The sequence below is a fragment of the Ammospiza caudacuta genome, chromosome 2, assembly GCF_027887145.1.
Source record: "Ammospiza caudacuta isolate bAmmCau1 chromosome 2, bAmmCau1.pri, whole genome shotgun sequence".
NCBI classification, from domain to species: domain Eukaryota; kingdom Metazoa; phylum Chordata; class Aves; order Passeriformes; family Passerellidae; genus Ammospiza; species Ammospiza caudacuta.
This window is the reverse complement of record NC_080594.1, coordinates 37556098-37676763: the sequence shown is the minus strand read 5'-3', so window position 1 is coordinate 37676763 and position 120666 is coordinate 37556098. Positions and strand designations below refer to the sequence as shown.

The following is a 120666-nucleotide window of genomic DNA, read 5'->3' as shown; positions in this document are numbered from 1 at the left end:
AAGGGACGAAAGCATGCTTTTCATGCACTATGCAGTAAAATTCTGGCTTAATAAGCCTTTAATAAGGCTTACATTCAGCTCACAAGGATCAGAGTGAATTGGAGACCTTGTGAAAGACGAAAAGTCGCTTTCTCTCCTCAATAACTTCATTCTCATCTACAGAGCCAGTTTATTCACCCCAATGCAGCATACTAAGCTGCATCTATTAAAACCCACATTGAAGTGCTGTTCAGTGCAGATCGAGAAACATCACTTAATTAGAAGTGATGCGAAGCCCTTTTGACACTCATCCTTTTCTCGTGTGTAAAATGCCTCTTTACCCCCTCTCGCAGCAGTCCGAAGGAAAAGGAATGTGTGAGTCGAACAGCAGTTCAGGACCAGGCAGGCTGTATCAGCTGGCGCTGTGAGTGCTCTTGACCCCTGCTGGATGGACTTGGAACTGACAGGTCTGGTGCACCCACTGCCCAAAGCAATTCCCCCTCTAACCAGGGACTTTGGACCCAAGCTTAGGAAAAAGCAGCTCCTTGGTGCTAAAATCGTAGAGGTCTCCACCACTCTGAGAAGTGACTGCTGAGAAACTGTGTATGTGGTGTGTGCTGTGTCTGTTAAAATACATAGGTGAGCTCTCCTGCTCAAATTTAATTTAGTGATGTGCTCTTAGAATGGATTCAGATGAAATCTGTGGGATTATATGTCTAAGGACTGTCTCAGCTCAGACCAGTTGCCAGCTCATATCTTCATAAAGAAGAAACTGAAGATATGAACAGAACATGGAATACCTGAAGGACCCTCAGACCCATTCCTCAGTAACTGCAGATGGAAAAATCTGCACCCAGTATCCAGCCTGTCCCCACAGCTACTCTGCAGCTGTTCAGCAGATTTGAAGAATCCACTCGTTTTATTTAAGCGCAGACCAGCTGTTTTTCAAGTGAATTGCGCCTGAACACTCTCAAGGTGGCAGCAAGAGAACAAAAATTAGTCACAGAAGGGTATACTCTACCCACCCTCATCTTTGTGTTCCCCAGACACAGTCACAGAGTTGTTAAGTTCTCAGCAGAATCAAAAGATTTAAGCATGGTTTTGATTGCAGAGCAACAAAGAGTGTTATGGCCTCTTCAGGATAAAGACCCAAACCAAAGAAGTCTGCAGGTCTCTTTGTACAGTAGTATTGCTATCAGATTCAGAAAGTGGATCACCTTTCTTCCTTCACCCCCTCATTCAGCATGTCTAACTCTCTAGTGATTTCCCAAAGTAAAAAGGAAGTCATGCCATCTTTTTCCACGAATGAAAAAATTAGTGAGTGCCTTGGTGTGGTTACAAAATGACAGGTATTAGTTGAAGAGACAGGAGCTTCCACTGAAGCAAATTGAGCTGATAATGCTTTCCTTCCTCCAGTTTCCTCCTGTCACTCAGCTGCCTTTGACACTGAGCTCCTCTCTGATGAACTAACCCAAATCACAGCTAACTCTGATGTTGTTCATTTAATGGCTGTAGTGACATTTCCCAGGTGGCTTTGACCAGGTGGCTTTTCATCCTTCAGTTGGTTCCTGGGCATCAAGGTAACTTCTTTTCTTCTTTTAAAATCTTCCACGCTCTTAGGTTATGCTGTTAAAAGTTCTCTACATGCACAAAGGAAGGCAGAGCAAAAATGGTGAGAGCAATAGCTTGAGAAATACCCTGCCTGGCTGCCCCCAAGTCCACCACAGGGGCTCTCAGCCCATCAAAGGTCCCTCTCTTCACACATGAAGGAGTGCAGAGTCTTTAAAAAGTATGTCTTCAAAAATATTTTAGAATTATTAGAATTTATTTTAAAGTATTACAAGAAAATGTATACCAGAAGTGCAAACTGTAAAAGGAAAAAGCATGAATAATTTCTATTACTCTATACAGTGCTCTCTGTGGTAAGAAAAAGACTGGCTTGATAATAATGATCATGAAAGGAATGGCTTCAAAGATCAAATGTGCATGACTAGGGCCTGATCATTTTCCTTCTCTTTCTCATAAATGAAACAAATTTAATCCTGCTGCCAGTGACCAGGGCATCTTTAAATTTACTGTCTTATGCAGCATGGCTACAGATCTCTGCCTGTAGGACTACAAGCATTTTGTCCTCACTTTAACAAACATGTCTTAATTACAGAGACTGCTCTACTATGTCAAACAGGACTTGTCAAAGGAAAACACAAATTCCCACAGGGATGGCCAAGAATTATGAACAAAGTAAATGTGAATGTTTATCATGGAGAAAAAGCAGCTATGGAGAGACCTCACTGCAGTCTTCCAGTCCATAGAGGGGGCTTATAAAAAAGAGGGAGAGTGACTTTTTTTATAAAGGCAGATAGTTATGGGACAAGGGTGAATGAATGGTTTTTAACTAAGAGAGGAGAGCCCAGAGAGGTTGTGGATGCCCCATCCCTAAAAGTGTCCAAGGCCAGGATAGATGGGGCCCTGAGCAAACTGAACTAGTGATGATGTCTCTGCCCATGGCAGGGGGTGAAATTATTTTTAAGGTCCCTTCCAACAAGCCTTTCTATGATTCTATGTCACCCAAGAATGCAGGCAGCAGCACTTTTGTGACTGATAATTTATTTCTGTGGTTGAGTACAGCTCCCAGGATTATGTGGCTCAGGCACTGATATCCTATGAAGGAAGGAAATGACCAGAGCTATCCAAAATCTATAGCAGACCACAGGCCAGGAGGAGAGAAGCAGAAGTAGTTCAGGATCAGATCCCAACCTTTGTTTGGAGTCTTGAGCCCTTCTTGAGCCCTGCCCCACGCTGGCCATGGCCTTTTGCTCTCATGTGGAGCAAAGGGGACACAGGCCGCAAAGTTCGGCTGTTGTTACCGCAGTACAGGAGCCACCCGAGGCTCCATCGCAGTGTCTTGGACAGAGGGAGCTGGTTCCTGAGAGAGCAGCTCTGCGGTGATGGGTGGCCCTGCTCACATTCCGTGTCAGCAGGACTGTCCCACTACGGAGCTGGGACACAGTCTCTTTCTTGACGAGAGCTACAACTTCAGCATTTCAGCCTGGCACCGCATTTCGGCGAAACCCAGCCCGTCCCACAGCCTTTTCCCCGTACTTGTCGTTTCCCGGGGCAGAGGGCGCCGGCGGCCCCCACGGCGCTCGGCCCGGTCGCCATGGCGACGGGCGGGCGGGGCGCGCGGCAGGGCCGGGCCGTGCGCCGGGGCCGCGGCAGGGCCGGGGCAGAGACAGCGCGCGGTGCGGGCCGGGTGCCGGGGCGCGGCCCCCGTGAGGGGGGACGCGGGAAGGGGCGCGGGCAGGGCCGGGGAGCTGCCTCAGGGAGCTGCCTCAGGGAGCTCTCCGGCCGTGGCGGGAAGGGGGGGCGAGGGGCTGAGGCACAGGGTGACAGTGCCGGCGGGATTTGGTGCCTGCGGGCAGCGAGGCGCTGAGGGGTGGCCCAGCTTTGTCCACTGAGGTGTCTGGTGGTGAAGGGGGCTGGGGGAATAGTGTAAGGGACATGGGGGAAGTGTTAGCCAGGGACGGATTGAGGGCAGGGGGAATTGTTAGGCTGCTTTGGAGATTGGGAAAGGTTTGCAGTGTGACTGCACCGTGTTGTAGCGTTGTACCTCCATTACTGAGGTAACAGATTTTCCGTATTCTGCACCTGGGACCGTGCAACCCCGGCTGTACAGACAGAATGGGGAGGGAGAGGATGGACAGCAGGCAGTGCAAAGGGACCCGGGGGTCTTGGTCGATGGCAAGCTGAACATGTGTCAGCAGTGCCCTGGCAGTCAGGAGGACCAAGTGGGTTCAGGGGTGCATCAGCCACAGCATCACCAGCTAGGCAAGGGAAGGGATTGTCCCCTCTGCTCTGCACTAGAGTGCCTCACCTTGGATATTCTGTGCAGTTTTGTGCATCACAGGAAAGGCATTAAGCTACTGGGGAGCCTCCTAAGGAGGGCACAATGATGGTGAAGGGTCCTAAGGGGAAGCTATATGATGAGTGGCTGAGGTCATTGGTCTGTTCAGCCTGGAGAAAAGGAGACTTGAGGGGAGACCCCATCAAAGTCTGGAACTTCCTCATGGTGGGGGCTGGTACCAATCTCCTCCCTTGTAAACAGTGAGAGGATCCAAGGGGATTGATGGCCTAAAGCTGAGTTCAAGGCATGCTTGGACAATGCTGTCTGGCATGTGGTGTGATTCTTGGAGTGTCCTGCACAGGGCCAGAAGTTGGACTCAATGATTCTGACAGGTCCCTTCCAACTCAGTGTATTCTGTGAGTCTATAAATGTTGGGAACTGAGGGAGTGGAGGCTTCTGGTAGGGCAGCTGCTCGATATACAGGGATTATTATGTGAGTGCAAGTGCTAGTTTGGATGGTGTTAATGATAATGATTGGGCTCATGAGAGTGGTGAGCTGCTGTACAGGTGGTCTCTGTAAAGTGTCTGGAAAGTCACTGTAGTTGGGGTGCAGTGTCAGGAAACTGCCTGCTCCTTCTAAGGATGCAATGGTAGTGAAGTTATTGCTTGAGACAGTGCTGGTGCATATAAAGGGGGTCAGTCAAGAGCTTCACAATTTTATTTGTTTGGGAGAAGAAATAGACCTTTACTTTTGTAAATGTTCTCCTGTGCATTTCAAATGTGCAGTCGATCCTCAGTCCCCTTAAATATGTTCCTCTCTGTCTCATGTGAGAGTATTTTCTATGGTTTGCAAAATCCTTTATTGTAGCATGTGTTTTTTCACCTCTTGCAACTTGGAGGCTTTCTTGTTCCTCTCTACTTGGGAACAATTTTATAATTATGTCACTGGAGCTCATCTGGGTCTGTAGTTAAAAAAACCAAAAACACTCTAAGCCTTTGCAAAATACTTCTACTCAAAATTTTCTGGTTTGTATCCAGTTTTAAGCAGGGAATTTGATTTTCCATTTAGTGAAAGAGACAGAAACAATTTAAAGAAACCCTTAGGGAGTGCTCTAGTGATCTTCAGTTTCTGAGGAAAATCAGTAAAATAAATGCTCAAGTGGAAATGGAATCAATAGCAGTCCAGTTAATTCTGCACTGAAGAAGTGTGATGGATTCTTTTTTACACTTAACAAGTGTATCCTGCACTTGTGCACTTGGTTTGGAAACATCAAAGGGGTCTAGGAGGAGCAAAGTACCCAACTTCCTGCCTCAGTGAGATTTTTTTCTTAATTCACTTGTTTATTGGGTTTCTTTTAAATCTCAGGTCTTGCAACAGCCATGTCTTTAGGATTTTTGGAAGCTTCATGAAAAAAAATATTGTACTGAATTGGAAACTGCAAAGGTTGTATATGAAATAGGATAGAAAGTTGTTTTGTATACAGAAAGCTGACATGGCCTTGCTGCAGGGTATGGGGAGTGTGGTGAGAAGGCATAGGACAGTGTTTGGATTGCAGTGCATCTGTCAATAGTTTCACTTCATTCCATTGATTTTACAGGCTTGCCTCTGTGGCTTTTTACTGATATTTTGTCCTGTTTACTCGTGCTCATTTTAACAGGAAAAAGTATCCAGCCTGCTGTATTTAGTCGCAGAACAAGTTTTAATCAATTTGACTTATTATTGTAAAATTCAAAATTTAAATTCAGAGAAGCAGTTTAATGCAAAACCAGGTTATATACAATGTTTCTACTCATTCAGTAATAAAACATTCTATATTACATAAATTATTTTGGTTTATAAACTTTGATTATGTGACTGCTAAAAGTGAGGAATCATTTTAAGTGCCCTTTCTTGTGACATTTTTTATTTTGTATAATATGTGCTACCAGTTCCATTGCAGAACTGTTCATTGTCAGTTGAATTCTGAGGTTGGTGGTTGTGACAGCATGCCTGGGGAATACTGCTGACATGCATATCCCTTCAGAAAGTGCTTTTGTTCCAGCTCTGACAATGAAAACTGGTATCAGAATTGTGGTGAAAGGGAGATATTCATAGTGCTAGGAGAACAGAAGGAGAGGGAAAGAGAGGCATGTGAACAAGTGGACTTGATAAAACAAACATGATCAAGAAACAAAGGACTGGAAAAGGAGCAGCTTCTGGTTTGATTTGCAAGAATGTAAAAGACAACCTGTAGCAAGGGATGCAATAAGTAATGGTGGTAGAGCCCACTGTATCTACCCAGGTATGCATTACATATATATATGTATATATATACACACACATATATATGTATATATATATAGAGATATGGGCTTGAGTGCTACCCCTGGGAAGGATTGTTGCTGCCAAAAACCCAGTTTGGTTTTTTTTTTATTTCAGAACTGTTACAAGCTTGTCAAATGTGACAAATGCCAGTGAACACACAATGTTTTGTAAATTATTCATCTCTATACTTTTTTTCCCTTCACTTCTAGCACATTAAGAAAAAAACCCCAAAAAAAAAAAAAATGGAAGAGAGTAAGAAAAAGAAGAAACCAGAAGAGCAAGTTCAAGAGCCTGAATCTGATTTACCAGAATCCTTACTAGATTATCAGTAGGTTTAATATATTTTAACTTTTCACTCATACAGAATATGTGAATAAAGAAAGCAGATAACAAAGACAACTTACACAATTTGGAGCCTGAGCTGATTATTTGAGGTTTTGCGGCTATTTCAGAAAGGTTCGCTTTTTAAAATGTAGCTGTAAGAAAGCAATTAAACGGGTCAGAAATTTTATGCCATTAGGCTATAACTTGGGAAAAAATATTAAAACCAAAAACCCTGACATTTTTTCTGTTAGTAGCAAGCTTTTGATCAGCATATGCTGAAGTTGCAAGATCACATTTGGCTGTATTTTTTAGGATTCCTTGGGGTTCGTGGAGGTTTGTTGTCACTAGCCAGAACCTCAAGACTTACAGTTTGCTCTCTTCCTTGGTGCAGCTGAGAGCAGAGAGTGAAGTGTTTTATTTTGAAAGTAAGAGATGGATAAATGAAAGGTCTCTTAAAATCAAGCAGAGGAAAATAAGAGCCAAGGGGGAGATATCTGAAGCAGTTACAAACCTGTTCAACTTACTTGATTTCTGGTCTCTTGAGTAAATGATTAAAAGGAGAAAAAATAAGCTTCATGACTTTTATCTGAGACAGAAATTGAAATGGAAATACCTCAGGAACACCCAGTATCCAACAATTATCAGCATTTAGGGAGCAGGGAGTAGTGCCTCAGTGTGGAAATGACAAGTGGAGTAAGCAAACTAAAAAGGATGCTCCTGTAGTTGTAGTGACAGCTGTATGAGTTCACAGGGTTTATGTGGGATTTTCTGTTTCATTTTACAGAGCACAGAGTACAATTTTCCATAGTGAAATAGCCTAGATTTACCTGAATCATATCACAAACAAATACCTTCTGAAAAGTCCAAAACTAACTCACCTATTTTGTGAAGGAATAAGGAAACTGTATTAGTGGGCTGAGAAAAAACCAGTACCACTTTCTGATAAAATTATTGTTATGCATATGCTAATATCCAAGCAAATGACTCATTTGTCTGGAGTCTTCCACTGAAATAGGTGCTTCATTGAAATGGAATATGTAGTTTCTACAGCAACAGAAGGGGGAAAAGGGAAGAAAAGTATTCTTCTTGCTGTTTTTATCTTTCTGCCACTCTCTTATCTGTCCCTCTTATTCTTCCTTTCTTTCTCTTCACCTCTGTAAATTCTCTGTACTACTTGACTGATCAAAGGTGGATAATCATACAAGTGAACAGCTGTCACATTCCCCTTTAGGATTTATCGAGTATGTAGGATTTATTTAACTTTGATTCCTGTTTTTTATTTCCTTGCACTGAAGAATGGTCACTGTTCCTAGGGAGTTTGTTATTTTGCATTTTCATTAAAGTTCTTCATTTCAGCATTTCTTAGGAACAACAATCTTATGATGTGCTTTTGCTGTGGCCATGACCACTGTACCCTGGTCTAGTCTCTCTCTAACTAATATCCTTCTACTTAATAGAAAACCTGAAGAATACCTTGGAGCTGACACCAATACACAATGCACTGACACCAGAGGATGCAAATTTAGTAAACTGCAATTTGCATGATTCAGTGATCCAAACTTAGCAAATTAACTAGGAAATTAATTATCTTCTTTTGAAACAGCTGAAATCAACAGAGAAGGGAAAAACTCCCAAAACCACAAAAAAGCACTCCAAACCCTCAAACTAAAAACTGAGAGAAGAAGAACTGTTAAAAGAATAAAAGGTTTTATGATAATTGCAATACTATTGCACCACATGATGAGTGAATGCTGGGAACAGAGGTACAGAGTGCTAGAGTAATACTTTTTGGAGCATGAATTACCTTGTCCTGAAGGTGACCTGTGTAAGAGGTCAGCTAAACCTCATGCAGAATGAGCAAACCAGCTCCAGCCTCTCAGGAGGCTACACAGGAACAATAGACCCACGGAGTCTGCTGATCTGTAGGGCTATGAAATCCAAACTAACATGCAGGCCCAGATGTATGTGGGAAATAATTTCTTTATGTGTAGTAAGCAGACAGTGGTATTTACCCAAATAAGTCTAGCAATATGATGTGAAAATAAACATTTTGGTAGTATTTACATTTAATCTAGCTTAAATAGCGTTCCTTTCTCTAATTTTTTGTAAGAATGTCTCTTTCTTTACTCTCTCTTCATAGCATTGCGGCCAAACAAACAGCAATTGCATGGGTTTTGTTTCATCTGAAAGGATTGGAAGAAAAGCTCAAAGAAGATATTAAAAAGGTAAGTTACTATACAACAAATTTTATTTGTGGTATTCTTACTCATAGATTCAGTTTTATTCTTTCCATTTGAATACTACATACTTTAAAATTAGTTATTGCAGTGCATTTGTTACAGTCAATGAAACTGGAGTTAGTGAGTCACTTTATCTGCTGAAAGTTAAAGTGTTACCTGAATTAAATGTGACATATAGCATGCATGTCCTAAATGTAATATGCTAAAAAGAAGCTGCAGGAGTAGAACATTACAGAATAGGACAGAGGATTAAGGTAAAGTGAGTTCAGTGCAGGTGCTTTCCAATGCACAAGAGATCCTTATAACCACCTACATATTTTAATGGAATCACAGAATTGTTAAGGATGGGAAAGACTTCTCAGATTATCAAGTCCACTGTGTAACCCAGCACCATTGTGTTCATCACTAAAGTAGTCAACAAGTGCCACATCCATGTGTCTTTTGAACACTTCCAGGGATAGTGATTCCACTACTTTCCTGGGCAACCTGTTCCAATACCTCACCACCCTTTCAGTGAAGAAATTTTCCCTAGTAACCAATCTAAACTTGGCACAATTTTATTTTTCTTTTGCCCTCTTACTTGTTGCATGGGGGGAGAGACCAACCTCCACCTGGCTACAAAGTCATTCCAGGTGGTTTTAAGGAGAGATAAGGTGCCACCTGAGCCTCTTTTTCTCCAGACCAAACATCCTCAGCTGCTCCACATCACACATGTGCTTTAGTCCTTTTATCAACTTTATTTCCCTTCTTTGGCATTTTTCTCTGCAGCAAGCACAGGACAGCAAGTCACCTTTCAGTAGGTACCTTTCCTGCAGTACATCAGATATGCCTTTTAACCAGTCCTACAAATATTCTTCAATATTTCAATGCATGAAGAATAAATGGTATAAATTTAATTTTTGTTGGTAGTATTAGCAGATCTAACCAAGCACTGGGAATTGCTAAGCTTCTTTGAATCCTTCTGAGGATTGCACAGGTTTCTGTGAGAATCTAGTTATTGCTGCAAATGTAGTTACAATAAAAATTGAATAAAGGAGAAAGACCATCATGCTATTTGCTAGCTGTGATTTCTAGCACTGATGGATGAAGACACACTTTCTCATGGATTAATAATTGTTTGGGTAACTTTTAGAACAAGGTTGTGTAACTACTGATCTCACCTGAGTGACACTTTAAAGAACCATGCATATGAGCTGTATATAAACAGCCATAATATGGCATCTGGTAACTGTGAGCAGTGAACTTTGAAAATAGATATTAGAGAGTCATCTATTGAAATTAATTGAAAATGCTCAAAAAATCCTTATTCTGCATCATGTTGCAGCCTGCACTTCATAGCAGTGAAACATTGAAACAACGCCTCTCTGTCTTTCCCGTGCTGATGCTTGCCGTGCTTTTATAAGCATCCATCTGTTCAGCTCTCTGTGGTACTTCTTGCAGTCTTGTAAGCCTGGATGGTGTTTCATTTGTGGTTTAACTATCACTGGAAGTGGCAATTGCTCTTCTTTCTGCAGGCATCTGAAGGCTTTTATGATTATTGTTGGGTGTTTTGTCTCTTGGGATTATATTGCTGGATTGGAGGGTGGTTCAACTGCCTTGTTCAGAGACACAGAGCAACAGCATAAGGGAGACCCCTCAGTTGGTATCCCCACTTTGTGACCCCTCAGTGGGTCTCCCCAGTTTGTTTGTGTTACTGACAGCCAGTTCCTGTGAAGGGCTCACACTGACAGTTTATGGAGTAATGCTCTTTATTAACATAAAGTTAGATTAAGTTTTGAGGATTTTCAATGATAGTATCTCTCTGCAAAAGCATATCAAAGCAACACACAGACAAGCTCTAATCCAAAGTATTCAGTGCTCACAGAGCATGGTTCTAACCCAATAGGTGTCCCTCTGTGGGGGAGAAGACAGATTCAGCCTCATGACTGATCCCAGCAGTTACGATGGACTTCCCAAACTTCTCCCCATTCCTAACTTACTTTTATACTATTTCTTTATGTTTAGGCAGAGCTTGAGTGACTCTAGTTATTCATCTTCTTCTCTCTCCCCTGGCTGACAGGTGTTGTGCTGTTTGTCAGCTACAGCGTGCCATTGAGTTCCCTTCCCTGCAAAGATTTCTGTGCAGCCTGGCCACGGTGTCTCCACCCTGTTCCACCCTCTGTTCCATGCCCTTAGCAGGGGCTGTGGTTGCAGATTGTAGGGCATCATCATGGAGTGGGTTTCGAGCATGCCAGCTGCATTCCATTCAGATAGTAGCAGCTGCATTTTAGTCTATAATTTCCCTACCATCCAACTTCTGTTAGGATGTGAATACAACTTCCTAGTTTCCTATAATTTTACTCCCAGCTATCTTTCTACAGTTATTCCCCCAATTTGCTGCTAGTTCATGGTCTTTCAAGGACTCCATGTTTTGGATTGAGCAGGGTACTTTAAGGCATGGGTGAAGTGCTATTGTTTTAATTTAATCATGTTTTGACAGTGCTTTGAGCTCCATTCTTTATTTCCTGCTTAATGTTTGTGAGTGGTTTAGAGTTAATCCTAGAAGTGAGGAATGCTTGAGACTCTTTCCACTGCCTACTCACTGTTATTTACTTCCCACTTGTTTGCTCCTGTGTGGTATCCTTTGGGAGCAAACATACACAATCTGGATTTCAAACAATCTGAGCGAGAGGGTCATGGCCAGGGGTTATGATCCCAGTTGTGGTTTCAGGACGTATTACTCATTTCAGCTCTGACAAGACTCTTTGCTGTGGTTATATGCAAGTGACCTGATTGTCTCATGATTTTTCTATATGAAGATGGTACATTCTCATGAGGAATGTCCACAGGAAGCAAACAGCTCCTGCATAGAAACATTGTTATTAAATTGTCTGCAAGGACCTTTCTTTCCAGGCAATGGAGGATTATTGGTGGGCTGTACCCAGTACAGCTGTCATTGGTCTCTCATTTCCTTCCAGTGGTCTGAAGTTACTGAGGAAATATCTGAGCCTTGCAAATTCTCCCTCCTGCTCTAACCTTTCAGAATATGAAGCACAGGTTGTTCTTGCATTTCATCTGGCACTAGGGCATATTTTCCTTTTTTTCTAAAGTTTTTCACTCTGAAAACATTTTAATATCAGCTATGTCTTCTTCCTTAGAATGTTGTTCTGAAGGAAGAGCAGAAGTTGCTTATCAGCCGCTTAGTAAGGCAAATAGAAGAAAAGGAAAACAAACGAGATGAGAAGGGGATTGCAACCAGGGATGATGTGGAAGAGTCACTGAAAGCAGTTTTCCAGTTTGTGAAGGACAAAGAACAACTTCTTGAAGGTAAATTGTGTGCTGGGGAAGTGTGGTTTGCAGTTTACACACTTGGGATTAAGTACATGTTGATGTTGTTTTGCAATTTAAGTAGAGATTCAACTTCTTTGTTGTATAAAAAGTATCAATACTATTCCTCTCCCAAAATTGGGCTCTCTGAGTTTAGTAGGAGATTGTGGAGGGCTTATAAATCAATCTGTCCCTTCCAAATGATGTATAGTATTGTGCAAGTACAGAGGCTTCCTCTTTTTTGAAACTCACGAAAGTCCTAAGCACTGGATCTACTGAGGATTAAAAATAAAAAATTATTGATGGAAGGAAAAAAGACCAGTTTTGAGTGTTGAAAATTCCAGCTGCCATCCCTGCGATTCTCTGTGGGAGACACGTGACCTTGGTTACAACATTTTGGTGAGAACACTTGTCTCTCTTTGGAAGAATAAGATCAAGCTGTTTTCAGCAATGCTAGTGGCCCTAGAAACTGTGTAAGGCCATCAGGTTGTGATGTACTATAGTGTGGAAGAATCCCCCTTCCTTTTCCATTCCCTATGAAAAGACCTTTCTTAAAGAAGTTGACATAGTAAGAATTATCAGTTCAATAAATCAGTTTTGACATTGTTATTTTAATAGATCTGCGCTCCCAAATTGAAGAAACAAAGAAAAAAATTGTAGAAAAGCAGCGTGAGAGAGATTATTGGTTGGAGTACAAAAATGTCGGAAGCAAAATACATGCTGAGAGGATTAGCCGTCTGGAAAAAGACATTGCAGATGTCAAATATGAACTTGAAAGAACTGAAGGTCAGTTTACAACTGGTGTAATGCAAGTCTTACAGGGGCTTTGCATATTGCCTGCAGGAATGAAATGATAAAATTAATTTTAGATCAAGTTCTAGTAGCTTCTATCAACTTTTCTAGTAATTTGCATGAACTTTTCTAAGTGCACCTAAGATGGGCTGCATAATCCTGAAAAATAGAATGACTCCCTTTCTTTATTTCTCTCTCTGTAAAAGTTCCTTTATTAAAGAAATTGGTAAAGTTTACAGAAATGATGACACTTCAAGAAACTGATAAGCTGGTCCTTTGATGGTTTTCTTGTAAAATACAGGCAACCCATTAAAAAAAAAACAAGTTACTGAGAAGGATAGCAGTTTTTTGTAAAAATAAGTCTACACATATTTAGGTCACCTACACAGAGGGCTCCCTTAGCAGTCATACTTGAAAATGTTGACTCTGCTGCTGTTAGTTCTCATCATCTACAAGCACTTCACATATTGAAAGCCCCTTTGACAGGAAAGCAGTATGAGCTCATTCTTGGAACGGTCTTTTCTGTGGAGCGCACTGGTTTCCATGCAGGACTAGAGGGAGCTCTTTAGCCAGTGGTCTGGGCCTTTCCTCCTATTGCACTGTGTGAGGCTCTGCAAAATCACCCACAGGCACCCAGACACACACTGAGAACTGTTTCAGCCCTGTCACAGCAGTGCAATTCATTTGAGAGCTTATACATTGTGCTGTGAGTGCTTTACAAAGATTTCTTTATTACTGCATTATTTAAAAATAATTTAAATATTTTGCTGTTACATAAGCCATGCTTCCAACAGGAGAAGGATGTCCTGGTTTTCTTTCTTTATGTCCCTCTCAGTATGCGTGGCTGCAGCCAAGCAGCTGGTAGTAACAGGCAGTGACACTGCTCTAAGGGTCTCTGTATATTCTGTGCCAGCCATTACCAGGCATCAGCTACTGTGAATAAGCTATCTTTTTGTCTCTCAAAACATATTTTACCACCATTAAGATCTGCTCTGTGATTTCTACATTTCCAGATACCTTGCTAGATATCCACGTCTGTATTCAGGAGAGGTTGGGGTTTATTCATTTTCCGTGTTCTTAATTGATTTAAAATTTCTCTATATTGCTGCTGAAATATGAAATGGAAAAGAGAATGGGCTGTTATATAGAATGCCAATAGGGATAGGCAGTCTGATCTCCTGCATGCCACAGGGTACAGAATGTTGTGGTTTAACAAAAAGTCATGGTCCAACAGAAATGTATTTATTGAAAATCAGTTATAGTGGTACATATGTAAATGCCCTACATAACATACTGGAAAATGATGCTGACAGTACTGGATGTTTACCATACTATTCTGCTTAACTCCCTAAAACTGAACCTAGAAAGTGTCTGGTGAGTACAGCCTTCCAGCAGAAATCTATCTTTCAATCTATCAAGCTTTCTGAGCAAGGCAGCAACAAATTTGGCTTGCTCACGCCTTGAATGTGTAACAAGCTTAGAGAATAAGCATAGGTAAGCAGGTATCTGTCTCTGTGTGTACCACTGAAGGGCTTGGAACTGGCACAGTTCATGGTTTCTGGTGGTGACATTTTAAGCAAAACAGCTGGAGAGGAGAGCAAGCAAAAGAGAGCCGCAATTTAGGTGATGTGTGGGGAAAACAGTGTTGCAGTGAGGGGATTAGGGAAGATAGCCTCTTTAGCAACTGTTCAGACACACACTTCCTCCTTTTTCATTCTCCAAGTACAACTCAGGTTATTTAGCTATTTGAAATAATGGAAGAGTGAATTCATTATAGTATGGAAGTCCTTCCTTTTCATTCTGCCAAATCTAGATGGTGGAGTCCAGCTTCCACTGTGTTAAATTAATAATTAATGCACTCCTAATACACCTTTCATATTTGACTGCCTTTGACTCCACAGTGCATGCATAAGTAGATATTTGTTTGCAGCTAGATCAGAAATAGGCTGTCTGCAACACAAGTGTAGTAAAAGACTGAATTTCAACCATTTGAAATAAATGCGCTATGCCTTCCTTCACAGAAAATTACTATAATCTCATTCATTCCTTCAGAAGGAGGAAATATCAAGCAGGAGTGAGCTATTTAGAAGAGCAAAAACAAAAGAACTAAATGGAAGGATGAAATAATTAAATAGCAAGTGACTAGAACATGAATCCAAACCTATTCAGTTCAGTGTAAGACACACTTTTTAAATAATGACCACAAGTAATGATAGAAGCAAATCATTGTGGCAATTGCCACATTCTCCATTTTGTCCCGCTGTCAAATTAGAACCTCAGAGTCTTAAATAAGTCAGAAAATTTATTAGGCACGTTATAATAACTATCTGAAAAAATGTCATGTGGAGAAGGAGATCCAGTATGCTTCTATGTCAAAAAAATAAATTTTCTAAGCAAATCTCTCATATGGCTCCAGGAGCTCTGCTATTGATAGAGACAAAATTTAATGTTAAGATGCCAGTATTTTAGCAGAGAATTGCTTAGATCACTGCTCAGTTAGCAGTGAATTGCTCCGCTCTTGCAGTTGTGAACAGAAATGTGTAATTTCTGTTCCACTTCCAATTTCCAGTTTTGTAGTTAACACTACTGTTCTTTGGGTTTGGAAGGAGAAATTCTTTAGAAAAGGATATTTGAATCCTTCTCTGTGGAGTATCTGCCCAGGTGACACTCACTGATAAGTTGCAGTTTAGTAATGGCATGTCAGTTTTCTATATGTTATCAGGAAAAATTGATGGCAAATAATGATTTCTGATTTCCCTGTTTTTTTGTTTTGAAGAATATTATAGCAAAGCTTTGGAAGTTGTGAGAGAGGAAAATCAGAAAATGTTTGACAGGCACATGAAATTACTCAGTGAAGAAGCTCTTAAGGTATTCTTTTTGCTTTTTTTAAAAACTCCTGTGTTACAGTTGGGGTACATGTACTCTGCATTATTAATTATTTTAACTCATATTAAGACTTCAAACTTTTTTAATAAATTGAGAGTAAAATAACCTGCAAATCCTGGTACATATGGATTTGGTTACTGCTATACATATATGTACCTTTTTTTTTCTTTCTACCAGAATAACAATGGGTAGATATGAGGGCATTTTACAAACAGTGCACAGGAAACTGGGGCACCATGCACTGACAAGGCTTGTTTGAGAACATGTTGCTTTTGCCATGGCCTTGATTTTGACATTTACACAGATTTCCAAAAGCAGTAATACACCAATAGATTGCATGAAAATATACTTCAATTTGAAAAAAAAGGGTTTCACTGTACTTGTAAAGTACAACATTTTTTAAATGTCACAATAGTGCAGTCTCAGGAAAATATAGGTTTATTGATTCACTATGATTTTGTAATCTCTGCCAGCTCTGATTTGAAAACATGGTTTACAAATAGTTCTAGTGACAACTTCTTACTTTCACAAAATGCAAAGCATACTTCAGTACAAACCACTAGGCCCATTAGATTTTTAAATTCCCTGACTTCAGTGCTGGAATTTCCAGTCATGTGAGAACATAATCCAGAGGACTGTGTTTATGGTGATCTGTTGGGGCATCTTCCCCCTCACTTCTTCCTTTCCACTTTACTGACATCAATAATTAAATTGTAGCCTGGGGTCAGACCTCTACATGCTTAGGTCACTTGTTGTAGAGCAGTACTGCCTCATTTGGGATTTTACTTGGGATTCTTAATAGCTGAAGGTTTGATTTTCTGAAAGCAGTAAGACTTGAGCAGTAGTGGTACACAGAAGAATTTATTAGACAAAAAGGGAAATGTCCTATTTTAATATGGGAAATCAAAAATATTGCTAAATTGCTTGACATATAATCTGCTCTAGGCAGAATGATAGAGGAGAAACATCTGGCCTTGTGAAGTAAATCCCCTTGTAATCCCTCAGAGGATGCTACAGTCTGTTGTGTAGATGTGTCTTAATTATTTCCTGCTAAAGAGCAGACAGCTTTTCTTTATAGTGTGCAGGACTGTCGAAGTGTTGCTCTCCGATGGGATTATTTTAACTTGTGTTTTCTCAGAATGCTGTGGGGTACTTAGACAAGAACTGTCGCAGAGAGATTGAAGAGAACGAGTGGCTAAAAGAAGAGGTAAGAGGATTGCTTGCCTGCAGTTTATCATGGCGCTTCATGTTTAAAATAATGTGGCCTATGGTCAGAACTGTTTCCAGTCATGGGCCTGGGAGACTTCTTTTGGCAAAGGAGAGCAGTTTTCCAGTAATTAATCTGTGATCCTCAGCAGAAAGCAGTGCAATGTGGTGAATAAAGGTAAGAGGTGAACATCTGCTTTCACAAATGGAGGACCCCCTTTCCTGCCCAAGCTGTTACATGAAGGACTACAATGTTCCATACAATTACGGGTCTTTATCTGTGGAGACTGGGATGCTATAAAGGATCAACCAGGTAAGTAGCTGAAGAGGGGAGGTTTGAATTGCATTAAAGTTCCAGTGCTGCTGTATTGAAAGAAAATGGATATGGATGTTGGAAATATGTTCTGAGAAATGGCTTGAGACGACATGAAATGGAATGTCATAAAGAAACCATGGGGACTCTACACTGAAGAAAGGAAAATCAAAATCATATATGGCTCTAATTAATTGCTTGATAGCTCTTACACTGACCTTTAATGACAATTTAGAGCTCTATATTAGATAGCTGTAATTTTCTTGACAAGAAAATATTTTTGTGTGCCAGATTTAGGAAAATAATTTTTTCCATAGTGAAAGTTTGATTTTTTTTATTCCAGTCAATATAGGTTCTTTGTTTCAATCAAATCTAAGCATGAGATTGGTGAGTGAAATGCCTTTCCTCACTTTTACAGCCTCACAGTTGAGAGCTGAGCAAAACTTTTTGGAAAGTTAATAAATGTACTTCTTACTTTTCCATGCCACATCAACAAACCTGGCAGAGGTTCTTCATTTTCGTTACTAATTTAAGGTACTTGCCAGGATGCAGGGACACAGCTTTCCTTCTTCCCCTTAATGAGCTCTGAGCATGCATCTTTAACTTTCCAGGGAGGGTGTCCAAACCACAACTTCTGAAGCAATGAGGGTAAGGAAAAGAAATGGGAAAGAATTAATGTTTTATTCTGTATAAACAAACAGGAGCTCAAATCTACACATCCCATCACTGCATGAGTATGAATTCTCTTCCCTTCTCCCTGTCTCACTGAACACTTACAGGTTTTACACACATTAGCAGTGCCAATAAGAGAGCACTTTGGAGTACTCTTATGTCCTGACAGGCCTTCACCTCAGAGCTGAGGGATTTGGATTTCTTTCTTCTCAAGCAGAAGTTTCCTACGTTATGAGTTACTTTCCTATGTTGCTACTTTCCTGTTATGAATTACTGCTTTGAATTTTGGGCAAAAACAAAACTATTATCACTAACTTCTCCGGTCCTCTGAATTCACCCATTCATTTTCTCTGCTTTTCTTACATGGATGAAATATTTTCTCTCAGACTAATGTTTATATGTAGCTGACAGACTGTTTCAGTGTTTCCTTTGGGGGTGATAAACCAAAAATTTTAGTTTTGTCTCAGTTCTTTTTTTTTATTTAAGTTTGGCCACTGAACTGAAAAATGACTTACCAAAATAGCTCTAGATTAGTTACCTCCAAAATTAAAACAGATTTGGAGACGTCAGTCACATTTTTCCATGGTTAATCTGTGACACCAAGATGGTGCAAAGCTGCATCACCTCACTGTGCCAAGCCACATCCTGTTACTGGTTAATTTCTAGTAATTTTCACCTTTTTAATCCTTGGGAGAAGTTGGAACTAGTTTTAACTGCCAATTTGGATTATTGTAGCTGGGTTAATTTGGTTTTGATGAGAATGGACGCTTTCAGATCGCTTGGTACTTCTCTTGAACACATGCATTATGGCTAAGCTTTCTGGGAAGATCTTTCCCATAGTATATTCCCTTTCCCAGTAAGGGGGTAAACACTTGCTGGTACTTATGCAGAAGTGGGAGGCATTGTGGGAACTGAATAACCAGCATCCTTTGGTCAGTATATCTCCACACTGATAAAGGGCAATTGCCAGTCTGAAAGCAAATAGTACCTGGGGCTCAGCCAATGTCACAGAGCCATAGAACATCCTGAGCTGGAAGAGGCCCACAAGGATCATTGAGTCCAACTCCTGCTCCTGAAAAGCCCCCTGAGAGCATTGTCCAAATGCTCCTTGAGCTCTGTCAGCCTTGGGGCTGTGACCCAGGGGAGCCTGTTCCAGAGCCCCACCACCACCCTCTGAGGGAAGAAATACTGTGGTAACTTGGACTGAAAACTTCACTAATTTTAGGTAAGAAGGTTTCAGGTATAGGAAGAAATTAGAAAAACAACACTTGCTGAGTAAGACCCTGACTTTACCTCTGCAAAGAAGCTTTTCCTCTCTCAAAACTCTGATGTGAAAGCAAAAAAGAAAAATCTAGAGCTCCTGTCTAGCAGACGTCTTTGACTGTACAAGAAAATTTTGCTGTCAGGGTTGCATAGCCCAAATGTGTGGCTGTGATTGACACACATGTGCTGTGACAGTAAAAGGGTTCTAATAAAGGTGTGAAAGAACCAGCGAGTCCTTCCTTTTGTCTGAAGATGTGTCACTGTGTTTCCCCACCTAATATGCAATCTTGCTGATATAGCTGCATTTTTCCTAGGTGTGTGCTGGTAAGGTTGTTGCTATCAAAGCTTTACAAAATTCTAAGACTTTCTTTTATTCTTTTTTTAATTGTCAAAAGGTTCAGATCTACCGAAAGGAAGAAAAGGATTTGAAAGCTTCTGTCCAGCTCCTGGAAGAAGAAAATACCAGTTTGGTGGCAAAACTGATTGATATCAAACTTCAGCATCTAAGAGTATCAGGGTAAAATAATGCTTTCATGGATTCAAAAGTGATTTTTTTTTGTTTTTTAAATAATGCTCCTGTCTGCCTCTAGAGCTGTTTAGGCTCTCCCACATCAAAGCCAAGGTAGTCTCCTAGTTGAGGAAAGACAGGATTTGACTGAGTATACATGGGAGCAGTATCTCTGAAGGATGACAATAAGATTGTGATTCCTCAAGTACTGAATTTCAGGGAAGAAACTGGCTCCTTAATTAATCTACTAAGATTTAACACTACTCACTTTATATCACTTAGGCTTGGAAATAATTTCTTTGTGTTGCAATTAATGGTCTCAGCCCCAGCTTTTCAGACTAAGTGCTGAATAATAGATTTTTTTTTTCTTTACTGTTTGCAAAATGCTTAAGGATGTGAAGATTAATTTGCAAATATATAGGGGGTTTGCAATCTTGAGTGAAACAAATGACCTGACACTGAGAGAGGAAGAGACCTTGGGAAATGTCTGTCTGCAGAGGTGTCTGTAGTATTAGCTTCTTTTGTGTTGAAATGATTTAACTTTTTCCCTGGAGAGAGATTAATTTAGCTACAAAATGTCAACACTAATGGTGTCAAAAGCACAGTGCAACAATGTGAGAGATCCATCTTCAGTTTCCAGTCCCAGCTCAGTGATTTTAGCCATATTGCACAAAAAGTTCAAGTCTTAAGAAGTGACCATTTTTCTCTCCAAACTTTGGATTTCTTTGAAGTGAGAGCTGCCAGCTGTGGTCTGAATCTTGGACTGACTAGAGACTATAACATTTGTTTTCTTTTAGTCTCATAGACATAGTTGAACTAAGGCACTAAAAATAAAAAGGAGCAGCTTATTAGCCACTAAGCTACCTGGCTGCCTCCATTGCATTTTTGAACCATTGCGCTATTCTGCCTCTGTGGTTAAGCAGCAGTGGTTCTCAGAAAGGGTAGCCTCCCCCTCACCCCAAATCACTGCACAGGACAGATTAGAGAAAAAATTAGACTCCTATTATGGATTTCACTATATATTTTTTACTCCATAGGCAGTTGTTTCATACAAAGGAAACTGGCTTGCAAGAACTTCCTAAGGATGAAATGAAAAGGGAAACCAGAAAATATGCAGGTAATGCAAATGACAGCAGCTTATAAGAAATACTAAGTTACTAAACATGCACAGACTTTTTATTTCTGAAACTTTTTATTCAAACTACCTGTTTGGCATGGAGAACACCTTATTCCCCTCTTGATTGCAGCCACCACAGCCATAATAGATTGTAATTTGCATAAGGAGATAAAATCACAATCTATCTGTAATACAGTTTTTAAATTTAAATTGGTTTTAGATTGTGGAATATTATTACTCATCCAGAGCTACCCTGGAATACAGTTTACAGGATTGGCCATCTTTTATGAAGATATGAATCATATCCTAATCAGTTCTTTACTGATCCATATCATAACTTCATTATAGCTTGTCCCTGTGAGGACACTCTTAAACTCCATGTAGGCTTTCACTTTAAGTGTGCATGCACTTTGCAGTCATTAATCTAATACACCAGAGCTCAATTATAACTAAATCCCTAGCAAGAGGAGATGAAGCTACATGGAGCTCAACCTAAACTGAAAATTTTGGTAAGCAGTACTGAATTTTGGGCTGAATCTCCATCCCTTCTGGTAGGTGTGGCCAGGGAAAGGATATACTGTTAAGCAAGAAGGAGCAGGAGCCTGTGCTTATCTGTTTAGGGCAGACTCTGTGGGTTCCTAAGTATCACAAATTTTATTTTACATCTTTGTGTGAGTAGAAGAAAGAGGATGGAAAAAAGTAGAAGATAATTCTAACATATCTCTTTAATTAAAATTAAAGAGATATGTTAGAAAAATGGAAATCATACAGTTATGGATACATGAAGAAGTTTGTTGAAGTTCTGATCAGTCCCAGCCATAGGTGGGCCTTTTGAAACATCAGGCACCAGCGAACATGTTGACCAGAACTTCTGTATTAAACACATGTTAACTTTGAACACATTTGTTAGATTTTTGCAATAGTTACCTGGAGGATAAGGCTTTGTTTCAAGAAGCTGGGTCACAGTCACAGGCAAACCTGTAACTTGGCAGTCCATGTTCAGAAACCTCTGTATCATCTTGAGAATGAGTTAACTACAGATGTGATCTCTTTAGGGGAGTTATAAGTCGACTGTGTTTCAGGAACTTGTAGTTATGTACTACAGATACACAAACATGGATATAGAAGAAATTTATACTTGGTTTTGCTGCCTTTCTTATTCTTTTTAACTATTCAGGGCTCTACAGGATTTAAGCTGAACTGACAAAAGCTCATTTTTTTCCCTGCCCCCTCCTACAGATCCATTAGTTCTAACTTCCAATCAATTTCAGTCCCTGGGTCTTGATCAGAAATTGTGAACAAAAAACACATAAAAAACCCCAGTGTAAATGAGCATTTGGCTTGAATTGCTAATTAATTTGCTAATTAAAAATGCTACCAAGCTGTTCTTTGCATTGCAGGGGCTAAGCCATATTAAAGATTGCAGGCAATGCTCATATCAAGTACTGATTCTGACTTCCATAAGGCTTAACTATTACATATACTTCCTTTTTCTTCTCTTTGAAAAGCAAAGACAGATGGAAAGAGCCTCAGAAGTGCCTTTCCAAAGATTTGTTCTAAAAGAGATTATAAGAAGCCTCCAGACAGTGATGAACAATTGAGGAAAAAATTCTTCACTCCATCCCTGGACAGCTTGTTGGATGAAGAAGAAGAGTTCCAGGTATGAGCCAGAGTTATCAGGTCTTCCACTGACACAAACACACTTTAACACTTTCAGTGTGGAGCATGAGCTACTGTCAGGACCCTTCTATTTCCAGTGGTTATGGCATCCAATGTCCTTTACCTGCTGGGCTGTTCAGATGGATTGTAGTCTTCTGGTGATATTTGGGACAGTTAGGTCCATGCCCTTCAGATGCTGGGCCAAAAGAGCACATGGAAGTTTTGGATGCCTTCAGGCATCTCTGATACCATGAGGCATGTGTTTTGGCCATTGAATGATGTCCTAAGAATCATCCCATGGAGTGTCAGGATGAAATTCCCCTAGAAAGAATTCTGAATGTCACGAGAGATTACGAGGCTTGGATGGCAATGAACAGGTCCTTTAGAGTCTGTGTTGCACAGCAGCATTAAAGGATCAAGATTCCTTCAACAGAAAGCCAGGATGAAGGTGTTCCTGGGTGCAAACTTCAGGGTTGAGGCAACAGTGCACTGGTGAAAACACAGAGAAGAGGGCAGCAGGGCTGTAGCCTCCTAAAATGAGTTGGCTTGCAAAAGAAGCCCTTTATCTCTGACATTATCAAACACAGCCCCAGAGCAGCATCTCTACAGTTGCTTTAAAAATAAAAGTTTCTGGTTTTGTTGTTTTGGTTTTTTTTCTTAAGAATGGTTGCTTTTCTATGAAATTACAAATGAACCATATTCTTTCTTCTTAAGGCATACTCAAAACTGGGACCTCTGAAGAGAAAGCTGCTTTTGGTTGGAAAAGCTGTGCTTACTTGTAAGGAAACAGAAGAAGTGCCAAGCGGGAGCCACAGAGAAGGGCGTACTGTTGGTAAATCAGATGGGCGTATCACAGCTAAGATGATCCAGGCCTTATTTAAGGAAAATGATGAAAACTAGACAAGCTGTGCTCTTTACACAGAAATGTAACATTCTTAGTTCATTAAATATTTGATCTCTTCTGTGTGGCATGGGGCTTTGAGGAAACTATTTTAGAGTGCCTGAATCATGATTATAATTTTCCTGAGAGGTATGTCTGTGTGCAGAGGCTAATTGAAACGTTCCTTTCCGTACCACTGAGAGAGGTCTTGTGCACTCTCTGGGGTATTCAGTCCACATAGCACATATATCTACTAAAAGGTCTGAGCTAATATTTAGTTTGTGTGGTCTCCACTTGCAGATGTGGAATTCCTTCTTGATCAGACAATGAATGGGTAAATGCAGGCTGCCATAAAACACAGAATTGTTACAAAATACATAATGCTCTGCTAAAGCAGAATTAATTTTTGCAAGCATAATTCAACTATTGCTATAAATGGAGTGTCTGAATGCTTTTTTATCTGTCTCCACAAGACCCCTACTTAAATACACTGAAATAAACATAAATTAATTTAAAACCAATTTAAAACCAGCATAAAAATCTCTAAGGTCTGAAATATTTTGGCCAAATATATTGTGTAAGCCCTTATCCTTGGTTTGTGGCTGGTCCCTTTGAACATTTATCTCAGTGCATTGATGCAGTGGAGGGGCTCCCTCTGGACACCCTCTCAGCAGCACACAACAGGTCCTTCCCACATGTAGGCTCTGACCCATGCATTTCCTCATTAAAAACTTGTGACAGAATTGAATAATCAATTTTAACCCTTGAGAGGATAATCAGCTGTTTGGAATAAAGCTTTTAAAAAAACTTACTTTTTAAACAACCTGTATCTCTGTGCAGTATCTCAGTGTATCTGTAGTGCAGTGCAGGCACTTTTGGTTTTCCAAGCACGCTCAGCTGTTCCTGGCCAGCAGGTGTCTCCTTGGGCTGCAGGTGAGTCCCACTGGTCTCTGGGGTCCACCGACCAAGTTCCTCCGAGGCAGGGATCACAAGCAGACAGGTAAAGATGGCAGACTCCAGCTCACACTGACTCTCACCTCTCTGCCACGTGGTGAACAGTAAAGCGAGTTTGGACGTGCCCTTGCTGTAACCCAGTGGAGTGACTGTTAAGGCTGAGGTGATTCCTATCCCTTGTGTGTCCATGGAATGGGGATCTGCACTTGGGCTGTGTCTGCAGCCCCACAGACACCTCCCCTCGGCTCCCCTGCCTTGAGTGCAGTGCAAGCCCCATGAAATGGCTGACTTGAAAGAGAGATTAGTTCTGCTCAGTGATTAGTTTAGCTTCTCCTTTAGATGCAGAATTACAATGTGGCTTATACTGAATGGCTTTTCTGTTAAAGAAAGGCCTCTCCTCCTTCCCACCACTCCCAGAGGGGATTTTTATTTTCTGGTGGTGTAAATGTAGGGCCCATCTCTAGGCTTCTCTTGGCTTATGCCCATAATGCATAGCACCATGTGCAGGACATATGGCAAGACAACATCAACCTGCACCTTGGAAAAAAGACCCCTTGCCTCCTCCAGTCAGTTTAGCCTTTTCCCATAACAGCCTGTGTGGGTGAGAGGGAGTTAAAAAGAAATCCCAAACATGGTAATTAGGGTTCAAGCCACAGGCAGCCTGCACAAGCCAGAAGCAACAGCCTTCAGCAAAACATATTTAGTGAAGTGTCCCAAATCCCCTTGATTTCTACAGGATTAGCATTAAGGCCACTGCAGGGCTTTCATATGGAGAAAGCTGGGTCTTCAGCCCAAGGCATCTGGATTTGATAAATTCGTTACTAGCAAAATCTCTGAGAAATGAGCAGCATGTTGTAAAACAGGGGGCAGATCAGTCACTTTCTGGCAGCACAGCCAGTGCTTCCAAGCCCCACTTGGAGTTCACTACTCCAGTTAGGATCAAACTTATGGGAGTCACCCTTGTATTCCCAGCATTATGAAATAGCTTTTCTTTACTGTGTTACTGTTGCACAAGAGAGCTCTAGGATGCAAGCAGGGGTCCCACAATTATAATCCAATCTAAGCTTCAGATGAGGTGGAGTTGTGTGTTTAAGTAGAACAAAGCTCAAAAAAATTTGCAGTTCCAACAGGAAGAAAAAACCCAACAAGTATTCCTTGGAATTCAAAATTAAAGAAATATAAGCATCACTCAATTTGCATGGAAATAAAAACTACTTTAATAGAACTGAGGTCCATGAGCTGGAAGTGAGAAACATCAATCCATGAAATGTCTAAAAAGCACAATGAGGAGAGGTGTGCTGAGAGCCTGTATCCACTCCAGTGATGAAAGGAGCTGCTTACCTCAGCACTCTGCTGTCTTGAACCCTCTCTGAGCGACTGGCTTGTAGTGCTTTATAGTCTGGCTGTGCTGGTGTGATCTCCCCCAGCCTGAGCTGCAGGGAACATGGGTGATTTCACTTTTGGTCTGGTTTTTACGAGGTTTGCAGCCTCCACTGTGGCGAGGTTATATAACAAGGCACTCTGTCCACAGGTTCAGACCTGCACGTTTTGCGAAAGGAGGGTTTAAGAGACTCGTTCTGCAGCATTTGTTCTTGTTTGGCTGCTTTCTGAGAGAGAAGTTATTAAACACTGCTTCTGTGGGCTAAAAGGAGTTTGCCAGAATAAGGTCAAGGCAGAAGGTAATGGACTGAAAAGCTACACCATAGTGACAAGGAGAGAACAGAGAATCTATTGGTGTTAGCATCTTTAGCCACTGATGTTTTGCAGCTGGATGTTCCTCCAAAAAAAGGCTTTTCCTTGGATTTTGAAAGTAAGGATGTTTTTTGCAATACTACATTTCAGGGCTCATGTTCTGCAGTCTCACAAACACCATATTGTTTTAGGACATGACATGGCAACAAGATGCCAACAACTGTTGCCATATGTTGACAACTGAACATTGAGCCATGCTGAAAACTAGGATTTAACTTGGTGCTGGATCTTTGCTCACTTAGTGATTAAAGTAAAACAAGAAGCTAAAATGGTATCAAATACTGCATTTCTAAAAAACTCCAGTACTTGGGCAATTGCTGTAGCTGGCAGAGGGAAGTTCAGCAGTTACTGCCAAGAACAAAGCAGAGATCCATGCTATGAAAATAAACCCAAGACCCCTGTGCTCCTTGTGTACTGCAGCTGCCGGATATCCAAAGCACTATGCTTGCATCCAACTCATTGTCTTTACTCATTATCACTTCACATAGAAATTTAAGCAAGTTGGCTTTTTGTTCCAAGGCTTTTTGATCTTTGCTTCAGGAAATTTCATCATCAGAGAAGGAAGAAAATAATTAAATGTGTTTTACTCGCTCCTAAACTGATCTGTTATCTTGGGAAGGCCATCTCACCGCATTACTCAACCTTCTGGTACAAAAAGGTGCTGAGGAGGTGGCAGCAATGCTACACCTTCAGGGAACCTGCCCAGGGTTTTCTTCTCCCCACTCATTCTCCTGATCCAGCCAGGATGCAGCTGAACAATCAGCTAAGTCCCTCTGCTCTCCAGATTGAACTTGGCAAACAGCAGCATCTCACAGATTTTTCTTGTTGGGCAAATTCAGTGGAAGATGTCAAGCCTGTTTCTGCTCTCTCCACTGTTGTGTGAGATCTCCAAAGGTCAAGTCAAGAGACTGACAACAGGCCAAGGAGCAAGCTCTTGTTCAGTTTACATATGCTGCCATTAGCACTGCTCTTTTGTCTGCATTCAGCACATTTTTTCACTGCCCCTCACATTATCTTGTCAATCTTCTGCTCCCATCAGCATTTACTATCCTTCCCAGTGTTTTTAGCACTTAATTCTCATTTCTCTGCCACAATCTTTATCTCAATTATGTCATGGCCTTTAAGTTGCAATTCATTTATGTTGCTACAAAATTTGTGTTAGGGTCTGTAAATGGGCACTTTTTGTCTAATGAAAGATGCAGGGTTTCACCCTGTCCCTTGTTCTTGCTGAAGGGCTGTTTGGCAGCTGGGAACGTCTGTGACTTATTCTGGCAGTTGGCTGAACTGCCAACTCTGATGTCAAAAAGTCATGCAAAGACAGACTTTAAACATGTCCTGAGGTACCATCTCAGTTTAGTTTGTGACTTTGAAACAAAAAAGAAAAGCAGCAAAGGAATTCAGATCTGTCTTCATATGAAGACTCAACATTAGTGATGTTGGAAACTCAGGAGCTGTTCAAGTTCTTGTTCTGGCAAAAGTAATTGTCTCAAGAGGTAAATCCAGTTGTTTTCATTATAAAATTCCCTAATCTAAAAACAAACAAACAAAAAAAGTGGTTATTCTGACACAGCAGCTCCCTACACAAAACTTCAAGAGGAACCACATCCCCCCAGCAAAGCACTCCATTGTCCTCTGCTTGCTAAGGGCAGGCAGCTTCTCTACACAGTTTGCTCCTGTAGAATAAACAGCCTTTCCACTCAATTCTGAAGAGAACCAGGTTTTCACTACCCCCTATTATCGAAAAGTGCCAGTAATTAAAAAACAAAATACGTCTGTGTGCTGTGCTTTTTAAATTAAGCTGAGTGTGCTATTTCAGTGACACTGAAAGCAAACACTTACTGGGAACAAAGCAAATGAGAACCTACTACTCAGGAAAATTCTCAAGCCAGTTTGTCTCTGAAGAGTAAACCAAAGAGCAAGGGTTTTTAGCAAAGCCTTCAGCAAGAAGGCCTAATCTGCACAGCAGCTGTTTCAAGGAACACAGAGCAACAACGAGTGAGCACTAAAGGGTAACAGGAGTTCAGCATCCCTGCAGAAGACATGGGTTTGGGTGTTCACAATTCTTTGGTACTTTCATGATTTGCAGCCTCAAGTCCACAGCCACACAAAGAGTCCAAGGGATCAAAGAGATCTAGGAACACATCTATCCTCAGCCAAAAGCCTCAAGTTAGACTCTGCAGAGAGCAATGGAGACCTAAGAAGAAAATTAGCATCTGTTTTATCATAACCCGGCTCATCAGGCTCTGGAGGAAGATGAAGGTCTACCTTCTTCACACAAGGTCTGAACAATCTGTTTCTTGGTACTTACTGAGGTAGGTAACAGGTCACAGACCCAACTCAAACAATTCACAATTCACCTTTTTTATATTCTGATCACAAGCAAACTGACCCACACTGAAAGCCCCAGCGGTAGGAAGGCAAAATTTTAGTAAATGTGTATGAAACTCTCCAGATCTGAGTGTGTGTATTACATACTCTGTAATAGGTTCAGGGTTTTTTAAAGTCATGCTTTGAGAAAGAAATTTTAAATCTACTGACCTGTACCGCTCAGTTTATGATACCTTGGCCTCCAGGACAAGCCTCAGGTCGTTGTAAGGAGGAAAGTTCCACTTCTATCAACTCTTCCTGTGTCTAATTACAGAAGGTGGTCTCAGCAAACTGTTCATAGCTTTTCCAGCACTACCTTCTGCTGTAAGATTAGGGAAGATAATAACAATTTTTGGGGACATAGTTATGCTTCTTGGTCAGTTATGAACAGTACAAGTTTATTGCCATGAATAGTTTGAAAAACTAGAATGTGGTGAAATATCACGTTAGGTCAGGAAGGAGGAGACACCTTGTCACTGAGGTGTCCACCGAGGCTGTCCGTGACACCAGCCCAGGGAAGAGACTGCATGGATCACGTCAGCCACAGGTTCAGAGTGCTGCACTTCCTGCAATACAATATGCACGTATGAAATACATTTGGTATTTTATTAAGTAAACAATGCAATTATCAGTGCACATTTTAAGCAGCAAAAAGAAAAGAAGCACCTCAGACTTTCATACCGTAACAAAAGTTCTGTGGAAGCTGCATTTTATTTGAAAATCCACCCATTTTTGCTAACATACATTTTAATATTTTAAACAAAAATAGAATCTGCAGAGACAATGCAGCAAGTATGCTTAATTCATGTACAGAATTGCTTTCGTATCATTGACTATCCTTCTGAAGGCCCCACTCCACCCAAAAGTTATGGTGTATTTACACAAAGCACCGATCAACAGCGCTACTTGAATTCCTCGTGAACTAAATACCCACTAGACATATGTAAGGAAGCTACTTCCCCTTTTTTACTTTTAAAAGGTACATGATCATGAACGAGCCCAATGAAAAGGCTTTCCCCCCCCAACACACAACACCTCAATTTATTTTTTTTTTACAGAAAAGAAGGAAAGTCTTAAAAATGAAAGCAATTCCTCACATTCATCTTGGAAAGGCCTTATAATGTCAAATGTAAAAATAATGACATGCCAAGCACAAAGCAATAAAGTTCCTTCCCAATGCACTAATGCTGAATTAAAAATGTAGTGCTTCTTCTAGTCAGTTAACTGTTCCCTTGCAAAATCCTAGGCACAGAATTGACTATAAGGATTAATGCGTTTTACAGCTCTTCCCTAATTCCCATATATACTGAGAATTCATTAGATTCAGACCTTTAAAATATTTAGTGCTCTGTGTGTCAGCTGAAAAGCATTCTGAATCAGATTCATTCTTTGTGGATAAAAATCAGACATACTGTATACACCCATACTCATTTTCATAAGGAGGTTTTTTTGATACAATATTAATGTTAAATTGATAATCATAAATAAATACAAACAATAATACATAAGGAATGTCTACTGCAAACTGAATATATAATTTTTAAAAAAAGTTAATTTCCATTACTGCTGTGCCTACATTTGTGAGGATTGAAAAGGTAACTGCAGAATTAAGAGTTAGGATTCGACTCTCCCCTGCCCAGAGTCTTGTTTTGAGTTACGGTAAAGGACACATCTCCAATCCAGACAGCATTTCCAAACACCAATATCAATTTCCAGAATAAAGGCTTCTCTGCGTACGTTACCAATTAAGGATATTATTAGAAGCTGAGAGTATTGACTTGTTAGTCACCAGGACAAAAATAGGTCTTGGTCTTAATTCATGGCAATTCTTGGCTTTGTGTTGTGTACTGATGTCTTCTTATGGAGGTGTCCCAGCTTCCTTCATTGGTCTTCATCATTTCACTGCAACACTTAATGGAAGAGGAGAGTTTGAGGGACTGAAGTTCATTTTTTTCCTGGGAGTTTACTGCTGAGCACATCTTTTTGGAAACGTTCCTTTCTCTTCCATCTAACACAGTTACATAAACTGAATCTGGAAAGATGAAAAACCCTGGGGTTAATATGCAACAGAAGTAGGACTTCACTCTAAATCTTTTTTCTTTCCATTCTTCTGATGCCCAAGCTACCCCATGATCTGAAGTTTTGAACAAAAATAAAATATTTTTAAAAAATCAGGGCCAGGAAACAACCAAAAGACATCAGGATGTTCTTCCATCGACACCAGCCTTTAGAATAGCTCTGCATTAAAAATAAAACCCATCTAGTTATCCATGCAATATTGTCACCAGCGGCAGCATAACACAGACCAACACCATTATGAAGAGAACTCAGGGTCATTTTTCATGTTGAACCAGAGAAGTGCACAAAGAAAAGCAGCTGCTGTGTGCAATAAGCCTACTCTCTCTTTATACTACAAATTCTCAAATTTCTTTTTCATGTTTTCACTCATTTTACTATTTAATTCCCACCTGCCCCTGACTGGTCAAAACCAACACAAGTCCTCCACTGCACCTCTGTACCATAATGGATCCCTGGCACATGTGAAACAAGCACCTCCTCCTGCATGAAGGGAACTCTGGCCAAGCCATGGGGAAGCGCACGAGCACCCTGCCAGCAGCACTCGGGGCTCTGCTGCTAACGGGGAACTCTGAACATCTTCCTGATGAGATGGTAAAGACCAGGTAGCACCAGTTCCTTCTCCCTAACTGCAGCAAGTACCACATGAACTGGTTCTATTTCCAATGGACTGAGGCAAAATCACTCAATCGGCCTGTAAACTGCTGAAGTTAAACACAAAGAGTTTCCAAGTCACTTCCACAATGCTTCCAACTCAACAAGATTTGGTTTTATTTCCTTCAGAAACAGTTCTAGCCATGTTAATAAAACCTGAATTAGAACTTTTTTGTTTCATATCACAAACACCAGCATCTCCCAAGAATAATGGACAATACCTAAGTTGTTCTACAAGAAATCCTGGAGAGAGAGCTCTGCAAAGGGATCCTTTCCTGAGGCTCTGTGAGGACTCTGACTGGAAGGGCTGGATGCTGCAGACAGCTAGTAAGAAAGACGACAGAGAAAGGGAAAGAAAAAGAAAACAAGGTCTCAGAATGACAGAATATGAAAGCTAAACGTGTAATGAAAGGACAAGGGGAGGTTAAGAGGCACACTTGGCAGAAGTCAACTATTAAAATAAGGTGTTTGGTCATATGGAAAACAAAGCCTCTTCAATGGTTGGTGTAATGTAGAAACAAGCCAGACATGACCCTCCAGAAAGGAAACACCAGTGGCATTGGCCAAAAAGCAGATACACACTTTCACAGCAGCTTTCTTCAAAGGAAGATACAAAACATTCAGCCTGACTTCTGTGAAACAAGTTAGTCCTCTCCCTGCTTTACTGGGAAAACTACAGCCTGGCAGGGAGAGATGATGCTGGGGTCTGGCCAGAGCATGGCAACTTTCCAGATGGTTTCTCCACAAGAAATAGCTTTCAGCATCTTGTCAAAATAGGATGCATATAAAAAGAGGTTGGATAGCAGAGAATAGTTAATTCTCAATTTGGGACCTAGAAGGAGATATATTCTGTGAATAGGAGAAAAAAGGGAAAAAAAGGCAAAAAGATGAGAGTTTCAACTGCTACTGTGGCCGTTTCAGGTGAGAAATGAAGACTGTGACTGATAGTCTGTACACTCATAAAAATTGCATCCTACAGTCATGTACCTAAAGCAGCACACCACAAACTCAGTCATATAAAGCACATAACTTAAAGGTGGGTAATATTGGCATTCCAACTACTGCTGCTGGGAAAGACCAATAATCTGCAGACTGTACTTGCAGGATTATCTGCTATTTGTTGATTTATTTTTCCTTCTATGTTAGTATTTTTCCTAACAAAAAAGAAAATGGTGTTTTTTTAAATCCTATTTGCCCTTCCTCTGGGTAGAACACACATGTTTCTGCACTTATAAATCAAAGTCAGCATCCTCCAATTTGGGTTCCTCACTGGAACAGTTTGTTCAGAACTGAGTCACTTGCACTCCATGCCCATGACAAAAAACATTGCATGAAGACCTTTTCCTTTGGAAATGCCAGGCACCTGCCAACCTACACATGACAGGAAATCTGCTTATGGGAATTGCTTGCACAAGTGCTCAGAGTGTAAATATTGCCATTACACATTTAAATTTTTCACATGAACGTCTATTTTGGAAACCATATGAGAAGGAGGACTTCCTTCAGGATCAGTACATACTTAATCTGCACTGGAATCTTCACCTCCTCCTGAAACCCCATTCCCAATGGGGCATTCAGATCCAGTCACCATAAATAAATTATGCAAAAGTCATGAGACAGAATGGGAAATGCTTGAGAAGCAGTTTCAGGATGTCAGAATTTCCCCTCTTAAACTTGGTTCTTTCCTTTGGGAAGCCATAGGCAGACTAGTGATATGGTCCAACAGTCCTAACTTCAGCAAGGAATGCCTGCTGCCACTTGATTTCAGGAAACATTCCTCCTCTTCATGGTCAAATGCCTTGAAGTCACATAGATTTCTATCAAACTGAGCTGGCAGATCTCCAACTCATATCAAGTCCAAAGAAACGTCCCAGTTTGAAAGCAGTGTGGAAGACTGGTAGGTTTGGGCCAGTTGTGCAACATCAGTACATAACCCAAACACAGGGGAAATTTCAGGAAGCCTGTTCAAGTTAAAATCTGAGGAAAAAACCTGATAATGCTATTACCTAGATGCCATAATTAAATTCAGCCAGGACTTGCAGTAAATACGCATTTTAACAAAATTCCTTTAATTATCAAAAAGGAGACCTAAAAAAATGCATGGGAAGTATAGTTAGACAGTTTCCTACATTGCACCTCTCCAGATTACTCCAGTTTATAAATAGATCTGAAAGCAAGGACCACTCCTAACAGTTTCTAAGGAGAAGCATTTAAAACAACACTGCTGGCCATCAGTTTCTCTGGAGCTGACCTAACTGGAGCTGTGGATGTAGTGCCCTGCTGCCCAGAGCTGGTGTGATGTGAAATGCACTGCACCACACTGCTCAGACAGCTTAGGCTCACCTCCAGCATCAGCCGGCACTTCTCACTGCCTCCAACAAAGACAAACCTCCCTGGAGTTCCAGTAAAACCTAAGAACCCGTCCATAAGCGAGCATTGGGCTGACTGCCACCATTGGCTACATTCTGGTTTCCCATGAAACGAGTCTGTCCAGCTGTTTTACCATATATTTCAGGGGTAATGTGCCAAAGCAAGCATCTTTAAGGTCTATTTTCTGGCGTAAGTCTGTCCTGAACTTTCTACCCTGTTCTTACAGCTTCAAACACCCCTCAAACCCCCCTCCCTACACCCAGCCAAAAACCAACCACAAAACAGATCCACCAAACCAACTTACGCATTTGCACATTTACCTATTCTCCATCACCCAGGTGATCACTCCTGCTACTTGCCATGTACAAATGGCTGTGTTACAATTTACATAGATGTTGGGAGTGGGTGGAGTGATTTCTTTATTCTTTTTTAACTCTTAAATTTTGCACTACCCATCTGCTTCCCCCTCCTAAGGTTATGTTCCTCTGGGGACACCACACCAGAACATGTGACATGCAAAGGCACACGGATTTGTCCTAATTGTACCATTTTATATTGGCCAACACAACACTGTTGTTGGCTTAACAGCCACTGGGATACTCAGGCCTTGTGATGGGCAGACACATTCCAGCCCCTGTACATCAGTCAAATCTGGCTTGTCAGGGACTTTTGGCATTTGCTGTCCTGTATCACATCTGCCATTCCTCTGCTTGAAGCACTGATTCAGCCTGCCCCCTCCTCAGACACACACACACACACTTCCCCCTCACCAGCTACAATGTCATCAAACAACTCCAACCATTCTCACTGTTCCGGGTAGCACAAGGTAATAAGTTGCAGTGGGTAATGCCCACTATTTTATCATGATGAAAACTTATTTTCTTTGTCAGGTGGGAAATACTGCAAGATAAATATTTTCAAAGAAAAATTACACATCTTTCAAAACTATAAATGCCTTCTTTGCTCAGATTTCCATAGAAGTGACTGTTCTAGTTTCATTCTCAATTATTTCAAATTATTTTTTCCTTAAAAACCAAACTACCTTTGCTTTTGAATGCAACAATTAGGAAAAAAGTTGCAAGCACGTAAAGAGAACACTTGGAAGAGAAACAAAACAGGTATATCTAGAGATAGAAAAAAATTTATTAAGACTAATCCCTGAGAATATCAAGTTATGAACAACAGTTTAATTTATATGGAAACTGCACAACATTAAGATGCCTGTTTCCCCAGTGTGTTCTCAACTCACTACAACTTGGCAATAAAATTTTTGGCAACAACTTCACATCTGTCATCATGCTTTTAAATACCTTTAGCTTTCTTTACTGTAGACAACACCCAAGATCTATCAGGAGACCAGAGGTGATATAATCTGGCGCTTTAAATATGAAAAACAATTTCGTTTTTGGCAAATGATGACACCATGGGCAAAACCAGTAATAGAATAATGGTGTTTACAGTGATCCATGTGGGCAGTTTCAGCTGTGTGGCTTTCAGATAACCATTATTTATTCTTCAAGATTTGTTTACTGACCCCAAGAACACGTTTCTGTTTCTTTTACTTTCCTTTTTCTATTTCTGGCACAACAAGAGCATTAACTAAACTTAAAGTGCAAAATATGCTCTCAGAAGAGCCTCAAGACTCAGCACACAGTAAATTCAGTGTGATAAGAGTGCAATTCCCCTCCATGGCTGTACATTAATAAACTCTACTGTGTATGGGGAAGGTCTCACATACAGCCCTTGTTTCATTTAATATGCTTTACTGACATGAGGGCTCTGAAAGCTTGACACCTTCCAGCAACAAAGACTGTGTGTCTCAGGGAAAAACCCTTCTTGGTCACAGCAAATGCTGACTCAAAGGGTGTGTTTTCAATGAAATTAATTCTCACAGGAGCCAAACATTGTCAGGTAAGAGAATAAATATAGCTCCATACACCTCACTTGTGACTAATTCCTCTTTCTCCTGTTCTGACAGCCAGCTGGGATTCAACCAAAGCCACACCCTGCAATGTCAAATGAAGCAGAAAGGCTCACTGAGCTATTCAGACCCATCTACCTGTTCATAACTGAATTAGGCAGGTAGGCAGGTTTTTTTTTTTAAGGATCATTTCAATTTTTTTTTAATGTAGAGAAAACTCCTATCCTTAAGGATCCTTTTACTTGGTCAATATTTAACAACTGTCATAAACACTATTTGTCCTCTTGAAATGGTATAAAATCCATGTGAAAAATACCAAATCACTTATGTGACAGTGAAGGTGCAAAGCAGGTCTCAGAAGTCTAAGACAAAGCCAGTTGAGAATTGCTAAAGATTTCTTTCTAGCTAAAGAAATCTAACAGCATCTCTTCCAGATAAAGCATTTAGAAGAGATATTTAGAAAAAAACCCTATTCATAAGGCTGTGTTTTGAAGAAGACAATGGGCATACAGCCCACTGGGAGCACACAGCAGAACCCTTCTCATAAAAGGAGCAGACTGGAAAATGCTTGAGGCTCTTTTTAGTTCCAGCTTGCTGCTGAATTCTCTTCCCTCCACAGTCTAGTCCCAAACACTGCAGTTACACCAACCTATACCTAGGTGAAGTCATACATGAATGCTTCTAAACATTCACCTATAGAAACAGAGCTCTTTATAATAAGATCAAAATACAGGCACAATATATTTCATTTTTCTAAGAGAAGGTCTGATGTGCAGAGTGAACTTTGAAAAAGAGGAATGTGATAGGTGAGTAAAACTACACTTGATCCTGGAGTTTCAGTCTGCCAGTTAAACTTGGCTCTGCCTCTAACTCCAGTTCACAAATACAAAGTCTCAAAGATATAAGAATTTTCCAAAAATAGTATGAAGGTGGTCAGGGTTATCCATCCCCTCTTCCTCCTACTTTTTAAAATGTTTTTCTTACCATTAAAAAAACCCTCTCTTTAGATGCCTATTGGGTTATAAAAGTGAGTTCAGACAGAAATTTCCCAGTGACAGATATTTGTAAAACAAACAGTAAAACAAATCAATAACAGGTATGTATTTAAGTCCAATTAGTTCAGAGTGGCCCTTTGGCACACTCATTCCAGCAGGTTAGGTAACAATCTGGACATAGCACATCCTGAGAAACAGGTAACCAGGGGATTTAAGGAACACTCCACTTAAGGTAGCACTTAACAGGGAAAGGTCAGGTAGATCAGTATTGCGATTGCGCATCCTCACTATGTTGCACATGCAGTCTCCTGCAAAACCATGGAGGAACACAAAGCCCACTGGAGACCAGCGTGGTTAAAACCAGATGGACGTGCCACGTGCCTCCCACTGAGGTGCTCAGGACCAACAATGGAGTAGTGGGTTGAATTTTCACCAAGTTTGATGCCACAATTCTTTCAAATCCACCTAATCCAGTCATGGGCATAAAAGGCTACACACACCCTGTCTGGCCCCTGCAAAATGCTATAATACAAGCACACACCTTGCACCTTGGGTACCTTATAATCTAATACTTTCAAATGTAACAGGGAAAAGAACAGTGACACGTATACTCAGGAAAAAGCTGGAATAGCCAATCTCACATAAACACACTCTGAGAGTAAAGCAGCATGGAATATGACTTTGGGGAAAAAGCTCATCTTCAGCAAAGGGCACAGACATGAGCTTTTGCTATTCTTTGTCATTGTCACATTCCCAGAAAAACAATGCCTGAAAAAGACCTATCCTCTTTGGTTCGGTAAAACAAATTTGCTGCTGTCAACATGGATACAAGCAGATAGGAAGCAAGCCTTCCATGAACTTTCCATGAACTTGTGCAATAATTTGCCCAACACAAATAAGAGATATTAATTATATCTAAGTGTAAAATTAGCATATTTAATATACTTCTAAAGAAACTGCCTTGTGTAATTCATTCCCAGCACCAGCAATTTGAATATACACACCTGTGCTCCCGGTACAGGGCCAAAAGGGTTTGGTGGTCTCATGACTGGCTGACTGTATATCAAAGTTGGCTGGGTCATTACTGGTATGCCTCCCATCTGTGATGGCTGAAAAAAACCAGACAGCATCAAATCACACACAGCATTAATACATTTCAAGTATTTCAGGAGATAAAGGAAAATGGCAAATGGGTGAAAAGTCTTGGTCATATTTGAGATATGTAACCACGTGAGATCCTTCTACAATATTCTGCAAATAAAGGTTACTGGAAAGGAACATTAGAGCCTTTCCAAGGAATTTTTCTCAATAACAACAGAGCCCATTCAATCTCTTGCTGCAATGATCTGAAGCACTAAAACACTTGTTAGACAAGCATTTGTGCTGGTCCTTCTGCTCCCCAACGTGAGGTCTGACAGCACCTCCCTGACTGCCTCTGACAGCACAAGCACAGTTTTGGAGACAGCAGTGCAGTGCTGACATAGCTCTGGACAAAATTGAAAACTGAGAGCTGTACATGCAATTAATGTCAAGTAATTATGCAATCAGAGTCAAAGTGTAACCAACACTCCAGCTGAGCAAAATTAGAAGTTTAATGGGTATTAATGGTCTTTAAAGTCAGGTTATATTTAACACAGATGCCTATCTCTGGCACTGCTTTTGGCATTTCCCTCAGGCTTGGGTTGACAGCCAGCAGCAGTCCTACTGAAGCAATCCCCACACCAAGCAGCTTTTTCCTGACTAATCCTGGTAGTGGTGGTACTCTTCCTATCATGCCTACCAGCTGTTTGGGCAATCACAGGGTGAACCCATTCAACAAACTGACCCTAATGAAAATAACTATAAAAAAATATAAGAAGATCTGAACAAGTGCTGGCCCAAGACACAGGAAACAGCAGCCAGGGAATGCCCAGGCACAGTGCTACAGCACTAAACAACCTGCCTGCCCCAGCAAGCTCACGACATGTGGGAACATAAGGAAAAAGCCTGCACTTAGACAGGACTATCCTCAGAACTCTGGCCCTCACTATTGCTTTTATGAAAAACTAAAATGTTAACAGCAAGGGCTGTATATTGAGTCAACATTTCAGAGATTCCTTATGGTAAATGTCTTGAGTAAAGTCTGAATGAGCCAGGGCAGATTTCAGGACATGCTATGGAGCCCAATGGTCATTCTGTAAAGGCCCACCTCACCCACCTGCTCAGATCCTGGACATGTTTGAACAAGCAGCAGCAATTCAGGGTAACAGAGTTCTGTCTCCTTAACTCCAGTTTCTATTTCACACTGGCATTTAAACCCCACAATTAAACATAACACAACAACGTAACATAACAAGCAAGATTACTTTTCGTACATGTTGCCTTCCCCTGCTGCTGACTCAAAATAACCATGAAAATGCTGCTGGTACCACAGGAGCAAAGTTGTGTAGATCAACTTTATATGTAGATCAATGTAGAATCCATACTGACGTTAGTTTAAGCATAACAGCTTTGACCAAGAACATGGGAGTTCATGGATAGGTAACAGGGAATATGATGATATATGATACTCTCCCAAGAGGCCCTCAAAAATATAGTTGGACACTTCTGCAGTTCACTTACTGAGTGTATGTAAGTTATAAGTCATTAAAGCAATTTGGTTATATGATGAAAGATTTAAACTTTTTGTTTCCTTTAATCTGTGAGCATTTAATAGAATAACTGCTTGAAGGAAGTTTTCTTGCCTTTTATTCACCCAGAAAAGCTGTGCTGCATCAAAATCATACTAAAAAGAGCTACGGCATATAATTTCAGAAATATTTTAAAATTTAAGGTAAGAACAAAAATTTGCCAAGCAAAAAGCAGGAAGGTCAGGTTTATGTCAAAAGCCTTGAGGCGCTGGTGTGTCACCAAGAGATCCAACTCTCAACTGAAACTACACCATGTTGCAGTGTCACAAACTTGCACTTCTGTGTGCAAGAATCATCACAGATTCTTGCTCCCAGACCTCAGCAGAAGGTATTTAAGGAAGGCTTCACTTCACCAAGAAAACATTTCTGTTCTGAAAGCAGATATCTATATTGATGCAATAAACTTATTTCTATGCTAAACTTATTTCCTTGCCAATAAGGATCACCAAGAACAGACACTGTGTAATTTTCATAGAATCACAGAATGGTTTGAGTTGGAAGGGACCTTAAACATGATCTAGTCCCATTTTAAGAAGTTTATGAATAAAACAAGTGAAGTAAGGAAGGGTAGACTTAAAAGTTCAGACAAACAGCATGTAAGTGGTTCAGAAAACCAGAAGTTGTTAATTGGTGAGGAATAAATGAATGGGAGTTGAAATTCAGTCTTCAGTAGAACAGTTGAGGAAAACAAGAGCTACCAAACTATAAGCAATCAAACAACATACAGCATGTGCCTGGCTGGAGCTGCAGGAATTGCACTCACCATCACGTAGCCCATCATTCCTGTTGGCGTTGTGGCAGGATAGGCCATTACAGGGGGTGCCTGGTGTGAGAAACAGTGGTGAACTGAGAGGAGAAGAGATCAGCTGCACACTCTAACACATTGCTTTCTAAGGATCACCTGCAGCACTCAGCTTATTATGAACATAGCAAAGAATAAATAGCATTTGCAGTCTGGTGTTAAGAGTGTATCCTAATTATTTCAGATGGAGTACAATACCTAAACTAAAGTTTATAGGCCATCTTGGCAAATCTTTAATAATGTATTTGCTTTTATCATGTTAGGATTCTGGCTGATGAACTAAACTGCATGTACCACTCTCTCAACATCCCGTTTAGAGAACACAGTACAAGACTCAGAGAAGTTTGAGAGAAAATATTTATGAAAGAGAAGCACATTTTTAATCCTATGTAGTATATACTTATATTTCAGTATCAAAAGTAATTGTACACAACAAGTCTTAATAGAGAATTTGACAGACCAAAAGATGAAATTACCATTGCTTCTGCTGGAGGAATTCTCTTTAGCCAGGATGAACACATTATGAGGATTCTCCTAGCAGGCTTTGATATAAATTAGATTCTCACAGGAATAGCCAGTTGGCACTCCCTCTCCCTCACTCACTCCATACACTGCATTTGAACTTGCTAAAAGTCCTCTTAGTACTTGGCAGATACATTTATTACCCTGATGTGCTTACTGTACTTTTATGAAGGTACAGCACTGCTCTCAAAACTGGGGTGAACTTCTGTTTTGTAAACAGCTTGGCAATATTTAGGTAGAAAAACAGCTGATAACTCTTAGAAATTTAAATGAAGATAGTTCTTAATCTCTTAGCCATATTCTTTATTCTACAGTTTATTATCCACTTTCTAAATTAGTATTAACTATTTTAAGGACAAAAAAGTTGGATTTTTTTTCAGACTAAACTGGTGCTTACAGATATTTAGATAACTTGCTATCCACTCCAGCACCTGTTAGTCTACCCTCTTAGAAAAAAACCAGTAATTTTCATGTTTTTGCTGTGGGGATTTCTATTCAAGACAAATACCATAAGCATTTCTTGGTACACAGACATTACTGCTACAGAAAAAAGGCAAATCATAAACCATTAATCATATTGGATTAATTAAAGCAGATAAATTGTTTCATCAGGAATAGGGCATCAGGAAAGCTGCTTCTGAATTCAGTTCAAAGGTATCAGCTGCTTTATTTAATATAGTAGAGCCAGTGCAACTGGCATTTCAATTGCCATGAGAACAGATAGAAAATCATCTGGACAGCATATTTGCAATATATTTCACACAGCAGGCAAAGCTATCCAGAAAATTACAAGTTTTTTTTTGTTTTGCTTGTGTACACACACCTACACAAACATGCTGAATAAACTTATTGTTGAGTGCTCAAATATGGACCTACCACCCTTTAGTTACAGAGTTACCCTGGAATAAAAACAAAGTACAGGGAAAGACCAATATTACTGTTGACATAAAGAAAAAGGTCCTTGGAAATGAAAGCTTGCATTCCTCAGACAGCAAGCACAGGTTAGTTCTTGCCCTCTGTAAACTATCTGCATTAATTTTCTTTCTTCATATGAGTATTAATGACATATTGGTCTCTCCCCACTTAAAAAAATTTAAAAATCAAAATCTACCATAAATGTGGATCAAGTGCCATGTATAACAGAAGCCTGTGAGGTTTCATGCAGTTATTCAAACACGATATTTTTATCTTCATTCAGAATCCACCAAATGCATTAAAGGCAGCACAGACACACACCCCAGCTCTCTGGCAGCAGATGGTACAGTTTAAAGCAAGGAAAAATAATCTTGGTATTTCCCATGCCATCATTCGATTCAAGAGCCTGCACACCACCTATGAAGTTTGTGTATGCTAGGAAAAGCTCAATTTTTGGCACACCAAAGATTTTCAAATGAGAAATGTGTAAATAGCGAGGAGGTTATGAGATTCTGCAACAGCAGTGGTTAATATCAGCATGCCAGTCGATTGCAAAAAGGCTGTGGGTTGTTTCACTTACGTATTGTGGAAAATGCATGCCATTCTGTATTTCCCAGGGAGAACAATTACATAATGCAATAACACTGGATTAGAAGCAAATACTTACACAACAGAATATACACAGATAGCATTTTAGTTCACAAATACATTAAATGTTTATTCCAACACATTCTTGTAATTCAAGTCATTCACTCAGACAACACACCTGTGATACTGTCTGATACTGATGGTATTAGGTTTGACATTGGTTTGCATAGTCCATTTATTTGGTATATGCCTTTTTCATCAAAGATTTTCAAAAGCATATTTACTTAGCAAGCTGCAGCAACTCCACAATAAATGGACCAGCAGAGGAAAACAAAGCTTTTTTTTCCCCCTCACATTATTTCTCTTTCAAGCTTTTTATGTTTATAGAACAGTTTCACAAGAAGTGTCTCAACAGTATCTCTCAATAATAAAAGCTGTTAATTGTAATGACTTATCATCACAAGATGTAGATAGAAGACATGAGTTATTAAACAGATTCAAGCACACAGGTAAACTCAAAACACCAGTCATTAACACAGGTAAGTAGTTACAATTTCTTCAATATCTACATATCCTCCAGTAAGATCCACAAACATATTTCTCCCTAAATAATTGTAGTGAGTTGATAGGGGACGCCTGGTTGATAGGGAAGAGATGGCAGATCCAGGGAGACAAGTTCTATCTTTCCAAATCCACAATGTTGCATTACTGCACTGCAGATTCAACGTCCCCCAGTCAGAATCAGATGCAATAAATCGTTGGGGGCTGTTTTTTACCTGCTCTGCCCATGTACAGCTCTCCAGGTCATTGGTGAAAGGGTGAGTAGGATTCACATGCAAAAATGTTCTGTGAATGTTGTGAAAACTACTTCTGTAAAGCCTTAACATGTAATTAAAAGCCCTCCCCCTACACTGATACCCCAAAATCCTTGCCAATACTACCTGTTAAAACATACATGAACTTGCTCATCAAAACTGACATGGATTAAAAGCAAGTGCACACACCAGGCCAGGAAAGCAGTAGTTATGTACATTACTAAAGCTGTAGTCACAGACACCTCTGCAAGTATCATGGGGCCAGTTCCCAGCCCCAGAGCAGGCCAAGTTACAATGTAATGATCTAAGTGCACCTGTAAGTGCACCCGAAGGACACTTCCACACTTACACCTTTCTAGACTGCCAAATGCCTCCTCACTCCTTGGGATTCCGAATTTTATGTCATAAACTCATACAATGCCCTGCGTTGGAAAGTACTTTGATGGTGACCCTGTTTGAACCCCCCTGCTGTGGACCCAGACACCTTCCACTAGACCAGGCTGCTCAAAGCCCCAGCCAGCCTGGCCTTGAACACTTCCAGGGACTGGGGCTTTCACAGCTTCTCTGGGAAACCCCTGTCAGTGCCTCAACACCTTCACAGTAAAGAATTTCTTCCTCGTATCTAATCTAAACCTGACCTCTGTCAGTTCACAGCCATTGCCCCTTGTCCTGTCTCAATAGGCACTTGAAAAGTCCATTGAGTGAAACCCAAAAAGCCCTACCTCCCAAGAGAGAGGCTGCTCAAACCCTACTGAAGTTGGTGCTAAACTTGCACATCCTATCACAAACTGTTTACTAGAATCACACAGCCAATAAAAACAAATCGCAGTAGCACACAGCTCCAGCTGACCACTTCTTCAATTTTCTATTACCCTTTTAATGCAACTATAGATGATTTTCAAATTCATCCATTACACAAGACCCTGCAGATCTAAATTGCAGGGAACTCACTATTTTAAAATGAGCATTTGCTTACCAACGTTGGAGCGTTCCACGCAGTTGTAGGTGCAATCTTGGGTTGCCAGTTGGAACCACCTGTTAGTTTCTTTTCACCTGGCTGAGTCCAGTTTACATCACTTGAAATAAATTTTTTTTAAAATTGTTAGAAAACATTGGACTTCCTTAAAAAACAGGTAAACACCATTTCCACTTGGGAATGAGGCTTCTTTATTAATGAAGCTCATTTAGCCAAGGGATTGATAAAAAAATTTCATGACAACATGTTTTGGCTTGGAAAAGTAAGAAAAGATGTTCAGCATGAGCCCCCTCAGCATCTCAATCAACTTGCCCAGAATAGGTAAGTTAGTATCTGACTCAGAGCAAGACATTTGAGTAAGATTTCAAAACAGCGTATTAGTTTTCTGCACGATTTCAGAGTTGACACAGATGGTCCCAACAAATTTGAAATTTGCCAATTCCATTTTGCGGCTTTGCTGCTAGAGCTGATGTTCCCTACCCTCAAACACACACACCCTGCTTCAGAATTCACTGGTCTATAGGTCAGCCTCAAGACAGAGGTTGCAGTTTCATAATCTTGAAAACCGCTCTGCTCACACTCAGGTCATACCAAGTATTTAGGGAGTGCTATGACTACCAGCAACAACTACAAAGAAACATTTTGATGAACTATTTTTTTTAATATACCTGAAATCTGAAAGGAATCAGACCCAAGACACCTTGCCTGCTGCTATCATTGTCACTGCCACTCAGTCTACAGTCACCTTCCAATAGCTCTCAACAATTCATTACACCTTGTACACTCCCACATGTCCTCTGAAGGCTAACATTATGATTTGGTATGTACAGGTTTTAACATGCACATTCATGAAAATTTACTATCATGAAAATCCAAATGCTCAACTTCTGTTAAACATACTCACTTTTTAGTAGTTCCATTTCCAATGCCCAAATCTGTCACAAGGGAGAAAAAGAGACTACTGAAATTCTGTTTGTTTAAAAGAAATCACTAAGTATTTACATGTTAGTGGTTCCATACTTACTGCCTACAAGATTGGCTAAAGATGAATCCAGATCATCTGACACTAATTTATTAGGCGGTACTTTGGCAACTGGAAGACTCTGGTTTTGAGAGGCCACTGTTGGTTTTAGGAGACCACCTAGTTCATCAAAGCCTTGGAATGAGAAACATAAGTGATTTGAATCACAGGCCTCCCACAAATGTCATGATATTCAATTAGACAGCAAATCAGGACAATGGCTAAAATCCAAAGTTACCCTGGTGATGCTACCTTATACAGGAAGGATAAAACTTATTATGCCTCTTGATAAAAAAGATATTTACTATGGAAATAAGATTTCAGTTCAGTGGTTTAACCTATGGGACAATTTTACATGGAATGGATTCATAGTGACTGTAAAGCAGTCAAAATGTTAAACAAAAAAACCATAGAAAGCGTTTCAATCTTACAAACACATCTATTTGCTTTTAGCAAATCAATGGCTTAGGAAAAAAAAAATCTGATGTCAAGAGTCTAATGAAAAAGATCAGAAAATACCTACTTTCCAGATGCTCAAAAGAACAGAAAGAGCACTATGACTTCAATCCAAATTAACTGTACTGACTGATCATTTTCTGAAGCAATATTAACGTCAAAAGAGGAGGCAAAGGAGTGCCAAAAACCATGTTGTAGATATATAAAATGAAGATGAAATTTTACCTCCTCCAACCACACTCTACAAATACAGACTTAATTTCAGCTCACAGCATATAAAAATGAAGGCTGTTCACTGTGTGAAGTTCTAATGTATAAAACATTTAAGTGAGGGAAATCAGTGTAAGCATTTCAGCAGAGTGTAGAAATAGCCTGTAAAGAAAAATTATTTGATTAATGCTGTTATTGACCTTTTAAAATCAGCTTTCTTTTCTTCATCTGAAACTCTGCCCCAGTAGTGTAAGTAAATACATATTAAGAGATTTATACCTCAAGACTAAAATAAATGAAAGGAAAGGATATACGTGATTTATTTTAGCAAGTGTCTTACCACCAGAATCTGGGACAACATTAGAAGATTTGTTTCCAAACACAGATTCAAAGTCAACATTAAGGCCAGCTGATGGCTGTGGTTGAGCAACAGGAGATGGGGTGAACCCTGTGGGGAAAAAAAACAAAGAAATTGTATGTTTTTATACAGCATTTCCCATAAATCCACCTTTATGCAAGACAAGTCAAATAAATATCTCAGCACTGCAGAAATACAAGAAATACCTCAAAAGTCCAGATTACACCCTGACACTGAGCAGTTTGTTTGGTCTTTATTCGAAGTTACTCGTCCAAAGAAAGATTTTGTCTAAAAAACTGAACAGACAGGCTATAAAAGACAGTCCCCTTGCAATTACTTAATCTCTGGACACCTTCCTTATTCTTTTACTATACGTTTACAATAAAATTACTGAGGAAAAAGTCGCCATGCTTCTCCAGGAAAAGAAGCTGGCTAGTGTGGAATCTGTTTCAGGATTATTTGACTGAAGATTATTCCTCTGTGGTTTATATTGATCCAGCAATTCTTTCAGATACAACTGGAGTAAGATCCAAACCATCCCAAGATGCCTGAACTACTAATGCCTCTGATAAGACACATCTAATACAAATAATTTTCATAGCTCTTAGTTACTTGTGGACACACATTTTGCAGTTGACCATGTTTTTCAGTCAAATTTCTAGAAATCATGGCAAGATATGGGGAAATACAGTCACATTTCAGCTCCTAGTGCTGTCTAAACTTACTCCCTTTGTATTCCATGTGTCTGTAGTGTTCTACAAATACACAATTATTTTTCAACACTGAAAATTTATTGCAGCATGAAGCACTGCATATGATGTTCAGCAGCATAAGTCAATAATTCAGTAATAAAGAAGGTAATGGCCATTTGTTTGTAGTATTTTTAAATGTTATATGTGATCACACACAAGCCCGTGCATGTGCAACACCTTGGTATTCAGGCAATAACAGAAGTAATCATTGCTTTATATAAAAAGCACCAAAAAAAAAAAAAAAAAAAAGCAATGCCACCTTGAAAATTAGCTCTTTTGGTTTCTAACAAAAAGTATGATGCCATGGAGAAATGAAAGGATCACAACCACTTCAGTAGTAAAACACTGCAGTGGGCAAAAATGACTGACAAAGAAAACTTCTTGGATTTCATTTTGCTTGCTGGGACAGCACATCATTTCAATCTTATTGTTTTTCTGAAATAAGTCACATTTCACCTAAAAAAATTAGTAACTACAGGATGTTATTCTTGAACATAAGTTTCAGAGAAAAAAAAAAAGCAAATTTGGATTATCTGTTTCTTTTTGTCTCAAAGGAACATAAGACTCTTAACTTCATCACTAATATTTAGACAATGTAATTTTCATTAAAAATAAATCAAAGTAAACTGCATACAGCAAAACATGGGAAGCAGTCATGTGGGAAAAGAGAGAGTAAATCAACAAACCAAAATGAGTATCTTTATGACATGTATACCATCAAGTTGTTACAAGCCATTTCAGAGACTCTGAACTTCAGATGGGAATTCCTTTGATGGGATGTCCTGCAACTCTTAAAACTGTGCCTGTACCAATAGAAAACTTGACTTATAATAGCTCGTATTTTGCTTTAGCAATCAGCCTCAACCAAAACAAGCTGAGTTTCCTTCTCTCACATTTTACAAGTTTCAAGTTTTATGAAACTAAGATGAGACCATCTCCTAGACAAAACAATACACAGGACTCTTTTGAATAAGCCCCTGAGAAAAATCAAATCCTACTCTTGATATCAACCACCAACTCAGGGCAATTTGTTTAACAAGGATATTTTGAAAGGTGCGAAGGTCAGTATTTTAATGGAGCTTCTTTGAGCATCAAGACTTGACAGAAACTAATAATCCTGTTTTTTTTAATAAGGAACAAAGGGAACACAGTAATTTGTAGGATTTAACTTCTGCAAAATGACACTATCTGATTTTTATGCAAAGATACTAAACCAAAATGTGACTTTATGGGGCTTTTAAGACCTAAGCCTTCCACAAACCATTTACTGAAGGTATGCCTAAGCCTTGCACTGCAGCAATGTTTACACACCCTGCTCAACCTGGTTTGGACAGATTATAACCTGTCACAGCCCAAAGTCTCTCTAGCAATTATCAGGATGGTGTTCCACAATCAGCACCAGTATGGGGTTACTACACAGACATGACACAGCTGCACAAATGACTAGCCAGTACTTCAGTGCAGCAGAGACCTCTTTCTCCTGTTCTGTTGCAAAGTTTAACACTAGTTTAGTGCACTGTTTAAGAGCAATATATCCACAAAATTGCCATAAGCAGCAAAAACATCCCAATCCCTTTATCTTAAAAACAATGAGGTAGAGCAAGATTAGAAGCTACTTATAAACATGCATGTCTTTTGTGTTGTATGCAGCAACAAGTGAACTACGAGAGATCCTGAAATGGAGAGATACTCATTTCATGTTTAGACTAAATAAGCCTTAGTTTGGCAGAAACTGAAAAAATTCATACCATTTGAGACCACACACCTGGCACAAGCACATGAATTCTAGCTGGAGCCACTACAACAAGGCACTTCTGTAGTCAGCAACATGCCCACTAGTTCTAGGCACACAACACATTCAAACTTCTGTGTGTGTGGTAAGGCTGTATCCCATTACCTACCTCCAAATAGACCAGCTACAGAAGAAGGCTCATTGCGGAAATGAGAAGCGTTAGGATAAGCTTGAGGACCACAAAAAGAATCTGATAAGGAGTATCACACAAGAGAGAAAGCCAGGAAAGGAGAAGAGGGAGAGTTACAGAAAGAGAACCAAGATACACTGCTATTCAAAACTTTAATTTCACATCAGTCTATAAACCCACATATAGTCTAATAACATAGAACCAATGGAATGAAATCAATACACATCAGACAGACGGTAAGAAACAAGTTTACACAATCTCTAACACAAAAGGGGAAAGCACGGTTTCCAAGGAACAGCTATATTAGGATCTTTTGTTTTCCAATCAAATGCCACGTTTTACACCCTTGGAAGAAATGAGTGTAAAAGCTTCAAAAGGCATTTTTCTTATACCTGAAGTATATTCATATTTGCTTGCCACAAAGGGATTTAGTTGAGTAAATGGATTGTAATGATCTAAAGAACCAGAAAGAGTTATTTTAAATCCACATTCACATTATTGTAGCACTTTGATCATGCTACAGCTAAAACTGCATCTACATGTCCCACATGAATCTGTCAGGAGGCCACCCTCTGGTTCTAGATATATCCTGAGAGCAGAGACACTGGAAGGGAATGCAATATCAACACCACCCATTTCCAGTGACTTCAGAGCAGTCATGTGATAAATACTGCAAGGACCAGCAAGCACCACAAAAGCCCACCAGGGTCCTTGTTCACAGCTCTGCATTGCTGCAGCTTTTCATGTGACTGCAGAGCAAGTTAGACAGAGAAAACTAACCTGACTAAATAACCATCCTATTAAAAAAACCCCAGCTGTATTTCAAACAATCATTCTATATTTACATGAACCATAACAATTTCATTGAAGCATGGAAAAGACAGATTATCACACAGCAGTACCAACTAAAGGTATTTTACATATAAAGATATATTTATCTTTCCTGTTTTGTCTTTCCAATAAAGACAAACAGGCTAGGAAACTAGTTATTAAGTTGACAAAGTATAGGTAGTATGAATATCTTTAAAGAGATAATTCTTTTGTTTTACCTCTGTTAACAAGTAGCAGAGGTATTAATAACCCCTCTTTGTTCTAATAGTCTGTATTTGTCTTTGACCAATTCTAGTGAGGTTCAACCAGCATAAATACAGCCTGTGACGTACAACTGTCTTTAAACTTGCTTTGTTTAACAGAACTGACATGTAATGGAGTGATTTTTTCATCTATGAAAACAAACTAAATCTTCCTGTACCAACACAAATGTTGGAAGGATTTCTAGTGAGACAGCCATGCTGAACCATCTCCAAAGTAAAATATGAACACCTTTTAACGGGTGAGTTATTAGTTTATTGTTCCATAGGTATTGCCCCATAGTCTGAGTAGATTATGCATCAATATGTGCATGATTTTAACAGCTTTGTTAGTGACTACATGACTGGGGCAAAACCATCAACTATTAAAAAAATCAGAAAAGACTCCTTTGTTTAAAAAGAGCATTTCAACCTGAGGAAGAAAGTAACAGCATTTTCTTTTCCTTCTCAGGCATATGCAGCATTTCACCTTACAATTCCCAAGTACAAGAGACTGTAAAACTGCACTCAAGCAACTGCTCTGTTTCTTTACATCAGGTTAGAATCCCATCTAGGCAGCCAAGAAAGGATTTTAACACCATTTTCATTGTAGAGCTACTAAATCAAATTCTAACATCGCATAAAACCAGCCCCAAATGACCAGCTTTTATTTTCTGAAAGGCTGCAAAAATATATTTTAGAAACTAAAATAATGTTAAAATTTTTAGGAAATTAGTTTAAAATGGTACTTTACCAACAAATATTTCATGTGTGGGTGTCCTACTGGTGAAAGTAGATACATCAGAAGACACAGACAGATGAGCAGCATCGTTAGTTTTTGTAAGGAAAGGATTTAGGTTTGGAATGGCATCATCAACACTATCAACAGTAGCAGAAAAAGGATCTGTTCAGTTCCAGAGAGCAAGAGAAAGAAGAAAAGGGAGACGGATTTAGTTTTCTCCTGACATCTCTAAGCTTGGGATGACCCAGCTATTGATCTCACTTTCAAGTTGTCAAGGACTGCAGATACTAGCTAATAATTTCCTCTTTTTTAATTATTAAATCAATAACACCAACTTATAAACTGTGCTTCTTCCTGAATGTGTTTTAGACTGAAACTAACTATGTTATTCCTCTTTAAACACCATCACTTTTTGTTTCTCCCACTCTTGTCCGGACATTTGCAACAAAGTCTCTGGAGCAGAGGACGCCTGTCAGCACTACAGAACCCAAGGTGCTATGAGAGGATTCAATGCAGCAACATCCCCAAGATAACTTAAAAAACCTGAACAAAACTAACTGAGATGAGCTTCTCTTTCTCCAAATTGTGTTTAGGGGTTTTTCTGTTACTGAGCATCACAAAATTTTCAAGAGCTATGATTATACCAAGGTAACATACAGGACATAAGCACTTTCCTTGGTACCTGGGGCATCAGGAACAGCAGCTTGTTGTGGGTATGCTGTTACCTGCAAGCAAGCAAAGGACTGCTCTGCTTTTACAGACAACAGACCCTGAGCCATAATAAGGAAAATGTTCCTTACTAAAAAATTGTCAGACTTTATTGGAATGATGGAAACATGGATCTATACATGTGGCTTCCCAAGGCACATAGTTTCAGGGTTTCCTGAGAATGGATGGAGTTGCCAAGCTCGAGTATTCCTGTAATTCAGAATGTGACAGATAAACAGGATACAGAAAGCAGCTATAACACTTGTTGACCAAAGGAGCTGTGGTTTAGCTGTCTGGTTTCAGAGCCCATGAACCCTTGATGGAAAACTCAAGAACTCACTCGGTGAGATCAGCAAAGGTTGTACCTGGCCCTACTACTTATCACTGTGCCTGAAGTGCAGCTTGATCTTCTAGAAAAAGCCACTAGAGAGAAATTTCTGAATAATAATTACAGTAAAGATGTGCTAAATACTTCAGTTCCTGGCCTTTTTTTTATTTTTAACCTGGCCAGTTTATGCATTTATCCATAACTCTTGTAAATACTATCATGATGTGTGTAGCAGTTTTGAAGTGGAAGTTATTTTCTCTCCCTGAATCTCACTTGCTGATTCTTAGCTCTAAGTCCCACACAGCTTCATAATGTGCTCATAATGTGTAGAAAAGTCCTAATGGAAACAAAATAACTACATTATTCTTTGCAGGCTTAAAGCATGCTTTGATTTGCTGCAAGCTCAAGGTATGTTATTGGGTTAGACCTGACTTTTCCCCAAATTGCTTGGCTACGTTGCAAGAACAAGTCAAATACCTTAAAAGACCTTTTCCTAAATCATTCAGTCAGCAAAATGACAGTGTCCAACACTGAATAAAAGATAAGTAGAAAAAACTGATATAATATTTGGAATATATAACACAAATACAAAATTACATATTGTCTCATGTAGGTTTTATATACACGATATGCCAATCAGCCAGCTGCCTGAAGCTGAGTCCTTGTTTCAGCTACTCCTTAAAACTGCTTTCTGCTTTGAATGTCATTTTAAAAGATGCAGAACAAACAAATCTGTCAATAAAAATGGGGCAGATTATCTGTTCATCAGCTCCTCCTTGCTCTTTCCGTTGCTACTCTGCATTCTGCTTATTTTATTGGTTCTCTTTATATATATTATATAAGTGGAAAAAATTCAAACAGATGGATCAAAATGTTCATTTCCACACTGATACATCTGTTTTGCTTTTGAAGTTTAGGTACAAATTGACAGCTGGCAAATGTACCAGAAACAGCTAGAATGTTCTCCAAAGAATCCCAATAACTAGTGCAGATAAAACAATATGGAAGAAATTAATAAGCACAAGTTTTTAACTGTATTTGTCTGAATCTACCATCCACTAAAATTATTTTACACATGCACTCATCCAGAAAATAACCAAAAATTACTTTCTGTTTCCAATTCCCAAGGTTGTATATGGAACTTCCTGTGTTTTGACTAGTTAAAACAATATAATCCAACTTTAGATTATCAAGGTTTTCTCAGAAATTTAACCCTTTCTCAGATTCTTTGCTTGTCTACTCTATTCTAACTCTAGCCAGCATGTCCAATCTTGTCCAAGTCTCAGAACTCGCAAATGCTAGTAACAAAAGTTACCAAAAATTTATTTGGTTTCATATCCTAATTTATATCCTTCTATATTCAAGTTTTAAAAATTGCTGTCACTTCTGACAGCAACACCTCAATGTTTCTAAAGCCCAATTTCATCCTTGAATACAAATGGCATCTGTTTATGGCAATGGAATCACTCTGCACCAGCATGCCATCATTAGGCATTAATGATTTAAGTGCATTTAAAAGAGTAGTTTGAAATTTGCAAATTTCTACCTTTAAGTTATCCAATTAGAAGTATTTTGTCGAAGAAAACAGTGACAAATGATTTTCAATGGCAACTTTTACAGTCTGAAATAGGTAAACGGAAAACATACAATCACAGAACCCATTCCCCAGGAGTTTAACCTTGTTAGTTTTTACATTTTTGGAGCACAAAACTAAAGGCAGCAACCCAAAAAGAACACTTCTGTAACAATTTATTGTTTCATTACACACCTAAGAGCTTCTGCATAAAATTTTTAACAGTAACTGATTTTGGCTGATCTGATACTCTTCTCAAAGACACCATATACACCAAATATAAAGATCATCATGTCAGAAAATTACCTAAGGGAGGGATGCTGTGCAGTGGTTAGAGCACAGGACTGGAACTAGTTCAGGTTTCATTCTTGGCTCTGCCACTGACTTGCCGTATGACCTCAGACAAGTCAGTTAACTGCTCAGATTTCCCCATCTGTAAAATGTGGAAAGCACTTCTTATCTACCTCACCTGTGTGAAGTGAGTGTTTATGTCTGTAAAGCTGAAGAGTTGGGGATTTCTTGATGAAAGGTAACACAAAAAATGGTGATCCCAGAATTTTAGCCTAAAACTTTAGAAGACAATCCAAAATCTTCACAGTTAAGTCTTATAAGTATTTAGAAATGTGTCAATAGTAAGCAGAAATATCAACAACTAGTACTGAAGACTCATACCAGAAGCAACACAACATTGAACAGACTTTCAGGCTCAACTTTCAGGTTCATGAAGAAATGCTGAATTGTGATGTGACCTTTGAGAGGCAAATAGCTCACCCCTTTTATATCTCACACATGAAACAAACAGGACAAGCTGAAACAGAAGGTATTGGGCAGAAAGCAATCAAGATGAGCCAAACCATTTTTCTCCATTTCTAAACTCTAAGCCTATCATAGCACTGAAATTTGTATGCCTAACTCCATACACTCCTCACTACATCTTTCTCCAAAGATGCTTTTCTCAGCAGAACTAAAGAACAAGTAAACTACTAATTTATTTTAGAAGCTGCCACATATATTAGTAGTGCCTTCCTCACTCAAAATTGTGTAATTTCCCTACAAACAAATGGGAGAAGTATAGAAAACAAAGTACACAGCAAAAAGTAAATAGGAAAGCAGAATACATACACAGCTTATTATGAAGATACATTAGATAGCTGGAAAGATGTTAAGAAGAGCTATAGCTCATAAAACTAAACAGGGAAGTAAAAATTTAGAACATGGTTGTTCTGATGCCTATGAAACCTCCTGAAGCAGCAATTCCCAATTTTCCGCATCATAAAATAAAACATTTTTGCAAGCATCTGGTTTAGTAAAAAATAATCTGGAAATAGCCACATAGTTCAGGAGTTTACTATTTTATTAAGCATCATTTATGTAGAAAAATAAAGCAACACTACCTCCCTCTCCCTCTGTCATAAAGCTCTTTAATCCTCCACCAGTATAACCAACAGTTATATCGGCAATATAATACTGTATATGAATTATTCTGGAACACTGCAAAGCAGCCAAGAACTTTGAGAAAACATCAAAATGCTCCAGCACTCAAACCAATCTTGAAGGAAAATTCATGACTTTCTAGAACTCTCCCTTGGTTTGAGAACTTGACTGTACCAATAAGATCATTTCAACTTATTGAGTCCATCCTAGAAACTGGGCAGAATGAAAATTTGGATGTTCCGGAGCACACTTCAGAGGGAAGAAGGCAAATTTTGTCTCTTCACTTGAGAGATCCAACCACAGCTTTTTGCTGATTTGCTATTGTAGTTAAATGAAATATAGCAGAGAATTTAATAAGGCAGAGAAGTCTTATTATTATTATTTTGATAACTAACTCTTGCCTTTCCTTCTATGCACAGTTGTCACAAGTGCCTCCTTTCAGGCTTTATCCAAGTTCTGCATTACCATCACCAGCAAGTTTGATTTAATATTACACAAAATTTACAATATGTATTAAAACGATTTTGCATTCAGGTTTCTGTTTGCAGCACAGTCTACCTCTTAGACATCTTCACTGAACTGACTTCTGAATGCTAAATTTCTGCAGCTGGCTATGTGAACCTTGAAGAGAGCAGTTATGAGGCTGGCAGATCTCATCAACAATTAAAGTAACTTTGCTAATAAGAACACATATGAAAAAATTTAGAATCACCACACACTGCTATATTATTTTAATGTATACACATATTTTACTTTTTATCATCCCTTTATTCACTTGTAATGTCTTAAGATCTCTCTCTTTAAGGAAGCAATAGCCCCCAGACTAGGGGCAACATGTACAGGAACATGGCCATGGCAATTAGAACCTTAATCCAACTCAGAATTCTTACCTCCCCAGGTACTTCCTACTTGTGGAGCAGCTGATATAGGATGTACAGACGGATGAAAAGTTGGCTGCAAATCAAGCAGATCATTTGGCAGCTTTGAAGTGCTACAAAGATAAATTAATACAACTGTTTGAACTACATCACAGTTTTCAATATAAGCAAATACTAGCCACTGTCAACAGTAATGAAACCTTTGTTAAAAAATGGTTATTACAAAATGGATAAAATTGAGCCAAAATCAGAAGGGCTGGTGAGCTCCATGTTTTTAATTCTGTAAAAAAGTGTTAATTTAGCAAGGTAAGTTGTATGTTATACCAAGGGGCTTTTGTCAAATCAAAACTGTCCAAGAAAAAGACAGGTGTCTTAACAGTCCAATGCCAGGCTAGGAGATTTTATATTCAGAACTCTTCATCAACTTTTAAAGTTCACCTCATGAAAACTCTAAAATACAACAACAACAAAAAAAAAGACAAAATCAGCTCTAATGGGCTGCACCACCAAACTATTACTCTAAATTCCACAACTCTGATCTTTCCACTACAATCACTGCTGAGAAACTACATCACAACCATGAACTATTAAAGACCTTTGGGGAAAGCAAAATCTCAGAGGCCTTGAAACACTTGATCACACATCAGGCATGTGAATGAAAACATATTTAAATGCACATTTTAGACCATTCAAAATCAAATTGAGAACTTATAACATCACATGGAAATTAAGAGTGAAGGCTTATATACAACTTCTGCATAAATTTAAAGAGTCAGACAAAAACAGTAAAATTCATCCTCTTGCAGAGAGTTCATTTCACACTTTAAATAAGTCTTGGGAAAAAAGAAAAGAAAAAAAAAAAAAAAAAAGAGTACTGGTCTTCTCCCAGAAACTTTTAGGACATGAAATGAACCCAAATCTGCACATATGTCTTCTACTACGCACAGAAGCTGAATCACTGTGACATCCAAACATCTCTCTAAATGAGACAGCACAAGAGTTTAATGGCCAGTAGTGACATCCTAGATCTCTGTATATTTTCTTGCTCACCCAATCACTTGTGGTATTGCATTATTCATTTCAGCAGTGATTGAAATCACATTTTTCCACTACTGCTCCTATTAAAAAGCAGCATGGTCTGGCACTGCCCTGTAATGTGAGCAGCTGAACAAAGACAATTTTCAAGGTAAAGCTTGTTCAAGATAATGACAGGGATTAACCAGACACATTGCATTTAATAGCAAGCCACTGAACTTCTGACCCAGCATATCTCCATGAGGGCAACTCCTGCTTCAAAATCTGTTCTTTGCTCATAGCATTCATTCTGCCAGCAAGGAAATTTGAACAAGAAAAACTAGCATTTGGGGTTTTTTTACAAGAAAACACTCTTGTCCTCACTATGCAGCGTTTCTGTCTGTTTAAAGAAGATTTATCAGATGTTTCTATGTTTCAGACCTCTTAAGAAGCAAGATCAGATACTCAAGTTCAAAGCACACACCCATTTCAAGTTTTCTGGTCTCTAAAAAGCAATTTAAAAAAAACATCTTTTTACCAGGAAGTCTTTCAGTTACTAACACTGACAGATTCTCCAGCTTCTTAAATGTGACTCAGCTATTTACCGCATATTTGGTGTCAAGTAACTTCCTACAACAGCTTTTTAATGGGAAAGAAAGCTGTCAAAAGTGCAGTAGATTGTTATGTGAGCTCCAACAGAACAACTACACAATCCCTTCAGGTTTAGGATCAGGCTCAAAGCAAAAAATATGACTTCAGAGCGTGGATTCCTTCTACACTGATAAAAGCACTGTACCTTCCGCTGCTGCTTAGTTTGACAGGTATTTTACAGAATGAACATCACACACTTGCTCATACCAACAGCTCCTGTTAGTGCAAGAGTACTCACTGCATGCTAATCCTGATCTTTGACTTTCTTTGCAGGTCCTTGCAGAAATGTTCCAGATACAACACAAGACTGCAAAACCTGCCTCTCATTTCAAACCCTGTTTCAGGCTTTTCTTTTTCTGAAAAACTAGACAGAATATTTGCCACTCTACCTTTAAAGATCTAGAAATGCATTTTCTTTATGACTTCTCAAACAGAATTTTTATTTAACTTTTCTCAAATTTACTTGTAATGCTCCCTGGGGATAAAGTATGTGTGTTTTACAGTTCCAGCCGTCTGGCTTATGGACTAATAACAGCTACAAGGGCTGTCAGCAGGCAGTTTATACCAGAAACTTCTGCAAACAGATGAGAACATAGTTTCATGTTATTTATTACAAAAGGCTATTTTTCATCAGCTTCACTATGATTTCTTATCACATTGCTAATGTACTCTACACCCAACCCATCTTGTGGAATATACACTCTGTGGCACAAGTGTAGAGGAAACCCTTGCTGCAGCACATCTCCAGTGGAGGATTCAGCATACCTGTTAGAGGAGCTAGGGGTAGAAAAAATATCAATGGCTGGTGTAGTCATTATGCTTCCTGCTGCAGTTGACACAGGAGAAGCTGCTGTGGTTAAAGAGGTATGAGGCTTCTTTGCAAGCTCTTTTAGACGTTGCTCCTGTTGGGAAAATGAGCTGGTATAAGAAATCTGAACATTTGTGCGTATGACATTGGAGGTAAATAAAGCAGAAGTAAAGAATCATTTATTCAACACACTAGTGTTAGCCACTTGTAATTACAAGAGTCAGTGGTGCCACAAATGCTTCAGAAAACTAACAAACCCTCCACAAGCTGTACCATCTAAGTACACACAATTCTACTTCCAGCACTTTGCCAACAGTACATGTTAAGTATTAAAAACTATGTTTTCCCCTTTGCTTTTTTAAGAATCTTAATAAGCTATCAAAAAGAACACAGGAAAAGTATTTTCAATTAAAAATTCTGTATGCTTACCTTTAAAGCTTTTAAGAGAGCCTGCTCTTCCTCTAACGCAGCTTGTTTTTCCCTTTCATCCACTTTCGTGAGGGACAGGCCAGTGCTTGCAAGGGAAGAGACTGCATTGGAAAGGGTGGTAGCCCTAAAGTCATTGGACAGGAGAAAAGCTGGCTGTTAAAACACAACACGTGATAGCGGCGTCTGAAGAACACTTCACTCGTACCCACCCAGTCTCCTTCTGAGCTCGCTGTAACATTGGCCAGATCTTACACTGCACAAGTGAAAAGTTTACATAACACACATCATATGAAATGCAAAATTAAAAATGCCCAGAAACCTTGCAGTCCACTCCACTGGCTTTTGGATTTTCCACCTTAAATGCTTCCCTCCAAATTGCATCACAAAATTCACATTTGAAGCCTTTTCCCTTCTCCTGTTTGTCTAAAATGACAATATTTTTAGGCACACAGCAATCTCCAATCATCTGGGCTCCATTTCAAATTGTTGTTAATTTAACAGGCTTAGTGAACAAACTATCAATGCTTTTAATATATCCCAAAAGAAATTTTTCATTTATCATCCTGTTCAACAATATGCAAAAAGATTTAAAACAAATACTTAACTTTGAACAGAGTAATCTTAAAAAAGAAAGCAAATATTCTAAAAATTAGTGCCCTAACAAAACAGTGCCCTAATAGTCACTGCCATAATGAACTCATAAAATATTAGTGCTTCAGTTTTTGAACATGCAATAAAGAAATGCTATTTAATTTTACAAGTCTTACCCCCAAGATTATGCTTTGTTAAATCGGAACAATGAAATTTGTCATGCAGAGGGGACTTCTCTGTATTGCCTGTTGTATTTCGGAAAGCACTCACAATAATTTAATGCCTTACACCATATGCATTATGGCTTTCACTTCCAATTACTTTCAAAATTCATTCTTAATGTAAGGACTTCCTGGAAGTATTTCCTTGCTTTTGACAAAACAGGGATTAAAGCTGAGATGTAGAAGTCTAAGGACATCTTCTGCATACCTTGCAGAAGTCTAATTATTAACATAAAAAGAACCTTTCCAGGTAGTACATAAATGAAACTTTGATTCTCTTCAGAAGTTCAGGATCCAATGCTAGAAGTGTAAGTAGGGATGCTAGAGGAGGCCCTTACAGGTCCTTAGATTCTAGTTCTGCTGACCTGGAAGAAGCTGTTTTAAGATATGACAACTTTCTAATCATTGCTCATACAATGCCTTTAAGGGAGCCTCTTCACATCTTAATTTACAATGAAATTGAAAAAAAAACTTATTTAACACTCAATTTGACAATTGTCCAAAAGGACAAATGTATAAGCACCTGCTTGCAGCTGTGGAATCTTTGATTTTCTTCCCCTCTAGAGAAGCTAAATGCTGTTCCAAAGCATCAAGAAGGCTACTCGGTGCCTGCAAAGAGAGACATTGGGGAATACATCTGAAGAAACCAATAGTTTAAATATTTTCAGAGAATGCAACTGTAGGGCAACTGGTACAACAGCTCTGAATACTTTTACCCCCTCTTGGCATTCTGTACATATTTAATGACTTCAAGTATAAGGTGCTGTATTCTATTCACTACATTATTCCATCATAATCATTTATCAGCAAGGACTGAAATAAGTCAAGAAATGTTAAAACTAACAGCTAGGAAACAGCAGGCAGATAATCAGAAGCAGTCAGTGTTTTAAGAGACACTAAGAAGGAAATGGTACCTAAAGTAATTTCTTTGTGCATGTTCTGCAAGCCTTCACATTAACTTCACATTAACTTCAATAGGCATATAGCCAAAAGCAAGGCTGCTAGAAACCACAGCTTCGTAATATCATGTAAGACTTTCATTATGTGACCTCACAGATATAAACTTTGTCTTCAAGCATGATGGAAATAAGGTTATCTTAAAATTCAATTAGAGAATGACAGAAATGTTATAAATTTTTTACAACAGGACCACTGAATATAAAAGCTAGGCTCTGACAGAGCTTGGATTTAATCACAGACTTAGAGATAAGTTGGTGACAACATATACAGTAATGCCTAAGTGAGTACCATAATGGCATTTCTGATCATGTAGCCCTAAAAATACATATACATGCACTGGCAAACACATAATAGGTTTATCTACCTGTGAGAGATCTGGTATGTCTCCTCTGTCAATTCCAACTTGCTGTAATAAAACAAACGAGCTTCAGAACCTGTTTTTTTTTTTTTTTTTAAGGCAGAGATACTCAGAAAGTAAACAACATTAACATGAAGTAATGCAAAAAGCACAAATTTGTTCAATATAAATTTTCAATCTCCAGAGTCTGTACTCTGTAATGGTTGGCTGTCATAAATTCTTGTTAAATGTGTACACATTGAAGTAGGTTGTGTTACAGAAATATTCAACAGATAGAAGCTCAGAAACAAGAGAGCAAGATCAGTGTTTTAGAACCTGAAGAAGTTTGCCTGTCTCACAATTTATGTGGCAAACTCTCAGACCTACTGACACACAGGGTATATTTGATGAAACAAAGCATCAATGAAGTTTTGTAAAGAAACATTTTTCTAAAATGAAGATGAAATTTAGGATGTTTGCAGCAGGACATATACTGTTACAACAGAAAGATCAGCAAAAAATCTTGAAGAAATTCCATGTTCTTCTGTTTGTCCCAGTTGCCTATTTCTGAGGCTGGTATTTTATCTAAAACTTCTGGTAGAATTGTGGGTTTTAAACTAGAATACAGCTAGAATCATAGAAAGCAGATCACCATGAGTTCCTTTGTTAAAAGTGAGTCTATTTTTCAAAGAAAGCTCGCAAGTATTCCATAACCAAGGAATTTTTAAAATGCACATTAATAAACTCTCCTCAGCAAAAGATAAACCAATAAGCACTCCACAGCCAGGTTTTCCAACACAGTCTTCAAATGAACTAACACCAGGGTAGAGATGAACAAGATGACCCTTGAGAGAATAGCAATTAAGCAAGGAGGAAGAAGCACCTGTTTTATGATAAAATAAGCACTTTACAAGCTGCTTCAAATAAACAGCTAAATTGATCAGCTTAAGTTTACCTCTGCAACTTTAAGGAACTCTGAGATCCGTGTCATTCTAGTGAGGAACTTCTTATATATATCAAGGCCTTCTTTGCATTGGTTCTTTTTCATATCAAAGTATTTTTCTAGAAACAGTAAGAATATTTGCATTAAATTAGAAATCAAGATTTGCAATGGATATGCAAAGTAAAAGCATATAAACCAAGACAAACAGAAAATACCTGCTGATCTGTTATTATGACAACTGCAGAAGTCACTATGCCTAACTTGCACCAAATGACAAAAGCTCTGTCAAATGTGAGCCACTGCTTCCATGCATGAAATTACACCTTACCTTGCAGGTACTAGATACCACGAAAGCATAACCACCTTGAAGAGGACAATCAAGTTAAAGAATAAGTCACTCAAAGAAATGTAAATTCATCTTCTTGGGAAGAAGAACAAACAAACAAAAAAAGAGCAGTTTTACAATCTGGCAGTCAAATACCTACTCTATTCCAGTGGCCAGCTATCAGGCAAGATTTTGATCTCTGACAAACTGATGCCTCTTACTATGGTCTGGGGCAGTGAAGTAAAACTGATTAGAAAACAACAGCGCTGAAAGCAAGAGGGTCCCACTCCTCCTTCGAAAAGCCCTTTCAAGGGCCTGCTTCTTCTTTTTTACTAAGCTTCACTCAAAGCATAAGTAGAAAGCAAGTGCATATTACTTCTTACCAAGGGAAAGGAAGCTGACAGGGGCGTCATACTGGAAGACTGACTGACTTCAGATTGTCCCTTACTGACTTATTCTGGATTTTACTTTTCATTTTGCAAGCACTGGGTAATGACAGCAATCAGGAGCTTCATTTAATCACAGCATATAACAAAATCAAGTAAATCAACTGATTACTTTCAACTTAATTCTTTCCTAAATTTAGAAAAATTTATCTCCAGTATGTGCACGTGAAAGGGCCTTAACTCTGAATTTTTAGTTGTCCTTAATATATAATATATGCTCTAGCAACATAAGATAACCAATCATGGAAACAAAGCAACATTGACCTTTCAACAGCCAAGCAATCACTGATCTTGTGACTGCAGATTTGCAACTGACCATAACTGATTCCTTTACTAGGAAACACAAACTGTTTCTTAAGAAAATCCCCAACCAACATCAATATTATAATTCAGGTTTGTCATGCAGTTTGGTAAGACAAAATTTAAAAAACAAAAAAACAAACCCAAACCAATGCACACAAAAATTCCCAACAGAGCAGTGCAAGAAAAAAAATTAGGTGAATAAAATCTTGGATGGACTTTGCTTTCAGATTTTACCTAGCCCTGAGTACAAAGCAATGTCAAATGCAACTGCACAGACAAACACTGGAAATAACAGCACAATTTTGATGTTTCACAGTAAGACTGTTTCAGTTTCTCAAGAGAGCAGCTCTTGTGAATCATTCACTGAGTTCCCCCCAGAGCTGAGCATTGCAGGGAGCAGTTATACCTACCCAAGAGGTTAATAATCCCTTCGTTATATGCCGCAAACAGTCTAATGGCATCTTTGAAGAGGAGCATGAAGGCAGCATTAATTACACCATTTGTAAGTTCATTGCTATTAACCTAGGAAGACCAGAGAAAAAGTTAATTGAACTGGATTGATCTCTTACTGGAAAACTTCTAGTTAAACTTTAGCACGTTGTCTCAAGACAGGCTTTCCTGTCATCTCACTGGCTGTTAGCAGAAAGTAACACCAAAACTAACCAACAGCTTCTCTCATCACAGAATTAAGTCAAATCATTTTGGCAGACATTTTTGTTAAACAAAGCTAATGTTAACTAACATAACTAAAAGACAGAGGGCATAAATAATCAGCTTTTCAACAAACAAGCAACGCTTACATAAGGTACACAATAAAAACACAGTCATTTAGCACAAAGCATTCTCTCCAGTGAGCATTGTATCTATTTTTTCTTGGGGGTACACCAATGAACAAAATGATTTGTGCTCTTTAAGCTGTGCAGATAATATGGAACCAAGTGCAAGACATTTAATCTTAACCTATTTTACATGTTTGTACAAGTTGACTGTATGTTAGAAGTGTACATGCTGCTAAACTTACATTAAAGTCAAGAAGTGCATCCATTTGATTTTGTATAATTGGTACAGTTTTTAAGAGTTTTTCTGTGCTCATTGTTCTCATCACTCCATCAGCCCTGTTGTGAGGAAAAAAAAAACCACAAAGAAAATTCTTCACATGAATTTTGAAAGCCATTGTTAGTAAGAAATGACAGAAAATATAGCAGGTCATCAGAGAAACCATTTAAGTCTTTGCCACACAAAGCCATCCTTGTGGTGTTTAGGAGTGGTGCCTAGCCAATGTAACGATAATAACTGCAGCACAGAAAAACAATTACTTATTTGGTCAAAATGTGACTTCAAGCTGAATTTTTGCTCAGAGAAAATGAAACTAATAGTGTTTTGAAATACAGGAGAGCTACAATGCATCAGGTAACAAGAAAAAAATTTCCAAAGATTATTTTTGAAGCAATTTTCAACGTATTCTTTTTCCAATCACTCAATTATTATTTTGTATCAGTTTGGATTCTTCTCAACGTAAAGAGGTAAGAAAGAATAAAAAAATGCAGCAGTATGTTTTTCAAGCTTTTTCAGAAAGATTCTACAGACTACATGAAATTTCCCTTTAATGGCTGACCACCAATATTTGGTTGTTTATTAATTGCTCAGATTGAATGTACTAAGATTGGCTGCACATTTGAAAAACTCATCAAATTAATACCAAAAATATCCAAGAAAAGCAACAGCTGAGGAAGAGACTAAATCCCCTCAGTGACATGAAACAACTGCTTTCTGTAAGACAAATCAGACAGCCTTGCAGCTCATCAGCATGCACAAAGCAAACCAAATGCTTCTGCAAGTGCAAATCTCATCGTGCATCTTCACAGAACAGTTTGTGGCTGTTCTCCAGGCTGGCAAGCAGTGGGGAGCATGCTGCTTCCAGTTCTCTACTTGTGCTGTATATTTACTGCTAACAGCAAACAGCAAATGCAAGAAACTGAATGGGGCAGAGCATGGGTGTGAGGGCCCTGAGAAAAATGGAGTAGGAAAGGCAGATTGCTGCCATCAGAACAGTTATTCCTACTGCTCACAGAAGCACCTCCAGGCACATGGTGCAGGCTAAATAATTAATCTCATTAGACCCAAAACACCTGATAAAACAATGGTGTATCTCTTCAGAGCAGCTGCAGCCACCTTACCACATACAAATCTTAAGCATGGAAAATACTGTTTTGTGTTGTTGGCAATCCAAGCAACTCTAAAGGCAGAATGAGCAAAAGGAGCCAAAGAATCCTCCTTTTACTCTACCATCACACTTCAAACAAAAATGGATCCTACAGTCTTAGGAGGCAGAAGGGATTTGGACAGTGTTCTGAGGCCCACTACAAATGCCTTTACAACCTTAATGCAAAATATCATTTGACAGCCCATCACTACAATTAATTCATTCAATAGTATTAAATTCAGATTTCTGTGGATTTAACATTAAGCTTTTAGTTTCAATATAAATTCACCTATATGGATAATATATGATTTAGATTGGAGTGTCCTATATATACATATATATATATACATACACACACATACATACATACACATATACATACACACATATATATATAAGACATCCAAATCTACAACTAGTATTATGCTTTTAAACCTTAAAAAGCACCATATAAAAAGATAATGGACAAAGATGGAAAGACTCAACTAACTGTAATTGGTACCTTTTCTCCAGCTTTCCCAAAGAAGAGCTCCAGATTAATTCCATCATTCACTATAACATGTAATTTACCAAACCACTGGTGCTCTGCACTGTGTTATTTTACATGTAAACAGGTAATTAATCTCAAAATAACTCCTCTTAAACGAGCACACTTCCCAGGGAAAATCTGAATTCCTGTCGACCAACTCAGGATAGCATCTGCTGTAAGGTACTATTAAAAGTACAAATTTACACTACCTTCAAAAGGTAGGAAACGTCACACAGATATTTTGTGACAGAACAGAGAAACACCAGGAAGGACTGCAAGGTTGTTTCACCTGTCATTTAAGCCTTCCAGAGCTACAAGCACAAATAAATTGCATGGTCCGCTATAATACATAAAAGGCAGAGTACATAATCTATTGTGAAAGATTTGTTAAAACTTCTACTTTTTTATGCAGACTTCCATGCATACCATCTTTCATTCCTTTATATTAAACTGTTGATGTTTAAAGATAAAAAATTACAACAACTGAAGTAAAAAACTTTTTGCTATATACACTTTCAGGCTGTTGGGCCTTGGAGTGTTATGGGAAATATTCAAAAGAGAAAAGGAGTCATTATTGTCTGTATTAAGCCAGAGCTAACGATGATATTTTTCACTAGAATTACAGGACATACAATAACACCTCAAGATCAGTAGAACAAAATGCAGTCCTTACCCTCTTTTTACTTTTGTGAAGTCAAAAGCCACTTGTCTATAGGAAACTGCCTTTTCATTCAAATACCTGCTATACCGCCTGATAAACGTTGACATGTCATAACCTAAAAAATAAGTTTCAGGGGTTTATTACTTACCTAATCAAAGAACAAGAATGTTATTCAAAATAAAGTGCAAACTATTAGCACAAGACAGCTCCATTGACTAGGGAAAACTGTGCAAAAATATAGTCTGAAAATAACTGCGTACGTCACTGTATTCACCATGTAAATCAGACAATACCACAAATATCTAGACAACCTCAAGTATGTTAAAGTTTACACTTCACTTCCTAAGGAAATCACTTCCACAAGCAAATTGAAGTAATTTTTATGCAAGTTCTTTTATATTACAATAGACATTACCATCAAAGAAATTAAATGATGCATTCACAAAGGCATTCACATCAGCTCAGCAACACATTGTCTCATTTGCAACTGAACAGAAAAAAAAAGGCTTTGATGGAAACACAACACTATGACAGAAATTCTTCTCTGTTAAGATAGCAGTGATGGGAAATATTTTGATTAACTGTCAATCTAGGGGTATAGACTAAGAAGAAGATCTGTTCATAGTCTATGCTGAGACCATAGAAGTTAAAACTCAAAATAAATGATAATTTGGTAGAGCCTTGGTTATAAGTGAGAAGATTTCTGTCCTCAGGCAATCACTTTGGCTGCCTGTTCTAGTACACCTGTGGCAAAGATCAGAACTATGTAAGAAGCAGTAGACAAAGTAAGGAACCATCTTAGGAGAAAAAAAAATGCTAGCTACAGGTATGGACAGAACTGCACTGAACTGCAGCATAACAGTTTGGAAGACTATTTCAGTTGAAAAATCTGAACCAGAGAAACAGATATTTGCCCACTGGATTAGTCTCAAAGATAAATGGAATAGTCTTTGATCAATTTTCCAAAAATGTAATTTTAATTTTATTTAGATACGGTTCTTGTCTCACTGATATGATGTAAGTACATATGATGAATTTTTAAAAAAATTAATAATCAAAATTGTCTCATTTGGAGATGTCTATCTCTACAGAAATAAGAGGGATACTGAGATTCATATGTCTAACAAAGTCAGAAGCCTTTAAGTATGCCTGTAAGAACAGATTCAACATGGTCCTCCAGCACACAGCTCCTGCCACACCATTACAGTGCTTTATTTAAGAAATGCAGCCTGGGGTAAAATGGACAGAAAAGTTACTTCCTAAATGACAGGGTTCATTAGAGTAAGCAAGTTGCCTTTGCTGTTCCTCAGCACATTACTAAATTTAATGAATAAAAGACACCTTACCTTGCAATCCACTTTTGTCTAGGAAATTGCTCAAATTAAACAATGTGTTTCTGGATGCCAAATACTGGATAAAACGCTACACAAAAGAGAAAAAATTGAATACTTTCACTGTGTTACCAAGGAGAAGGAATTGCAGTAACAACACTAGAAACTTTTTATCCAGGTTACAAAATTCCACTTTTATGCCTTAAGACTGACTTCAAATCTGGAAACTATTACAAAACCAGCTAAACTATCAAAGTAAGCTAGTTATTTTTTTATGCATAGATCTCTGAAAAAATCTAAGTAGCATTTTGTATGAAGGCCTCATTTAGTTGGAGTTTATTTTAAGCTAGAATATGGAACTCTGAACTTCTGAAAAAAATCCCTTCAAATACATTCTCATTTTACATGCTCATAGTTGTTTCACTGACTTCAATTTTATAACAACGGATTTAATAATGCTAATTAACAAAGTCATCTTTGCTCAGCATACAATTGTAATGGTACTTAGCTTAAACATGAATATAGGTGATGGAAATGTTAGTTGGCTTATAAATCAAATATCAAACATAACAATTCATGTAAAGCATTAACACTGTATCACAATACTTCTTATAACACTTAATTACAAATTATGTTTCACAAGGTGAAGGATGCCATTTTCATCTTGTAAAGACACATTTAAGATTGTTGACACAATAGGAAAAAAAACTTGTACAGAGCTGCTACAAAAATAAGCCAATCATTCAGTTGCAAGAACCATTTTGACAAAAGACAAAAGCAGTGTTGATTAGTGTAACATGTAGTACTTAATTACTTTTACTAGCATACATAAGTTACATAGAAAAAAGACTGGAGAAGAGTAAAGGCACTCAATATCTAGTTGTAAAGGAATTAAAGTTGAAGGCAGCATCCCTGGAGGTATTTCAAAGACACACAGATGTGGCATTTGGGGATATGGGCTAGTGGTGGGCTTGCAGTGCTGGGTTAGCAGCTGGACTTGATTTTAAAGGTCCTTCGCAATCTAAATGGTGCTATAATCTGTTTGCACTCTCATTGTCCAAGTACTACTTCCAACTGTGAAAAATTTCATTTTGAGCAGCAATCTTACCCTCAACACTCTTGTAATATACTTGGCAAGCAAAATTTGTTTGTAAATTCATAAATATTCTTAATGCAAAGTATTTCAGCCAGTGGTCCCATTAAATACTTTTAATTGCTATGAACTATTTTGGTATCAGTTTAAAATTAATATGACTCAAATTGCAAGGTGTTTTGAAAAGTGTCAATTATCCCAATGAAAAAGTTTAAGCTTCAAGCCAACAACAGAAGTTTGCCCTCTTGTGGCTTAGTTAGCTTCACAGAATAGATTTTCACCCAGACCAGCAATAACCTGCAAATGAAACCAGTATATGTTTGAAAACTTAACCTCCCTCTCCAACCCACACAAGTCAGTCAGAGGAAACAGTTCCTCTGAATGCAAACTCAAATGAAAAATGTTGGTAATTTGCTAAAAGGATCTTAATTCCAAAGTTCATATAGCTTACCTTATTCTGCAGTAAAAAGGAATGTTTACAAACATTTTCTAAGAAGATCTTGGAAATATTTTTTTTTGGTTTTTTAAAGACAAAACATTCATGCTGCTGCTATGCTTGGCTTGGTATTCCAAACAATAAGGGCCCATAGGAATTAGAACTGTGAGACAAAACAGGTTTATTCCTTTTTGTGTAACTTGGGGTTATGTTTGTTAAACTGTTCAACTGTTAATAGTTTGGTGTTATTTCACCCTGTCCTAGGGTGACCCTCAAAGCCAACTCATAGGCACACATTTTTTTTCTTTGTAAAAAATTAGGGCGTGATGGTAGAAATTACTTTAGAATGAAGTTATCAAGGAAAAAAGACCATAGAGTTAGCTACAGCATGAAGGCAAAACTGCTTCCATTTTCAGCTTGTAGAATCCCATGTGAGTTAGCTTTTCTTGGGTTTTTTCTCTTTCATCATTAGAATATGAAGATAGGAAAAAAGCACCCTCAGCACTTGGGACATTTACTTTTTACACTAGAGTTGCACACTTTGAAGTAGAAACAATGGAAAGAAACAGAAAATGAGACTTGTGTTCATTCAGAGTAGGATCCAAAAAAGCAAACCTGAAGATTGTCTTACAAAAAAAAATTACTGGAAGCATTTAGGTGGCATTTACAGGAATGAGGGACTGCAACTGTTCTCAAAATAATACATCACTTTTGTATTACCTCATTTCCATACACCATTAGATGATGGGTTGTGATAAGAGACTTGAAGACCACTACCCAGCTACTGTTGGTAGTTCTTTCAAATAAACTATCTGCCAGTTGCGGGATGTTCACATTCATCTCATTTGTGCACTGGATTAAATCTGCAATACAAAAATTTCTGTTGTTATTATCAGTTATGTAAAGGAAGATCAGTAATGTTCCCTAAAAAAACCAGTACATTCATTTTCTGTAGTAATATTTTTTTATGAAAACTGAGGGGCTTTCCAGCAAAATAAACATCAAAAAGTAGCATGGCTCTGGTCTATCAGAACTTAATGATACAAAGCTCACTCTGCTCACTGCCAAGACTCAACTGCTTTTGCAGCTGCCTTAGAAGTACCATAATGACTTACACTATCTCTGACTAACAACTCCCAGCTTTCAAACACCAAAAGCATTAAATAGCAAAATAATTATTACATGGTACCATTTCATTAAGTTTTACTGGAAGATTATGACTAGAATTAACTGTAATCTCAGATTTCTGGCCTCTTAATGGATCAGTAAATACTTTCCAGCACTGGTTCAAAGTGAGTAATACAGGATTCCAATACTACTTAGTCTTCATAAAATGCAATCAACACCTTCAAAAGGGCAGAGGAAATGTTGAGTGGAAAAAGGAGCCCCTAGCAACAATGCCAGAAACTGACAGGATCATTTAGTTCAAACAAAGTTGGATCATTAACCAAAAGGATGGTTAGGAGCACAAGACCTGAGGTTGGCTAACTAAAACAAAGCTTTCCAATCTCTGTTCAACCTGGACTACTGTCCCACCTGTGTAAACATGGGGAGCTATACTTTCAGTACAACCAACAGAACAACGTCCCATCATCCAGTAACTTATTCCCAAAGGCCAGTGAAGGAAGGGATGGCTTATGATCACGACACTGTGTTGACAAATACAACAGAAACAACTATATGATAATACAGCTCGCTAATATTTAATATGAAGCGTAACTTAATGCAACATAGCAGTGATGAAATTTTTCTACCATTACCATTCCAAAAATAAACCAGCAAATTTCAGTCAAACTGACAGCCCTGTCAAAGGCTGTAGCTCAATAAAAATCAAGACTTCAGAATGTCCTATGCCTTCCTGACTAAGGACTACCAAGGCATACTGGAAACAACCATTTAATCTGAAGGCAAACATTTCACTTTTGAAGACAGTTTTATATCTTCCTATGAACAATCATCCACCTTGAAGGACTCCTGAAAGACAGGACCTTCCTTCAGCCAGAGCAGCAGGTAAGCACAGCTACCACACACTCTGAACTAGTATGGTCAGAACTGAAAAAGCTGCTATTTACATGTTTAAGTATTAAAGGAAGCGAGCAGGAAATGATTTCCACATTCATAAATGTAATGAGATGGAGAGATAAACATTCTTTTATCTACAAGTAAAATTGTGATGACTACAGGCATTCATGACCTCATTTCTAAGTCACGGTTATCTGTTACTGGATGATGATTTGGGGTTGTTAAGACAATGCCAGGATATTACTCAGCAAGAGATGTGCTCTGAACTGGATCATCAAAACCAAGCCCTGCAGCTTCTTCACCTTCAGGTCTTCCCTCCTAAATAATAACACAAGCAGTTTTGTGCAAGGCTATCTGGCAGGAACATACATTAAATACAAAGGTACACACATCACTGGATGTCAAGTCATACATTTTGGCATAAGAGGTGCAAGCGCATATTAGAAAGTGAGAATTTCTATACTTAACTGCAACACCAGCCAGCAAATCAACAGTAATAAAAAATACAAAAGAAGAGGTGGCACTTGAAAATTCACTATCTAAAAATATTAAAAAACCCCACGCGAAATAAATATCCAGCATAGACGATATTTTGTGCTGGGAGAAATGGTTTCTGAAATGCCACTGAACTTTGGAATCATTATCTGTTGCAGTGTATAAAAGAAAACAGGCTCTGTACCCCTCAGAAAATGATCCCTCACAGGACTGATGAGTGTTTCTGTGAAAAGCATATGAATGAACCTGGGGGGCAGAGGGGCAGAGGGAAAGTGCCAGCACATTATGAAGAACCGGTGACCAACTGGGAGAGAATAAAGGCAAGAAGCAAAGTACAGAGGCAACTCCAGCCTCCAGTGGAAGTAAATTTGACAATGCAAACATGGGAGTCACTACAATACTACAGTTACTACAAACTAAATTTAGTAAAACATGAAATTTCTCCCTCTCCAAAATACAGACTGAACAGATGCACAACAATCTGGTATGTATTAATACCTCAAAGTACCTAAACCATACACATCTCAGAAAAGTTCCATCACTCTGAAATTTATTTTCAGAGTATTTTCATAAGCAATGCTAAATAGGTAAAGAAATATTTGCACAGTTACACCCAAATTAGAACAGCAATTTTTGTGCTAACTATACTATAAGCAGCATAGTACAGACAGCAGAAGATGGTATCCTTCATCCCACACTCCTGCACTACATCCCACACTACATATACAGTGTTCCTACTTATCCTATTCCCACAAACACCCTTCATTAAAGGAGAGGAACAAATATATAGTTATTTTCACATCCTACACTTAACATAACTTGTCTCACACCCACCTATGAAAACACTAGCTATGTGTTTGGAAACCTAAGGGCCCCCAAGCAACAAATCTCTAGACTGCTACTTACTGGAAATGCTACGAGCAATACCACAGGCAGGTGTATAACCAAAGGGTACAGCACTAAGGGGAACAGCTTTCATCTTAGAGCACAAATAGAAACAAACAAAATCATCAAGAAAACAAAGGATAACCCTTGGTAAAAGAGTGATCCCTGTTTCATTGATCATCTTGTCATGGGAGTCAGGGAGAAAGATTTAATAGTTACTCCCATCAATACTACAGAAAGGAAAATCACTTTATGTGTCAATCTTCTGCATTAAGGCCAGAATACCTCACAGCAGAAAAGGAAATACTCTCCTGGGAAATAAGCCACCTAAAATCACAGAATTCTGCAATTCTAAAATCTGTTAAAACTTTCACAGTAAGAGACACACAGCATACAGGTGTTAAATATTTCAAAGAAGGCAGCAATCAGCAACAAGAATCTTAAGCTTGCAGCTGGCTGGGAGACTTATTTGAGGGAAGCTTAGACAGCATCAAGCGCACAGTCATATCCATGGATGTGGCTGGGGACAGCCAAGGGAAAAGCTGCCAGGTTGCCCAGGGTGTAAAGCACCTCTTGCAATGCACAAGAAGTGGTTGAAGGAGGTGGGTTTATTCCACCAGCAAAATACAAGGCTGGAGGCAGAGAGGGCGAATATAAAGACTGCCTTCAATATTTCTTGGAGGTTCACAGAAAACAGATGAAAAGCAAAAGAAAATGGTCAGGCACCAGAGCCTGTAAACAGCCAGAGCTACTAATGTTCAGCATGGTTTAAAAGCTGGGGTTCATTACAGGACCTGAGATCCCTTCCAATCTAAAGCAATTTACAAATCTATGCAACATCTACAGAACAAGAAAATAAAGGCAACAAAAACAGAGAAGTAGCTTACACAGTACGTTGAAGTTGGAAAGAGTAGTCCAACAGGTATTCCTAAGATCAAAAACCTTAGACTTATGTGACTGACAAAACATGCTTTGAGAACACCACTTACCTACCTACAGTATCAAATTTTGGCAGAGGTTTCAGAGGTAAAACTAGATTTTCCGAGGAAACACTCGTAGCTTGTTTTAAAATAGCATTTAGATTTTATTTTTGTTGTAACAGTTAAAGCTTTCACCACCAAGTGACTTTCACATAATTCAGTTCTGTTTGGATCCCTTTCCACCAAAGCAAGGGTTTTGCAAGGAATCATAAAGGTCTGGCCAAGAGACATTTCAGCAACACTTGAAGATTTGCAATTGCACCTGCACCAAAGCAAGCACATTGCCTAACCCTGTTCAAGTTAACTACTGCAAAACATGCAGTACCATACTTACTGTACAATACTCAGGCTTAGAAAAAATTATATACTTGCAACTCCCAACCAAGAGTTCTACAGCCTTTCAACTGTTCAGTCTTCATTACGGGAAAGAGCCAAGTGATTCATTGCCTTCTGCTATTCATAGTTATCAGGTGAAACAAGTATAAAGGTGCAAAGTAGAATAAAAGCAGAACAAGATTGAAGATTCCTACACAAGAGGAGGCAATCACCTACACAAAGCAGTGACTACAAGGCTATGATGATAAAGACTTCTGTCTACTCCAGATTAGGCATGTAGATGCGGATTAGCCAACCCATGGCAAGAGATCATGAGTCTTGACCCATGGCAAACATGAGGAAGGTCAGGCTGGATAATAAAGCACCAAAGGCATGTGTTCCAAATCACCCCAAAGAATGCATGTGCTTTCAGCATGTGCCTGTGCCCTAATGCCTTGGGCAGCACCTCACTCTGCACCAGGCAGCCTGCTAAAACAAAATTATAAAAAACTGGTTTCCTTCCACACAAAAAAAGAACCACAAGGTATCCTGAATGATTTCTTTTCCCAGAAGCTTACTCATATGAATTCACAGTAAGATTCTAAAGAACCGGGTTGAGAATAGCTTTCATTAACAGTTTTAGTTTCAGGTCCAGTTTCAGTTTACCGTGACATTTGTGGTAACTTGACAAGCAGACTGAATGTAAGCCAGATTTACACACTCCATGTACATGCAGTACCTGGTTATTTCCAATGCTTTACCTGTATCTCTCATTTCGAACAATATTTTTATTTGTAAAATATCAGTCTGAAAATATTTACATGAGTAAATCTTCCAGGCCAGAAAGTGTGCCCCACACCCCAGTTACTTCAAAATAGGTCAAGCAACTGTGACAGATATCCATCTTGTTACCTATGGCTTTTTCACCTTTTACGCCACTGACACTACCTTAAGCAAGGAATTGGTTATATCCTGCAAGTTATTGACAGTTGTACCATTTAAAAAAATATATATAATGGGAGAGACAGTATCCTTTCAGTAAGCAATTGAACTATTGATCATCCAACATGAGTAAGCAGATAGTGCCAAGATCTAAACACATTACATTCTTCAGTTAAAAAATAAAGAATAATAAAAGAATATTTAAATGCATATTGGTGGATCCAAAGCATGAGCCAATACACATCAGATTATGTTTACATAAGTGGCCAATTTAAAATTTAAGTTAACACAGCAAAGTTGTTTCTTTTTTTAAATACAAAAGGAAATATAAAACATTTATTGCATGAATTAATATTCACACAACTTATGCCCACACAGAGGAGTTCAAGAGAACACAATTAATTTAGTATTGTTCAAACTGAAAAGAAAACATGCTAGTGACTGACACTCCACTCACGAGGGAACACTTGTGGCCAGTCACAATGTTGGAATACAGCACAGTGTCTATCCTTGAGATAATTTCACTTAACAGTGTGCATCTGCTTGTGATCAATTCCTCTTTCACCCAAGGCCATACAAAACAATTTTTAGATTTGAGTAAAAGATTTAATAATTATTGATACAGAGCTATTTTGTTTTCCTCTTAAGGGACCATTTTCTCAATGAGAGAAAGCCTTCAAAGCTGACACACTCTCATTTTACCATACCTTTGGAAATGAGTGGGAAAAACATTGGTTTCTCAACCCAAAAGGCTGAAACAAAAATAAAATAATAATGGAAAAGACATGGTTATCTACCCTGTCAATACTCAAGTTAAATTCCTTTCCTGGCTGCCTAGATTTCAATTCCTATAATGGTTTTCAAATTATACCAGTTTCCTCTATGTCAGGGTCACATTTTCTTCTTGTTCCACACAAATATTTGATCACTGGAACAGAGCTGCTCCCTCATTTGGTCAGCAATCTTAATCAAAATGCAAATGGTCTGAATCGAAAAGTCTATTAAACAGCTAAAACATTTCCAAAGGATAGGTGAGAAAGCAGCAAAGTGACCATTTCCCAATGGTCACACAATGACACACTGTGTAGCACCAGTTAACACTGACAAATTCAGGAATTTGGGGAAAATTTCAAAGAGCAGAAGTCAGCAAGTTCACATCAAATTGGTTAATGATATGAAAAACTGGTTTTATGCCATTGAGGAGTCAGCCACTAGCCAAAAAGTTCCTTCATTTGATTTTTTGTTAGGAATAAAGTTACAGCAAGCTTTTACTACTTCTAAAGAAATTTTACAGGTTTAAGACCAACATTCCCCTGCCTACCCCTAAAGAGCTCATGATCTATATGGCCACATAGATTTTAAATAGTCCTGTTACAGGTTCTGGGAAAGCACACGACTGCCACATCTTTCCTTTCCAGAAGGACATTGAGAAAGTTTCACAAGAGGGGGGGAAATATGGGTTATTGAGAAGGAGAGGGGGGAAAATAAAAGAAATTAACATGTTCCAATTACAGTAATGCAACATTTGTCAGCAGATCTTAAATGAAGGAGAAACTGAATTTAGCATCAACAAAGTTTTTCATTGTCTATTTTTATCTTGTTATTTACTGAACTGGAAGTGTCTTTTTAACCAGAGTGGTTTGCATGAAATGTAACATAAAATAATAGAAATATCTAACCCCTGTATATTAGATATTCTTCCCAGTTGTATTTTTTTTCTTCAAATTTCTATAAGATCATCTTCCTTCCTTGAATAATTGGCAAATCAAGGTAGTTCCTTATTTTCAAAACTTCAATAAAAAGTTTCAAGTAGAGTTTTTCAACTGGCTACAGATCAAAACAGATATTTTGGATTATGGAGGTTATTTTTTCTATTCACCTTGACACATGACTATGAAGAGTGTGCTCTAATTTTATCCAATTACAAAATTTAAAAAATTAAATGACTTCACAAATACATAACAGTTTTATTCTAGCAAAGTGCTTTGAAAACATTTCTGAAACATATAGAGACAGTTTTCTCTAATATTTAAATACTTGGAGGACTTAACTGTGCCATGAAAGAACACTTATAAAAACTTCAAAAAATCAGAATACCAAAATAAGAACAAAAGAAAAGGTTTTCTGTAAAATCTATAATTAAAATCTACTTCTACAGATTAACAGTTCTGACAACTACAAACCCTGACACGTTCAGACCTGATTCTACACATTCCAACTGACATTTTAAAAGTAGATAACTTAATGGAAGCATATGGTAATTTTCTAAATGATTTCCCACTTCTTCCACAGGTGATGTCCTTATTTAAATATGGGAAATAGGATTTGAATGTTCCTGGAGGTAAAGAACTACTTTCATTAGAGAACCAAGCAATTTGTCAAAAATAATACTCAGAATAATTCTGACCATTAATGCAAAGTGGTAAAATTGTAGTTTTTAAATAATACATTTGTAACCAAAAATTAGGCTTGTGCAAAAACGAGGATACCCCAAATGACATACTGGAGTGATCAAATGAAACACAGTGATAGTAAATTTCATTCTGAGCCACTCACTAAAGGACATTTAATCTGTTGAATTTAATCTGAAGAATATTATATAGCAAGTATGTCTTTGAAAACTGAGTGAATACTTCAGTATTTTCCTAATTAACAGAAAATACCTATGTTTGCAGTTTAAAACAAAATATGCCATAAACACTATTGGTTTTAAATTTAGGTTTATCTTCTGAATAAACCCATTTGTACCAAACCACTTTACTAGAAGTAGTTTACTACATCAGATTGTCCCATGGCTTCACCAAAGTCCCCTTGAGAAAATGGACAAGGACCACACATTTTTAAATTAACAATAAAAATTCTCACTGAGAAATTTTTCTCTGCATATATAAAGCATCTTAACAGCTACATGCACTGACTCAGGAAACAATTTCTGGAAGAGTTAAAGAAATCTGAGAAGTCTCATTCTATTCTGAGCTTTCCATGTTTAAAAAGAACGATGATTTAATCTAATTTATATTAGATAAGCAGGAAAAAAATGCAGAAAGATTTATTATAATATTGAATAACTTGCTCTATAACCACAGGTTTATATTTTCATTTAATCAAGCTACATCTTGCCTTTTTCTTCCAACTCAAATGAGACTATCATGTTTTCTTTCCTACTTAAAACCACTGTTTCTAATTGGAATTCTTACAAATTACTTTAAATCTCTATCAGTAACCCTGTGAACTCAGCATTACTGCCTCAGTTATCTTTAAATAAATTTTTCTCATATGGCAACACTTCGAGCAACTTACTACTTCTGTTTGAGAACTGCAAAAACTAATTAATATACTTCCTGCAAAAAAGAGAGTAAAAATTTGTTCACTTGAACAAGTGGTTTCAATGAAGAATTCTCTGAAAAACATTAGTAGTGTCTACCAAAACTCTTCAACAAACAAAGCATTGGTAAAAGAAACAGCAAAAGAAGTTAAAAATAAGGGAAGAACAATTAAAACCATTATATACACAATTTTCCTTTTTCTTTATCTCAGTTCCTAAATACTGGAAGGTACAACATTAGCACTTCATTTAATATTCATAATGATTATTCCAACTTCTCCAGTTACAAATATTGTGGAAAATACAAGTGTGGCTATGTTACCTTTGGAGAATTGATTTCTCAAGACAGACTTTAGCATCACTTTCATCTAAACTTGCCAAATACTCCCATCACATTTTAAAGACTAACATGAAAATACTGTGAAATATTGCCTCAACAGCTCCAGCCACAGACTGTAAATATAACATTCTCATTTCAAATACATTCAAGCTGAACACAATCATAGCTTAGCTCACCTAGATCTTCATCCAAGTTTAACATATGGCAGAAGTTCATTATTTTAGACCAACACAAATGCATAAGATACATAACTCACAGGATATGTTTTCATGGTAACTCATGACAAATCTGGGTGGTCCCATTCCTGTCTCTACCTGCAAACATTGACACACTTCCACTGATGACATGCTTATGTCATGTCAGCCTAGTGTGCTTCTCTGAACCATCCTAACTTCTCAGAATAGGAAAATAAAACCCCACAAAAGCCCCTGACCTCAGTGGTGTTGGATGGGATAATGGGGATGACACATGAGGTGACACAATACAGCACAGTTTTTTCATTATCCTACCAGCTAAAAAACCGCTCACAAAAGACCAAAACAGGTGAAAGCCATAACAAGAAAAGGAGATGATGACATGCAAAGGTAAGAAGAAAGAGGAAAAGGGCAAGTAGACAAGTCCTTCCACTTTTGGCACCAGTGAGTGACTGCTACCCAACCACGCCACTACAGTCATCCTCTGTCCTTCCAAGATGTCTGCCTTGGCCTTCAGTGGTTACTCTACATGTCTACAGTTCCAAGTTTTCTGACATTAATAGTCCAAAGTCTGATGTTCTGGTGCAGATTAAAAAATAAATTCCCCTTGTGCTTCTCACTGAAGACTGAGTATCCATACTCCCCATAATAAACTTTACCATAATGAAAAAACTACTATTTTCTTTCTTAATAAATAACTTTCTTTCAATGTTTCCTAACTTTTCAACCTTAATTCATCTGACCACCTCAATTTTCTACAGTTTCGCTGATTTATACATATAAATACACACATACATACATATATATGAATGTATATATTTATTTTTATATATAGTTAAATATAGTGTCCCAGCTGGATAATGGAAATTACTTCCTTCTACAGACACATGGAAGAATGCCCATCTTTCCTACATTCTCATGTTGGTGGTTTATAATGAAAATCAAGTGAGCCAGACCTTCTTGCACAGTTCCTGCATGTTCAGATAATCCTTCTAGACTAAACCTTCCTGACACGTTTAGACCTCTGCAAGCATTCATAGAGCACGACACCAATTTATCAGTGTAACTTCATCTTCTAATCTTGGCCTGAAGAGCAGCTGCACACATTCCCAGGACAGTGTAATTCTCTGTTGATACACAATGTGTACCAACATACAGTTACTAACAAAAAACATCATTAGAACTACATATGGACATATTCTCCACTTTAAGTATTCTCCAGTTGTGGGCAAAGTGATGTAAGCACTCTGTACTAAAGCAGCACTCTCTGGGTCCACTAAGTTTGAAAATCAATGAAAAAACACACTAAAACCCATGGCTATTACCTGTACCTATCAGTTGTTACAACAGGAGAGAACTATCTTCGTTAAAATCTTAAAACACTGAGCAATACAAAAGTATCTAAAATTTATTAGTTACCTTTCTAAGGATTAATTTCCCAGCTGCCACCCACTTTTAAGACTAAATTCTTCCTCAAAACAGAACAAATCAACAATTGTTTCAGCTCCCTAATACTAAGAAATATGCAAGACATACCAAAGCTACTGAATACTTTTGCTCTACGTTCAATTCCTACATACCCTTTAAAAGCATTTATCATGAAATCTAGTTCAAAATAATTATAATCTCCCACACGTACACTAACACATTATTCCCACTGAAAAGTATCTGTAAACTTAGAGCCTTGATCCTATCTTTACAAACATGCTTAATAACAAGCCTGTGAATCATATTCTAAAGATGATTCTTGATTAAAAGATGAAAAATGTCTCTATCTACCAGCCAACTAAAATGGCAATTCTTGCATAAGCTGTATATTCAATTTGAATATTTAACCCACTGGCCTAATTAAACCAGGGAAAAATCAATATTCTTTTTCACTAATCACATGCTAATTTCAATGCATTCATGAATAAAATTATGAACAGTTCTTTGTTCAAGATTGTCAGTATTTCCAGAGTGCATGGCTGCAAACACTTGAGGATGCACCCATTTCAGGTTCTGATAAGCAAGAAAGCAGGTACGTACCCTAAGGGTTCTATACGAGCACTGCTGTTTAAGAACACATTAGGACAGGTGGTTGGACAGGCTTTGATTTTGAATGACAGCCATTGGTTTGATATTGAAATCAAACAATAATATCTAATATATTAGTACCTAATATTAAATTACTATATTAAATATGAGAATAATTTATAATAATACTTAAGCATCCAATGTAATATTTATAGTGTGAATGGTCACACATAGCGGGTGAATGGAAGCACGATGAATGACATTAGGTGGAACATTTCAACTTTGAGGAAGACTAATTACTTTGAAAATTGCATAGCTTTAACAATGCTTTTATATCCTACCAAAAACATGTAGGTATTTCAAGCAGCCTGCATATATGTGAGTTTATGCTATGATTTCACCTTAAGATGCATAGAAAAGGCACATAACATGGTTCATAGATAGCTGAGAGATCAGTATGTGATGCCAGATACTGACCCTCAGGTCTCTGCATCACCACGTACACACGGAATGTTACCACACTGTTCTCTGTCCCTGGCAAGAATAGTGCCCAAGCCATCTGCCTTTGCATACAGTAAAGTTTTGGTTATAGTATGTACTTATAGCCCTCTCTTTCTGCTCCAAAGAACCTGTAAATGTTCTATAGCTATTGCACCTCCATACAATAAAAAACAAGTTGTGCTAACAGACATGCTTTTAAAACAAGGCCTGTGAAACACAGGTACACACTGCTGTTGTACTGCCAATAGCACGTAACCAATCCTTGCAGATTGCTCTGGATAATCCCTGGATGCAGGCATAGCACCAACAAATGCCTTACCTGGCAGCTTGCTAGCAGTGCTACAGTGACATTACCATAGCCCAGTCCACAGGAACAGGGAAACCATTTTGTTAATAGCAGACATCACTGAACAAAAAATCCTCAATGAGCAGAACTCTACAGTAGTTCTGCAGCAAGGCAACTTCCATCTTTGCAAGAAGGTAAGCCTTTAACCTAACTAGGGTTCACTTCAGTATCTGACCCTCCTCAATCCTGCAAGAAACTCCTAATCCCAACTTTAGCTCACCTGGTTATATGGCGTTCTGATTATATCTGTTAAAAAATATACTCAAAGACTGTCAAAGTATCTATCACAAAACCATAGAATGGTCTATGTTGGAAAGGACCCTTAAGATCATCTATTCCCAACACCCCCACCACAGCAAGGATGTCACTCATGATCAGGCTGCTGAAAGATCCATTGAATCTGGCCTTGAACACTTGAAGGGATGGGACATCTAGAACTTCTCTGGACAATGTGTTCCAGTGCTCCACCAGCCTCCAAGTAAGAAGTTCTCCCTCTGTCAGTTTAAAGCCATTTCCCCTTGTCCTGTCATTATCGACCCATATGAAAAGTCCCCCTCCCTCCAGCTACTGGAAGGCTGCAGAGAGGTCTCCCCAAAGCCTTCTTGTATCCATACTGAACAACTCCAGCTCTCTCAGCCCGTGCCAATTTCCATCATCTGTGACTTCCTTAATCCTGCGTTACCGAGGAGCAAACAGAAAAAGCCAGACTTCGTGCACAGCCCGTTTTGGCAGTAAACACTTCCAGCACACTTTCTGAATCTAAATATGTGTATCTTCTAAATACAGAGTATCCACACAAGGGCAACTTCGGTGTTCCTTAGGATGTTTACCATCCACACCCCTTTATTCTAAAGACACACCAGAAAGCAATGTTGTAGTAGTGATGCACCCTCACAGTAGAGCACAGTGAAACTGAAACCAGTGAGTGTTAACACCAACCTGACCTTCTGCCACCACATCCCACTGAACAGATCCTCAAGCCAAAGAAATCCAAAGACCTTTGTTACTTTGGAATTAGTCACACACATGTAATTCACATCCTTTTCTCTCTGAACAGCAGTGCACCATCTTTAATTACACAGTTTAATGGACAAAACCAAAGATAAGAGAAACCAAAGCCATCTGACCTATGGTTTTCCTACTTCAATACTTGTCTCATTACAGTAGCTCAAAGGTCTTACTCCAGCAAAGTTGTTTGGAATATGTGCCATTCTCTCCCATTTTAAACCAAGATTTTGAAAATTAGATTTCCTTCTGGACAAAATCTAACTCTGAGCATGAATAGCACATTTTTCCCTGCATGCCTTTGGGAGCTGTCAGGAAGCATGTATTTAAGTTGAAGGAGTTATGCCTCTGTATTTGCCTTCCTCCGTCAGTGCTGAAACTGCCAGTGAAGATGTGTGTATCTGATGCACAGTAGGACACATTTCTTGGTAGATATCACCCTCTACAGCTTCTGGTTAACTAGTGGAAAAAACTGGGCTGCCTGGTTAACCACTGGAAAACCCAACCAAAACCTAAACTTGTAAATGTGTGGAAATAGGTTTCCTTTTGTCAAGAGTCCATGCTAAATACAAAACAGTTGTACTGTTGAGGGAGTCTAAAGGTGTGTCAGCACCTACTACAGGTTCTTTTGCCCCTGTAGTATACAGGTTAAAAACCCACATTCCACATTTTATTGCTTCTCATGTATTTACACAGATTTTTTAAAATTAGTCTGATAAAAAAAAATAAATGGGAAATTCTTGCATCCAAGACCAAAATGGTTTAAGCCATATTCTAAAATGGTTTGATTATTACATCATGTTCTTCCAACATCACAGAGATGCAAAAATTACTCATTTGGATTAGTTTTAATATAGTAGGCATCAAAAGCCCAATATATAAAATTACTGCATAAGGTACTTTTCTAGTATAAAATAAATAGAAGTCCAAATTACTTAGATTTTTAAAATTAGTACTATTTATTACAAAACAGTACAAATGCTTTTCCTTATAAATAGCACAATGCCCAGCTACTGGAGAAAACCTCCTCAGATGACAGCTTTAAAACAGATTTTTACTATGAATAAACTTCACACACATCATACCACAATCCAACTATGCAGCATTTCCTATTTTGTATGGATAATCTATGTGTGTCTCTCAGGAAATACATACAGCAGGGTCCTGTCAGATAATCACTTACTCTTTTAGCTGAGTGAACAGAGCTTAACAGGTCTCAATGTAGCTCTGATTTAAAGGCTTATAAACAATGACCTAAGCATACCAACAAAAGTGGAAAAACTTGAAAAGAGGGGAAAATAAGGCAAAGACAATTGAATCATGGGGCTAATAAGTGACAAACAAAACACAGATTTCATGAAGAAGGTTTGCTGAGGAATACTTTTTTATTGAAGTTTCTATAGAAGTAGCTGGTCAAGCTCAAAACAGTAACCCTCAACATTATAAACAATTGCCTTAAGTGCACTTTTTTTGCACTTGCTGCAAAAATGTCCTTACCAAATTTCAGTTAACAGACCAAGGAGGAAATCAGTTTAGATTATTTGCCTATTATATCAACTAATGAATTTTCTTAAAGAAAAAAAATAAACTCCTGACAAAGTATCTGAATTTTTGAATGATGAAAGCAGCAAATTCTCAAACTTCAAATACTTATCATTCAGTGAAAATCAAACATCATCCTTCTCCTACAAAGTGACTGGCAGAAAATCACACACAGGCCAGCACAGGTTTACACAGTTGGGTACTTGAGCTGGTATCTCAGAGATCAAATAGGCTAAATGCTGAACTCCCTGGTGTTATATGAAAATAGTTTTGCACAATGTGGCTGAGTTTTATCTTTCTCTATACTAAAAAAAAAAAAAAAAACCAAACAACTCTGCACATCAGACATTTTTACACAACTTCTGTCTAATTCCTAAGCGAGACTAATCTTAATTTTTCCCATTAAGATAGGAAAAAGAAGCATGACAAAAACCAAGAAACTACTCCTTCCTTGTCAACCTATTTGGTGACATGGAAAATCCTGGTCATTTTGGTTAAAAAAGTGTCACTACTTTAAAAACTACCATTTTTGAAGTAACAAGGAAAGTTCATGATACATGGATTTAGAGCATTTCTGCAGTCACTTCAATACAAGCTCCATCAATTCCATACAATCTACTTCACGTTTTGCACTTAAAAGTAGGTGAACTCATTAAAGGAGATCTTTTACTGGCAGCCACTTTCATACTTTTTCTTTTGACCAAAACCAGATCAGATTTTGACATGAACTGTTAGAAAACTGGATGAAGCAGAGCACAAGAGCTAAAAAAAAAACAAAAAACCAAAAAACCAAAACTAACAACCAAAACCAACCTCTCTACCTATAAAAACAGAGGTATCACCACAAAATTGTTTCAACTGACACTCCTCTACTGTGACTGTGAAACTCTTCCACGAAGGGAGGCAGCCAAGCAAAAGTACAGCTAAATTCTTCCATCCTATTAATAGAAATGTTGGAAATGCCTGCCTAATTTAGCTTTTACTTCCTTTTTCAATTTAGACTAACATCTCCCATGAGATATTTGGAGCTCTGTGACCAAACAAGACTCACCCTGGCTCGTCCCAAGCACATCTTCAATGCACATTTGAATAGCACTCTTTTTCAAGGGCACAACAAAACCATCCCTTACAGAGCACGTCCAAGCTGCTCACAGAAAATATTTTAGAACACTCTGTGATAAGAAGTTAGGATGGTGCAGGAACAAACTTCATTTAACATGCAGAGCAAAAAGGAAGCTGAGTTTTTCCAAGACCATACACTAAGCTTTACCGATTCTCAGTAGATAAAGCAGAGGATATTACCAAGGGGAACACATCCTCCTTACAGCAACACTGTTTTGTCTGAGTTTCATAAATCCAAATCAGTTCTTTCCCTCATGCCTCACTTTTAGAGACTGTTCCTGAGCCCTTCATTAGTGACCATGGGGTCATGAAATTTCATGAAGTTTCAGAGCCAATACAGAGTTTCAAACTTTTAGTCTGAAACTGGATGGGTAAGGGACACTGTATACAGAAAGAGCTCCTCAGTATCCACAGCTTTCAGCTGGGAACTTCTCTGTTTACCATGAACAAAGACATGTCCCTATCACAAACAGCCTCTAAGATAAACTAAAGCCAAGAGAAGTAGTAAATAACATCTGTCTTTTGGTTTTCAGTAAAAGGAAATAAACCTTCAGCCAGATTCTATCCTTAAAATTAAACTGTTTCATAAGAAAAGTTCAAAAAAGAAAATAATTAGTTATTCCATTTACTTCAAAGTAAGGTTGTTCATTGGTTAAACCCTCAGAGAGCTAAACTGAATATGGAACTCTGGTAAAACTATGTGTTAAGACATCTTGTGTCAGCCCTAGTATATACCAAGAGACTGACCACATTCCTGTCTACAAAGACTCCTCATTAACAGTTTAAAATAAAGACAAAAGCATCTCCTCCAACTCACTGTATTTCACTTACAGATCATTAAATATGAAGAAAGTCTCCTCATAAACTATGTGTCAACAAAAAGCAAAAATCCCCAGCAAAACAAGAGAGAAAATCAGACCCTAGAAATGCATGAGCTTTAAACACATAACAATGAAATTCCAAGCATATTCAATTCAAATCCATAACAATGAAAACCCAAATTTCACAAGTTACACTAACTGTGTTTCTCCCTAGTATTTGAGAACTAACACAAAAACTTCTGTGGATTTCCATCCGCTTACACACCAAATTCAGCACTGAAACAAGCTTCATATGTTCCAGATTTTTAATGCAAAGCAACCTGCTTGGAAATTGACTTATGTTACATTTAATGGGCTTAAATGAAGCTACATAGCAGCAAGGCATTTCAACTGAACAGGTCAGGAAAAAAGCTCGGGCTAGCTCCTTATTAACTATCAAGAACCTAAAAATAAAAGTCTGTATCCAAACAACCATTTTTCCTCAAAGCCCAACAAATAGTGTACTAGTCCTTGTGTATCAAACAGCTTATAGCTAAGAATTGTGCATCCTGAGCTTTTCCATTCATTTGCTAATCAAATGTGACAACTTACTAAGCATGAAATATCCTTATTAGAAATAACTACAGTCCACAAATGCAGAGGTGTTCATATGTGGGTTCATTTTTTTCTTTTTTTCCTATGATTAAAATCCACTTCACATGTATTTTTGATACTCTAAATCTTATTCTGCAGTGCTGCACTGTAACACTCCTGACTGAAATGCAAACACACTAGGGAGAAATAATCCCTAATAAATTTAAGACTTGAGGTTATTAATATATCATAGAAAAACTGATTTAAAGGATAATAAATCCAAATTCAGTCATTTCAACAAAAACCAGCTGATCCGATCATGGCTATATCAATGAAAGCTAAGGGACATGGACGTTCAGAGAATGAATTCAAAACTGAAATCTACCTAAAGATTCCAGTATCATTCTAAACAGTAAAGAAACTTCACTTCAAGAGAATAAAAGAACACAAGGATATTGTTCAAAAACACATTTTTCTTTTTTATCTGCAACTAGGATTTGAACTAGTTATGGTTCATGATGAATAAAAAGTAATTGCAAGTAAAATACCTGAAGTTCAGCCCTAAAACTTACAAACTGACTTAACTGCTTACATAAACATTAAACTCAAGTGCCCCTTGTGAGACAGAAGAATGAAAGCATTTTATGAGTAAGCAAGACTTGATGAAATCAGCCTCACATCAACCCAGAAATGAAGAATTGCTTTGGGAACTACAACTGCATGAGGCTGCAATACATAATCAAGTAAATACTCCCAACAAACTGATTTTAAAATGAAAGTTAGTTTTAATCTCTCCATAACAGTATACATCCCGAATTACGAACACCAGTGGCTTCTGGCAAATAGAAAAGGGGACAGAATTAAACATGATGAAATAACACCACCATCACAACCGTTTGAACAAGGTTTTACACTTCACATAAAAAAATAAGGTCAGATCCAGAATACAGAGTTGCTGATCAGAAAAATTCATGATGTTTGAAATAGGCTGCAATGATGGCTGAAACTACTATGATAATACTGGGCAGAAAAAGAAGGAAAGAGGATAAAGCAAATTGAAGTGTGATCCATTTTCAATTAAATATTGACCCACTGCTCAGCAAGAGTGGAGGTAGCAGCTAAATAAACCCAGAGCAACTGCAGGCAAATGCAGTGAAATGGTGATACAACTTCTGAACATATGGGAAGAAGTGGGGAAGAGAGGGACGTGCTACATAACACAACCAAACCCAAGACAAAAAGCACACACTTGAACTGCAAAAGAGGGGCACAGAAACACTTCAGGTCACTTACAGATCAGCACCCACCCCAGAAAAGCACAAACACACCCAACAGCAAAGCAAGCTACAGCAGCCCTTAAGGGCACCAAGGAGCATGAGGACACCAATGTCCACCTTTGGACAGCCAAGACATTCAACCGTCTCACCTGGCAGAGTAACACATCACAAACAACCAGAGCTGCTCTGAGTGGATTTACTGCCAGGTGAAGGTAAATATTTCTTTTTAAAATTAAAAATAAGTATTTAAAACATGCTTAATTCTGCCTTTAGCTTTGTAGCCTGAGTTTAATTTAAAACTTTGCATGTTACACACTTGGAGTTAAAAATCAAGTTGACTGTAGCAACTTTAGAAACTTATGCTGTGCAGATGCATACAAGTGGGTTGGTTTGGTTTTGTTGGGCTTATTTTTCTTTTTTTTGGAGCAAAAGTAATTAAGGAATTATATAAACCTCATTATCACCTTTTTGTAAATGGATAAAATAATGTACTTTTTTACAAGTTGTTAACGTGGACAATTTGTTTACATACTAATTGTTTAACTAGGACACAGTGTTATTAAGTATGCACAATTTATGCTTTAAATTTTATTAAATTATCGATTCAAAAAATCAAGAAAGGTTACAAACAATACAGGCACCTTGTTGATGTCATAACACACAGCCAGCAACTGGAATAGCTGAGCTACTGCAAGCACCATATTTAGAGTAAATATGTGAAATGCCAGAGCAGTTTCAACCCATGCAAACTTCTCACTTCCCACATCAGCAAAAGAATCACTCCTGCTAGAATGGCACCGCTGCTGGAGCATATGAATGTTGTGACTGAAGGCCTGCTGGCTTAGGAGGAAGCAATAAAGGACAGCAAGTAAAGATTTCAAAAGTGTCTTTTCAGGAGAAAAGGCAAAAAGGAGTTGATGAAGAGAATTAACATCAGTATGAATGAAAGTGCACAGGAAATCTCAGAATGAGTATAATCCCCACTTTTGGAGATTTTTAAATTTATTTTAGGTTTAGACTACTTATGACTACTTATGTCATGACCTGCATAAAAGTCTCAAGATTTCCCTTTATGCCACCACTGTCCACTCCAGTAATGCTGTATGCTTCATTCTGTGAATTAACATGCCCAAGTCAAATTTTGATGTAGGTCTCATTCATTTTCACCCTCTCTTCTGAGGAAAAACTTATAAAAGCCTAATTTACCCTTGTATACTATTGCAAATTATCCAGATAAGCATTACTTTAATAAAGCTCCTTTAGCAAAATAGCACAGGAGATTTTTAGTCACAATCAGAAAATCCAGTGTATTTGCTAAATCTGTATGAAATGCTTAACTTCATTAAGTTATTCTCACACAGTTAAATACAGCTTAGTCCCCTAATTTCTAAATTCCCAATACCCGATTTGTGACATATTACTCATAACTCGGATTTATCCTCAGTAGATTTGAGACAACCACACCTCAGCACTGAATTTACTAACATTAAGTTTAGAAACTACCAGTTAATTGATAAAGCTCTGATATAAACTAGGGGTAAAATACAAAGTAGAACAATATTTCTCCTTCAAGTTTTGAAGGATACAATTACTTTGAATTTACTAAGAATTCATAATCTGCCCACTCATGATCATACTTCACAATGGAGAAAACGGCCAGAAGAGCAAGGAAAACACCAAGCCAAATAATTTTATAGCAACAAAAGCTTCTTTTCACTTGATTGCATTCTTTTTTGTTAGTTACTTGTTGGTTACTTTTAATCAGCTGCAGATACAATCAGTAATAAAATCTCTCTCATACCCAAGGCTTTGCAAGATAACATTAAACTCCAAATTGCAGCTACTCCCAGAGTTAAGACTTTGACCCGCAGGAAATCTAAATGGCTAAATTCTCATAGGCATGAATAAAAAGTTTGCAGCAGAAGAGTTTGCTAAAATACTCAAAAGGACACATACTTGAGATTATTGCTTTAGACTTGTATTGCAAACTACTTGAAAATATTAAATTACTGCCCCAGTAGAAGGCTTTGAGACTTTATACACAAGTCATTTACAATTCTTACCTGATTTCTACTATCATGGTTGAGAAAGAGCTACTTCAGTACACAGAGAAGTGGACATAGCCTACCAGCAGTAAAGCTACTATGTGCTATTTTTAAAGGATTAATTGATGTGTGAGATGCTTTGAGTGAAAATGTTTTAACAGCAGTGAAAATTTTCAATTGAAGAAAGCTGTTTAATAAATTAAGCTTTCAAATACAAAAGGTGTCTCGTCTCCAGAAATAATGTTGCATTTTCCAGAGGGAGTGAGACACCAGTAATGTTTTTTAAGTGAACTTTCCCAGAATTCCACCATCATCAACAAATCATGTACTTTACATAAGGCACCAAATGCAAAAGTCAGGAAGCCTTAAATTCCACATTGGATAAGTAATCTCTTGTATTATTATGCAAACTACCATTATTTTGTGAGACAAGCCATCAGGGACAACTTAAAATTTTCACATCTACAAATCAAAAAGTGATTTTAGGATTAGGAACTGAAGACTGAAATAGATCATTAGGTCACAGGCTGAACGGCAAAGAATGTTTCTCCCAAGTGTCCCTTTTAGAAAATACAAGATATGACAGCACGATTAAAAAAATAATTAAGAAAAATCTCAGCTAGGGCTATACCCAAAGTTACATGAGACCTGAATGCTCACTGCTACTGGGAAACAATGGTGGTGGTATGAAGAGTCACAGGAAGCTGATTGCAGGTGTCCTACAGCTTCTCCTCCTTAGCTCCTGCCTCTTACCTCATCTGAAGCAGAATACTGCTTCAGGCTAAGCAAAATAAAACAACAGCTGCACAACTACACAGCTATTCTTTCTGCAAATGAGCAGCTGTAGGAGAAAATTGTCCCTCTGGCAGCCAGGAGGAGCATGATAGTTCTCATACTCTACTAAAAGGCACGAACAAATATTCCAAAGGAATTCCAGTAAAAAGTAAGAAAGTTGGCTAAAGAAAGAAACTATGAAGGAATCACAGAAAAAACTCAGAAAGAAAACTGAATACTTCAGAAGAAAGTTGTAATAATGCAATTATCTGTATTCGGAATAATTACAGTTACAAAGAACATTTCTAAGCAAAAATAAAAATGGACTGCCTCCAGAAATTTAAGTCAATTACAAAAAGGAAACAGAACTGCAAGAAACCTCAGGTGATTCTGCCAAAACCAGAGACAAAATATGAGTTAGTTGAAGCACTTAAATACCATAAAAGGAATGTGGATAATCTGTGTCTACTGTAGAACACAGTAGTACCCACAGAACTAGGAGTTAATTCACCTCATCACCCAGGTACACTTTAGCATAAAAAGGCAAGTGAACCCTTACAACGCTGGCTTTCCCAGCTTCCCTACAAATCTCTTGGGTGATCCAGCAAAAAGCAATGATCTTTGTTCCTCAGCTCTCCAAGTTACCCTTTTTGTACCATCTTAGTTTGAAATAGAAGCTGTCCCCAGCACAGACATGAAGCAAGAGTTTCTCACCTGGCTTTTCTCTATCCCAGAGGCAGCTTCCAGACAAAACCAAAGCAGCTGACATTAGTGATTTAGGAATTAAGTTCCCAACAAGTTCCTTCGAGTTTACTCTGCCTTACACAGCTTCTCATAGACATCTACTCAATACAGGGCAGGGTTCTGGTTTACTGCCTTCCTTAAAAATATGTGTTTTCTTTCACAATAAGAAATCAAGGAAATTACACTCTGGCTTAATTATAGAGATATTTCCTGTTAAGAATGGGTAATTACAGCATCACAGCTTCCTTCCAAGTCATCCTTCCACATTCTCATTTAAAGAGGGCTACTCCATTAGCTACAAGCAGATAGGGTTACGATGCACACTCATTCAAGAGGCCAACCCTAAACGAGTATCACAACAAAGCTGTTTAAATACACTCCACAACACACACATGTACACAAACATTGTTATGATACTGAGCTATCCCTGCTACAGCAGCTTCACTGAACCAAGCCAGTGAAATTTACTAGGCATTAACTTCAGATATTCCTAATATTAATTATCCACCACACATACAAACACACCTCCCTCTCTGAGAATCACATAAAGAAAGAGTGAAAACTGGCAACAAGTTTCCCAGCACCATTTATATTGTAACAACCCAAAGCACTTGTTCTTAGCATCACTATCCAACACTCAACGTGGAGACAAAAAAGCTACCTAGAAAGAAAGGGTTGTACCAATCTGTGTGTGCAAGTTAAACCCACAAACCAGTTTAGAGCTCCCACTGCTCAGATAGGTGTAAAAATGGGGACAAAGTCCTTGTGAAACTAGGTTTTCCCTAAAAGAAATTGATGAACTATGTTTTGAGGGTTCCAAGGCCATTAAACCTGATTTCTGTAAAACAAGTAATCCATCACAACAAGCACAGCATTCAGAACAGCAAACAGAATCCTTAACCCAGCTCTAAGCTCTAAGGCTGGACCTTCAAAACAGAAGAATAAAACAGTATCATGGATTCAAGTATACAGCCTCAAGATGATGTTACTACCTATCACAAGCCATGTCCACTTGTAAATTAGAAGTTTTTCTCCCTCAAACCAAATAACTAAGCTTTGTAATGGGAGAGAAAGCATTCTTTGAAACATACTACATTTTAACCACCATGAGCTAAGGAAAAAATTCCTTTTTAACTTCCTTGATAAAGATAACTATCACTCAGGAAAATAGAGGTAACCCAGGATGGAGAGCACGTCAGTTTTTAAACTCCACACACTGTCAGAAGCAAGATAAATAAGAATAGGAATAATTAAGTTCATGAGCATCTATGTTGGACTTTCCCCCATTTTAATGAGTTAACATGAGGCTGAGCTAGTTAAATCTGTTTGTGACAGCTCCAGCTTAATGAAGAAAGCATTTCAGTAACAGGACAGTCAGAAATCTTGAGATCTGTACAAGAAATACAGAAGCAAGAATGTATGTCATGGCCACAGAACATGCTGCAAGACTAACACTTCATTACAGGACAGTACAGGAAAACTCAACTCATCTGCTCACCAGGACACAACCTCTAGTAAGCTTTACCTCTATTATCATAATAAGCAATAATCAGAAAAATATTAGGGCAGCATGCTGCCTATGAAGACAGGTATATCAATTGTCATTTACAAAGAGATGTCAGTTCATAGGCCTTACCATGTTAAACTGTTTGTTGTAAAAGGAAGATATGTACAAATTGTTCAGAAGTGGGGCTTGAGTCACAGCTTGTGTAAAAAATATTTATTTTAAAGTATACAACCATAAAGGGTATGAACAAAGAAAAAGTTCAAAATACAAGACCATGTGTCATTTCCTGATGCCAGGAACTGAGACTTCTAATAAATATATTAGGGTACAAAACATCTAGCCATGATATATTTTAACCACTAAAAAGATTATTAAAAACCCAAGTTTTCCCTGCTTTGATAAAAATTCTCAGAGAGGCAGAAACTAAAACTCCTGACAGTCTAGAGTAGAAAAAGGAAACACAGAATTGGTCTTCTCATCCAGCAACTAGCAGACAGCTTTCTAAGGAAGTCCAGGCAACCTTCTGAAGCAGCACTCTGGAGGTCTCCATTAGGCTGTTGCCTAGCAGCCCTATCCAGAACATCACCCTTTTACACACACACACCCCCCCACCTGAAGAGCAGTTCTCTGGCCAGCTTCATATTCTTTTCAACACAGTTTATACCACAAAATAATTCAGCTCCTAAATGCCTCATTACTGAAACCCTACTTTTAGCACAATTACAGGCTAAGCCTGACAAAGTTTGTTTTCCAGCAAGCCTCACTGCTGCTGTGTGAAATCCAGTAACATCACCATTTCATACATATGCCATATGACAAGGGGTTCTCTCTACCTGCCAATAAGTTACTCAAAGCCCAAAGAGTTCCTCAGTGTTCTGACACCCTCAGCTAACCAAATACAACAAGACCACTCAGTTACTGTATCTTCAACCAAAAGATAACTACATGAGGGCATACCAAAAAGAGTCAGAGGCAGCTGTTCTGGGACTACCCTAAAAATTAATCACATTGCTCTCAGGTACTTGCAGAACAAGAATTCCTTAAACCTTTAATATGCACACGTTTTAGTGGAAAGAAGAAAGAACTACAGAACTACAGTACAATTAATCCTACTACTATCATCTGGTGTTCTCATTTGGATACAGAGCAATTCAGAAGGCACAAACTCGAGACTCATGAAGACTCAACCTTCTCCTGCAGACGTGGGTGGGAGGAAGGGAGAAAGCACACATAGAGAAGGCACAGACACACAAATCTCTCCAGTATCTTTTATTATATATTTGGAAAAGTGAAAGGGGTGGGGGGGCGGCTGTCCTTAAAAGGCCTAGAATAAACAGATGCAAGACAATAAGATATTCAGACCAAGAACTTCCTCGGTCCTGTGACCTTACAGCTTAGTGGAGAAACGCTAATGTGAACTTTGGTGTTCATCATTCTCCTCATAATCACTTGTACGGATCATAGTTGATAGAAAACCTTTCAAGCCTTCCCACCTTTGATCTGTTCTTAAGAGAAGCTGAAAAATGGCCAGAACCTGCATGGTATGTTAAGACCAGGTACCAAAGTTCTAAAGAAGTCCTCTTAGATACATCTTTCCAAGTGAATGAGACAGAGCAGAAAGAAGACTAAGAACATCCTCACTGAGAGAGATCTGCCCCTCAAACAGACGTTTCATACATTTTCCTACATGGAAGATTTACATGACTGTTAAAGAAGGAATTTTTTTTTCCCCTGGTAGATTACCTGGAAAATAATTAAGATAACTGATGAGCTATTCCTTCCTGAAACTCCTGCACCTCCTCTAGAGAATGGGGGAGCGCTGCCCTAGCACGACGCAAATGAGATCAATTAGTAAGGAAATTACAGCCCATTCCTCTGCCTGGCCTCCGTGGTTCTCTCTCTCCCTAAGAAAGGGGTACGGAGCAGGTCCTGTCCTTCAGCAGCTCACATTGTCCAGGGCCCTGTGCATAAGGAAGACTGGCAAGGCCCTTTTTGGAGAGCAGATACACTGAACAGCCTCTCCCAGGCTCTCCATCGCCACGTCCCCGACCCTACGCCCCCGCCCTCGGGCTGTGCCCGACGCTGAAAGCCCGGGCTCCCCGCCGGAGGAGGCTTCCCGTCCCCACGAGGCCGGTGGGATGGGCGGCAGCCCCGCAGCGGGACCCCGGCACAGGCCGGGCAATCCCGCTCCCCGGCGGGACGCTCGGGGAGATCCCTGGGCCGCCGTCCCTGCCGGTACTCACAGTCCAGGTGCTTCTTCTTGGGGCCCATCACCTCGTGGGTCGTGGCCTTGCACACGGTTTTCGAGACGGCCGAGCCGGTCACGCTGTGCTGCGCCGCCGTGATGCGGTCGGTGAGGCTTTGGCCGGACATGGCGGGTTCGCTGGCGGCGCTGGAACCGAGCGCGGCTCCGCTCCCTCCTCAGGGGCCGGGACGGGAGGAGTCGCCGGGGGGATGGAGCTGCGCGGGCTCCTCACCCCGCCGTGCCGCAGGCGGCCCCCGCTCCGCCCTCAGGGACGGACCTGTCACCCGAGCAGGGACCCCTCCTCCTCCTCCTCCTCCTCCTCCCGCCCCCCTCCCCCGGCCGCCGTCCCCTCCCCCTGCGCGCCCGCCCGGCCGGGGACAGGGACACGCACTGGGCGCCGCAGGAAAATGGCGGCGGCCGAGCTCCTCCTCGGGCCTTGCCGGGCCTCTCCCGCGTCACGTGACCGCCCGGCGCCCCGCCCGCGTGACACGCACCGCCCCCCTCAGCGCGGCGGGCGCGGCCGGGGCGGGAGCCGGAGCCGCTCCTCGGGCCGGGAGCGCTTCTCCCGGGATCCCCGAGTCCGGGGCACCCTCCCCTGTCCCCGACTGCCCTTCCCCTTGGGGAGCCTCCCGTTCCTATGGGCACGCTCCCCTCGGGAGATTCGGTGAGCCCCTGTTCGGGTTCAGCGCCGGGTAAAGTCTCCGTGGAGCGAGTGGGGGGTGTCTCCGCCCCTGAAGGAAGTAATTTTGTGTTTCTCAGCCTGCAAAGTTTTTTGGAAGCTCCTTTGGTATCACCTTAGGCTAGGGAAAGCTCAAAGGGAAAAAAATCTGTTCTTAGGCAGCGAAGGGTTCGGAGCCGGCTGGTTGCTGCGATCGGGCTTCTCTTCGGAGTTACTTTTACTTGAAAGCTGGCCAAAAATGTCTCGAATGTGCATCACGGCTAGCATAAAAACACTGGTGGTTTTCAGGTCTTTCATGTTTAGCCTCCCACCGTTCTGCTAGTCAGCTAATGCTTCTTGGACCTATGCGGCAGCTCTGTCCTTGTCAGCCTGGGATTTTGTACGAAGTTACTCGGTTTCTGTTCATAAAAATCATAAAAATCAGAAAAAGGTGCCTTCTCCCAGCCTGGTACCTACAGCTGTAACCCTGGCTACGTGTGACAGACAGTGACAGCCAGTGACAGGCAGTGGGGAGCGGCTCCTGGGCGCCCTCAGCTCCCAGCGCCCCTTGCCCAAGAGCCGCCCCAGGCTCCCGCTCCCTGCAGCTTCCATTGCTCCTTGCAACACTGCTCCTCTCCTCCTCCCCGAACACACAGCAGTGAATAACACGGCAAAACCACAGGCTTCCAGCAGACAAAGTTCTTCCTCTCCCAGAAGTGCCTCCTGAGCAGCTGTTTTGTAAGTGTCCCCCATCCATGAAGCCACTGAAATATTTATTGGGCAACTTAAAGAGAAGCAGTGTACAAATGATACTCAGCTCTGTCTGCTTGACAGGATGTGTAAGTAGCATTATCTGTTTATAATGCGTGAAAGCTGAACCTAAATAATGCTATTTATGTGTGTGTGTGTGTCAGGAAGGCTAGCAACATGTAGAACTTGCTTTCTTCATAATGCCAAACTCTTTGAGGATACTGCTGTATTTGTATTTCTTAGCTCCTCCTGAACTACTTTAGGACTCCCAAATATCCAGGCTGGGGAAGTAAATCACTGATGTATACAGCAGCAGACTCTGGCATAAGACAGCTTTAGCATAAAGCTTCACTTTGGAAGCACAGGGGCTGCTATAGGCTAGTGATACAGCAACACACATTGGTATTTTTTATGCTAACTTCAACTAGGACCTGGATTTCAACACCCCATTTCAAGCTGCTATTTGGAGAAACTCCATGGAATTTGCCTGAGTAAATTAGGCTCCATCAGTTCTTCTTAGATGATGCCTGTCACTTTCTCCAGGAGCAGTGAAACTGTCCAAACAGAGGAAGCTTGTGACTCTAGGAGTTACTGAGACCAGATTTGGACAAAATATCTCATTCCTAAGGGAACAGAAAGTGACCTCGATCTTAGAAGTCCAAAACTAAAAATAAATTTTCCCTTTTTTACATCTCTTCTTGTTCACAGAAAGCTCACAGTTTTACTCCACAGTTAAAAAATCTGCTTTTAATGCTTGTTCATAAGCAGAAATGGATGAGAGAACTGATGGCAAAATGTATTTTGATAATTATTTGTTGCTTTTTAATTGCTTGGGAGGCACTTGATGCCATTACAGCAAGAAGCTTGAAGCACTATGATAGATAATATCTGAGCACCTCCCAAAGATTTGGAAATTGAAATCAAAATATTATCTCTTTTCCTTTCCAACCTGGAGAAAACAAGATTGATTAGCTTGTAACTCATTTGTTTTTGTTTGTGTGCCTGGATGTGCTTGAAAATGAAAGGAGGAAGGAGTACATATCTGAAGAGAAACTACTCCAGAGATAGGAGTCCTATATTTAGTGAAGCAGCAAACCTAAACAACATTCTTTTCTCTTGTGAAAAGTTCTTCCAGGATCTGGATCTAGCTCTTGTGAAAGTGCTGTATCATACATTCATAAGCTCCCCAAAATTGACAGTATTTAGCTGGTATTCAGCTATCCTGGAAGGACAAACAAGCTAACAGATCTTTTTCTTCCCATGTGTATTGTATAGTACTGAAAACCTAACCTCAGCATGACCTCTGCAATTTATTATGTGTATCATTTTCTTGCAACAATGTCATTTCCACTCAGTGAGGTGCCTGTCACACTGACATGTCTGCAGTCCACCAGGGTGATTTGGTGTTCCCAGTGCTGCTGGCATCCATGCTCTTCCTCATTGCTTCATGGAATCAGTATTAGGAGAGCCATGGGTTGGGGGCACTATGAATTAGCTTCAGATCTCAGCCAGGTGTTTTGGCTGAATTTCAGGTCTATTAGAAATCAGCCCATCTGTGCCACAAAACTAGAGAGGAACAAAGCTGAGCATATGCTGATAAACCATTGCAGGCTCATTACCAAGGATTTGAGGCCATATCTGCTAACAGCAACAAAAAAAAATCCTATCAGCCATAATTTGGGAAGCTAAGGGGTCTAGTGAAGAGAAGTTGAAAAGAGAGAATGAGTTTGAAATAGGACTGGGTACTGGAACAACTGAAGGGAAATGGTAAGAGTGATGGGGCAAGGAAGGAATGGGGAGGAAAAGCAAGGGCGGCAAAGCCACCTGTGTAAGGTTGGGAAATGCCCTATCAGTGTTGTATAAATGATTTGGAAATAAGTTTCAATCCAAATGTTTCCCATGACCCATTTAAAGGATCACTGCAGTTTCATTTGCTCTTAAGGGTTATAGTATTTTCCCCAGCTTTTCAGGGAAGGTGTTTTTGATGTTAGCTCCAGGAATTAAGCATCTGAGTAGACATAAGATGTAGAATAGACTGGAAGAAATAGAAAACACCAGCTTCCCAAATGTAGCTCTCTATGACATTTGTCCATGTCTGTGGCCACTATATGGTCCCATTTCTTGTGCACCTCTGGCAACAGAGAACTCCAGAGTGGCTGCTCAGCTAGAACCAGGCCACTCACTGACCATATGCAGAGATCTACAGTTAGTGATGCATTTTTGAGTAGACTAATTAGTAGAACTGTGCCAGTTTAACTCCAGTGTATTAATTTCAAAACCATGTTCAAGCAGTTTGGCAAAGATTTACCCAATGTTGTTTTTCCATGACAATAGCAAGAATTCAATATAATTTGCATCACCATAGAAACTTAACAAATAATTTTATGGACAATGATAAACTTTTTCCAGCAATGCTTCTAAGAAGATAAGTAAATTAAACTGGAACAAAGAAAAATTATGGTTAAAATAATGCTTGTTAGTGGCACAATGAAATGAAGTAGTCCAGGAGTATGGTTCTTGTTAACTCATTCATGCTGCCAACAAGAGCAGAAGGCAACAGAGGTAGGCAAGGTGGCCACATTGCTTGGCTAGGAGGGAAGGAGGCAACAGGATCATTTATCACTGCAATCTGGAATATTTCAAAATAGTAATGAAACACAGTGGAGTTAGGATACTTTTTAAAGTGATATACCTCTTCACTACTCCAAATGTCCACAGGTTTTCCTTTTGCTTCACTTGTATTCAGTTTCTGGTCCTTCATGCTTTTAGTACTCAGCTCCTTCCTTTCATAATGATCATTACTTCATGTTAATTCCTGTTTCAAATACATCACCCTTATCCACCCAAATACCCACCCTGAGTCTATCCAGAATTTTCCTGCTGAAAGTGACATTGAGCTCTTGCTCTGCATTTCTCTCATATCACCTGTGTTTCTTCAAGCTCCACACTGTCCTCACTACTATTCCAAATCGATCAATCCTCAAATCTATTCCAACTCACTCCTTGCAAAGACAACTTCCTCAAGTCTGTAGTGAATCAGAGATCTCTTTCACAATTCTCTTCCCTCTTTTTGGAAATAGTGACAACTTTCATGTTTCTTTTGTTCCTTTTAAATTTCCTCTTTTGTGCCTCTCTCTGTAAGGCAAATATCCAACTTCCTTCCTCATCTGAGCTCTGCAGCTTGTGGCACCTTCTCACGCAGCTCCAGTTATCTAGTAGTTGATGTCCCTTGCAGTGCTGTTCCCTGAAAAGAGGCTGACTTTGTCAATAAAGAAAGCAGCTGTCCAAAAGCTAATGTGATTTTGACATGATAAAAGCATGTAGGAAGGGACAAAAGTGAGTCAATACCATTGCACAGGAGGGTAGCAATCAGAACTAATTTTTTTCACTTAGGAGCAGGACATCTGTGTAGGAGCTCCCAGGCCTCATGAGAGTATCTAAGTAGAGGCCAACAACAAATATGATGCTTCTGAATCCTCTTGTGTGTTCTAACACCTTTCTCTTCTTGTCCTGACATGAAACTTGCACACTGCAAGATTGATTGTGTCATTCATGCTGCGAGCAGGATTCCTACCTGGCTGACAAATGCACATAGTAAATGTCTTTGAGTGTGAGAGAGAAAGGAAACAAGCTCCCTTACATTTTGTTCACACTTCCCAGAGGATGTGTCAAACACTGACACCTCTGAAGAGCAAGAGGCTTTCTGTCCTCTGCACCTGCCACGCATTGCCCATCAGCAAACATTCCTAATGCACTCCTGCTGCTCTCTTTCCTGCTGTGGTTTTTCACACATCATTTCTTGGCAGTGGGCACTCTCACAGTAACTCAGATGCTGAACAAGGAAAATCAAACCTTACAGCACAGCCTCACCAGCATGGTAAGTGCCCCTATACACTTCCCCAACATTTCTGTAGACCATCTATCATACAGGGAAAAAAAAAATGGCCCCATCCCTGCTAGTGACACTTGTCCTATCCCTTCTTCCTAATTTGATGTTGAAAACCTAGGGCCTTGCTGCCAAATGCTTCTCCCCATCCTTGCAGGCTGGCAGTGTTTGGGAGACTTGGCAGGAGAGAGCATTTGATAAGAATCCTTCTCTGGGAACCTCTGAGAGGGCACTGGCATTCATTTCACTTCCTTGCCAGTTCACAAACACCAAGCCAGCAGGGCAAGTACAGGAGGAACTGCATTCCTTTTGGGCTCCTGTAACTCGGAAGCAGCCCCTATCATTTCCTTCAGTCACCTTTGAGCCAAAAGCAAGCAGAACACACTCCAGCCCCAAAGGAATATTTTTAAGTAAAGATATAAGCAAAAAAGCAGGCAGGGTATCAATGGAACAGCCACTGCTGCCAAGCTAAAATTGGTACTCATTCTCACACTCTTGCACACATATATGTGCAGCAGAGCTTAATCAATTCACTCATTAATGTTGAGGATCATGTGCTCGTGCTCTGTGTCTGGGAAAGCTTTACACCCACATGAATTTTGATGTGGAGCTGAAACAAAAATGTGGATGCTGGCAATGCGAGCTATAGAGAGTAAATAGCTGGGGCCTGCCAATGCTGACTTGAATGGGGCTTCTTACCCAGAAGAAAACCTACATGTGAAAAGTATTCTCATTATCAGGTCTGTGCAGTAAAAGTGAATCCTGGTTTTCTTCCTCAAGCAAATCAATCCTTTTATGCCAATGAGCTGGCTTCAAGCCCTGTATGGGTCGGTTCCACTCTCTGGTCTTCATGTGAGATCTGAGTCTTGCCCACTGAAATGAGTCAGGCTATCGGTGTTTGGCTCTGTGCTTCAGGGGTCAGTGACTGCATTTACACATGGGCAAGACTTCATGCTGATTAAATCAAACTACTGCACTGAAAAGAACATTAACTAAATGCCTCCTAACATTCTGATGGTGTATAAGCTATTCTATATCTTAAAATCCATAGAGGATTTGTCCTAATTCATTCCAGTAAACACAAGTACATAAATGAAAGTGCTTTCTGTTTAGTAAATTAGAGGAAATGCATGAAAAAAAAAGTTAATGGCAATTTAAAATTGCTTTCTTTTTCAAGATCCGAGAAGCAAAGAATTGTGAGTAATATCGGAATGAATGTTCTCACATTCTCTGTCACCCTGTGTTTCCTAGATTTATTTCTTAGAACTCAAAAAGCAATACTTTCTTAGTAGTAGTGGCACAGCAGGCTTGTCTTGATAATGTGCTTCAGCCACAAGCCTTGTCTAGAAGTGATTGAATAATATGTTTTGCTTGTCTTCTCTACTGAAACCAGGGACAGATGCAGGCCAGATGTTAATATCAGGGACACAGCACTCTGTTTACAATTCTGTGTTGGGCACTCACCTTTCTGACAGCTCAATGGCCTTGAGGAGATCCCACAGTGGAGGGCCAAATGCAGGAGAATGCAAAATCACAGTCCTGACTCAGGCTGTGCTGTCTCTACAGCTCCCCACTGCTTGTGGCTAGTGTTGAGGTGCCAGAGAGCGGATGAGATGATATCCCCTCTGGGAACAAGGGAGTTGCTAGCACTACTCCAGTGGAGTGGGAGAGGGGCTACAAGAAGGGTAAAATTTCCTTGGTAACCTCCCAATAAATCCGTATCAGTTTAAAGCTACAAGTGAATCTGGCAACAAACTTCTATGACTTCAGATCATAAGTCACCCACTGTGTTGAAAGCTGTTTGATGTGGATCTCTCCCCTGGCAACTGGCTGCAGGCCAACAAACTCAGTTTCTATGGATCACAAAATCACCACAGTTTTTACTCGTCACTTTTTTTCTGAAGGCAGGAATAAAGGGTAGTAGAGGATCTGTGGTTTTGGTGCATCCACCTTCCCAGTTCGTCTCTTTGTGCCACTTCCATGTGCTTTCAGTAATCAGTTAAGCATGCCTTTGCCTTTCATACAGCATCCCTTTTCAATGGAAATCCAGACATGTTGGCAGTGCTTGCTACCAGAGGAGTAAAGAAGGAGTAACGATCCAAAAGAAATTACTACAGTCTCTCAAATTGCACTGGGATATTCTCAAGTCAAACAGCAGCCCTGAATTTGTTGGTGTTCACTTCTAATATTCTTCAAGAGAGCCTGTGCATTGCTGAAGACTTTGTGCATTGCAATAGCAGATGAAACCTAGGAAGAACTACAAAACCAAGATGCTGATGATTCTGGGCACCTGTGTTTTTTAACCCTCACAACCAAAAAAATCAGTGAATGATAAAGAGCAAAAATGGATAGCACATGCATTGAACTTATTCAGATTAAATAACACAGTTGGAGGAAAGGGGAGAAGATGAGTAGTTTGTGCGACATCATGTTGACCCGAAAGATCAGATGCCTAAAAGAATATTTTACTAAAAACAGTTGTACAGAAAAGAGTAATGTGGGCAGGTAAAACTGCAAATCAGATACTTTGGAGGTCCAAATTTCATCACATGGCAGTATACTTTCAGATGCTATATTCTGTTCCTATTGAATCTATGGCAAAATGCTTGCTGACTTCAAACAGAATAAGTTTTGTCCCTCTAAGCTATGAGTATGGCCAGCAATACTAATGCAGAATAGAAATAAATTGTGTAGGTGAAGAGTAGGGAGTTGGTGCTGGAAATTTAGTGCATGCCTAATCTTAATCCTTTTATTTTGCAATAAACTAAACCCTTTTACTCTTAGAACATTATATCAACCATTGCTTTTTTTGGTCCACAATATTTTACAGTCCATTGGCTGAAGTGATTATTGCTAATAAGCTTTATTTGGTAAATAATTTTTTAAATAGCTAACCCATGTTTTCAAAATCATTAGAAACATTCTTTTCAAACCAGAACTTTTTGATATTGCAGCCAGTTTTGCTCAAGACAGATCTTTGAACCTTTTCATTTGTATTCTCTTTCTTTTTACCTCCTCCTCTGTTGCACAATATTCGCTTTAGTGAAGTTTATCCAAATCTATATTCTTAAACCTTATCCTGAAAGTGGATTTGATAAATCTTTGTAATTGGTTGACAGCTCTCAACATTATAGCAGGTATCTGTGCATGGATGTGAAAATGAATAGCATAAAATGAACTACCGAACTTTTTTTTGCATTGAAGGAATTTTGCATCAAAACAAGCAAAATTGCCAGCAGTGTATCTGTAGTATTTTAAAATCAGATAAAAATAGGATTGCTGAATTCTTTAATTAACATAGCTGAAAGTTAGCCAAATCAGCTTTGGACACAGCAGGAGACGTACAGTTTGTCCTGATTTTGTGGGGAATGAAAAAATGTAATACTTGGCACATGAACTAACTGTGCTAACTTAAAATGTTACCAAAACATATTCAACTAAATCAAATACGGTGGTTTACCAGAGATTAGTACACACATTTTAACAGAACAGAAGAGCACAATTTTAAAGTTGTAGGTTGCTGAAAGAAACAAAATCTAGAGAAAGTGATTATCAGTGACATGAAAATTTTGAAGAATATTGCTTACATATTGAAATCAGTGAGGTCCTTCAGCCAAACTCTGGTGTTCTTACTGACAGAGATTAACATCATCCCCTATGAACAGTTCTGTTCATTTGGGAATCCAGTCTTTTATGGCAAATAAAATCTCAAGGTGTTTCAACTGGAGTGAACATTTTCCATTTCAAGATGTTAAAACCCACCACTTTTTCATTTCTGTGTGCTCAGTTGCATAAAAAAGGGTTTTGATTAGGTTAGAGGTATAATATTATGATGGGGAGAAATTCTTTATTAAACAGAAACAAACATCAACTGAGTAAACATCATTAGTGCTTACAAAATCTAGACTAGATGTAGTAGCTCCCTGTGTATGAACTTCAGTGTCTTCCTAAGCAGATACCTTCTTGTCGAAATTTTAGACGAGAGTTCTGTCATTCTCAGATATACATCCTTAAGCAAAGAAACTCATGAAAAACTTATGAAAAGCCCAATTAGAAAACCTCTGATGAAATCAAATGCGGCTTTTGAAACAGTCCTGTTACAGAAAGGTAAAACTGATTTTTCAGTTTCACTGAGGCAGTGAGGACTAAATCCAGAGAAATTTCTTGAGGAAGGACTTTGCTACCCTCCCTGCAAAGCTTTATGGTTTAAAATTGCAGTTCAAATTCCTGCTAGTAAGGTGAGGGGGATATTCATTAAATTAGTTCATGTGGCAGTTGCTCTCCCTATTCACTTTTCTGTAGACAACCCAGCTCAACTTGGGTAACACTGGCCCCTGTATGAGAGGGCTGTGTGCAGACAGTTACCAAATTTACCTTTAGTGGCATTTTCTGCCTTTAGAAATTTTATTTTTGTTCAAGAATTTTATTATGAAGACTGCCTCATTCCCAGATATAACATTTCATGGTTTGGGAAGAAGCAGCTACCTGCAGAACTTGTCTAAATTGCCACATCCCTTGGTGTTTCTCTAGTCCAGAGCACTTTGTTTCCTACAAAATACAGCTCATCCCCTCAGAGGACTGAGTTTCCCTTGCATGGATGGTTTGCTTGTTAAAAAATTTGCCTTCAGAAACCACAGTATACCATGAGCACCCTTAGGCAACAGCTCCCGAAATAGGGGTTCTGACCAAAATTAAGTTATTGTCCCAGGGCTGTGAACCAGTCTGAAAGGGAACTTGCAGTGAAGAGTTTCTCAAAAGCCAATTGGACTGCACCTTACTCTTTTACCAGCTTCCATCTTTCAGATGTCTGTGAGATGTATTCTATAGTCACAATGGGTGAGGATTATAGTGGTTCTTCCATTTTACAGACAATAAACACCAAGACAGCAGGCACAAAGACAAGAAAGGCCCTGCAGATTAGAGGGTGAGGCAGAAATCTTGCTTTTCCTCAAGTCAGGGCCACTGATTCCCTTTGCAGCACACTCCAAAGGGCTGTGACCCCTTTAAGTGAGACACGATTTTTGGGCATCGTTTCTCAAAGATCCTGAGATCTCTTCTCTACACCAAACCCATACTCCTTTGGTGGGGGAGGTAGGATGACTCAGTCACTCCACAGGCTCTCTGTCGCTTCTCCCTGATACTTACTCGCAAGAAAAGCAGAATGCATCCATGCTCTTTGGTAAACAAAGGCATGTGTGGGAGCATTTGTCCCCTTAGAGACTTAGAGACATTGCATGGGTAGATGAAGCAGATCTAAAAACAAAGACATAATTCCAGTGCTCTAGCAAAAACATCTGGCCAGCACTGTCCCTTAAAAAAACAGACTGGAGGAATGTAAACATATGTTTGGCTCACAAAGGAGTCGTTACATAAATGTTAATAATGAAGAGGATTTCCCATGAGTATGAGAGCTTTTGACAGAACTTTGATTCCATGCAGTGTACAAGTCTCAGGAGCCACATGCTCTGTCTTAGAGCTGTGCTGACTCTTCTCTGAGTACTAAGAAGCAGCAAGGGCATTTGCTGTAGCACAGGAACAGAACTTTGATGATAGTCAGTGAAGTTTGCACAGCATCATGTTGAAGCAACTCTGTGTAATTAAACAGTTCCACTGATTATGTGGAACATGTGAATATCTAGCTATGATCCCACAATGGTAAGGCAGCTTCCCTTAGGTTACCTAAAGAAGATATCTGAGCATTATCATATCATTTGGCATAGCAAGGGCTATGGAGCCATTACATTTTTGCTGTTATGGCACTGAGATTCTTCTCTTTGCTTTCAGTGTTTGAGGTGTTATGATGTGACGTGCATGCCTTTTTCCTCCACAGTCAGGAGGTATTCCAGTTAAACTGACCTTTTGAAAGGGATGCTGAGGTTCTCACATGGCTGACATGACTCCAGGCTCCCACAAAGATCACAAGAACAGGGGACAACCTTAGGCTTTCTTTGCTGTGAATAGTGCCATTTAGCAAAGGGAGTGATTCACCATATCCAAAGTGAAGCCTGCTTTCAAACCATTAGGGTGAAGGCACCAGAGGACCAGTTTAGTAATCACCCTGTTTGCATTGCTTAAACAGACACTGTGAGCCTCCTCCTCTTCTCCCACTGTGGCCACCTCTTCGTCCTCCACCACCCTTGTTCTTGCAGCACTTGTGCTGCTGGGTGATGAATCTGACCAGGGAACTTAGCTGACTGAAAAATATGGCTGATGTTTATGTGGCCTCTTTTGCAGTGTTACTTTTTCAGTTGGATCAGAGTTCCCCGTTCCAGTTTGTGATGTGGCTCCGAAGTCTGTCAGCAGAGTAAAGGCAGTGAGAGGTGGGAATGTTCAGGTGAGAGTGGGAGTTCAGGGATATGAAAACCGTGGGTCTTTGGTGTCCAGTGACTGACTATTGAACCATGCTTTGAGACGGATACCTTCTGTCTGCCTTACCTGTTAAAGTCTTACTGCATGTGGTGCTCTATAAATAATGTCTTTTGAAACTATAACAAGCCTATTTTGAAAGAGAAACACAGTTACTGAATTTCCACTACAATTTATCTGCCAGCCCTCCTTCCTCCCCAGTGGCTGAACATATCACTTATGTATTTCACAAATGCAAAATAGAATACTCCACTGCTTTTTCCTTCATTTTTAAAATGAAACTGTGAGAATTCATCCTTTCAGAATGACTAAAAAAGGTAGCAGAACTTCTGCTCAGGGAGAAAGAGAGTGATCTAGATTTACAGCTTTAGAAAATTTCAAATAGTGAGAAAGACTTGAAACATTTAAAAGCCAGGATTCCTAAGCAAGCTTTTAATTGAATTTTTTAATATATATCAGAATTTCTGACCATATCCAAGGAGTTGCATAGTTCTATATAATGGCATTGGAAAGAGTTTTTAGTCAGAACGTCACTGACTTAGTTATTAATGCTGAAAATAACCTTTTTTTTCCCAAGCAATAAAATATGAGTTACAATTCTGAAGATGACACAATTCAAAGCATATTTATTTGCAGTGAAAATCTGCATCTGAAAGAGGAAATAATGGTTTGTTCATAACATTGGCTCTGAAATACACTCAACAGTGTCAGAGGGCCAGCTTTTCCAAGAAGATGATTCTGTGAGTGCCGCTGGTACCCAAAGAGCAGGTGATATATTATGTACCCTTGATCTATGGCTTCTAGCTACATTACCTGTTCTCCTAGTGATGTAATAACAAGGAGTCAAACTGTCAGCTGTATTTAATATTGACTCACAAGCCTTTGTCACAGGCAAGCATGATTTCCTGATGTCTTTGACACTCAGGAAAGAAGGATGAGTGAGACACCTATAAATCTCAAAGTCCTGTTCAAGACATAACAGAGTGAAGGAGAGAATATTATGACAACGTAGCATTTACATGGTCAAAGTACTGCAGTTGTAATAGCATCTCAAATACCCTCATAAAGCTAAGGAGTAAACACTATTATCTCCATAAAGAAGCTAAAGGTGATATGCCCTGGAATTTATTCTAAGTACATTTAAGCTCTTCAGTTTCCCTCTAGAAACTAGTAAGCCATTGAGAAGCAAACTTGTAGCAGAAGTAAGAATAGACACTGGGTCTTGCTGGGATTCAAGCCCATGCCACCTCACAACTATCAGAATTTCCTGTCTGAGAGGTAGCTGGAAGCTCTATAAAAAGCTGGAGTTTATTAAGTTGGGTCTGTGCACTGGACCAGTTCTCTGGAATTTGTCTCCTGCAAACTGTCCTTCATTTGGTGTTTCCCTGAAAATAAGTAATCCTTGTTTCCACTCCTGATGATAAACCACAAGTTAAAACAAGCAGGTTTTTCCTTGAATGCCAACCATCTATTATTATACAATTTGTTATCAGATCAAAGCAAACATGACCTTAGCCCTTGGACAGTACATCATAGTGCCATACCTTTCACATGGGAAGGAGGAGGAAGGGGGAGGAGAATACCTATCCTGCTTTGCGCTCCAGATGTGACTGCACATACTTAAAACCATAATTATGGAAGTGGCTAAGCTCTTTGCCTTTCATACTGATGGGGTGTCTCCCGTCCTCAGTCTGTTTCTGGGCGCTGTAAATATTGCTCTCCATGTAGCATGAAAGCAACTGATTCACAGCCTTGCAGTCTAATGACTCAAAAATGTGAGGACTGATAGAAGCCATACCCACCTCTGAAGTCACTTGCTCAGCAAATCAGCACAGGTTGATGCAGCCTTTATACCTTAGCAGTAGTCCTTGCTGCCCCTGAGGGATCATCTAGTGACAGGTGCCCTTCCCTCAACCTGTCCCTTTCTGTGCCTTGAGAGACACAGACAGAGCAGAGTTCAAACTTGCCACCTGTAGGAAGCCTTTGCCAAGAACAGAGAATAGTTTGCCAAGCTGATAGCTCTGTTGTTAACATTTATAATTCTTTGCATTTTACATTAAAGCCCAGCTTCTGGAATTTAGTGGTTATGTGAGAAATTCAATTTTTGTTTGTTTCTTTGGAAGGTTTCTAGTGTTCAGGTTTGCAAAGAAAGGACTTCTGAATTCAGGGCTCAGAAGTTAGGAGGAAGGGGAACCCCTGTCCATAATTGCTACCTTTAGGAAATGGTATTATTTTTAAGCAAATTTCATGGTAATGAAATATGAGTCATGTTGTTTTAAGATCTGAGCTGCTGATAGTCCTATTTTAATGTCTTTTGCATAGTCCCACAGACTCTTTCGCATCTGGTCATAGGCCCAGTGCAGTTTGTGTTGTTTAATAGTAGTACAACAGGTTCCCTGATACCTGCTTACATCTCAGAAGTCATGTCAGGTAGGCACTGCTTGCACCTTTCCACAGTTAGTTATTTTCCTTCCAAGTAAAGGAAGAGCTTTAGGCCAATGTGAATGGCACATCTCACAGGTGGTGGCTTTTCCCCACTTTTCTCAATGCAGTGTTCTCATCAGCATTACAAGTGAGCTCAGCACACAGCACTCTTATTCTTAAAATGATTCTTGCTGCAAGGTTTCAGCTCAGCATCACTTGGGCTCTAAAGGTGATCCCTTTTTCACATGCTGTTCACACTTTTTGTTATAGCATTTTGAGCAATTACAGATACGTTACAGACTAATTTATCCCTCACAATCCCCCTCAGACCATGCAAATGTGTTTTATTATCCTTCCTTTACAGACAATGAAAGCAAGACATGGAGATTAAGAACAATATTCTCTCCTTTGTTTTTGTTCTTGGAAAAGAGCCAATTTTATTAAATTCTAGCTGAAAGTGGGGGTGGAAAGTCAAGATATGGGGACTGGTCTGGGACAAAGTCCTCCCATTGCTTGAAGCCTTTTAAAAGCAGTTCTGCCACAACCTTTGGAGATGAGGTCTCTGGGAGGTCCTGGAGATGACAAAAAGAGGTAAGAGGGAGCTTTGTGATGATATAAATTTTCCTTAAGTCTGAGTTGAAGGTTGCAGTTTGTCACTGCAGAGACAGAGAGTTTATAAGGAGCCTGTATTTACAAGAAGAGTGAGGAGGCTGTGAGAAGTGACAGGGTGTCAAGTTCACTGAGCTGAAGTGGACCTTGAGAGGAGGGGCTGCTGTTAAGGCATCAGGAACAAACACCATGAAAAGCAGGAGGGTGGAAGGTTTGCTATGATACCAGTGAGCCCTCTCTGCTCTTGCTGCAGCTGAATTTTTCCTGGCTTGCAGAGGGACAGGCCAATCCATTAGGAAAGAGAAAATTGCACAGATTAAATCAAGGAGAATTTGGAATGCATTTGCAAAGACTCTAACTCCCAGTGAATAAGATATGCTGTCTAAGTATGGTGGGGGCCAAAACAGGGCCTCTAACTTATATCCTACTGGGAATGTCAGAGCAATAGAGAGGTATTGTCCTCACCCACTTAGGACAATACATTCCTTGTGGGATCTGGATAGGATTCCCGAAGAGAATTATGAATTCTATGTTAGATGAAGAACTCCTGTACTTAAAAAAAAAATTGAAAAAGTGTCTAACTGGTACATGGCAGAAAGTCTGTGTTCTTGCACTTAAATTTATGCCACAAACTAGTCTTCCTCCATCCAGTTGACTGTCTCAGTAAGGGCTCTAAATTCTGGAAAAGGAAGTAGATGCTTCTATACATTATCTATTTAAGACTCAGTTGACCTACCACTGTCATTCCAGAAGAGAAGAGAGAAATACATGGTTCCTCTGAACTCTGTAATTCTGTAAATTTGTTTGGAATTTAGAAAAAAGGACAATAGATGTCTTTTAAATGTTAATGACAAGATATATAGGTGTTCCTTCCTTAACCTACCATTTTCTTTCAAAGTGCTGCTGTCTGTTTACTGTCTCTTCTTGTTTCTTGTGTTCAGACTTGAGAAATAAAAGCAGCTGGCATATACAGACAGCCCTGATCCCAGCCATGATCCCTGACTTCTCATCACTCCAGAACTGTAATGGTAACAGTGTCAAGCTCTGTTGAAAACAGATGCAAAGAGAGTCCAGTCATCAGCTCTGTGCCTCCACTCCATATATCCAGGAGATATTAGCCCAAATGTTCTGTCCTGACAATGATATTTCTTCCTCTCCTCCTGTTTTCTCCACTGATTTTATTTAACCCGGTATCCAATCTTTCAGTTTATGTTGTGATCTAATGTCTCTGATCACTGTGGACAAAAAGTGGAAAAATCCCTTAGAGGTTCTTCAAAGTCCCTTCCAACACAAACCATTTCATTATTCTATGATTCTATTACAGAAATAGGTTCATAGAGCAGCTCATAAGAAGAATTATGCCTTTTCTGTAAGATGACATATTTAGATAAGGCTTGCCAATCGATGTTCCTTCTTTTTGCTCCCACAGAATTTCTCCCTGCAGCTGCTCTTTTCCCTTCACCTTTTTATTTACCTTTGTCTCAACTGAGACTCCCACCACAGTGTTGGACCTCCTCACCTACCTCCTTCTGGTCTTGGCCAAGCCAGCAAGTCCATTTGTGTTAACAGGATTGAGCTTTACTGATCCCTAAATTTGTGAGGTTTCTTTTCTGTCCTTCTGCCCCTGGACAGAAAAGCACTACTGTTCCAGCAGCTCACCAGAGTGCTGGAAGTTTGCTCTTTTTCCCTCTGCAATTCCTTACTTTTAATTTTTTAACCATTTGTTGCCATGTCTTTCTTTCTTTTCGGACACCCTTCCCTCCAGTCCTTTGGCTTCTCCTTTTCTCTGCCTTCTCTCCTTTTTCATCCCTTCTTAGTTTCTGAGGAAGTGCTTTGATAGTGTTTCAGAGTTGGACTAATCCCCATCCCTAAGACACAGGGACAAAAGGGTCAGTGGCCAAACCATTAAATGAAGATCCATCTCCTGTTTATTTCACACCTCTTCTAACTTCACCTCATGGCCCATGCTCTTCCACTCAAAGGGACAGTGGCCTAAAGAGTTTGTCTGTTTGGTGTATCACAGAAACTGTAGGCAGGCTTTGAGGAGCTGTCAGGCCTTGTGGGATTTAGGCTGGATAGTCAGTGTGGAACAGTTCCCTTGCTGAGAGCATAAAAATATGAAGCTTTTGTGGAATACAGGATGGGGATAAAGACAATGCTCAAAAAAAACCAGAAGTGTGGATGACATGAAGATATTTTCTTTGTCTCTGCACTCCATTCACAGCTTCATTTTTCTCCACCTCTCTCCCACCAAGGCCATACTGTCTGTCCAGTGCAGTGGGATGCTTCTGCTGACACAGATGGAACAGTGATGATGTAGTGATAGTGGAATTTCTGACTCCTTACACAGCTCTGCATGTAAATATGCAGAGATGCTTTCTCTGCATATTTAAATGCACAGCATTTACACAAACTCTCATCCCTTATACATGCATATATGTCCTCTTCCTCTGAGTCAGGCTTTCAGACAGAACATCCTTGCTGCCTTGTGCTTGCTGTTCATGTCACATTGGTCATCCCAGCGGACTTATGGCTGCTGTGTATGGCTGGAATAGGGCAGCCAATATGCACTGTGGAGGGAACCTGAGCAGCTGACAGGAAGAGAATTTACTTTTACAGAATCATAGAGTCACTGAGGTGAGAAAAATCAATGGGTCCACCCATTCACCCAGAACTGCCAAGCCCAACACTAAACCATATCCATAAGTGCCACATCTACATGTCTTTTTAACCCTTTAGATTAAAAAAAAAAAATCCTAATATCCAATCTAAACTTCCCCCTGGGACAACTTGAGGCCATTTCATCCTGTCACTTGCTACCTGGGAGAAGGGACTTGTCCCCACCTCACTACAACCTCCTTTCAGTTGTAGAGCGTGATAAGGTTTCCTTTATGGTATTTTTTACATGCCGTGCTCCATGTGAAACAGCTATGTAGATGTAATGGGCCAGTCTTATGCCGTTTACAGAGCTGTTTAAACAAATGTCTGCCAACCTGAAACACTTAATTCTGGCTGCAATTAAATTTGGTATCTACCTGCAGTCACTGTTGGAATCCTATGGCTTTTCCAGTGACTGCTAATGACTGATGAGGTGCCCAAGATGAACTATTTTCTGGGTTGTACAACCCACACACTGCTATTGATCTTTTTTACATAGATTTTGGTGAGTGCAATTGAATGTGCTGCCTTGAGATCTCCAAAATGCTTTTTTCAGTGGATGCTAATCTGGAGCTACCAAAAAACCCATAGGTACAGGAAAGGCAGATTATGTTCTGCAAATCATACATTTGGATTCAGCCAAGTACAAAAGAAACTAAACAAGAGCCACAGCCAGGCCTTTGAAGGTAAAATAGTGTGAAATATTTGCTTCTGTTAAAAATACTCCAACTGCTTTTTTTTGTGTGTCAGTCTTCCTGGAAAATCATTTGCCTCTATGGCTTTTTTTCCCCCAGCTCTGGACACAAAATACACACTCTGGACATCTGCCAAAATGGTGAGGCAGCTTCTCTTAGGTTGCTTAAAAAGGACATCTGAGCATTATCAGTTGGATTTTGTCATGCAGTGAGGGGAATGTAAGGTTTTTCTGCTTCCCCAATGGTACAGCCTCTTGCAATACTTCAAGCAGACTGTGTTTTCATAGCTTGTTTTAAGAAGGGGCTGGATTATGAGCTAGCCAGAAAACTAAAGCCAAGCTGGTTATCTCATGCAGCTTGCAACATTGCTGAGAAGCCAGTTCCCTTGCGGCTAAGATTTTCCAAAGATACAGTTTACTTGAATGCACTAACATCTCTAATATCTGAGTGGCCTCCACAAAATATGTCAGAAAGTCTGTTTTTGGAAAAAACTGTGCTTCTCTTCTGTGAAATTGAACCTTTTTCAGTTGTCACAAAGTAAATGGGTAGTAACAAAAATCACAGACGCTTAAAAATCTTGGCCAAGTTATTCTTTGACCTTATAGTTATTATGCATGTTTAAAAGACCCTGCAAATTTGTTTGAATTATTAGAATCTACAAGCATTAATCCTGAAGCCTCATCAGACCTGTCTTATTTAGATGTGGATTTAAGCAAGCAAATAAGAACCTCTTTAATATGCAATCTGGGAGCACTTCAGCAGACTTATCAATGCTGACTTTAGCTTATTTCCTGAGGTAAACATGAGTAGTATCTTCCCTCTTCCATTAACTTTCTAGTTCCTCAATAAAATATTCTAGAGAATTAGATTCTTCTCTGTTGCCAGTTTGAACAGGAAACATTTAGTGCTGGTGAATAGTAAGTATTTTCCATATGCAAATTTGCTCATTTGCTGCCCCTTACTTCTTGTTAAGGGAAAGGGTCATTTATTCTGCTTAAAGCTTTCCTTCAGAGCTATTCAAATTAACAAGATGCTAAGTGTTTTACTGAGGAGGGTCTATAATTTCCTCAGCCGGTACAGCTGGAAAATCGGCATTTATTTATTCTCTGCTCAGAAATTACTGGTACAGAGACATACATTTGCTATGTAAAATACATTGTTAGTTTCTCAGCATGTACCATGATTCTGGGTCAGAGTTAAGAAGGTTAATGAAATGTTTAAAGTGAATGTTTGCATAGTGTTTCTTTCAGTACTGCAATGATAAACCACAAAGCTAAGAACGTGTTTATGTAAGGTATTTAATCAGGTGTTTTCATCCTATAGAATGTATAGAGGCTATTATCAAGATGTTCTTACACTACTTGAATGAGATTAAACTCTTTATAAATACTCTTTTAAAGGCAAATTTGAAATTTGCTTCTAAGGTTGTATTGATGTAGCAATGAGCAGCAGAGCTGATGTCTCTCTGAGTTTGCTTTGATTTATACTATTTTTGAGGCCAAATTGGCTGTAGTTGCTTTTGAGCTTGAGATTTTTAGAGGAGATGAACCTGTGTCACCCCTGTCAGTCCAAAATTCAGTGGAGCTCAGGGACTCTGACTATGTTTTGTATATCAAAGGCAGTATTTTTGACTAGGTCCCCTGGTCCAAGACATCCAGACCAAGGCATTGTGAAATGCTGACTTTTGTCTTCCTCACAGAACTCCTTGAGCAATGGAATTTCTTGAATGTCATCAAAAGAAGTCAGACCCAGATGTGGACTGCTTGATATGCCAGGAGTGAAGCTAGCTTTCTGTAGCTTCCCATGTTGCAGTGAGAGAAGGATAAAAAACTAAGATGTTTGAATGCTGTGAAATTACACACAAATAAAGCAGTGGATATATTCAAATGGGCTCTTTGCAAATAAACAAAAAAAGTCACCACTTTGACACAGCCAGGCTTGAAAAGAGCATGGCAAGTTCAAATAACATCTGTACCCACTGGAGCTGGAATCAAAACAATCTGGTCCACTTCATTTTCCAGTTCACAAACAAAGATTTCGGTTGATAAAAATGCTCTTAAGCCTTTTTAGATGTGTGGTAGATACAAGATTGCTCCAAAGTGGCTTTACAGGTGCAGACTGTACTGGTGGAGCATAGCAACACTTTGACTTTTTTTAGGCGGTGAGTTTGGCACCTGCTGATCAGGTATGGAAGAATAGAATCATAGAATGGGTGAGAAGGAACCTTTGAAGATCATCTCATTCCATACTCCCTGCCCTGAGCAGGGACATCTTCCTGCCCTTCTTTCCTTCCAGCTTCCAGCACCATCCAGCCTGCCCTTTAAATTTTCTAGGAATAGGGAATATACCACTTCTCTGTGCCAGTCTCATCACTCTCACAGCAAATGATGTCTTCCTAATATCTAATGTAAACCTGCCCTACTTCAGAAACTCCATTTCTTCTTCTGCTGCACTACATGCCCTTGTCAAAAGTCTCTCTCAAGCTTTCTTGTAAGCCATCTTTTATTGGAAGGCTGTAACAAGGTCTTTTTGAAGTCTTGTCTTCTCCAGGCTGAAAAACCTCTTCTCTCAGCCTTTCCTCACAGAAGATGTACTCCAGCCCTCTGATCACTTTTGTGGCCCTTCTCTTGACCTGCTCCAACAAGTCCATGCCTTTCCTCCACTGGTAACTCCAGGGCTGGACGCAGAACTCCAGGTGTGGTCTTAGCAGAGTGGAGTATAGATATAAGAACCATCACTACAAACCAAACACAGTCTGGAAAAAACCTTGGGAGTCTAGATATCTGTTTTATTTCTATTCTTCATTTAGAGTCAGAAGCTGCCATCTTCAGTGAACTCATCATTAGCAGGATGAGAATGATATGGGACAAGTTTCTGACTCTGTTTCTGCTGTGGTAAAGCTGAAGTAGTTCTGATTGTTGAGATGTTTTGCCATGGATGAGCACTTTTGGGCATTTAACTGTTTATTTAGTTCCTTCAGCAGAATCACTGTTGTCAACAGCAGCCAAGCATGGCCTCAGCTGTCTGGTTATTAGATAAAGAAGACAAGATCGCAGTTTTGGGGGAATTTGATATACACACAGCACCACTGATCTTTTCACAGTGGTGCAGTGTAGAAAGATAAACTGTCATTGTTACAACAGTACAGGAACCTGGCATCTGAGACAGAGATGGTTTAACTTGTGTATTTTTAGAGGCATCACAATCTATTTGTTTGGGAATTTGTTTGATTGTTTTTGTCTTTTAAAAATCTGAAAATCAGCTTTCTCCTTTCTTGCAGCAGAGAATTTTTCAGCAGTTTCAGCAAAATAAATATACATCATGGGATCTTGAACAGATATGGTTTTCTTCAGGATATGTGTCAGATTGGAGGTAATGTGTAGCAACAACAGAAATAAATGAAAATTCTACTTTAAATGGTGACAAAATACTTTAAAGATGGGTTAAGACCCATTTTTTGCTTACTTCATGTAAGACTTATGCAAGTTCTCCAATCTCTTTTCCAGGATAAATGTAAACCAGACAAACTCTTTTTAAATCTTTTGCAGTTATCATGAAGAAACAAAGAATGACATCAGGCTTAAAAATCTCTTCCTAGCTTATCACCTGAGAAACATCTTGCTAAAACCAAAATTTTGCCCACCAGATTTGAGAATTGTGGTCATTTGTAATTGCAAATAACCCAGCCGTGCTAGTTGGGGCTCTCAATATTTTTACCATTATAACTGGATATGCACAACAAGTCAGTGTGTGCCTCAGCTAAACTGGATGACAGGAATCCACCAGCTTAAAAGGAGTATTGCATTACACGTAAAAGGGAAAAACCTGCTAGTTGTAAATGGTTTCATTTGTATCTCACAGCAAATTAGGTTCCTTCAAAATCTCCTCAAGGGACTGTGGCATCATGAAGCCTTTCATCAGGGGCCCCAGACTGGGCTCTGCTTCCAACTTCTTCAGAAGAACAGAACAAACATCCTCCTTCCACTGAGCCGGATGTTTTCTGAAAGTAGAACAAGGTATCCTCTGTACCTCAAAGGGGGGAAGGATCACATAACACCAGGCATAAATGTGAAGTTACCAGTTTTCACAGGCTTTTTTATTATTATTCCTTTTTTAAATCAGGAAGCTTTCCCACATCCCACTTAGAGCTATGAAGTTCTATGGGTTTCCTCTGCTTTGGATGTACTGACATTCAAATCCCAGACTCTCAAACACAGTCATTATGTGCTGGGCACCATTAGCAGAGAGTAAGTGGCTGATAGATCATTTCACTCTCATAACAGCTCTATAACAAGTACAGAAATGGTGTATGTGGAAAATTATTTATCAGGAAGCATTTGATGTATTTTTAGGTTCTCCTTTAAAGCAATTTAGTGGCTGGAAAGCAAGGGAGAGGAGATCAAGTTCCTGGCACACTGCCAGTAACTTCTCTGTAGACTTCAGCCTTGGAACCAGCCATACATGAACATTTTCAGAGTTGTCAGCAATTCAGATCAAAATTGAAGCATCTTTCTTATGACACCACATGAGCAGCAGTTCCTGCCATTTTTTTCCCCCAACTCAATAGCCTGTTGTTAATCCTGTGTCAGGCATTTAAACAGGCTGCCCACAGAAGTGGTGGAATATCTGTCCCTGGAAGTATTCAAAAGGCATGTGGATGTGGCACTTGGGGACAACATTTCTTGGTGAACATGGTGGTAGTGGGTTAATGGTTGGACACTACAATTTTAGAGGTCTTTTCCAACCTAGACAATTCCATGATTCTAATCAACTGAACAAAAGTTTGTATGAATTTGTCCTATATCGATCACTCTCCAGAATGAAACAGCTTGATATTCTTGTTGTAGAGTTCACCAGGAGCATGGGCCAAAGGAGAGCAAGGGTCTTTTTCTCTAGCAAACTTCCTAAGTTTAAATAGCTCACATTCTTCTGGACTTCTCTGTTCTTGCTTTAATGGTTTTGCATGTTTTGCCTGTGTATGCAAAATACTTAGATGTTGTTTAAAGCATTCTGGAAAATTTATTTTTTCATTCATGCCCAAGAGAGGAAAGGGCATGATCAGTTCAAAGGATTAATAAAAAGAGATTGGAAGTTATTCACCTCCTAGGGATTCACTTCTAGGCTGCAGGTTGTAATGATTTCAAGACTGGCCAGTGGCACAGTGAAGAATGTTTCACACTTGTATTCCCATTGACCTACATGGGAATGTCTGTCACAAACCTCAGTCCACATGGCGTTTTCTATAAATTTGTGCACATTTCCAAGATAATGGACTAAAAAATGAATGGTGTGGAGATGACCTACATGTTTATGTGTGGAAGATTTGTCTCAAGGGCAAAAGAAATTAATTTTATAGGTCTTTGTGATTCATTTATTGTCTTGATAATGAAAGTTGTTTTCTCTTTTACATCTGTCGACCTGTAAACTCAGGTTTTTTAGGCTGTTGATCTTGTAAGCTCATATTTACAGAATAATGAGTTATTTTAGAGTTTGTAGAAACAAGAACTGCATAACCAGCAGCAACGGAAGCTTTAACATCTCTTCCATCACACTGATATTTTAGTAAAGCCTTTGACACAATTTCCCACAGCATTCTCCCGGAGAAATGGCTGGGATAGGTGCACTGTGGGTTAGAAACTGTCAGGATAGCCCAGAGAGTTGTGGGGAATGGAGTTACATGCAGTTGGCAGCCAGTCACCAGTGGTGTTCCCCAGGGTTCAGTCCTTTTTAACATCTTTTTGATGATCTAGATAGACATGGGGATTGAGTGCACCCTCAGTCAGTTTGCAGACACCCAGTTAGGTGAGAGTGTTGATCTGCTGCAGGGCAGGAAAGCTCTGCAGAGGGATCTGGACCGGCTGGATAGATGGGCCAAGGCAAATTGTGTGAGGTTCAATAAAACAAAGTGCTCGGTCCTGCCTTGGGTCACAACAACCCCAGGCAGTGCTGCTGGCTTGGGGAAGAATGGCTGGAAAGCTGCCCAGGGTAAAAGGACCTGGGGGTGTTGGTCAGCAGCAGCTGCCCCTGAACCAGAGTGTACCCGGGTGGCCAAGAAGGCAATGGCATCCTGGCCTGGATCAGCAACAGTGTGGCCAGCAGGAGCAGGGCAGGGATTGTCCTTCTCTACTGAGCACTGGTGAGGCTGTACCTTGAATGAAAAGGACAGACCAGACCAAGAAGCACTGATAAAGAACAGACCCTTGGCTCAGCCAGCTTCAGAAGATAATCACAAGCTTTCTGGAAGCCAATTTAAGTGCCATGCCAGAACACAGTCTAATTTTGCTGTTAAGCCCTTTGCCAGGAAATAAACTATTTCATTCAAAATGTTATTGCATTAAGCAGAAATGACTAAGGCTGAGATTCTGAGATCCAGTTCATGCTGAATGTCACCTCACTTGACAGGCAGATCTTAAGTAACAAAAAAGGCATTCAAAAAGCCAGCTTTTAATTCAGTTATATTTTTAGCTAGGCCCTCCTGCTTATCTCTAGATATCTTGTTTCTTATCAGAATGAGTTAAAGCTTCATGGAGCATAAGGTGAAGTAAAGCTGAGCTGCTGTGGTGCATGACTTTATATACTGAGTAGGATGAAATGGGTGAGAAATTGGTGATGCTGGACAGGAAATAAGATCCTCTTCTCTTCACAAAGCAATGCCCAAGTGTGGTAGTAAGCAGAATCTATTGAAAAAATACAAAATAGAAATGTATTCACAAATAATTTAAAGAGTTTGTTTTACTCTGACTTCTACAATTGGATTTTTCGCAAGTAGTTGGATGGCAACCAGAATATTTTTCACAAGAAGGCCATTTCATTGTTCTGCCTAAAAAATTTCCGTCATTCAATTAGGGAGCTGAAACAATGTCTTGGACAAAAATGACATGTTCTCTGCAAAGCAAACAAAACCCAAAACAAGCTCAGTGGTTTTTTTCCATTAAAATTGCTGTCTCTCTTCAACTGGCTATCCCAGTTTAAATCCTAATGGAAGTGAAGCCCAGCGGTTTCTGTCTCTGTCAACTCAAAAAAAAAATACAGCTGCAGAGAGCAAAGCTGATCTGGCCCAGGTAGCCTGTAGTGAAGAATGGATCCCTTTTGCAGTGAAGATAAGGCCTTAAGGAATCGGCCACACAGTATGAGTAATGGATAAATAAAGTATGCAAAGAAATGATTCACAAATAAACCATAGACTGAGAGTTATTAATGGATTTACTCACTGGATTCTGACACACACCACATTTTTCAAGATTTCCTAACCAAAAAAGGCATCCTATTTGTGCAGATTTTACCCAGAGCTGTAGAGTGCCTAGAAAGAACAGCATTGCTCTGAATTTTGGATTTTTAAAATGGAAATTGAATTGAAAAACCTCCCTTTGTATGAAACATGAGGACTTGACCACTTTTTATCGTTATGACTACGCCACTTTTCACAGAAGTAGGGTGTTAACCTCTGAGATGTGGCTGTGTTCCAGCTCAGATGTTTTTCTTTCTTCCTGGATTTTCTCTGTAGTTTCAGCTGGATGACGTATTGCTCACTTCCCTTCCTTTGTGTAATCCTGGTGGCACAGAATGGGAAAGACTGCTGTGTTTCCCCTACAGAGATTGCCTGCTGCTGAAATGCAGCTAGTGAGGGATATGTGCCCAAGGTGAACTGCATCCACACTCTTAAGGCACTCAAGAGAAGCTGCATATCCACAAGGCAGACTTTGCCCCCAGTTTATTAAGCTTGCTTGGTTACCCTCCTTGGATGACAGCAGTGCAGGAATAGGGAGTGGTGTTATGCTGAGCAGTGTTCATTGTCTATTCTTTACCCAGAAAACGTAGGTTATTTTTATCAAGCCTTAGAAGTGACAGAGAGGATCATGATTAGCTGATGAAACTCACCAATTCTGCAGCATAATAAAAGCCAAAAATCTCCAAAGGGACAAACAAACTGTAGGTGACCTATCTGAATGATCTGTAAAAGTAATCTTGAAGAATTGAAAGAAGTCCATTCTGGAGTTCCACTCCTCTCTTTTACATTAAACCTTTTGCTTTTCCACAAGTAAGAAAATCTTTAGCATCTTTCTCTTCCATGGTGCCTTGTCAGTAAGTGGTGCCATTTGCAAGCAAGGGCATATTTCTCACATATTCCCACAGCACTGTTCTGAAGTTCACTCTTTTATAGGCAGGAATCTGAGACAGGCCTTTCCTTAGGGTCTCTAGAA

General features: G+C 39.2%; 2 protein-coding genes across 5 annotated transcripts; one reads left to right on the top strand and one right to left on the bottom strand.

The window, feature by feature from the left end:
• The first annotated feature begins 6349 nt into the window (after nt 1-6349).
• CCDC83 (coiled-coil domain containing 83) lies at nt 6350-23975 on the top strand. Its single transcript, XM_058800669.1, has 10 exons — nt 6350-6456; nt 8593-8677; nt 11830-11998; nt 12617-12784; nt 15567-15658; nt 16815-16883; nt 19526-19647; nt 20676-20755; nt 22264-22415; nt 23129-23975. The coding sequence occupies exons 1-10, from the start codon at nt 6371-6373 to the stop codon at nt 23312-23314; spliced, it is 1209 nt and encodes a 402-aa protein (XP_058656652.1). The 5' UTR covers nt 6350-6370; the 3' UTR covers nt 23315-23975.
• Nucleotides 23976-28959: 4984 nt separating this feature from the next.
• On the bottom strand, nt 28960-94693 carry PICALM (phosphatidylinositol binding clathrin assembly protein). Of its 4 annotated transcripts, XM_058800665.1 has the most exons (21): nt 94418-94693; nt 69124-69266; nt 66890-66965; nt 65556-65658; nt 63172-63265; nt 62561-62672; nt 61089-61195; nt 60161-60202; nt 59360-59445; nt 58025-58148; nt 57553-57689; nt 55135-55235; nt 45698-45805; nt 44695-44826; nt 44575-44605; nt 43671-43770; nt 41872-41895; nt 39816-39875; nt 37388-37492; nt 31319-31421; nt 28960-30399 (listed from the first exon to the last, which is right to left on the bottom strand). In XM_058800665.1, the coding sequence occupies exons 1-20, from the start codon at nt 94545-94547 to the stop codon at nt 31329-31331; spliced, it is 1908 nt and encodes a 635-aa protein (XP_058656648.1). In that variant the 5' UTR covers nt 94548-94693; the 3' UTR covers nt 28960-30399; nt 31319-31328. The 4 variants fall into 4 exon arrangements, with proteins under 4 accessions (XP_058656648.1, XP_058656650.1, XP_058656649.1 ...); XM_058800667.1 differs by lacking the exon at nt 31319-31421; XM_058800666.1 differs by lacking the exon at nt 41872-41895.
• Between the last annotated feature and the right edge of the window lie 25973 nt (nt 94694-120666).

Bases quoted from the DNA above. Each gene is read 5' to 3' on its own strand.
- CCDC83 (XM_058800669.1), top strand. From the start codon at position 6,371: ATGGAAGAGAGTAAGAAAAAGAAGAAACCAGAAGAGCAAGTTCAAGAG. The intron at 16,884-19,525 runs GTAAGAGGATTG...AATTGTCAAAAG, and splicing joins ACGAGTGGCTAAAAGAAGAG to GTTCAGATCTACCGAAAGGA. The intron at 20,756-22,263 runs GTAATGCAAATG...CTCTTTGAAAAG, and splicing joins GGAAACCAGAAAATATGCAG to CAAAGACAGATGGAAAGAGC.
- PICALM (XM_058800665.1), bottom strand. From the start codon at position 94,547: ATGTCCGGCCAAAGCCTCACCGACCGCATCACGGCGGCGCAGCACAGC. The intron at 65,659-66,889 runs GTAAGGTGTCTT...CTTATTTTTTAG, and splicing joins AGACAAAAGTGGATTGCAAG to GTTATGACATGTCAACGTTT. The intron at 45,806-55,134 runs GTAAGAATTCTG...TTTTCCCCACAG, and splicing joins AGTAGGAAGTACCTGGGGAG to GGTTCACCCCATCTCCTGTT.